The sequence below is a fragment of the Symphalangus syndactylus genome, chromosome 8, assembly GCF_028878055.3.
Source record: "Symphalangus syndactylus isolate Jambi chromosome 8, NHGRI_mSymSyn1-v2.1_pri, whole genome shotgun sequence".
NCBI lineage: Eukaryota > Metazoa > Chordata > Mammalia > Primates > Hylobatidae > Symphalangus > Symphalangus syndactylus.
The window spans coordinates 50,991,068-51,135,246 of NC_072430.2; the positions used below are offsets into that span (position 1 = coordinate 50,991,068).

The window sequence follows — 144,179 nt, forward strand, 5'->3', positions numbered from 1 at the left end:
TACATAAATACATGTATAGATGTATATGTGACACACAGTCAGGAAATTGACTTCCCAAGAATACATAGGAAATAATTTTTATTCAGGTAAATGTAAAATCAGGTTATTTACCAAATTAATGGATTGGCAACGTCACAGGAAATGAATGCTATGTAGTCTTAGCCTGTTTGGCCAACAGCCTTTGTATTCAGGAAATAAGGCAGAGTTTATGCTTAGATTATTCATAATACTATTAGTACTAGTAGGTACTCCATGGGTTCTAGCTTGGGGATTATTGGAAAATTTTGATAAGGTATATGGACTGTGACAGACTGTGGTCGTTGCAAATTGTTAGCAAAGTACAGATTGTAGGTATTATTTTCGGAGTTCTTTTGCATTTAGAACTGAACAATAAAAAAACTACAAAATAAAATATTGAATTTGGTGATACTCAGAGGGAAATTTATAGTCTTAAATGTATATTATACTTAGAGGGAAATGCATAGCCTATTATGCTTACATTAGAAAAGAAGAAAGGCTGAAAATAAATAAGCTAAGCACCCAAATTATGAAGTTATAAAGTTAAAAAATAGACTAAACTTCTAACATAGAAGAAAGAAAATAATGAAAGGATAGAAATTAATGAACTATGAAAGAAAGCTACAGTAGAGGGACCAACAAAACTAAACATTTTCCTTTGAAAAGCCTTAAGAAATTGACAAATCTCTGGCAGAATTGCTTAAGAAAAAAAGCAAAAGCTGCAAATAAACTATAATATAAGCTATAAAGAAATATGAAGAATGAAACAAGACAAAACTACGGAAGCAGGCAAGTTTAAGAATATTATAAAAGAATAGTATGAATAGCTTAATGGCAATGAAAGTGAAAGCGTGAGAAATGTCCAAATTTGTAGAAAGTATAAATTTTCATAGAATATAAAATATGGATAAAGCAGCCAAAATTCTGCTACCCTTTCTTGTCTGTCTTGTCCATTGCTCTGTCCTTAGTACTTGTCACACAGTAGGGTCACATTTTAAAATTAGACACAATAACTGTTAACATTTTGGTGTACTTATTTTTATTTATGTTTTAAAACATAGTTTATTTGTATATTGATTTTAAGCATCAATATTACAGATACCTTCACAGATACTAGATAAAAATGATAAAGTGTAATGACAGACAGCATATTTTTTATTATTCTTATAGCAGCTAATCTTATCTAAATTTCCTTGGCAATAAAATGAACAATATGTTATTCATACAACTACGCTTTTGTGAAGAAGAGAGATTTTTTTCTAGCAATTCTTCTAGGACAGCATCCTAGCCACATGGTGTTTGATTATTTTTAGCAAAGACTGGAATGGCATTATTATTATTTTATGATGTTATTAAACAAGATTTGCAGTCACTGGAGAGGGGGAATATGCCTTAAGACCCCAATTTCCTGGCACACTGAAAGGCATTGAAGCAAAAAGGGAAACATTGTGTGAGACAGTGTAAAGAAAGATTTCCTCTGACCACAGACCTCATCTGAAAACACACAATACAATTCTGGGATTTAAAATGAGTGGAGATAATCCATGAATTCTTTGTTATCAAAACTTCTCTGTATCTTCCCTTCAGTGAAATAGTTTTTCAAAAAACTTTCTTCGAAAAGAATACACGTGTGATATATATATTTATATACACTATATATACAGTATATATATAGTATATTTTTTAATTTTTCTTTTTTTTTAGACAGGATCTAATTCTGTCACCCAGGCTACAGTGCAGTGAGTGGAACATCATATTTCACTGTAACCTCAAGCTCCTGGGCTCAAGCAATCCTTCTGCCTCAATTTGCTGGTAGCTGGGACTACAAGCTTATGCCACCATGCCTGGGTATTTTCTTTAAATGTGGTTTTGTTGTTGTTGTTGTTGTCGTTTTTTGTGTGTGTGTGTGATGGAGTCTCACTCTGTCACCCAGGCTGGAGTGCAGTGGCATGATCTCGGCTCACTGCAAGCTCCGCCTCCCGGGTTCACGCCATTCTTCTGCCTCAGCCTCCCGAGTAGCTGGGACTACACTACATATATATATATATATATATATATATATATATATACATACAGAATATATATACAGTATATATATACAGAATATATATACAGTATACTATATATATACTGTATATATAGTATACTGTATATATATATAGTATACTATATATATATACTGTATATATAGTGTGTGTGTGTGTATATATATATATATGGTACTTGTTTATCTGGGAATGTCTTTTTGTTGCTTTCCCAAATGAAAGGCAACTTATCCAAGTAGAAAATTCTCAAGGATCCTACCCTCTCATTCTCACAAACTAGTATTATGTATGTTTTAGATACATGTGTACATATGTAAATGTATAGAGAAAATTCTGAAAGGATACATACTAAATTTTCAACAGTAGTTATCTGTCTTAAGAAAGATATTTTCAGTGTGTGCACATATGTGTGTGTGTGTGCATGTGTGCGGTGTTGGGAGTGGGTAGTGGTCAAACACCCCATTAATGTTACCTCTAGTATTTAAATTTTTCTAATCAAGGAGGGAGTGAAACATTACCAGTAAAATTAAAACTTAATCTTTTGAGTCATAACATTTTTCCTTCATGATTTTATAGATATTGTTTTATTGCCTTCTGGCACTTAATTCAATAAATTTCTTTAATAATTTTTGAATGCCAACCATGCATCATTGTACAGTGGATACAAAAATGAGGAAAAATGGTCTTCACTGAGCTTACAGCAAACTGGAAGACAGAGACCTGATCAAGTAATCATAAAAACAAAAGCAGGTCAGGCACAGTGGCTTACGCCTGCAATCCCAACACTTTGGGATGCCAAGGTGGGAGGATCACTTGAGCCCCAGAGTTTGAGATCAGCCTGGGCAACAGAGCAAGACCCCTTCTCTATAAAAACATTTAGCCAGGTGTGGTGGTTCACGCCTGTAATCTCAGCACTTTGGGAGGCCGAGGCGGGCAGATCACGAGGTCAGGAGATCGAGACCATCCTGGCTAACACAGTGAAACCCCCATCTCTACTAAAACACAAAAAATTAGCCGGGCATAGTGGCGGGCACCTGTAGTCCCAGCTACTCGGGAGGCTGAGGCAGAAGAATGGCCTGAACCAGGGAGGCGGAGCTTGCAGTGAGCCGAGATCATGCCACTGCACTCCAGCCTGGGTGACAGAGCGAGACTCCATCACACACACAAAACAACAACAACAACAACAACAAAACCACATTTAAAGAAAATAGCCATGCATAGTGGCATAAGCTTGTAGTCCCAGCTACCAGCAAGTTGAGGCAGAAGGATTGCTTGAGCCCAGGAGCTTAAGGTTATAGTGAAATATGATGTACCATTCGCTGCACTGTAGCCTGGGTGACAGAATTAGACCCTGTCTAAAAAAAAAAGAAAAATTTAAAAAAAGTTCATGTCAATTCTGGCTTCTATTTTACAACATTCATTCTATTTTAATTTTTAAAATGCCCTTAATTACTTTTTACATAGCTTTTTTTACCCAAATAGTTAAGCAAAATTAACATCCCTAAAAGATGCACCATCCTTATTCTGTGGCTTTGAGTGTGCCTTGACCCACTCAGTGGCTTCCTGAGCATAAGATGTCTAATTTGGGAAGCATGATCTTAAATGTTAGTTGTTGTCTTTTGCTCAAGTTTTCTTTCTGCTAGGGGTGCCATTTCCTTCTTGAGCAGGAGAATTCTTGGTTATCAGCTCAAATCCTGCCTCTTAATTTAAAATTACTCAACATGTTAATTCAATAAAGAGTTCATGATAGGCTCTTCCTGCTAGCCTACCTGGCCCTACTCCTCCCATTAGAACTAACTTAGCCTTCCTTTGTGTTTCCATAGCGCTTTGTAATGCCCCTGTCATAGTTCTAATCCCATCATGTTAGGACTTAGTTTGGATATGTCTGTTTGTCACTAGTTCAGTGAAGGCAAAGGCAAAAGAGAATCATACTTATTTTTGCACCTTGGAGCCCATCACAGTGCCTGGTATGTGGCTGGAGCTCTTTTCACCAGAAAGGAAGAGGCTACCCAGGTTTTGAATGGTGTGTGCTGTTGAACTCTGATGGTAAAGAGATTCACCTGGATCACTGCTCCCTACAACAGAATCACCTGCAGGGCTTGATTGGGTAAGGTTTCCCACTCCTGCCTTTACTCATTTCAGTCTGAGGATGTTTGCAAGAGATAGTGGGGACCTTTCCTCTAACCCTAATTAAACTTGCCTTTGCTGGCAAATATATTCCAAAAGCCAGAAGCAGGTATCTTTAACATACATGAAAAGCAATCCATGACTGAGATGCTATCCCACTTCCAGGGGAGGACTGTGGCTCTCTGGCAATTATATCAACTTCCAGCCTCAGGGATCTATTCAGTCTCCAGACCACACCTGGTCCGGTGGTTCTCCAAGCTGCTCACATGTGCCCTCCTCCAGGAGCCCTGCTTGGAGGAGCAGAGATGTCAGCTGCAACCCTCCAGGTTCAGCTCAGGGAACACCCCCTTCTCAGTCTGGCTTCCTTTTTCTTTTCTCTCAGGAGTTTCCTAGATCTGAGATCTCAAGACCATGGGCTCTTCGTCTCCCACATATGAGGAGCCTGCCTTCAGCAGTTGCAAATAGAAGATCATTTGATTCCACCAGACCTTCAAAATCTGGGTTTTGACCTTGACGATATTTATTGACTGAAGTCATCCAAACAAGGACTTCCGAAGGCTGTAGCATCCAGTGGTTTTTGTGAGTGTGACGCCCCTGTTGCTGCCTCTATTTATAAAGTTTGAGCTCTGGTTTCTGATGGTTCCAAACCTAGCAGGTGGGGGTGGCAGTCTTTTCTTTACCTTCTATTTGCCTGTTGGCAGCTCCAAGAGACTAAAATATTCTCTTCCTACAAGCAGGCTACTGAGACTTTGGAGCACAGAAATAGTTGTTTTAGCCAGAGCGGTTATACGACAGGAATCTCTGCCCAGAAAAGAGGAGATAAATCAATGTTTGCTTAAGGAATAAAGACCAAACTCCTCTGGAAAAACAAAATGTGATTTTTAAATGATCAAAGCTGGCTTTAGTAATCACTGAGGGAACTGAACTCCTTGAAGCTCTCAATGGGTGTCTGATGGTATCCTTGAAGTTAAATATCAGATTTATTTGGCCATTATTAATGGCTGATGCCGGATTCCTGTCTTCCCCTTGGCTACATCTTCTTCCCGGCTAACCCCAGTCACTCGCTCCATTTTCATCTTTATGCTTTTATGACATTTGCATCAGCCACTGTATTATCACTTATATATGGATAAGGTGGAGAGAAAAGGAGAAAATGAAGCCTTGTTTTCAAGACATATGTTCATGTTACATTGAATAACATGATATATATCATTTCTTGCTTTAACCATTAAAATAGCAGCTCTAAACCAACCAGCTGCTGCTCCTGATACTTCTCTAAAGAGGAGATTTGAGCCTGCCTGGTGCTGGCAACAATAAGTGGCATCACTGTCCATGCAGGGCCTCCAGGATTTCACCCTGCTTCTTGCTCCTGCCATGTGATCCACCACCAAAATGTCCAATGTCACATGAGCTCCCTTCACAGACCCAGGTTTCCAACACCATGCCAGTACCAAAGCTTCCCTCTAATTAGGCCTTCCAAAAGGGGTAAGATCTAAGTCCAAAAGTAAATGAAAAAGGGAAAAGAGAAAAAGTTACCAAGAAAGGATGTGCAATAGGAGGTAATGGAGGGGAGGATACATTTTCTTTTCCTTTTCCACTTCCCAGTTGGCAACCGGTTGGATGACAACAGCAGCAGATGCAGCAGAATTAGGAAAGCTGGTAAATGTGCCTTTTTTTCTTGAAAAAGGTTTTTGGGCCGGGCATGATGGCTTGCCCTTATAGGCCCAGCTGCATGGGAGGCTGAGGCGGAAGGATTGCTCAAGCCCAGGAGTTCAAGGTTGCAGTGAGCTGTGATTGCACCGCTGCACTTCAGCCTGGGTGACAGAGTGAGACCCAGTCCCACCCAATACAAAACCAAAACCAAAATAAACCACTACAGTAAGTGGTCTGAAAAGGAGATAGATACATGTTGCTTATGAGAGCAGGTAACAGGAGAAAGGTCCTGGTCAAGGGGTCAGAGGGGAGCCCCTGTAGAAATGACTATGTGAAGCAAGAGAAGGACCTTTCAGGTAGAGGGAGCTGTGAGTGTAAATTCTTATGATAGGACCTAAGCATGGCACCTAAGAGGGACTGAGAGAAGTTTGCTGTGTCTAGAGAGCAGGGGGTGGAGCTGGAGGGGTAGGTAGAAATCAAATTATGGAAAGTCTTGGAAGCCAAGTTAAGAATTTGGTTTTATCCTAAGAGCCACTGGAATCCATTGAAAAGTGTAAATGTGGAAGTGACATCAGATTTGTATTACAAGGTGGTCACTCTGGATATTGTGTGGAGAATTGAATGCAGAGGAGTGAGGGTGAGAATAGAAAGACCAAGGAGGATTCAGAAGCAGTAGGCTTGGAGAGAGATGATAGTTGCTAGGACTAGAGTGAGAGTCGCCATAGAGATAGAGGGGGGTATATTTGAGAGAGTTTTGGGAGATAACATATACAGGACTCTGCAATCAATTGAATATGGGAAGGAGTGAGGGAGAGGAATGTGTCAAAAATAACTCATAGTTTCTGGACAAAGTGACTGGAGCAAGTGATGATGATGGCGTCTGTGGAGATGTCACATGAAGAGAACTAGGTTTGGAGAGAGTATAATAATTTCATTTTGCATGAGTTGAATTCAACACCATTTAAAATGTGTAAGTAGAGATGTCGAGTAGACAGGGATTCTACAGATCCAGACCCAAGGAGAGGTCTCAACTGGAGATTTGATTCTGTGCATCAGTGGTATAAAGGTGGTAAGTAAATCCCTGTGTCTGGATGACATTGCTGGAGAGTGAGTACAAAAAGGGAAGATGGCCCCAAACCCAACCTTGAAGAGCTTCAACATTCAATGGCCTGCCAGAGGAGAATACTGAAAAAGGGTATATTGGAGGAGCTGTCAGAGAAGTAAGAGGGAAATTAGAGGGGTGCTGGGTTATGGAAGCCAAGGAAAGAGGGTTTCTAGGAGACACTGATCAACAGTATTAAGCGGTTCTGAGAGATTAAAATCTAAAGTGTTTTGGGGGTTTAGTGATATGAGGAGTCATTAGCAATCTTTTTTTTCTAATGGAGATGGGGTTCTACTGTGTCATCCAGGCTGGTCTCCAACTCCTGGGCTCAAGTGATTCTCCTACTACAGCCTCCCAAAGTGCTGGGATTACAGGCATGAGCCCACGCCCAACCTCATTAGCAATCGTAATGAGAGATGTTTTCATAAAGTAGTGTATGCAAAACTCAGGTTAGAGTGGGCTGAGGAGTAAGTGGGAGGCAGAAATAGAAGTAAGAATAGAGAACTTAAGAATTTTTGCTATGAATGAAAGGAGAAAGACAAGTAAATGGCCAGATGAGAATGTGGGTGAAGAAAGAGTATTAAATCGGGAGATATCTAAGTTTGTTTAAAAACCGCTGAGGTTTATCCAGTTGAGAGGCAAAGCTGGGGATGGGGATAAAGAGCACAAAGAGTGGACAAGATTTATACATTGGACCTTAACTGATAAAAACAGAGATGCCAGATATGGTGGATTCACCTTCAGTCTTTTTTAGAAGGGTGAGCACTAGGCCTGTGGGTGACATTTCTTTCTCTTTGACAAGGTCATAGTGCATTTGGAGATGGGTTGTCTCCATGTTGCTGCTTCATTTACTGTTAAAGAGGTGGAATCGGAGACCGATTTGTACAATACATTCCATTGTAGATTCCTTGTGATTTCCATCTGGCTGCTTAAGGATTTTTTTTTTTTTTTTGAGACAAGGTCTCGCTCTATTGCCCAGGCTGAAGTGCAGTGGCATGATCTCCACTCACTGCAACCTAAACTTCCAGGGCTCAAGTGATCCTCCCACCTCAGCCTCCTGAGTACCTGGGACTACAAGCATGTGTGCCACCAGACTTGGCTAATTTTTGTATTTTTTGTAGAGATGGGGTTTCATTATGTTGTCCAGGCTGGTCTCAAACTCCTAGGCTCAAGTGATCTGCCTGACCCAGCCTGCTAAAGCACTGAGACTACAGCACTAGCATGCTCTAACCCTAGAACCAGATAGATAACTGTCACCTGGATTCAGTGGTTGTAATCAGTTAAAAAAATCTGGAAACTAAATAATGTATGGCATAGTACTATGTTGTGGAGGTTTTAACACATTTGACACTTTTCCCAGTAAAAGGTGGAGTCCAGTTACCCTCTCCTTATGTATGGGCTGGTGACTTAGTGGCTTGCTTCTGATGAATAGAATATTATGGAATTGATGCTACATGACTTCTGAGGCTAGGAATAAAAGCTTCCACTTGGCTGTCTCTCAAAATACATGCCTTTAGGACCCTGAGCCATCATATAAGAAATCTGAATACCCTGAAACCACCATGCTGAAGAAGCCATGTGGAGAGATGGGAGCCATGTAGAGATAGGTAGATGCCTGAGGGGTGCCAGCTATACTTGTCTTCTTAGCCCAGGCACCAGACATATGAGTAAGAATACCTTTCAGGAAGCTCCAGCCTCACCACTGTCTGCAACTGCCTGGGAAACCTTGAGTGAGAACCACCCTGCTAAGCCCAGCCAGTTCCCAGAACCATGAGGACTAATAAATTTAATTCATACCACTAAGTTTGGAGTCATTTGTTATGCAGCAGAATTTGTTTATTAAGAACCAGAGAATTGATTTTTAGTATAAGTTTTAAATATACCTGCCAAGAAAGTATATCTGGTTGGGAAAATTAAAACTTAAAATTGAAAAAGAAAAAGTTTTAAGTGGGAAACATTTTTTTTCTGGCATAAAAATGAGAAAAGAGAATGTAAACAAATTTCAAGTAAGACTTATTTTATCTTTATTCTTAATGAATATGAATAACTAATACATTTACAAGTGATTAAAAACTCTGAATAGGCAGGCATTTTCAATCAGTTAAAATGTTAATTCAGTACATCAAGTAGATTCCTTATTTTGAATATTAAGAATGAGGAATATAATTTTAAAATAGAATATCAATATTTTTCTTTCTTGCCCATCTAAATAAATATGAGACAGATATTTAATAAATATTTGCTTGAGGTAGTGAGTTATCTCAATTGATTGCTCAGTCCGTTACAGATCAAACTCCTTGTTCTAATCTGCCCCCTTCTCACCACTGCATTTGACTAGTCTTAAGAAAAAATTTTGTTTGAAGAGTCACCAACATATTAAGCCTCCTGTGTGCCTGTGGGAAACATGGGGAAAGGAGGGCTACCCCAGTGCAAGGCTGGCTGTTCATGTTCCTGGTTGGTACAGACACTGGGTCCTAGAATCAGGATGCAGGGAGGGGGAGGTGGAACAGGTTATTATTTTTTTCAGGTGGTTTTGGTTGCCAGGAAGAGAGAAATGAAGCATAAAATCGATTATTTTTCTCAGTCTAGCTTTCTATAGTTAGTAAACATTCCTCCCATATTCTGACAATTTTTTTTCTGTCAGTGTTTTCATTATCACTGGGAGTTCTAATGTATATATTTTAGTGGGAATTTTGGAGAGGTTGCATAGGCGCTGTTAGTTAGATGTGATTTAAATTGGAAGCCTTCATCTCTCTTGATATGAATTAATACATGCCCCACAAAAGGAGTTTTGGCTATCAACTATTGAAGATGCTGGCCTCAGGAAGCTTAAGATTTCAATGGTCTAGTGTGCAGAGGGAAAAACAGGTACCAAGGGACTAAGGCTAATGGAGTCCCTTAGCAATCCTAAGGGATGGGAAACTCGACCAAGGCCGCTAAATCACATATGGTGGTGCAGGTTGGGCAGAGCCAAGGGGGCCGGCTCCCTTGTCAAGCCTTGCTTCAGCCCAAGCTCCCTTGTCAAGCCTTGTCTCAGACAAAGGGAGACTCTTTGTTATTTGGTTCTCCAGAGGAGGTGACTTTAATTTGCACAAAGACATCTTATTAGCTAGCAGGGACTGAGTATGTACAATGCACACTGTTGTGTGTTTGTGCGTGCATATATGTATTTATGAGTATATACAGTTGTAGATGATGAATGTGGGAAGATAAAGGTGAGTTCTTAAAGCTTGTGATTACTTTCTGACTGAGGTCTTGGGAGGTTTGTATTTGCTCAAGCTACGATAGTTGGGTTTCTGTTACATGCTACTTTTACAGAATACATATAGCTACATGTTATTTCTCATCACATACTTACTGTTTGTTTCTGCCTCTGTCCTTTCCTTCATGTTTTCTTGATCTCTCCTCCCCGCTCTGCTTATACCAGTCATGCCTGGTATGTGATATGTGCTCAATAAATTGTAGCTGTTATTTAATAACAAGGTCAATGAATGTAGAGGGAGTTTTTTTAAAAAATGCTTATCTTGGAAGATGACTACATGATGGTAAATGAACAAGATGTTTATCTAACTTTAGTGCCATTTTGATGCAACAAATGGAACCTTGGGTTGTCAATATTTCTGAAATGCAAAAAATGTGTGCTATACTTTGCTATACCAAGACAGGAATAGTACAATCAGAAGAAAATAAGCCTCCTCTTCTGATGAGGCAACTTTAGGGAAAGAGAATTGAATCCTGGAAAAGATCCTGGGGCAGCAGCAGATAGGCACTCTTCCCTTGGAAGCCAACTGAGACCTGATTCATTCCTCTGACCAGGAGCAACCAGACAAAACTACCCTCACTCCTAGCACAGAGAAGGTCCCCTCTTGCAACTAAAGTGACCATACCAGCCAGGAGAACCCCATTGAACATTCTGTGTTGTCTACTGCACTATGATGATAGACTCCAGTTTAAACATCTGAGCATATTGGATGCTTGAATTTGATTGAACACCCCTGGGATTAGGCTGCAGAACAAGGTGACCCTATTGCTTGGGACAGTTAGGCCCAATTATCAGTCCAGTTCCAGATCTGGTTCTGTGGTGAGTGCCCTGGGAGGCTACCAAATCCTCAGTTCCCTGGAAAGTGAAACCCTGGAACTTCCTAGAGCTATAAGGCTCTGTTCTTGAACTAGACTGAAAATAGGCAGGAACCAGAAATCAGAAAAGCCTCCTAGACGTAGTAAGATTTAATATGACTACACTGCTATTTCCATGAAGAATGTCCCTCTGTGTCTTTTGATGTCTCCCCAACCAGGAAGTTCTTTCTCATGTCCCGTTAGGGAAACACAATCCAGGCCCACCTAAAGCAGAAACCAATGGTTCCTTTGCACCATCTGTAGTGCTGCCATCATTTTGAAAATGCATTGCTTTTGTAACGGATGGGGCTGACCAAGACAATAGGAAGGATCCCTTGAATTACTAAGTCTGGGAATCCAGAGAAGGTGATTTGAGTAAGGCCTGTGTGAGGATGGTTGCCTTACAAGACCAAGCAGACCAGAGGTGCAGTGAAGTTGCTGCCCCGGATCCTTTACGAGGACATGGGTCCAGTAGCCCAGGATTCGTCAGGGAAGAAACACCTAAATCCTTGGAAAGGAGGGAAATGTGAGTTCATGACTCACATTTCTCATGACTCACATGACTCATGTCTGTGTTGAAGACTCTCATGACCAGGAGATAGTATTGGGGAATGATGTTAGCAAGACCCCTCTGTGTACTGTGGGCAGAAGCAGCTTCTCTGAGAGCTATGGTACCAGATCAGTGGATGGAGTGCAGGTAAAGGTGTGAGGAACTGTCTGTTACTACCTGTCTCCAGTGTCATCTTGATTAGCACCAAAAAATGCCCTCTGTTAGGGGGCTAGAGAATCCATGCTAAATGAACTTTTAAAAATATAAGATGTGGGCTCCGGATATTAACAAATGCTGACGTGGAGCCACACTTTTTTCTTATCTCTGGTTCTCGCTCTTCTTTGGAATTCAGCTACCCCAGCTGCTGGCGGTGTTGTCATTAGCTGGAGGCTGACAGGGCCCCTGGAACTGAGCTTATTAAGAACAAATGAGCCTTGGGTTCAGACCCCTTAGGGGTTTTGCTTTCTGAAGCTAGGCACAAATGAAAACTCAGCTGCCTAGGCCTTGCATTATCACATTTTCTGGGTTATATTGGTCTCCAGGGAACGTGCTTTATGCATTTCCAAGTTGTTTGTTTTAACAAAGGATATCAAATTTTAAACAACCCTGAATTATCAGAGAATTTCCCTTTAAAGCTGGAGTTCTTGGCAGCAAAATCACTATTTTGAAATACTCCTTTCTCAGTCAATATATTGGCTCCCGGAGTCTTGGTCCTGGCTGCTGACTCAACTGTGCAGCCACAACTTTTTGCCCCAGTTAGTGTTTGTTGAGTCCAACACAGCTATGGGGTACGAAACGGCTTCTAATTTTCTTGCTGCCTCATCAGCAGAATTGACAGCTAAATTCCACTTGTGGAGGCTTTATTACTTTTGAAGTTGTGAGAGGCAGAAAAGAGCACAGCTGGGTCCTTTATCACAGACAGTTTGCAGGACTGGCACATAGAAGGATCAGCTTTTGACTGTTAACTGAGGACAATTTAGTCTGGAGGTGATTGTGGGGAGATGATATTTGAAACCCCCTTATGTTGGATTCTGTGAATAACTACACTCAAGAGTGCATGTCAGGGTTTAGCACTTCCTCAATAAAGCGTGCTCCAAAAAGCCAAGGGACAAAACGTTTTAAGAAGCTCAGCTGTTGCAGTGAGGCAAGTATGCTGCACTGTCGTGGTGGGACAACTTATCCACACTGGTGGATATCTCCCACTTTCCTGGAAATGCAACAGCCAAGTGGCATGGGGGCTCAGCCTGAGGAAAGAGTAGCATAGACGTGGTAGAATCAGGTGGGGTTTCCGGTTTTATGTAATTCTGTAGGCAGAGGAGGCTGGCGAAAGGCTTTCTAGGCTGGGATGTTTGTTGAATCCTTAGATAATTACGTTCTGGCCACATATTCACATGTTTCTATTTCCTCAAAGGAATGTTTACTTCAGAAAATATTTCTGTTACAGAAAAATGGTATTTTCCCAGGAAGTGCATGCTCAACCATCCTTCCTCGTGTGCCCTTGCTCGAGATGGTAATTTACCAAAAGAGTGTAATTATGCAACTGAAAAGCCTTTAAATTGGATTGTGAGGGGAAATCCTGTGGCGTGCCTCAAAACAGGCCAGGTGTGAACATAGAGTAATGAGACCGATATGTCAATTTTTGTATACCTGTACAAAACCAAAGCAATAATTCTGAATGCTCGCTTCCCCCTTCCCCAGCTTAACTTAGGGTTATTGAAGGCAGATCCTGGACACATTTTGTTAGAGCATTATTTTCTGTATTTTGGAGTTGCAAGCTTTCATTGAGGGCCCCTATTGTTTCTTGTTTATTTATCATCTCTCAGGTGACAAGGTCTCTTCCGAACGGGGCTTGTTGATGGGGAGGGCAGAAATTTTCCTCCTGGATCCTCTCACTGTGCACGTGGTTACTTTTAGAATCATCTCAGTTCGTGAACAGGAGCATTGGTGGAAGTGCACAAATTCTACCATTTTGTAGCCTTCTGTTCTCATATTTTACTAAATATTCCAAGAAAAGGGTGTACCAGGTTACTAACTTTCCACTATTTTATCCAGAAATCTTTCCCTCACTATTTTAGTAACACTTCTTTCATCTTGTGGCTGGTTTTTGAATAAGGAGCTACTGTAGGCCTAAAACTCTTCTAAGTTTCTTCGTAGAATCTCAAAGCACTTGAAATTCACAGGAGTGTTTTGCAACACAGGCATTTCTGACATGTGAGCTACATATACATTCCCAAAGACTGTTGTTTCTCTAGTTGCCATAGGACTCCATTAATTTATTCCAACAATAGTGCCATTGCTCAAAATGCCCAGACATCCCCTCTTCTGGAATTGTCTCCCAAGCTGGTTGGCAAATCATGCAGGAAAACCTGTCATAAAGTAACACATGGTCTCACCTTTTTTTTTTTTTTTTTTTTTTTGACTAAAGCCAGAATTGTATAGCTAGGTCATCTAAATTCAACTTTTATTCATCAAAATGCACTCCAAGCAACTTCTGTTTCTCAAAATCAAATCCATTTTCAAAAGATGGATATTTACCAGCTACAATTAAGGAAATTCTAAAGAAAATGCCACAGGCTATCAAAGTAATTCCTAAAATGAAGCTCCATGAATTCTTTTAAATGGCAGTAGTATTTGACTAGTATAGCAACTCCAAAGAGACTTTGTTGGAGCAAATAATACTTGTTTAGATGTGTGAGTTCTGATAAGTTGGTTACAGAAAGAGTCTCATTTGGTCTGGGAAACAAGATAGGTTGGTTTAAAAAGATCATGCCATTTGATATGGGAGATGATATATGAGATAAATGGGTTCTAGCTCTGCCAGTGAACATGGGCAAAGTGCTTAGAATCTCTAGGTTTCTGATTCTTCACATTTAAAATGAAAGGTTTAGATGAGGTGATCTCCAAGGACTCTTTTAGCTTGAATACACTACAATTCATTCATCAAACATTTGTTAAGCAAATACTGTAAATGTTAGACACTGCTTTAGGAAAAGTAATACAAAATCCCTGTCCCAAAAGGTCTCAAAATCTAGCCAGGCATATGGATTGTATACAATTTTTATATCATCAATATCATAATATGATCAACTCATGTATTATACAATATAACATAATATTTATTGCTGAATAAACCGACTACTTGTTCATCAAATATTTTTCTTTTTTTCCTGACAGGCATTGTAACTGATTTGCCACACCTAATTAATTTCAAAGGAGTCTGGGAAAAAAAGTTTAGCCTTCAAGTGTTGGAAAAATAAAATAAGGAACCTTTGGCTATTACCTTCCCACTTTTTCTAAAAGTTCTGGAAGCAGGAGGTGTGGGAGAGGGAAGGGGATACATATGTGAAAGGAAGAAGGTAACATAGAAATACAGGAATAGATCAATGAAGAACAGATAATAGTAATTATTAGAGAAGTGAATTGCCTAACCTCAAGATGTATGCTAAAAAAAAAATTACCTGAAAAAAAAAAACGGGCTAGCCAGCACCTTTTTTAAAAAAGTGGGGATAATAGCCAAAGGATCCTTGCTTTATTTTTCTAACACTTGCAGGACAGTAAAAATTCTTCTGAAAACTATTCAATCAAGAGTGAAATCTGGGTTACTGGCAAGACTGTTATCTGAAATGATGACTCTAAGACATGATTGCCTGCTGTCTTGCAGTTTGGAATTTGATATGAAACTGCATTGAGTTTTAAAATGCCATTTGTTAGGAGTTAGAACTATGTTAACCATGTTACAGGTAAAATCTAAGTGAATATTTAAATTCATCTAAAAGCCAATGTCTTTGGCTATTTTCAGCTTAGTTGTAAGGAAGATAGCAGTAAATTGTTATTATATTGTGGTAGGTAGATAATGGCCTCCCCCAAGTTGTCCACATGCTAAGCCCAGAAACCTGTGAACATGTTACCTTACATGCCAACAGGGGCTTTGCAGATGTGATTATATTAAAGATCTTGGGAGGAGGGTGTTATCCTGTATTATCTGGTGAGCCCAAGGTAGCCACAAGGGTCCTCACAAGAGGGAGGCAGGAGTGTCAGAGTCAGAGCAGGAGCTGCGACAGCAGAAGCAGAGGGCAAAGTGATGTGGGGTCATGTGCCAAGGAAAGCAGCCAACTTCCAGAAGCTAGAAAAAGCAAGGAAAGGGATTTTCTCCTAGAGCCTTAGAAGTAGCACAGCCCTGCCATCCGTTTTGGACTTCTGACCTGCAGAACTCTAAGATAATGAATCTGTGTTGTTTTAAGCCACTAAGTTTGCGGAAACTTGTTATAGCAGTAACAGGAAACTAACACATACATAACACACTGTGGCCCGTGCATTCTCCTCTGTTTTATTCATAAACAATTTTTAGGCACTGCTATGTATAAGTCACGTACTATCTAGGCGCTGTAGAGGGAAAAGAAGGTTTTAAAAAAGCTGTTTTCCATAGCTTTTGTGTTTTTGAAAGAAATTAATTTTTGAATCCTATTATGCTTATCATGTATTTGTACTATGTGCCTTATAGTGTGTGTGTGTGTGTGTGTGTGTATATATGTTTTACATATATACATCTGTTGTGTGTATATAGTATACAGCTATTCCTTAGGGATATTTATACTAAGGGCTTTACAGATAATCATTCCTTTAGCTCTCTCATAATAACTTAAGGTACTACTGTCTCCCCTTCACAAGAGAGAAAACTGAACTGAGGGGAGTTGAAACCTGCAAGAAGTTACCAATAAGGAGGAGATCTCCATTTTGATGGTCTGGTGGCAGACCAAAGTTGTTTCTGTATGAACTGACCAAAACTCTGATAAGAAACTGTGTTCTTTCAGCCTTGAAGAGTGAGAGGACAGAGATCAGGAATCTCACAGTGACTGTAAAGTGAGAGTGGTATTCTGGAAAAAAAGAGTATTGGGGCCCTAGATTCTGTCTATAAACTTCTGCACCATGCATGCCTGGGACAGACTCCAAGTAGCTCAGCGAAGCCCAAAAGATAAGTGAGATTTTAACTGTTGCCCAAGAGAGACGTTAGAGGTCTCAAATAAGTTGACTGCTAAAACAAAAACACTGACATTCTTTGGGGGAATATAAAATATAAAGATGTCTCTACAACATAGAATTGACAAGGTCCATGATTCAATCCAAAATTACTTGACATATGAAGGATCAAGAAAATGTGCCCCATCCTTAAGAGAAATAACAATAAACTAAGACTAGCCCTGAGGATTTAGGAACAGCCCTTGGAATTAGCATGCATGGATTTTAAAATTTTAGGCTATTATGTGTATGCAGAATGAAGAAAAATATGCTTGGAATAAATTAAGAGAAGAATCTCAGCAGATAAGTACTGTACAAAAAGAAATTATGGAAGTTCTAGAATTAAAAATATAATATCTGAAATTAAAAATTTACTGAATGTATGTAACTGAAAAAATTAAGAATGACAGAGTAGAGAGTCAGTGAATGTGACTAAATAGCAACAGAGATGATAAAATAGAAGAAAAGAGAGAGAAAAAATTTGAAAAAGATAAACCTAGTCTCAGACACCAAGAGGTCAACAAACACTGTATCATCAATATAATTGTAATTCTAAGAAGAGAAGATAGAGACTGAGACAGAAAAATATATTTAAAGATAGAATGGCTCTCAAATTTATTGAAGGGCATAAATGTGGAGATTCAAGAGTCTCAGCAAAATCACACTTAAAAATCACAAAAAAAGCTATGCCTAGGTGCATCAAAGGCAAATTGCTGCAAACCAAAGATAAAGAGGAAATATAGAAAGCAGCCAGAGAAAATGACATATCCAAAGAGAAATGATTTGAGTCATCATTCACTTCTTGCCAGAAATGACAGAGGCTAGAAGATAGTGGAATAACACATTTTTAAAAAACGTTTTATTTTAAAATAATTTTAGACATACAGAAAAGTTTCAAAAGTAGTACAGAGAGTTTTGCTGTTTATTTTTCATACAGTTTCCCATAATATTAACATCATACATAAGCATTGTTAATTATCAAAGCCAAGAAATCAACACTGGTACAGTACCATTCACTAAACAACACCATTTATTGGAATTTCACCAATTTTTCCACTAATATCCTCTTTCTGTTGCAGGATCCAGTTAAGTATCCCACATTACATTTAGTTATTATGTTTTGTCTCCTATAATTTCTGTCAGGTCCCCAGTATCTCCCTTCTGTCTTTCATTATCTTAACACTTTTGAAGAAGGATGCTGGTCAGTTATTTTGTGGAATGTCTCTCGATTTGGGTTAGTCTGATGCTTCCTGGTGATTAGAAGGAGACTGTGCATTTTTGGCAAGTATATCACAGAAAAATATAGTATTCTTCTCAGTGCATCATATCAAGGAGTTCATAATGTCAATGTATCTCATTCCTGGTGATGTTAAGTTAGATCACTCAGCTAAGGTAATGGTTCTTCACTGAAAACTTAGTACTTTTCCTTTTGTAATTAAAAGTATCTTGTGGGAAGATACTTTTAGACTGTGCAAGTGTCCTGTTTCTCCTCCAACTTTCACTAGCATTTGTCTGTAGATCTTGCCTGTGACAATTTTTACTGGCGTATTTGCCTAATGGTGATTTTCTGAAATAATGCCTTTAAGTGATTTAGCAAATCTTTTTATCCAAAATATTACATCCAGTAGAAACATTCTTTAAGAACAAAATTGTACAACTCAGTAATAAAAAGAGAAATAACCCAATTAAAAATGGGCAAAGGACATTTCTCCAAAGAAGATATACAAATGAAAAGATTCTGAACATCATGAGCCACTAAGAAAATTCAAATAAAAGCCATAATGAAATACCACTTCACACCAAGTAGGATGGCTATAATGAAAAAGACATAATAACAAATGCTGGCAAGAAGACAAAGAAATTGGAAGCCTCATCGATTGCTGATAGCAATGTAAAATGGTGCAACTGCTTTGGAAGACAGTCTGGCATTTCCTCAAACCATTAAACGTAGAGTTACCATATGGCCCAGCCATTCCACTTTTAGGTATATACCCAGTCAAAATGGAAACATATGTCCACATAAAAACTTATAACACAAATGTTTATAGAAGCATTATTCCCAATAACAAAAAAGTGAAAACAACCCAAATGTCCATCAACTGATGAATAAATAAATAAGATATGGTATATTCATACAATGGAATATTATTTGGCCATTAAAAGAAATGTAGTTCTGATACATGCTACAACATGGATAAACCTTGATAACGTTATGCTAAGTGAAATAAGCCAGTCACTAAAGACCATACATTACATAATTCAACTTCTATGAAATGTCCAGCTGGGTGCAGTGGGTCATGCCTGTAATCCTAGCACTTCGAGATGCCAAGGCAGGAGGATCACTTGAGCCCAGGACTTTGAGACTAACCTGGGCAACATAGTGAGACCCTGTCTCTACAAACAATAAAATAATTAGCACAGTGTGGTGGGGTGTGCCTGTGGTCCCAGCTACTCTCAGGAGGCTGAGGTGGGAGGATTGCTTCAGCTCAGAAGGTTGAGGCTGTAGTGAGCTGTGATCATGCCACTGCACTCCAGCCTGGGTGACAGAGTGAGATCCTGTCTCAAAAAAAAAAAAAAAAAAGAAAAAGAAAAAAAAGAAATGTCCATAATAGGCAAATACATAGAGACAGAAAAATTAGAAAGATTAGTGATTGCCTAGAGTTGAGGGATTAGGAGAGTGGGGAGTGACTGCTAATGGATATGGAGTTTGTTTGGAAATTGATGCAAATGTTCTAAAATTGGTTGTGGTAATGGTTGCATAACTCTGTGAACATACTAATAACCATCTAATTATACATCTTAAATGGGTGAATTGTATGGTATGTGAATTGTATTTAAATAAAAAAATTTTAAGAAAAAAGAACAATGTTGAGGTAAAGACATTTTCTGAAGAAAAAAACCCTAGGAGAAATTATTGGCAGAAAACTTGCACTACAAAATACTATAGACATTTCTTCAGACTGATGGTCTATTATACCATGTGGAAACTTGAATCTTTAGAAAGAAATGAAGAACATCAGAAATATAATTATTTAGGCAACTATAAAATATTATTTTTATTTCTTTGAGATACAAATAACTGTTTAAAGAAAAATGATAACGTTGTCTTATAGGATTTATAACATTTCTTTATAGACCTTTCCTAGCCAGTGCAATAAAGCAGGAGCAAGAAACTAAAGATATGAGGATTCCATAGCTTGTTTACTTGGAAAATGCATAATAATTAGAATTAATAATGAATTTAGTAAAGTCATTATACAAAGCCACTATACAAAAACCAATTGCATTGTATATCAGCAACAATTAGGAATTGAAGTTTAAATAACAATGCCCTTAATAAAAACATTGTGTCAATTTAATCCTCTGAGAAATAAACACTGATATAGATTTGGGAAGGCGAGAGATTTATTGGGGGCTAACAAGATAAAAGAGAGAGGAAGCAAAATTTGGCACAGAGAACCTCAGATTACGATGCTTGATCAACTCATTTGGGGAGTTGCTTTGAAGCAAAATTATGTTACAGAAGATCCATATTGGGCAGAAATGGCCAGACCCCATGATATGGTTTGGCTGTGTCCCCACCCAAATCTCATCTTGAATTGTAGTTCCCATAATCCCCACATGTGATGGGAGGGACCCGGTGGAAGGTAATTGAATCATGGGGGCAGTTTCTCCCATGCTATTCTCATGATAGTGAGTAAGTTCTTACGAGATCTGATGGTTTTATAAGGGGCTTCCCCCTTTTGCTCAGCACTTCTCCTTAGTGTTGTCATGTGTGTTAGTCCATTTTCATGCTGCTGATAAAGACATACCTGAGACTGGGTAATTCATAAAGACAAAGAGGTTTAATGGACTCACAGTTCCGTGTGGCTGGGGAGGCCTCACAAACATGGTGGAAGGCAGAAGGCAAAAGGCGTGTCTTACATGGCAGCAGGCAAGAGAGAGAATGAGAACCAAACGAAAGAGCTTTCCCCTTATAAAACTACCAGATCTCATGAGACTTATTCACTACCATGAGAACAGTATGGGGAAACGGCCCCTACGATTCAATTATCTTCCACTGGATCCTTCCCACAACACGTGGGAATTATGGGAGGTATAATTCAAGATGAGATTTGGGTGGGGACCCAGACCAACTGTATCACCATGTGAAGAAGGACGTGTTTGCTTCCTCTTCTGCCATGATTATAAGTTTCCTGAGGCCTCCCCAACTATGCTGAACTGTTAGTCAATTAAACTTCTTTCATTTATAAATTACCCAGTCTAAGGTATGTCTTTATTAGCAGCATGAGAACAGACTAATTCACCACAGTACCTTAACTGTGTTCAGTCACCACCTGGGACTGCCCAAGAATAGCTTGACTATATCTCTAAAGATGAGGCAAAATCCTGAAGGTGCTAACAGCTGCAGGCTATCAGCTTGCAGACCTTATTGCAGCTCAACAGTAATGTTATTTTGTAAAGGGAAATTCAATTGGTGCAGCTCCATGACTGCCACGAGCAATAAAACATATCATATAACTAGGGAATAAATGTAATGAAAGAGGTGCCAGACCTGTATACATAAAACTACACAATAATATTAAGAGAAATTAGAGAAGACCTAAATAAACAGAAGGATATAGCATGTTCATGGCTTCAAAGGCACAACATTGTAATGATGCCAACTTGAATCACTAATCTCTAGATTCAAGGCATCCCAGTAAGTACTATTTTTTTGTGTGGACATTGACAAGTTGATCCTAAAGTTCTATAAAAATTTAAAGAATAACCACAACATTCCTGAAAAACAAAGTCAAAGTTCTTTTATTTCCAATAAGAAAGAAAGCATGGTGTTGACACAATCTTCTCAACAAATGACCAATAGAATAGTAAGTCTATTCTATTGTTCACCTAATTTATACCAAATTGCTGTTGAAAATAATGGGAAAAAATTATCTCTCAATAAAAGATACTGGTCAAATTGGATACCCATATGGAAAAAAATGAACTTTTACCCCATGATACCAAATATAAAAATTGCAGATGGATTGTAGTTGTAAATATGAAAGTTAAAATAACAATGCTTCTGGAAGATAATATAGAATAGTATCTTTATAACCTTGGAGTAGGCAAATATTTCTTAAAGGTATTAGCCAGGAAAAGAAGGATTGATAAATTGGAACACATAAATGTTTAGAACTCTGTTTATTATAGGACACCTCTAAGTGAGTGAAAAAGCAATTGATGGAATGAGAAAAGATATTTGTAATAGGTATAGCCAACCATACTCTCATTCCAATAACTAGAAAGAATTCCTGCAAATCAATAACATAAGGCAGGCAATCCAGCTAAAAAATATGCAAAAGACTGGAATAGGTACTGTACAACAGAGCATCTCCCAATGTTCATTAAGAATAAAAAAGTGCTTTAATTAATCATATGTTTATATTATTTGTATTCTGATGCTTTGACATCTTAGAGCCTTGTTGACCTTGGAGGGACCTTTCCTTCCAGAATTAGCTAATTCCTAGAGATAGATTAAACAATCTGAGAATATGTTTCATATGTAAACCAACCAATCCAGAGCCCATATTTCAACCTCCTCCTTTGTGGGTCTCAACATTTGGAGCCACTATTCTCCTACCCTAGTCACCTCAGGACCAGGTATCACACAATTAGGAACAGCCCCTACACCCCAGAGAGTACAAATATTATTCAAACTAGCCAATTTTAAACCTGTTCATCTTGCCTCTCCTGTTCCTTCCCATGAAAATCACAACAAAGTCACTTGCCCAGGTTTTGCCCTTGCTTTCCTGACTGCCTTGTTGCTTTCCTGTGTGGCCCCCCATATGGTGTGCTATGCCTCCTGTTTTTAGGGAGCTGTGAGTATGAAAACTGTGTCTGTGTGTCTTTTGATACCTGATTAAAAGAAATGCAAGTTAGTCTTAAAACAGTGCTTCATCTCATTGGAAATGCAAATAAAAATCACAGTGAGATCCTACAACTTACCTATCAGAATAGCTAGAATGAAAAAGACTTAAAATACCAAGTATTTATAAGAATGTGGAACAATCAGAACTTTCACACACTGCATATCCTGCTGGTGGGTGTGCAAATTGGCACAACTATTTTAGAAAGTAGTTTGACAGCATCTACTAAAGTTGAATATTACATACCCTATGACTTGCCGTTTCTACTTCCAGATATATGCTCAACAGAAATGCACAATATATGTACCAAAATACATGTTTAAGAATGATCATAGAAACATTACTTATGATAGCTCCAAATTAGACACAACTCTAATGTCCATCAAGAGTTGAATGAGTGGCTGGGCGCGGTGGCTCAAGCCTGTAATCCCAGCACTTTGGGAGGCCGAGGCGGGCGGATCACGAGGTCAGGAGATCAAGACCATCCTGGCTAACACAGTGAAACCCCATCTCTACTAAAAATACAAAAAATTAGCCTGACGTGTTGGCGGGCGCCTGTAGTCCCAGCTACTCGGGAGGCTGAGGCAGGAGAATGGCGTGAACCCGGGAGGCGGAGCTTGCAGTGAGCCGAGATCGCGCCACTGCACTCCAGCCTGGGGACAGAGCAAGACTGGGTGTCAAAAAACAAAAAAAAAAGACTTGAATGAGTAAGTATATCACAGTATATTCATACAATAAAATACTGTGCGACAGTGAAAATTGTCTACAACTATGCACAGTCAATCTCAACAAATATACTGTTAAATAAAAGAAGCCAGGCAGTGAAGAGTATATGATGTATGATTCCATTTATATGGGGCTCAAAATCAGGAAAAACTAGTCTATAGTGACAGAAGTTGAAACAATAGCTTACCTTTGGGGATGGGGCCTGGAGGGATTACGACTGGGAGGGATATGAAAGGAAACCTACTTGTGTGTTCACAATATTCTCTTTCCTGATTTCAGTGGTGGTTACATAGGTGGATTCACTTGGTGAAAATCCACAGAGCTGTATATTTAGGACTTGTGTACTTTCTGTATGAATGCTATAATTCAACAAAAATGTTGAAAAAAATCAATGAGAATTTTTGTGTACAGAATAATTGTTGCAAGGATGTAAATTATATTGTTATAAATACTTGCAATCATTTATGAGGAAAGCTTGTCCTAGTACGGGATCACATTGCTGGAACACATGTGAAATGAGCTTGCAATCTAAATTTTATGAGGCTCCTTATGTCAAATGCTGTCCTGGCTGTCGGTCATGAAACTGTTTTGGTTATTACCAAAACTGAATGAAACTGTGTTTGGGGGGCTCCCACCTGGAGAGTTGGTGGCTTATTTAGAGTTGTGTTTTACTCTGTGCCCTTGGCCAGGTGCTACTTACTGACATTAGTTAATCTTGCTGAGTCTCTATTCTCTTATCAGTGGGATGTGACTAATAATAGTAATTGCCTCACAGAGTTGTGAAGAATCAATAAAGTAGTGTATGTGAATGGCTCAGTGCAGAGCCTGGCGCCTGAGTGAATGTTCAGGAGTTATTCACTATTATTGCTTTTGTTGTGTTTGTGTTCTGACATGTTTTCAAGATATATAATTCAGTTGTGTTTCTGGATGTGTAAACAGGAAGCACAGGAGGCATCTTATAAAGAGGAGTTTGGGCACAGCTTCACCTACCACACCATGACCCCAGGTTCACCCATGGAACCCGAGATCTTTGATGAGGGCCCATCCTGGGTCAGACTAGGTTTGGTGATCATGCATGGGGGATGATTCTTTGAATAGAGGGCTCTTGGGCTTGCAAAGAGAGTAAGAGATGGTGTTTCTGCTGGAGAGTTTGATCTAAGCCTGCTGAGAAGCGGTCAGCACCATAGCCAGGGAGCTCAAGGCCATACCTGAAATGTAAGTTCAAATTTACAGGGGCCAAGAACTGAAGCTCCTGTGTTTATCTGCTTGTCTGAAAAATAAGACTTATTTTTTTTTTTTTCCTGAGACAAGACCTTGCTCTGTCACCCAGGCTGCAGTGCAGTGGTGCAATCATGGCTCACTGCAGCCTCAACCTCTCAGGCTCAATACATCCTTCCACCTCAACCTCCTGAATAGCTGGGACCACAGGCTCATGCCACCACACCTGGCTAATTTGTGTACTTTTTGTAGAGACGAGGTTTTATCATGTTGCCCAGGCTTGTCTCGAACTCCTGGGCTCAAGCTATCCACCAGCCTCAGCCTCTCAAAGTGCTGAGATTACAGGCATAATGAAAAACTAGACTCCTCCTAAAAAGATCATTGTGAATTTGGAGAAGATGTCCTAGACCTGGGGTCATATCTATACTAAAGTATAGTGTGGCAATACTCACTATTTGTAAAGCACAGTAAAAGCTCATATAAAAGTACTTAGAAAGGGTAAAAGTCATCCAGAAAGACAAGTGGGCTTCTGAGTTACCCAGGAGACTCTGAGCATTGCCCTTCTCGCCTTTAGCTTATCACTCCAAATGCTTCCAGTGACTGGGCTCTGAGGCTGGCCTCACCTTTCAGTGTTCCACCCCAGGGATTCTCCATCAGCCAACTTCATAGGCCAGGAGTTATTACAGACTGCTTCACAAGATGTTCAAAGGCCAGCTGTGAGTTTGTTTCACTTAACTCAGAGAAGGTTAATGGAATCTCAGACATGAAATCTCTAAGTAACACATGAAATTCCTCACTCCCTTTATGCATCCATGGTCTGAGATGAGAAATCAGAAGAGGAAGCAAGATTACTACAGTGTTAGGCTGGGATCCCACTAAGCGGGCCACCACTGGCTCCCATTCCCTCCACATATCTTACATGTTAACTGGAGACCACTGTTAAAGTTCAAGGAGAAACCAGCTCAACAAAGCCTGATCATGAAAAGTTATACCCAAATCTGGGATCAGTTATTCTGACTCTTCATACCAGCCCCAAATAATTTGTTTACATTAGAAAGAAGAGTGTCTTTCCAATATGCTTTTGGAGATAAACTACAAGCAAACATGGAAGCCTGTACCAAAAAAAAAAATGTGGCTTTTACTTTTTTTCCTAATTGATAAAAATCCTCATTAACTAGGCATCCAGAAAAAGGAAGGCATGAAAATCTCTTGTTCCTCTTTCTTACTACATTTTGATTTCTTCAGGCTGATTGTGCACACAATTAGACAAGAACCAAAAACAAGGATACATCTTGTACTTTTTTGAAAGATTATTGAGGAAGGCAGACATTTGAAGTGAGAGTTTTGCTTCAATCTCTGCTCTGCCACTTACTAGTTGTGTGACCTTGGACAGGCCACTGTGCCTCTGTTCTTCATCTATCAAGTGAGGATAAGAATGCCAACAGACAGATGATAAACACAAGGCTTTAAGGTGCATCCTAGGCCCTGTTCTCTTTCTTGTGAACAATTCTTCCAACAACTCCCTGCTCCCTAGGTGAGCTCAGCCGCATTTCCCACCTTCCATGTATGCCCTGCAGGTGCACCTGCCTACCTGACAGCTCTCTTTAGTTGTCACAAAGAGAACTTAACACATCCAAAATCAGACTCTTGGTTTTCCCCCAAATTGGTCTTCTTTTAGTCTTTCTTAACTGAGAGGCTTCCTTTATCTACCAAGTCATGAAACTAGAAACCTGAGAGTCCATTTTGATTCCTCTCATTCCCTCTCTTTGCCTCCTCTCCCACTTCCAGTTCATTTACAGTCCTAGCTTGTAAATGCCAACTCCCAAAACCTCTTGAATCCACCTACTTCTACCCAGGTCCACTGCCGCCACTCTTTTTTACTTTACCATGATACATTCCCATCCAACAGGCCTCGCCTTCAGTTACTCGAGATCCTCTGGAGTCTCTCTCCACTGCCCTGGAGCCAGCGTGATCTTTTTAATATGTTCGTGTTGTAGTGTCATTTACCTGCCTATGCCTTTTGGTGGCTTCCCATTGCTCTCAGGATAAAGACCAAAACTTTTAACACTATCTTCAAGGAGACAGCATGGTTTGGCTTTTCCCTATAAGTTCGGCCTCATCTCACCTCACGCTCTTATCTACTGAACTCCACTCATAGGAGTTTTCTTTCATAGCTTTTTGTTTTTTTCAAACTTTTATTATGAGGTAATTTCAGACTTACAGAAATGTTGCAAAAATAGTACAAGGAATTCTTGTATATCTTTAACACACGTTCCTCAAATGCTAAATTTTACCACATTTGTTTAGTGTATTTTTTTCTGAACTTCTTGGGAGTATTATAATAAAGAAATTAATATAAATATAGTACCATTTTCTAATAAACAAACCTTCTTTAAAATTTGACTAATTATCCCATTAATGTCTTTTATAGCAAAAGAAAAAATGTTCTGCCCCAGAATCACAGATTCTACTTAGTTGCCATGTCTCTTTCAACTCCTTAATCTGGAACAGTTCCTCAGTCTTTTTTTGTCTTTTATGACCTTGACACTTTTGAAGAGACTTGGCCAATTATTTTGTAACATGTCTCTCATTTTAGGTTTGTGTGATGGTTCCTCATGATTGGAGATAGGTTATAAATTTTTGACAGGACTATCACAGAAAGGATTCTGTGTTCTTCTCGGTGCAGCAAATCAGGAAGCACGTGATATCAATTTATCCCGTTACTGTTGATGTTAACTTTGAGCGCTTAATTAAAGTGATATCTGTCAGATCTCCACAGTAAAGTTACCATTTTTCCCTTTGTAATAAAAAATATCTTGTGGAGAGATACTCTGAGACTACAAAATAAACTTTCATCTTTTAATAATACAATCCACTGATGATTCTCATCTGAAATAATATTTACTATGGTGGTCGCAAAATGAAGACTCTTTTAAATTTAAAATGCCATGTTCTCTCCAACCCCAGGGCCTTTGCACGCATTATGTCTTCTGCCTAAAATCCCCTTCCTCCTCTTCAACTGATTAATGATTATTTCTTTAGATCCCAGACCAAATGTCATTTTCTGAGATGTCTTCTTTGGCCCTTTCCCCATCCTAGGTAACTCTCTCATTTATATGTTGTTGGACATCATGTAGTACTTTGTAGCACTTGCAGGTGTAGTTTTACTTATTTTTATGATTATTTAAAGTCTGTCTCCTCCCCTAGGCTATAAATACCATGAGAGCTTGTTTTTATGCGCTATTATGATTCCAATGCCTAGCACAGTTCCTTGTATTCATAGGCTGCTCATTAAATTTAAAGAACTCATAGAGTTCTTGTGATGATTAAACAAAATAAGATACATAATATTCCTAACATATAGTAGAATCTTAACAAATATTGGTGCTCTCCCCATCCTCCAGCCCTCACACTGGTAAGGCTTTCTGTAACAGGCAAAACATCTTATACCAAACAAAAATTTGTCATTGGAAGTGACCTTCTGTGTCCTAAAGGTTGATCTTCACCTGAACTTTACTAACACTTCAATGGAAGGACATTTATAAAGAACAAGTCAGACTAAAATACAAGGTTACATTTCCTTTCCTATCTGCAACATATGTTGAAATGGGCTTCGCTTGCCAATTTGTGAAATTAAACCTCCCTCTTATACTGTCTTTCAGAGTGACCCTCGGTTATTTATGAGAGCTCTGCAGACAATTGATTTACATGTGAAGAACTTGTCTCTCAGGGTTTTCTAATCTGGTCTCTTTGCCCTGCTGCCGTACAGCTCCTGTGGCTCATCTTATGAGAGAGCCATTCTGCTCTCTTCACACAATTGTCCTTCACAGGCAACCTGCATTGATGTCCCCTCTCTGGCCCCAGGGGAGGGACAGTACTGCTCTCCTCTTGTCTAAACATCTCAAAACAAGTGTTGGGGACTTCTGATTCAGGATGCAAAAACTGCTCATTCGTGAACTCCCCCTATTCCCTGAGACACGTTGAAATTTCAGGACTCAGAGAAACATGAGTAGAAATACGCTTATAACAGAAAAGAGTTTGGAAGGAGAGATCACTGGTGAATACATAATTTCAAGAAATCCCCAGGCCAGGCACAGTGGCTCATGCCTGTAATCCCAGCAGCTTGGGAGGCCAAGGTGGGAGGATTGCGGGAGCCAAGGAGTTCAAGACCAGCCTGGGCAACATAGCAAGATCCCTTCTTAAAAAAAAAAAATTAAAAATTAGCCAAGCACAATGGTACACACCTGTAATCCCAACTACTTTGGGAGGCTAAAGTAGGAGGATCGCTTGAGCCCATGAGTTCGAGGCTGCAGTGAGCCATGATTGTGCTACTGTACTCTAGCCTGAAGACTGTCTCAAAAAAAAAATAAATAAATAAATAAAAGACAGAATTCCCAGAAGAGGGCAAATTAAAATGTGTTGATTATTGTGCAATGTGGAGGAAGCCATAGGGCAGGTAGGGCCAGGAGAGGAGGTGGGAGCTGATCTTACCTGTGAAACTTAAGAGGCTTGGGCTCTAGGTCACAGGTATAAGAGGCAATAGTAAGAGAGAACAGAAAAGAGGAGGATTTATTGAAGATAAGAGGGTCAGAAGTCAGCCCCACACACCTTCTCTCCTTGATGTCCAGTTACAGAGCAATTAGGAGCTTAGATTCACTCCAAGACTGAAAAACAAATAAAAGCCAAAACTAAACCAAACCAAACAAAAAAATGGTCATTCCTCTAAAGAAAGAGAATAATCTTGGAGCTCCAGTGGTGCAGTCAGTTAGCATGTTGTACTTATACAGAAAGAGAACAGTCTTCAGAGACTGAGACTTCTAGGTGGGTATTACTTCCTCCAGAATAAAACATTTTTTTCTTCTGGAATTTGGGCAGATTGTTTCTCACTCATCATCCTGAAGCAAAGCCAACCATTGGCTATTTCCCATTCAGATACACAAAGGTTACAATAAGCCTTACCAGGGCAGAGGACTGTTAGGGAAAATAATTATAGAGTTTCTATAAAGCAGGAGAAGGAAACCATACCAGCTACCTAAAATGATCAGCCTTGTCCCTTATTCTTGAATACACATGAACAACATATAAGGAAGAAGACTAATATGTAAAGAATGACCAAATAAATAAAACTGACCCTAGAGGAACCAGAGCTATTTAGGGAAACAGAAGATAACTTTAAAAAAATCTAATTATATTCTCAAAGAGAAGTGAGAATATGTGGTCAAGACAGGAATACAACAATATAAAAAAGGAATAGTCAAAGATTAACCCTTGAAATTAAAAAATTCTGTTAAAATATTTAAAAATCAACAGCAAGATTTGGTAATAAAGTGAAAGCAATCTTCCAAGCTATAGAACTAGAAGATAAATAGAAAACATCAGAAAAAAATAAGCAAAAGATCAATCCAGAGTTCAACATATGACTAATAGTAGTTTCAGAATTTAGACTATGTGATATAGGGTAGAATTTTTTGTAATTGTGAGGAAAATTTCCAAGAGTTGACGAAAGGCACAAGTTTTCAGTTTCATGGGGCTCATCAAGTGCTTTGCCATATGAAAGGGAAATTGATCCATGTGTGAGAATAATTTCATTAAACTCAGAAAGGTGAAAATAAAAAGAAGACTCCAAAGGTTTCAGAGTGAGACAAACTAACACTCAAGTAGCCTACACTGTAACCAAAAATCTGGCATCAGCAACTCTGGATGCTAAAAGTTATGGAGCAATGCCATAAAATTCTAAGGGAAAATTATTTTGACTTGAATTTAATTTGACCTAGAATTCTGTATCCTGCGAAACTGTTATTCAAGTGGGGGGGGTGGGGGGGTGGTAAATACATTTTTAGGCATTCAGGGACTCAGAGGGGAAAGAAAGCCACGATTAAGGACAGAGTGGTTTCTAACCTGACAGTGTGCTGAAGGAAAGTTCCAGCACGGCAGCTGTGCACTGGGCCTGGAGAACAGTTAGTCTACAGGGAGAGAAGAATTGGAGAGCTGTTGGAGGTTGTCTGGGTGAAACGAGGGTTCCATGCAAGACTATCATTGAAAGGCAGGGAGGAATTGAGGATACTCTAATAGCTTATTAATCTTCATTCAACAAGAAAAACAAAAGGCAATTTGAAATCTTGGAAAAACCAAATATAACAAAGTCATGGGTCACATAGAAAATTCACTACACTGTGATATGACTAGGGAATGGGTTGAGTGTAAGGACAGGGAATTTATTTGATCTTGACTCTACCAACATTTTTCTCCAAATGTCCCAGGGGTTAAAACATTTTACTTGTAGAGAAAGAAGAGTAATTATATGATACCAGTTGGCTCTGTGATAAACAATATTTACATAGTAATTGCCACGTAAAAGGTGTTTATTGGCTTGTTAGTGTTGAGACTCAATCTAGAAAAAAAGTGTGGAAGATTTAATTAAGCTTACGGAATTGTACTTAAATGTTATTGTCCTCAGTCATGTAAAAGAAAATGTACAACAGAAGTATGGATAAGGAAAGAAGATAAATGAGAACAGTAAGTTAGGGACAGTCAGATCTTCAACTTATAGTGGTAGGTGGTAGTTAAGAAATACTGCCAAAAGTTGATGGAACCAAAACTAGGTGTTTATATATGTTATTTAAAATTATACTGGCAGCTGGTAGATATTGTGAATAGTTGAGTGCTACTATTTATTCCTGATAGAAAATAGAAGATGGTAAAAGAAAGATTGTTGTCATTTCTCCAGCTCTGCACTAAGCAGTAAACAGTCATGATTATTGCTAAGAATATTGACTGGGGTATATCTGAAAATTAATGAATACAGACATACAGTGCTTTTCAATTGCTAAACATTTTCTTTAAAGGGGACAGGCTCTCTAGGGCACTGACTTAATGTTTTTCGTGCTTGAGTCCCAAGCAGAGTGAAGGGTGCGAATATTCCACGTTTCCAGCTGCCCTAATTGTCTATGATAATGATAAAACTGCTGGAGAAATGTCCCATTAAAAACCAAAGAGGGCCAATTTCCAGATGCACCACTGAGCACAAATGCACTTATTCTGCTGGTCCATTTGACAGCAGCCTTCTCCAGCCCAACTCAAGTGGCACTTGCCAGGGAGATGAGGCTGGAGCCAGTGGTCCCATCCACAGGACCAGCAAGGCCACAGCAGCACTGTCTGGGCCTCTGTGACCAAGGCAACTCTCTCTGCCAAGCCATCACCTGAGATTCAGATGAAAGAGGATGTTTGCTCCTGGGAACATGTCTTGTACAAGGCAGGTAACAGCTTCAGACTCATGTCAGTGCTCTGCTTGCTGCCCTACGAGACAGTAGAACTAAATGAGTGGCAAAGGCAGTCCTTCTCTGGCAGGCTTTCTTCTGAACTGATCTAGAGACGTGAACCTCTCCTTATGAAGAAAGATAGTTCCCTATTCAGGGAGAATTACTGCTCTCTCCTGCTGACATTGAGAAAACTGCTAAGTCTGATGCTTTAAGTAGGAGGCCCTTTAAGTTGGAATTCTTGTCAGGCATCTAAGTTCACTTTTCACTTTATAGTGGAAATCCGGCCCAGCCTGGTGGCTCCTGCCTGTAATCCCAGCACTTTGGGAGGCTGAGGCAAGAGGATCACTTGAGCTCAGAAATTCAAGGCTGCAGTGTTCTATAACTGCTCCACCGCACTCCAGGATAGGTGACAAAGTGAGACCCCGTCTTTCTCTTCTTTCTATATATCTATCTATATCTATATCTATATTTAGATCTATATCTATATCTATCTGTATATAGATAGATATACAGAGAGAGAGTGGAAATTGGGTCAAATGCCTGTAGTTATATTCTTTCTTAACATGGAGATAATGAGATTCCGTAAAATAGGATTTTAAATTATTTACTATGACCCAAGAAATATGCAGAAGTATGCTCAGGTACCTGACAGCTGAGCTCTTACCTCCTAATTGTTCAGGATAGATAGGCTAAGTTTTGAAAAGTCTGCCTTGACTGCAGCCTCATACTAAGGGATTCCTGTGCACTGGCTTCTCATGATAGAAGTAATGGTCAAGTTACACATTAAAGCCTCACTTCTATAGCTTAAACAAATCAGACCTGTAGAAGTTATCTGATGTATAGATTAGCAAATCCACAGCCTGATGAATGGCAGCCTGTGATAGCACATGGCATGGAAACTCTACCAAATAGGAACATCATGAAACTTCCTCAGAAATTTGAACTGGAATTAGAGGAAGGCAGTTGATGAGTTTGTAGGAGTAACAGAAGTGGGACAGCACAGTCTGAGAAGGTAATACACAGATAAAATGTGGAAGAGTCCAGGAGACATCATTACCATGAGCATGCACATTTCACGGTAGAGCAAAGTCACTAGAGTAGAGGCTGGCATGGATTGTGGAGACGGGGTGGCAGAAGCAAAGACAGAGACGAACTGAGTCAATGTTAATGGTGGAGTTCAGAAAGCAGATTAATAACATTCTGCAACTGAGAGAATGTTTGAGGTGCTCTGGAGCTTCCCTTGAGGTCTGGTATGCAGCTGTTTCTCGGCTTCATGGCATACCCTTGCTTCCATGTGTAACTTTATGAGAGACTCCCACAGTGTGAACGAACCGGCAAGGGTCTCTGTTCTTTGCAGCCCAAAGAACCCGGCTAAACACACCAACCCATCTACGCTGCCTTTCTAGTTGGACGTATTCTTTTGAGACTGCTTTCCTGGGGAGGTGATAAAGTAACTGAGGCAATGAAAAAAACTAGTCTGAGGCAAAGAAAATCAGCATTGCCCACTAAAGCCTAAGAGTAGCACACCAAGGCAAGTTCTTTTCTGGTATCCAGGAAAAGACAACTGAGGAGCAGGTGCTGAGTGCTTGGGGATTATGTCAGAAACTCCATTTCCAACGTCTTCACTGCCAAGGAATCCCCATTACCCCCACCCCACTCCACCCTCAACCAGCCACTTTGGTTTTTCTCCAAGGACACTAAGTTTTGAAAAGATTTAATCTAGCAAACCGGCTATGTTTATTTAGGTAACACATCATTTTCTCATTGGAATAGACATGAATCTTACCCATAAGCTCAGGATGAATAGGTAATACATTTTTTACTCTCTAACTCTACCTAATTTTATTCTGAGTCCCCATTTCACTGAAGCAGGAGGAAATTTAACTTAGTCATTCTTGAGGCATTATGGCCCAAGTGAGGTAGGGTGCAGGGAATGGTACTGGTCACTGGCCATCTCTGTCCCCGTGAGCGGTTAATTCTGAGATCTCCGTGGTTCCTTCAGGCTCATTCTCCACACCTCCCACACCACAGTGGGGCATTGAAATCTTCACTGTGGCCAGAAAGTCAGTGCTAGTGTCCCTTTCCCTGAGTGTGGCTTGCAGCCATCCCCTGGAAGGTCTGGCCCTTGCCTAGGGGCACTGTTTTGGAAAAGGGCAGTGGTCCAAGATTTTTCTCTTCCTCTTCTGGGACAGTTGGGAAATCTTTGCTTTTTAGTTGCAGAGAGCCCTCCCCTATAAAATTAATCTGGATGATAGAAAGTTGAACAGGAAGCCCAGTGCCTGTGGAAAATTTATTACATAACTGTAACTTGAGAACTTAGCCATACACACACAAATGTGCATGCATGTGTGTGCTCAGCTGAATTAAATTAGTCACTAAAATCATGTTTTCTCTCAGAATTAAATAATAATTATGTTGATTGAATGCACATGGCATATGAAGCGACATGGTAAGTATAAATAAGCTAGTGGGATTTCTGGAGTTTCTTTTGGTTGAGTCCCAAAGCAAAGAGGAGCCATGTGGATTAGAGACTCTCATAAAATAAATTCTGTGAAGCAAGTCAATGAACTGTCAGCTCAGTCTCATTAACTTTAGGGAGACCCCAGATGAGGCCTTATTTCTAAAATATCTGGTTGCAGGAAAAGTAAAAACCTGCAAATGTCTCCTTAATGTCTCTTGTTGGCACTAAATTGCTGCCCCCTTAATTCTAACCCTGGGCCTCTGCAGAAGGAGCTGAATGACCCTGTGCTTGGGGATACATTTTGTTTCTGGGCTCCTGAGTTTCTCTTGTAAGTACCCTCTTGCCTATCTTCCAGAGTGAAAAGAGTCCTCTCTGTGTTTCTCTCAGTTGTCTGTACTAACAGCCTTGAAATTATAGTCCTGTCCCCAGTGATTGGAAAGTGCCGACTCATCAGTTCCAGGATTTTCTAAAATGTGTCTTCAGTGGCCTGTGCGGGGAGAGAGGGAAAGACAGAGCAGAAACACCTTTCCTGTGACCAGGGCTTTAAGCTTAGTGTATTCAGGACTTCAGCGCGCATTATTTATCTGACCTCACACAGCATTGTGCAGAGTGGTGGTGGTGTCCTTTCACATATGTGATAAATGGGGCTCAGAGAGGCAGGGGGCTTGCTCGGGGTCATAGAGCAGAGCCAGAACTGGACCAGCTCTTCTGTTTCCCACCTCTGTGCTCTTTGCCTGATACCTAGTCCTTCTCAGTGGAACTAGGTAGTAGCCATACAAGGAGCTCTTAATGTGAGCACACTTCTAGCCCAGTGGAAACAGCAAGAAAATATTAGACACATTTCTTGCCCTCGAGTCACATAGAGCTTAGTTGTTGCTTTTTTTTTAACTTTTATTTTAGGTTCAGGGGTACATGTGCCGGTTTGTTTTACAGGTAAGTTGCATGTCACGGAGGTTTGGTATAAGGATTATTTCATCACTCAAATAATAAGCATAGTACCCAGTAGGCAGTTTTCAATCTTCTCACTTCTTACACCCTCCACTCTCAAGTAGGCCCCAGTATCTGTTGTTCCTTTCTTTGTGTCCATGTATACTCAGTGTAGCTCCCACTTATAAGTGAGAAGATGTGGTACTTGGTTTTCTGTTCCTGCGTGAATTCACTTAGGATAATGGCCTCTGGCTGCATCCATGTTGCTGCAAAGGACATGATCTCATTTTCTTATGGCTACATAGTATTCCATGGTATTTATGTACCACATTTTCTTCATCCAGTCTACCACTGATGGGCATTTAGGTTGATTCCATATCTTTGCTATTGTGAATAGTGCTGTGATGAACATATGCATGCATGTGTCTTTATGGTAGAACAATTTATATTCCTTTGGGTATATACCCAGTAATGAAATTGCTGGGTTAAATGGTAATTCTGTTTTAAGTTCTTTCAGAAATCACCACACTGCTTTCCACAATGGCTGAACTAATTTACATTTCTACCAGTAGTGTATACGTGTTCCCTTTTCTCCACAACCATACCAGCATCTGTTATGGTTTGACTTTTTAATAACAGTCATTGTGACTCGTGTGAGATGATATCTCATTGTAGTTTTGATTTGCATTTTTCTGATGATTAGTGATGTTGAGCATTTTTTCATATGCCTGTTGGCCATGTATATGTCTTCTTTTCAAAAGTGTCTGTTCATATCCTTTGCCCACTTTTTAATGGGGTTGTTTGTTTTTCATGTAAATTTGTTTAAGTTCTTTATACATTCTGGATATTAGACCTTTGTTGGATATATGGTTTGAAAATATTTTCTCCCATTCTGTAGGTTGTCTGTTTACTCTGTTGATAAAGTTTATTTTGCTGTGCAGAAACTCTCTAGTTTAATTAGGTCCCATTTGTTGATTTTTATTTTTGTTGCAATTGCTTTAGGTAGCATTGTTATGAAATCTTTGCCAGGACCTATGTCCAGAATAATATTTCCTAGGTTATCTTCCAGGGTTCTTGTAGTTTTGTATTTTACATTTAAGTCTTTAAACCACCTTGAGTTTTTTTGTATATGGCATAAGGAAGGGATCCAGTTTCAATCTTCTGCATATGGATAGCTGGTTATCCCAGCACCATTTATTGAAAAGGGAGTCCTTTCCCCATTTCTTCTTTGTGTCCAGTTTGTCGAAGATCTAATAATTGCAGGTGTGCAGCTTTATATCTGGGCTCTCTATTCTGTTCCATTTGTCTATGTGTTTGTTTTCATACCAGTACCATGTTGTTTTGGTTATTGTAGCCCTGTAGTATAGTTGAAGTAGGGTGGCATGATGCCTCCTCCAGCTTTGTTACAGCCTTGGCTATTTGGGATTTTATTTTGGGTTCCATGTGATTTTTGAAATAGTTTTTTTCTAATTATGTGAGGAATGTCATTGGTAGTTTGAAAGGAATAGCACTGAGTCTATAAATTGCTTTGAGCAGTATGGCCGTTTCAATGACATTGATTCTTCTTATCCATGAGCATGGAATGTTTTTCTATTTGTTGGTATCATCTTTTTTTTTTTCTCAGTGAAGGGATTTTTTTTATTCCTTCTCATTTGCAGACATATATATATATATGCAAACACAAACATATAACAAATGTGTTACTTTTTTGGGGGATGTTTCTTTTTTTAAATTTTACTTTAAGTTTCGGGATATATGTGCAGAATGTGCAGGTTTGTTACATAGGTATACATGTGCCATGGTGGTTTACTGCACCTATTGACCCATCCTCTAAGTTCCCTCCCCTCACCCTCTACCCCCAACAGGCCCTGGTATGTGTTGTACCCTACCTGTGTCTGTGTGTTCAACTCCCACTTATGAGTTAGAACATGAGTTTGGTTTTCTATTCCTGTGTTAGTTTGCTGAGGATGATGGCTTCCAGCTTTATCCATGTCCCTGCAAAGGACATGATCTCATTCCTTTTTATGGCTATGTAGTATTCCAGGGTATATATGTACCACATTTTCTTTGTCCAGTCTATCATTGATGAGCATTTGGGTTGGTTCCATATCTTTGCTATTGTAAATAGTGCTACAGTAAACATACGTATGCATGTGTCTTTATAGTAGAATGATTTATATTCCTTTGGGTATAGAACCAGTAATGAGATTGCTGGATCAAGTGGTATTTCTGGTTCCAGATCCTTGAGGAATTGCCATACTGTCTTCCACAATGTTTGAACTAATTTACATTCCCACCAACAGTGTGAAAGCATTCCCATTTCTCCACAGCCTCACCAGCATCTATTGTTTCTTGACTTTTTAATAATCGCCATTCTGACTGGCGTGAGATGATATTTCATTGTGGTTTTCATTTGCATTTCTCTAATGATCAGTGATGTTGAGGTTTATTTTCATATGTTTCTTGGCAACATAAATGTCTTCTTTTAGAAGTGTCTGTTCATATCCTTTTCCCACTTTTTGATGGAGTTGTTTTTTTCTTGTAAATTTAAGTTCCTTTTAAATTCTGTATATTAGACCTTTGTCAGATGAGTAGATTGCAAAAATTTTCTCCCATTCTGTAGGTTGACTGTTCACTCTGATGGTAGTTTCTTTTGCTGTGCAGAAGCACTTTAATTAGATCCCATTTGTCATTTTTGGCTTCTGCTGCAATTGCTTTTGGCATTTTCATCATGAAGTCTTTGCCCATGCCTATGTCCTGAATGGTATTGCCTAGGTTTTCTTCTAGGATTTTTATGTTTTTGGGTTTTACATGTAAGTCTTTAATATATCTTGAGTTAATTTTTGTATAAGGTGTAATGTGTAAGGTGCATATGGCTAACCAGTTTTCCTAGCACCACTTTATTGAATAGGAGTTCCTTTCCCCATTGCTTGTTTTTGTCAGGTTTGTCAAAAATCAGATGGTTGTAGATGTGTGGTGTTATTTCTGAGGTCTCTGATCTGTTCCATTGGTCTATCTTTCTGTTTTGGTACCAGTACCATGCTATTTTGGTTACTGTAGCCTTGTAGTATAGTTTTAAGTCACGCAGAGTGATGCCTCCAACTTTGTTCTTTTTGCGTAGGATTGTCTTGGCTATATGGGGTCTTCTTTGATTCCATATGAAATTTAAAATAGTTTTTTTTTAATTCTGTGAGGAATGTCAGTGGTAGTTTGATGGGAATAACATTGAATCTATAAATTACTTTGGGCAGTATGGCCATTTTCATGATACTGATTTTTCCTGTCCATGAAGATAAAATATTTTTCCATTTGTGGTATCCTCTCTAATTTCCCTGAGCAGTGACTTATATTTCTCCTTGAAGAGGTCCTTCACTTCCCTTGTTAGCTGTATTCCTAGGTATTTTATTTTCTTTGTAGCAATTGTGAATGGGAGTTCATTTGTGATTTGGCTCTCTGCTTGTCTTTGTTGGTGTATAAAAATGCTTGAGATTTTTGCACATTGATTTTGTATCCTGAGACTTTGCTGAAGTTGCTTATCAGTTTAAGGAGGTTTTGGACTGAGATGATAGGATTTTCTAGATATAAAATCATGTCATCTGCAAACAGAGAAAATTTGACTTCCTCTCTTCCTAACTGAATATGCTTTATTTTCTTCTCTTGACTGATTGTCCCGGCCAGAACTTCCAATACAATGTTGAATAGGAGTGGTGAGAGAGGGCATCCTTGTCTTGTACCGGTTTTTAAAGGGAATGCTTCCAGCTTTTGCTCATTCAATATTATATTGGCTGTGGGTTTGTCATAAATAGCTCTTATTATTTTGAGACATGTTTTATCAATACCTAGTTTATTGAGAGTTTTTTAACATGAAGGGACATTGAATTTTACCAAAGGCCTTTTCTGCATCTATTGAGATAATCATGTGGTTTTTGTCTCTGGTTCTGTTTATGTGATGGATTATGTTTATTGATTCGCATACGTTGAACCAGCCTTGCATCCCAGGGATGAAGCCAATGTGATTGTGGTGGATAAATTTTTTGATGTGCTCCTGGATTCAGTTTGCCAGTATTTTATTGATGATTTTTGCATTGATGTTCATCAGGAATATTGGCCTGAAGTTTTCTTTTTTGTGTGTATAATCTTCCCGGTTTTGGTATCAGGATGATGCTAGTTTCATCAAATGATAGGGAGGAGTCCCTCCTTTTCAATTGTTTGAAATAGTTTCAGAAGGAATGGCACCAGCTCCTCTTTGTACCTCTGGTAGAATTTGGCTGTGAATCCTTCTGTCCAGGGCTATATTTTGTTGGTAGGCTATTACTGCCTCAATTTGAGAACTTGTTATTGGTCTATTCTGGGATTCGACTTCTTCTTGGTTTAGTCTTGGGAGGGTGTATGTGTCCAGGAATTTATTCATTTTTTTCTAGATGTTCTGGTTTATTTGCATAGAGGTGTTTTTATAGCATTCTCTGAAGGTAGTTTGTATTTCTGTGGGGTCAGTGGTGATATCCCCTTTATCATTTTGTATTGTGTCTATTTGATTCTTCTCTATTTTCTTCTTTATTAGTCTAGCTAGGGGTCTATCTATTTTGTTAATTTTTTTCAAAAAAACCCAGCTCCTTGATTCATTGATTTTTTTGAAGCTTTTTTCGTGTCTCTATCTCCTTCAATTCTGCTCTGATTTTAGTTATTTCTTGTCTTCTGCTAGGTTTTGGATTCATTTGCTCTTACCTCTCTAGCTCTTTTAATTGTTATGTTAGGGAGTTGATTTCAGATCATTCTAGCTTTCTGATGTGGGCATTTAGTGCTACAAATTTCCCTCTTAACACTGCTCTAGCTGTGTCCCAGAGATTCTGGTACATTGTCTCTTTGTTCTCATTGGTTTCAAACAACTTCTTGATTTCTGCCTTAATTTCATTATTTACCCAAGAGTCATTCAGGAGCAGGTTGTTGAATTTCCACGTCATTATGTGGTTTTGAGTGAATTTCTTAATCCTGAGTTCTAATGTGATTGCACTGTGGTCTGAGAGACTGTTTGTTATGATTTCAGTTCTTTTGCACTTGCTGATAAGTGTTTTACTTCCAATTATGTGGTCGACTTTAGAATAAGTGCCATGTGGCACTGAGAAGAATGTATATTCTGTTGATCTGGGGTGGAGAGTTCTGTAGATGTCTATTAGATCCACTTGATCCAGAGCTGAATTCAAGTCCTGAATATCCTTGTTAATTTTCTGTCTTGTTGATCTGTCCAATATTGATAATGGGGTGTTCAAGTCTCCCACTATTATTGTGTGGGAGTCTAAGTCTCTTTGTAGGTCTCTAAGAACTTGTTATATGAATCTGGGTGCTCCTGTATTAGGTGCATATATATTTAGAATAGTTAGCTCTTCTTGTTGAATTGTTCCGTTTACCGTTATGTAATGCCCTTCTTTGTCTGTTTTTGATCTTTGTTGGTTTAAAGTCTGTTTTGTCAGAGACTGGGATTGAAACCCCTGCTTCTTTTTTTGCTTTCTATTTGCTTGGAAAATTTTCCTCCATCCCTTCATTTTGAGCCTATGTGTGTCTTTGCATGTGAGATGGGTCTCTTCAATATAGCACACCAATGGGTCTTGACTCTTTATCCAATTTGCCATTCCGTGTCTTTTAATTGGGGCATTTAGCCCATTTACATGTAATGTTCGTATTGTTATGTGTGAATTTGATCCTGTCATCATGATGCTGTCTGGTTATTTTGCACACTAGTTGATGTAGGTTCTTCATAGTGTCATTGGTCTTTACATTTTGGTGTGTTTTTGCTGTGGCTGGTACTGGTTTTTCCTTTCCATATTTAGTGCTTCTTTCAGGACTTCTTGCAAGGCAGGCCTGGTGGTAACAAAATCCCTCAGCATTTGTTTGTCTGGAAAGGATTTTATTCCTCCTTCACTTATGAAGCTTAGTTTGGCTGGATATGAAATTCTAGGTTGAAAATTCTTTTCTTTAAAAATGTTGAATATTGGCCCCCAATCTCTTCTGGCTTGTAGAGTTTCTGCTGAGAGGTCTCTTAATTTAATGGGCTTCCCTTTGTAGGTGACCTGTGCAAGACCACCTTGGCACATCGGTTGGGGAGACCCTAACCCAATGGCGGTAGAGGAATTAAAGACACACACACAGAAATATAGCATATGCAGTGGGAAATCAGGGGGACTCAGCCTTCAGAGCTGAGAGCCATGAACAGAGATTTACCTACATATTTATTGACAGCAAGCCAGTGATAAGCATTATTTCTATAGATTATAGATTAACTAAAAGTATTCCTTATGGGAAACAAAGGGATGGGCTGAAACAAAGGGATGGGCTTTGGCTAGACATCTGCAGCAGGAGCATGTCCTTAAGGACAGATCACTCATGCGATTGTTTGTGGTTCAAGACCGTCTTTAAGAGGTTTTCTGCCCTGGATGGGCCAGGGGTTCTGGTAAACCAACAACCTTCAGCATGGGTGTCATGGCCATCACAAACATGTCACAGTGCTGCAGAGATTTTGTTTATGGCCAGTTTTGGGGACAGTTTATGGCCAGATTTGGGTGCCTATCCCCAGCAGACCTGGCCTTTCTCTCTGGCTGCTTTTAATATTTTTTTTCATTTCGACCTTGGAGAATGTGAAGATTATGTGTCTTGGGGTTGATCTTCTTGTGGAGTATCTTAGGGGTGTTCTCTGTATTTCCTGAATTTGCATGTTGGCCTGTCTTGCTAGGTTGGGGAAGTTCTCCTGGATAATATCCTGAAGTGTGTTTTCCAGCTTGTTTCCATTCTCCCCATCTCCTTCAGGTACTCCAATTGTATATTTGGTCTTTTTACAAAGTCCCATATTTCTTGGAGGGTTTGTTCATTCCTTTTTATTTTTTCCTGTAGTCTTGTCTGCATGCCTTATTTCAGCAAGGTGGTCTTCAAACTCTAATATGCTTTCTTCCGCTTGGTCAATTTGGCTATTGATGCTAGTGTGTGCTTTACAAAGTTCTTGTGCTGTGTTTTTCAGCTCCATCAGGTCATTTATGTTCCTCTCTAAGCTGGTTGTTCTAGTTAGAAGCTCCTCTAACAGTTTATCAAGGTTCTTAGCTTTGTTGCATTGGTTAGAACATGCTCCTTTGGCTCAGTGTAGTTTTTTATTACCCATCTTCTGAAGCCTGCTTCTGTCAATTCGTCCATCTCATCCTCTGTCTAGTTCTGCACCCTTGCCAGAGAGACATTGCTATCATTTGGAGGAAAGAGGCACTCTGGATTTTTGGGCTTTCAGAATTTTTTCGTTGATTCTTTTTCATCTTTATGAGTTTGTCAAGTTTTGATCTTTGAGGCTGCTGACCCTTGGATGGGGTTTTTGTGGGGGCTTTTTGTTATTGTTGATGCTTTTTGTTGCTTTCTGTTTGTTTGTTTTTCAGTGGTCAGGTGCCTCTTCTGTAGGGCTGCTGTGGTTTTCTGGGGGTTCACTTCAGTCCCTATTCATCTGGTTTGCTCCCATGCCTGGAGATGTCACTCAAGGAGGCTGGAGAACAGCAAATATGGGTGCCTGCTCCTTCTTCTGGGATCTCTGATGTCAAGGGGAACCAACCTGATGCCAGTAGGATCACTCCTGTATAGGGTGTCTGACAACCCCTGTTGGAGGGTCTCATCTAGTTGGGTGGCATGGGGAATGGGGCCCATTTAATGCAGTACTTTGACTGTCCCTTGGTGGAGGGGATGTGCTTTGCTGGAGGGAAACCCACTCATGTGGGCTGCCCAGATTCCTCAGAACTACCAGGAAGAAAGACTAAGTCTGCTGGTCCACAGACACTGCAGCCACCCCTCCTACTAGGAGCTCAGACCCAGGGGGTTCTGGGTTCTGTCTCTGAGCCTCTGGCTGGAGTTATTGGAGTTCCTGAAGGGAAGCCCCGCCAAGTGAGGAAGGAACAGTCAGGGTCAGGCCTGAAGAGGCACTTGGGCTGCAGTCTGCCACAGCCAGTGTGTTGGGCTGTGGGGGACACATCTTGGGACAAAGCCATCCAGCCTCCCTGGCTCCAACAGGGGAAAAGCGTGGCCTGGAGCAATAGAGATGAATGCTGCCCTTCCCCCACCCAGGAAGCTTAACACGTTAAGCAGTTGTGAGTCCCAATGCTGGCTGCTGTCCCTCCCCCAAGGAGCTCAACTGGCTTAGACAGCAGGCAACTGCAGCTGTGGTGCTGGTCTCCCCTTACCCTAGGAGAGCTCAGTAGGCTTAAGCAGATTCCAGCTGAGAGGCTGTTGAGAATCTGTGTGGCTCCAGAGTTGGGATGCTAGGGCCCCATGGTGTGAGTTTGTGAGCGGGATCTTCCAATCTATGGGTTGCAGTTCTGTGGAAAAAGCATGGTTTCCCCGGCTGGTTAGCAGGCTCACTCACCACCTCCCTTGGCTGGGCGGGGGACCTCCCCTGCCCTGTGTGGCTCTCAGGTGGCCTGCTACACCACACTGCTCTTCCTTCCTCTCCGTGGATCATGCCAGCCACCTAGTCAGTTCTGATGAGAGAACCTGGATACCTTGGTTGCCAGTGAAGGATTCACAGTCTTGTTATGGTTTTTTTCAATGGGAGCCTCTGATCACTGCTGTTTCTAGTCTGCCGTCTTGGCCCCACCCCCTCTCTGTTTTCTTTGAGCAGTGTTTTATTGTTCTCATTGTAGAGATCTTTCACTTCCTTGGTTAGCCATATTCATAGGTACTTCATTCTTTTTGAGACTATTGTGAATGTTATTGCATTCTTGGTTTGTCTCTCAACTTGGATACTGTTGACGTATAGAAATGCTACTGATTCTTGTACATTGATTTTGTATACTGGAACTTTGCTGAAGCTGTTTTTCAGATCTAGCAGCTTTCAGGCAGAGCCTATGGGGTTGTCTGGATATAGCATCATATAATCTGCAAACAGAGATAGTTTGAGTTCCTCTCTTCCAATTTGGATGCCTTGTATTTCTTTCTCTTGCCTAATTGCTCTGGCAAGGACCTCCAGTGCTATGTTGAATAGGAGTGGTGAGATTGAGCACCCTTATCTTATTCCATTTCTCAAGGCATATGCTTCCAGCTTTTGCCCATTTAGTATGATGTTGGCTGTGGGTTTGTTATAGATGGCTTTTGCTATTTTGAAATATGTTACCTCAATGGCATTTGCTGAGGGTTTTTAACCTGAAGGGATGTTGAACTTTATTGAAAGCCTTTTTTTGCATCTATTGTAGTGATCATGTGGTTTTTGTCTTTAGGTCTGTTTGTGTGATGAATTACATTTATTGATTTGTGTATGTTGAACCAACCTTGCATCCCAGGGTTAAAGCCTACTTTCTTGTGGTAGTTAAGCTTTCTGATGTGCTGCTGGATTTGGTTTGCTAATATTTTGTTGAGGATTTTTGCATCAATGTTCATCAAGTAAATTGGCCTGAGCTTTCTGTTTTTGTTGTGTCTTTGCTAGGTTTGGTACCAGGATGATGCTGGCCTCATAAAATGAGTTAGGGAGTTCTTCCTCCTCAATTTTTTCGAATAGTTTCAATAGGAATAGTACCAGAATACATCAGGTAGCATTTGGCTGTGAATCTCTCTGGTCTTGGGCTTTTTCTGGTTGGTAGACTTTGTACTACTGATTTAATTTTGGACTTTGTTATTGGTCTGTTCAGGCATTCAATTTCTTCCTGGTTCAATCTTGGGAAGTTTTATGTTTCCAGGAATTTATCCAATGCTCAGCTCCCAACTTCTGCACTGTGTGTTCTAACTGTGGGGGATTGTATCAGGCACTGATGTTGTTCTCTGGCTCCTCGAGATTAGGAGTCCGCTGCATTGGGAAGGCCTAAGTGCTCCCAGACTTCTGGCTACTACACTCTGATGGGTGGTGTCAGCCAAAGCATTTCATAGTATGGTGGCAGTGGGATCCATCCTTGTTTGCCTGTGCCAGTAGTGGCAGCAGTGGCAGCACAGCAGGGTGCATGCTTGTTGGCTGTGGCTGGGTGCTAGAGGGTGCTGGGGTGCCTGCCTCCATACAGCCATTTACCACAGTGGGGGAGGTAGCATGGCTCAGGGGGTGTGGGGCCCCTGCTGGTGACTGTACACATGATCCTGCTGATGTTGGTGTCAGCATGGGGGCATGGCACTGGCAGGCACAGGTCTGTGTTAGCATTCTTGCACCACAGGCAGGAGTGGTCACTCAGGATGGAGGAGGGTTCATTGTTCTTTGTGCTTAGTTTCACTCCCATGGCAGTGTGGGCACAACGGCAGGGCTGGCTGACTGTGCCCACCAAGGCGCCATCTGTAATGGCAGTTCAGTGGAGGCAGGAGTGGGCTGTGTGCACTCCCGCTGCAGCAGTGGTAAGTAAGGGTACATGCACACATGCGTGCTGGTGGGGCAAGGAAGGCAAAACCCATCCACACACACATCCACCAGCAAAGCAATGTCGGGGATTGCCGTGGGCCTGGGGGAAGTTGCAGTGTGGGAAGGGAGCAAGTGGGCTGGTGTGTGGTTATGGAGGCCCCTCTGCTGGAGCTCTTTGCTGGTCAGGCATAGTCTGCCAGCACAGCAGCTATGATGTAGGCCCCCAGGGCACCCAAGGCTGCCCTGCAAGCAGGCATGGCCAGGCTAGGGCCCCAGGAGAGGCCAGCAGACCAAGCGTGCTCAGGTTGAACTGGCCCAGTCTAATGGGCAAGACTGCCCTGCAGAGTTCAGGTAAACAATTCCCCTAGGGCTAAAGTCTCCAATGCGACCACGTCGAGCCTCAGGAGATGGGCATCCCTGGTCGTGCTCCACTAGAGACACTCCTGCACAAAACCCTCTGGGCTTCACATCAGCTGGCTTGCTGTCACCACTTCTCTAAACAGCTCTCCCTGTCAATTCGAGCGTCCATGGTGGTTGAGGTGTCTCTCCTGCCAGAATTCCAGAGGCCCATGGTGAGAGCATGTTGCTCCTTGCCAGTTCAATTCATCCATTCCCCGATAGTTGTTGGGGGCCAGGAAAAAATCCCATTGTGCAGCCGCCCCATGCAGGGTTCCCAGCTTCCTCCCTCTTCAGCCCAGCTTCTGTGTCTTCCCTCTGTCCACTCTCGGTGCCTTCCCTCTGATCTGTAAGGAGTGCTCCAGTTATCTTGGTCCCTCAGTGGCAGCTGTTCCACCTGGCTGCAGCTGTTCGGCCATCTTTCCCCGTATTAAGGTGCAATTTTCTTTGCATGTGAAATGAGACCCATCTCACTGAGACTCCTAGTGCTGTGTGTGTGTTACTGGTGGTTACTATTATTTCCACAGGACACATCCTCCAATCTGCTGACCTCCATGCTCATTCACTCTGCCTTCTCTCCAGTGACCCGAATCCCATGCCCCAAACCCATTCTGGCATTTTACTCCGGCAGGAATTGCCACTCTCTGCTAGGTCATTCCCATCCACGTCAAGCAGGTACCATAATACCTCCCACCTTTAAGAAAAATTACCTGTCCTTGACCCTGGTTTTTTCTCCTTCTACAGCATCGTTTATCTGCTTCTTGTTGCAGTAAAACTACTCAAAAAAAAAAAAAAGTCTGTATTCACTGTCTTCACTTCCTCTTTTTTCATTTCCTCTTGATATCACCCAAACAAGCTTTGATCCTCACCACGTCACAAAACTAGTCTTCTTAAGGTCACCAGGGGCATCCCTGCTGCAAATCCAATGGCTCAGTCTTTGTCCTCTTCTGATCGGCCTCCTGCAGTATTTGGCACTATTCACTCCCTGCTCCTTGCAGCCTGTTCTTCATTTGGCTTCTAGGACACCACTCTTCTGGTTTTCGGCATACCTCATTTCCTAGCTTTGTCTCTTCCAGGTCTCTAAATTACCACAGCACAGTCCTCAGATCACAGTCTTCTTTTCTAATTACATTCACCTCCCAAGAAATCTCCTCCACTTTTATACTTGAAGTGGCATCTATCTGCTGTCAGTTCCTGTGAACTCCAGGATTGTACTTCCAACTACCCACTCAACATCTCTACATCTTGCTTTCTCTTACACCCCACATCCAATCCATCAGCAAATCCTGTTGGCTATTATCTTCAAATTTATTCACCTTCTCACCTCCCTTCACTAACTAGCCCCAGCCATAATGATCTCTCTCCTTGACTACCACACTAGATTTCCTAACTGTTCCAACATCTGTACTTGTCTCCCCATAGTGAATTGCTACATGGCAGCAAGAGTTATCTTTAAAATGTAAATCATATTATATCATTCTCCTGCTCAAAACTCTCCAATAGCTTCCCATAAAATTATAAAGGTCTACAAGGCCCCACATGATCTGACCCCTAATTCTATCTTTAACCTCATGTCTTCACACTCCCTCTCTATCACTGCTCCAACCCCACTGTTCAACTTGCTATTCTTGGAGCATGCTGAGAGTGTTCCCAACAGGGCCTCTACCCTCACTATTCCCTGTGCTGGACTCCTTCTCCCAAAGAATAGAGAGCCTGTTGCAATAGTTTTCTATTGCTGCAGTCATTTTAGAAATTATCACGTTTAGGAGCTTAAAACAACACCCATTCATTGTCTCACATTTCCACAGGTCAGAAGTCCACCACGGTGGCTGGAGCATTCCACTCCTGGGTATATTTCCAATAGGTATATTTCCAATAGAACACATACATGAGATTACCAAGAAATGTGTACAAGGATGTTCAGAGAGCCCGCTTCATGATACCCTCATATGGGAAAGAGCCCTAACTAATAATAATCAACAGTAGAATGAATAAACAAATGCTGTATATTTTTGAGATAGAATGCTAGGCAATAAAGAGTGAACAAATTATAGCCACAGACAATGATGTGGATAAATCTAAACAACATAATTCTGAGTGAAGTCAAAAATCTAAAATGTGTGATTCCATTTAGTTAAGTGAGTTCAAAACACATTGAAACTATAATATTTAGGGATAAGGCATGTGTGACAAACTATAAAGGAACAAAAGGAGTAGTCACAGTCCAGTCAAGATGGTTTCCTTTGTGGAGAAGGATGAGATAGGGATGGCAGGGGATTCTGAACATTCTCTTCTTGATCTGAGTGGTGGTCACACAGGGCTCCACTTTATGGAAACTTATTTAGCTATATAATTTTGATTTATGTGGGGTTTTTTGGTATATATTATAACACATGGAGAAAAAATATAGGAAAGATAGGTTTAGAGGAAACTGTTCTGTGTGTAGAATTGAAGGTGGGTTCTGGGTTTATTTGGTAGGATAGAAAACTGTTGAAGTGCTTGTTTGCTAGGCAGGGAAGGGATCTTTTTGCCAAAACATTAACAAAAATCCAAATAAATGAGAAGTTTTCCTATAATTCTACCGTTTTCACTTTTGAGTACTTCTTAAAAAATTTTTACCATCCTTGCTAGATGAGTGGATTAAACAGGATATGGCTTTAATTTTCAATACTTAAAAAAAAAGATATAGGTCAATGTTTCATGTCACTAACCAGTCTTCATAATAATTTTTATTGACTTTATAATGTTCATTTGAGTGGATTTACCTTAATTTACTTAACCATTCTCTTATTATTGCTTTAAATCCTTTCTGACATTTCATTATTATAGGCAATACCTCATAAGCATCATATCCCCATTGAATGATTGCCTCAGAATACATTCTTGGAATATCATTTTAAGGTCAAAGATTATGAATATTTTAATGAATATTGATACTTGCAAATTACTTTCCAAAAGAATTTTTAATAGTTCATATTGCCAGCCAGTATTCATGAGCAGATTCATTCATTTAGTCATTCAACAAATATTTAATGAGCACTTATTATTCCAGGACTACCTCTGCTGTCAGAGAGTTCAATGTCAAGTAAGGAAGACACAGAAGCAAAAATAAACTATGACTTGGGGCCAAGGAAGATTCCCCAGAAGATCAGGCCCACACAGCAGATTAGCTGTGAAATGAATGTGGCTGTGTTTTAATAGATGTGAAAGTTTATTGACAGTTTTTGAGCAATGTTTGATATGAAAAGAGCAGTGCTTCAGAAAACTTAATTTGGCCATCAGTTGTAGGAGAGATTGATTGTGAGAGTGGCTGGTGCCAGGGAGAAGGGTGTGAAATTTTGGGGAAAAGGGGAATGAGGGTTCCTGAACCAGAGAATAACTAGGAAAAGAAGAGCAGCAGAGAGATGAAAGTGACTGTAACACTGTTTAACAAGCTAGGAGATAATATATAAGCCATATAAAATGTTATAGTACAAACACAAAGTATGACTAGACCATTAGGGTTGACAATTCCACACTGCAGATGGCTGACTGACTTTGGGGTCTCATTGTGACATTAGTCAGCTCTACTCAGTGCCATGCACAACCTGATGGTTAGAAAATAATGTGGCCCAATTAGTGTGACTGTGGGAATCTTAATCTCTATATTCCTAATTTCCTGTATATTTAAAAATATGCCCTAAATGATACTTGAAGGTAGTTTTTGCATCCTGTGTATACTGTGATTTTCCCAGGATGTCACCGGCCTTATACAATAATAGACTCTGACTGTCTGATACATTTGCTCTTGCAACATTGTCACAATTTATTGCTGAAAATGAATACAAGTGGCATCAAAATGCTCCCCAACAGCTTTTACCAACTCTCTTCATAAAGCGAGGAGGCCATAAATCAGGCAGATATTAAACATCCGAGTCGAAGCTGCATCTCTCGGCCTGAGCCCACAGCCTCTAGGCTGGCACTGATGTGTGGCTGGGAACAGTTTATGCTTGTCTTCCCCGCCAGAGCATATGGGACAGCACTAACCGAGAATTACAGACTAGGGATCCTGAAATCTCACAAAATTAATGAACTGTAATGTTTTTACAGAGATGGGGGAAATAGAAGAAGTATAACTTAGGAAAATGGTTTGGTTTAGCAACCCATAAGCTGCTGTCTGTTCTGCTGCTTCTTATGTGCAGTGGATGTTGAGGTCAGAATTTAGACAAATGCTGCCCCAGCGCTGCGGGGGCCGTGCGTCATTGCTAAAAGCATTCAAACCAACAAAATGAGATTTTGAATGTTCAGGAGATGTTGACTTGACTTAAATAATTTAAGGTCTTGTAAAACCAGGAAAAAGCCCTGAAAAACTAAAATCTACATAAAAGAAACTTAGCTGTTCATATTTTCTTCTGTTCCCATTGGCTGCCCATTAAATTTTCTGATCCTTCTCCACCTGTCTTCATGTACTTTTTGATTTCCCTGCTCTTCTTAGTGATTTTCTTTCTAATCTAAAAGCCAACACTTATTTTCTCTGTATGTACTTCCTGGAACATTGTGAACTCTTTCAAAATCTTTCAGAACAATACATTTGTCATTTCTTAAGAACTTACTATGTCCCAGGCACTGTGTTGATTCCTTACATGTATTATTTCTATAAGGTTATTACCATCCTTCACTGGAGACAGTGGAAACTCAGGCAGGTTAAATATTGTCCAAGGTCACAAAATGGCAGTGGCTTAACTGGTATCAGAATCTGTATCTGACTAGCTCTAAAACTTATTTTTCTTTCCATTCTGCCTTCTACCTCCCAGATCTAAAACTTAGCAAAATAATCTAAACCCAGTTTTTCCCCTCAAGAATTTTATAAAGTTTGATATTTTATCAAATTTACCTGCAGATTGTACATTGTCACGGGCTCCTGCACCCAGGAGGGGTTAATGCCTTGCTGGGCTTCCAGCAGCAGCACTCCTGTACTTAGAAGTCTGGCTGAAGTTTTGCAGAGAGTAAGGAAAATCCCATTTGCTCCAGGCTGCAGACTCTGGGCAGCTTGGCTGCTGAGTCTGGGTCCTGTCCTGGAGCTGAAAAATATGACTAACCATGTCCTGTTTGGCAGATAAATCTTGCCACCATCATGCCTGTCACTGATGCATCTCACATGCCCCAGGCTGCCTCCTGAAGAAGAATTGCCTTGCCAGGTGGCTATTTAGACCTGAACCACTGCTGCATATATCACCCAGGGAAATCAGATCAAGCCAAGAGTGAATTCATTGCATGTATTGAGGAGTGATTTCACCAGATAAAATACATAATGTGTCTTTGTTGATCTAGCAGTCACCAAGGCCACCTTGCTGAGAATGGTCTGGTCTGGTCAGGAAAAGGAAGGGCTTCAGAGAGAGGAGTTAGGGAACCACCACATAGTCATTGGAAAGTTCACAACAGGAAAAACCCTAAAACAATGCTGCATAAAAAAGTTTTCATCTTTTTCTTATAACTTTCAAATGCACTCAAAGTTAGAGAAAGTAGTAAAATGAAGTCAGATCAGACTCAACAGTTATTAAGATTTTGTTACATTTGCCTCATTTATCCCTAAAAACCCACTTTTTGGGGGTGAGAAGTAGGATTTCCACTTCGGGCCTTGGGTCTGCCACAGTAGAGGAATAGCAAGAGTTGAACTCAAGCTCCCTATTGTTTTTATGAGTAAACTGATAACCATTTGTTTAAAAACATTTACTGAGTGCCTACTATATGCCAGGCCTGAGCACTAAAAATGACAAAAAAGAAAAAGGCAGCATGCTTTACTGGAAAGAGCTTTGGCTCTGCCACGTACTACGTGCTCAGCAAATGACCATGAACAATCTTCATAGTCATGGAACTATAATTACTATAATACTATCAGGATAAGATCCTGCCAGTAAGGGGCTTTCAACCTTACTGGGGGAGACAGACTTTCAAAATAATAGGTACAACAAGGTCATTAATATTGGGATAAAATTTTCTATGGGGCACAGTGGGGAAAAGTAACAAGAGGTTGAGTTGTATCTGAGTGGTAATTGAACTGAGCCTGGACAGACACAGTAGGTGCCTCCAGGTGGAGGCTTGAGTGTGGGTGGAATGGCAATCCAGGCAGATGGAAGATCCCCAGCAAAGGCACAAAGGTGTAAGCCTTATGGGGAGCTCATCATACTTCAAATAGGTACATGACTGAACTGGTGGGTAGCAGGGGCCACATCAGAAAGAACTATTTATGCTTCGAACTTTATCCTGTAAACAGTGGGGACTAATGATGACAGGAGTCACAGGATTCAGCCTGGAAGCTGTACATGATGGTGGGCTTAAAAGACTGGAGGTGGGGAAGCTAGGTAGTAGGTGTTAGTTCAGATGAGAGATGATAAAGGCCTGTGCTAAGACAGTAGCTTTTGGGGGCAAAGAAAGAGACTAGATCGGAGAAACGTTGGTGCCAACATCAGTAGAACTTAGTGATTCACTAGATCTTTGAAGAGGCAGGGGCCAGAGGTACCTTGAGGAAGAAGAAGGAGTCAGGCTGGCTTGAGGGTCCAGCTTTGATGTAATTCACAAGGGGAGCAAGTCTCAGGCTCTGGTTACAGGCAGGATTGATCAGAAGGCACTTGATCACACACGATGATGTATTGTCCTTATGGTTCTCATTATATTTCATTTATATATATCATTATATTTCAGCTTTTGTAATAGGCCTCTCTGGAACTTTATGAGCATATAATATTTATTTAACAGTTTTTTCAATAATTACTAGGTTCTGCTATTCTAGGCACTGTGAATACTAATGAACCTCATTAAAGCAGGGACCCCCATGATCTAATTTCAAAACAGGATTATGATTAACGAAAAACATAGTCCATCAACTGAAAAGAAATTTGCAAGTTTTTTTATAATTGCTATTTTCGGATATGTTGAAAGGACTCACAGTCCTGAGAAACAGTTCTCTTTTTAATCTTTTTCTCTTCCATCAACTTTTCTCGTACACTGCAAATACTCCCCCACATTTCTTCAGAACCACTCCTGTTAAGCCTTCTCCCTGCACTGGCTCTGATCCCTCTTATTCTATCCTTTCTCCTTCTCTAGATTCTGTGCTATGAAAGGCCAAAGGACCAGAGGGCAAAAGTAGGCAGAAATCGATCAGACAGACAAAGCCAGATCCCCCTTTAATGAGCAATGAGAGAGAACAGTCTGAAAATACATACAATTATAATTTGGGTTTCATTACACAAAGATGAATAAGCCATCTGTGATGATGGACACCTCGCTCCCCAGTGATGTGTATATTATAATCATTTTATGTTTATTTTTGTTGTAGGCAACTTTCATCTTGTGGGTGGCAATGCCAACATTATAATGAGCCAGGAAATCTTGCTTACTGGAAGAGGGGTTGAGGGCAGCTGGTGTTAGAGGAACTGCCTCTGCCAGGAAGCTGGGACTGTCTGTTCTCCTTCTCCGAATTCACACTTCAGGCTTCTTTTGGTTGATGTTTTAGGGAGATGTTTTAGGATTGGCTCTCACAAGGGTAAGAGAATAATAGTAAGGCAGCCAGGGCTGAGCCAGAAGTTTGCTTCAGCTTTGGGGGGTCTCCTTGTTGTCAGTGATGAGTGTTCTCTGGCCTGCTGGCTGCTCCTGCCTGGCCCCTTTAGCATTTCCAATCTCCGATTTTGCCTGGCCCCTGACTTTGCCTAGTCACTTGCCTAGTCACTTGCCTAGTCATTTGCTCCAGTATCTCCAGGGCCTGCCAATAGGTCTTAATTTTGGATGCTGTTTGCTATCTGGTCTTCAACCCCACTGCTGCTGTGCACCTGCATTTCGAAGGGCCCCACTAAGCAGTCCTTAGGGTCCTAAGCACTCAGACAGATGCACCCTTGGGACCTACTGCCAGTGGTGTACCTGCCTGACTGCTTAGGACCAGAGAGAATTTAGCAGCAGGATGTGATGAGCCAATTAAGGACATGCCAAAGAAAGGGATTAAAATGACCAAGTTGGGTCAAAAGAGAAGGTAACATAGGAGAAACTCTACATAGTTTTTAATCTTGGTGGCAAATTGGAGTTACCTAGGGAGTTTAACAAAAGAAAAAGATGATTGGGCCCCAAACCAGTTAAATTAAAATATTTGGGATTAGGGTCTGTAAAGGCCAGTCTTCAAGGCCCCCAATGTTTCTTCCCCCTGATATTCTCATCCTTTTAGGATTTTATCCCATTGAGTGTGGGAATTTAGTGATTTGTTTCTAGTAGAATAAGACGGAAGTGAAGATATGTGACTTGGAAACTATGTCATAAAAGGCAGAGTGGCATTGCTTTGGAGAAAGCAGAATGTCATGCCATGAGCAGCCTGGTGGAGAGGACCACATGGTGAGAAACCTTGGCCAACAGCCAATGAATGAGTGAGATAGAGGTAAAATATAGCCTTCCACCCAGTCAAGCCTCAGGTGACTGCAGCCCCAGCTGACATCTTGATTACAAGCATCATGAGAAACTCTTAGAACTACTTGGCTAAACTGCTATGATATTTCTGATCTAGAGAAACTGTGACATAATAAATGTATGTTTCTTAAGCCACTAAGCTTTGGAGTGATTTGCTACACAGCAATAGTTAATTGATACAGGGCTCAAGCATCTGTATTTTTTACAGGTTTCCCAGGTGATTCTAAAGTATAGCCAGAGTTGAGAACCCACTGGAATCAAGGATTGAATAAGAGCAGGAACCTAGGAGCTCAATGGGAGCTGTGGAATGAAACAAATGTCGTGTGTCAGTAACCGTGCTACATATTTATATATGGTATCACTTGCTGAAGTCACAGCACCTTCCATAGGTTATGTGGTATCCTCCCTATTTTACAGATGAAGAAACTGAGACTTGGCAAAATTACCCATTAGGAAGACTTGAAACCCAGGTCTAACCTTATTCAGAAGCCTGAGTTTCCTCTGCTGTTTCTGATGCAGCATCCCCAATCCCCTGTGAGATAGCTTGGACCAAAGACAGAGGTCTGGCTCCTGCTAAGCCAGGAGCAGTAATTTGCCTGCATGTCAGTTTACCTGGATTTACCTTCTGCTCCAGTGGCTGCTGAGAGCTTGCCAGAAGGAGTGCTGATTACATGCTCACCAGGGATGTAATATGCATCAGCATCTACCACTCAATATATATTGCTGGGGAAGCCTGAGGCAAGAGCACTTTTGGAGAGAAGAGGCCAAGCCAGACTGTGCAGTCCTGACTGCGTGATCCTAGCGGGGCCTCTCTCTTCATCCCTTGGAGAAGATTTGTGGGCCTGAGGTCCTGAGCTCCTCTCTCGGACCATTTTATGCCACCATTTAACTATGATTATTAAATTTGAAGCCCTTTATGACTTCACGCATTGTACAAAAATGGTCCATGTGCTAGGGATACCTGGGCTTCCAACACACACTGCCTAAATCTATGTCTGTCTCCAACCCTAGGGAGAAAATCTGCCTTGAATTAAAGATGGTTCTGGAATGAAGTTTAGAGAACAACTAGCCATAGAAAAAGTGAGAAAGCATGTCTCCTTCAGTTGGAACTTTATAGGAGATTTTAAACAAAATCATTGTCATCCAAGCTGCATAGTGTTCATCAGGCTTCAGCTGCAAAAACCAGTCCTAAAAGAAATACATTATCATAATTGAATAATCTTTAATTACTGATACCAAAATGAAAAACAGCAAAACAAAACCCAAACCCAGCTCTCAATTTATGTTTAGTGAGGATTACTTAAAGTTAATATCTTGTTGAAATAGCCCAGTAAATTTAATTACTTAGCAGTGGTGTCCCATAAATCTGAAAGCCAATAGCTGAGTCAATTAGCTGCTCTAGTCTGACTCACATTATCTTCACCTTCTATGGTGGCTTCTGGATAAGTGTCTTTAGTGACCCAAAGCTGTTTTGTCATAGTGCTCAAGTACATGGAGATACTCCTGGGGCTTTGAAAAGTAGGGATAGTCATAGGGAGATATCGCATTCCTCTGATGACCATCCATCACTATAGGACAGAGGGTAATGAAGCAAGGCACACCCGAGCCACCAGAGGCATGGGACTCGATGCAAAGTGGAAATCAATGAGGTGCAAACACTAAGCCCATGAGGTCAAGGCAACATTCACTCACTGCTTCAATTTTGTCTCTGCCCTTCAAGTCTGGATACGATTTTAAAATATATTTGCAATAAAGGTAAGAGTATGAAATTTCCAAGGTAAAAAATTTTTAATATGGAAAAATATGAATAAGAAAATAAAATTGCCTGTAATCTACAGATAATGCTCCATAGGTAACTATTTTTAATATTAATAGTTTGGTGTTTTCTGGTCTTTTTTAACAAACACATATTTTTAAAGTCTGCATAGTTTCCTTTCTTGATTTTTAATTTATAATTATGTCATGAACATTTCCTCTTGCCATTTAAAATCCATTTAATGGATGGCCAGTATTCTATTGTTAAGCTGAGTCACAAGTTAATTTATCCATGTTGTATTATTGGACATACAGGTTGTTTTCAATTTTTCTTTATATAAACAGTACTTCTAGAAGTGTTCTATATAAATATTTGTACTTTTCCCTGATAATTTTCTTAGAATAAATTCCAAGAAGTGGACTTTCTGGGCCAGAGGATTGCACATTTTTAGGTCCCTTTAGTCATGCTGTTAAAATCACTACACCTGTAGATACAGGACTGCCTTGTTTGGTTGTACAGTTTGGACACTGTGCAAAGGTACCTAGCTGAGAGGATGAATTAGGGCTGAAATTCACTCAGCAGTTCCCTTGCCCAGCCTTGCTCCCTGCAAGTGCAACACCACAGAGAAAGAAAGAAATGCTTTGAAAGAAAGAAATGCTTGCCCGAAAGTGTGACACCACAGAGAAAGAAAGAAATGCATGCCTGAAAGCTCCACCAGATTGTCATACCATACCACCCCACCTGCCCAGAAGGGGTTTGTCTTTCCACCTTGTCAGCCTAAATAGACATATTTTTGTAAATTGTACATAGGTACTGTATAAGTTAGCTGGAGGCTGGCTCAGCAGTATAATTTTTTAAAATTGAGAAATTGAATGGCAAAAATTGATATCTCATTAAAATTTACATGGAATGTCTCTTTCAGTTGTTTGGATTGCCAAAGCCTTCCTTCAAACCACATCCACTGTTGTGTTGCATCTTCATGTCAAAGTGCCTTCAAATCACTGTTCTCTGGATCACAAAGTTCTCCAAATTGGGCATTCAGCCTTATCAGAATCACCGCTGTCCTGATCTAGCAATGTATGTGTTTCTTAGCAACCTCCTCCATGAGTCCAAGCTGGGTTTGCTATAAAGGTAATGTAGCTTATGCTTCCAGGCCCTTCCCAAGGCCCTAGATCTAATTTGGTATTAGTAATTTTTTAAAGGAGAGTCATCCAAATTGTATAATCTTCAAATCCTGCAAAACACAATTCACTCCTGCCTGGGAGCTATGCCTTTCAATTATTCCTGGTTCTAAATTTCATTTGAGTTACTATTCGCACTAACTGAGGTCTTTAGAAGCCATGGATACAGGAAACTGCTATTTTAGAACATTTTTTTCAGCCTACTCAGGCCTTTTATTACCTACTCAATACTTTCTCAGTTATTGCCTCAGGATTACAATCTCTTCTGTCCATCACAATTGTTTAAAAATATAAAATTTTAAAATATGTTTTTTATAACTTTTGGCTTGCTTGTCCCTTGACTGCCAACTCAACTCCAGTAATCCTCTGCCTCACATTCCTGTCCATGTGCATGATAACTCTTGAAGGATCCCCAAACCGTCTCTGGGTAACAAAGTCATCAGTGCCTCCTGATTATATTCATGCTGACTTTGAGCCTCTTGGCAACCACAGATAACCCTTGGGGCTACTTAAATATATGCACATTGCTAGACAATTTTTTGGAATACATCTGTTCACATTTCAACAGTGCTAAAGAATCTAATCTTGCTTTGTAACCGTAATCAGGGTTGCTGAATTTAGCAGTAAGTAATTTAGTCAAACTGCCTGGTGTTACATCTTGTCTTTGTCCCTCTCTAGCTGGGGCAAATTACTTAACCTCTATGATTTTCACTTCTTTAAAATAAGAATGATAATAATAATACCTACCTCATAGAGTTTTCTGAAAAATAATACATGTTAACTATTTAGAATAGAGCTTATAACTTAGGCAGTTATTACAATAATTATAATGGTTTTTAAAGCAGCGCTGGTTAGAATTAGCATTTTGGAAGAGAATAAGAAAATTAAGATGAGGTCTGTTTTGTACATTACTATGTCCCGGATGCCTAGAACAGTGCCTGGCATTTAATAGTTATGCAATAGATGTTAGTGCTTAAATGAGTGAAAGAATGAAGCCTAGATCCAGAATTTGCAACGTTTGAATTGAAGGGCTACAAGGAAACTGACATTTGGTTTGAGAGACTGAAGCAGCAGATGGCGGATGCAGTGGTTTATGATTTAATCAGAGATTGTCAAAAACTTCAAGTGGAGACAATCAATAACTAAGACATGATTTACTTAAAGGAATCTGGCTGTTTCCTCTAGACCCAAGAAACAACTACTGAGTGGTCCATGGTGCCAGTTTAACTGGCAAGCAATCTTTGTGCTGAAACCCAGCAGTTGGAGAAGGTGGGAAGGAGTGGAGGAAGAAGGGATAATCATCTAGGGTGATGTTTTCAAGGGGCGTTAGCAACAGAGGGCCTGCCTAGAAACAGGGCTTCTGAATCTCGAACCCACAGAATCTGGGTCCACAGATGGGTGGGGGAGTGTGGTCTGTGAACTCCCTTAAAATTATATCCAGGGCTTGAGGAATATATGAGTATGTACATATGTGCATTATTCTGGGAATCCCAGTACTGTTGACAATTTTCAAATCGTTCCAAGACCCAGAAAGGATTAAGAATCATTTGATGTATGCTTAAAACCAGGAAGCTACAGCGAGGTAGTGTAGGGTTCAGGGTGGAAGACAAAGCAGCAACATTCTGTGATATCTTCTATAGCTCTGCCTCTCAGGCAGGAAGGAACAGCTGTTTCTCAGACGGAGCTGTGCTGTTCTCTCCAGTGTGGCCCCTTCGGGTGCTCACTAAACATTAGCTGGTCTTGGCCTCCTTGTTGAGCCATCCATTTGATGCTTGAGCATCCATTTGATGCTTGGCTTGTATGGGACCAGGCAACATCCATACCCTAAAGGCGCTGAGTCAGAAGACAACGAAGAATGTACAAGGTAAGCATCAAGGATTGGAGGAAAGAATGGGTCAATGTCAATGCTCATCTGTCTTACTGAGAGCTGCCCACATTCTTCTTCCCTTTGGTTGTTTCACCATAGGAGATCTGGGAAGAAAAGCTTCAGGCAAAGACATTGACTTTTAGGAAGTTGTGTTCTAGATGAACAGCTGCTGACTTTGATGCTAGAGTTATAAACTCTCCCCTGGTCTTCAGGAAACACTGGAGTCTTTCTGACTGCCAGCCAAGGGCTGCGTGGAAATGAAGTAGTCCCTTCAGGGCAGACAGATCGCATTTGGCTTTCAAAAGCTGTAAATAGAAAATGTATTTTTACAGAATAAGCCCCTGTAGGTTTAGCCTAACTTTAGGGTCCTTTACATTTAACAGGCTCATCCGTTGGGTATTGTCTTAGAGTCTCTCTGAGGCTTGTTAACACAGCAGGCAGACTGGACCCCAGCAGTTGTCCAGGGCATTCAGCCTCTGCTACGCGCCGCCTTCTACCATGGCCTATTTGCGGTCACCACCTCACCTTGCCCTTGAAATGTAGGGAGGTGGGGCTTACTTTGAAACTGAAGATGAACACACTACTCATTTGAGTATGAGAGCTTTGGAATACTTGAAATAACTATTTTCTTTTCCACTATTACTTTTTTAAAGTTATTTTAAAAAATAACTATCAGACATGAGTGACTAAAGATCTCATAAGGCTCATTGTCCTACACATCAAGAGGTCATGCTGATTCCCATCTTGTTGGTTTTACCTAAATACCACCCCCAGCCTCCAAGTGAGCACATTGTTTATATCAGGGACTTTAGGTTATATGACTTTTTTGCTGCCATCCTGCCCCAAGCGTCATACTTTGTCTCTCAATAAAGAAGATGAGTCTGATGGTGATCCCTGGGGTGTTGATTTCCAATGTTAACAATAATAAGATATGCTGTGAAGATGAAGAGAGGAGAAGAAGGGGCACTCACACATGGTTCTGGGCCTGGTGGTTTATGCCTGTAGACCCAGCTATTCAGGATGCCGAGGCAGGAGGATCCCTTGAGCCCAGGAGTTCAAGGCCAACCTGGGCAACATAGTGAGACCCTGTCTCTTAAAAAAAAAAAAAAGATTTTCACCCCAGAATTCATACAGGTTAAAAGAGAATTTTTAAAAAAGAAAAGCAAAAAACACAATGAAACAAAACAAAACAAAACAGGGTGCTATTTTTTAATGTGTCTTCAGCCAGCAGAAAATTTTTGTCAAAATTGTGTTGAGCATGCACAACTCATGATGTAGTAAAAGCTCAACCCTATCATTATCAGTTTTGGGGTGATTTAAATTTATCCCCTGCCCCTAGAAAATGTTTGGTAAATAATAGATGGTCCTATGGTCATTTTGAGTCTCAACACACGATCTCAATTCAGTAAATAGAATCAATCCAGTCCATGACATGAATCAATGTCTCAGTCTTCATTCAGAGGAGAGACATCGCCTTCTTTTTAGTGGGCTGAGGCCAATAATTGGCAGCTGCCTGCCTTTAAGGTTCTACTCTTTCTCTTACTTACCTTCTTGCAGACTCCCAGACTCCTATGTTCTATCCTGCGAGGGCTGAAGGGGCAGAGAAAGAGGAGAGGTAAGGGGAAAGGAAAGCTCTGACTTGGCTGAGCAGCTTTTGCTCTTGGTGGAGAGTGGTTAAAACTCATTCTTTCTCTCTTGGGATATGCAAATACACTTGTCACTAGGGATCTCCCATATGCAAGTCTTGGACTATAAGGGATGCCGTCTATTCCCTAGGCAAGCTGTTTCCCTTGTACCTCTGGCTCCCCAGTGGCCCACCAGCCGAATGCTGGAGCAGACTTACAATACAATCAGCTCACGAAAGCTGACTGTGCATGTCCATTCCCAGCTCCAGAGAGACTTCAGACAGGTGGTTGGAAATTGGCCATGAGGGAGTATTTACACCCAAGAAATTGGCAAATGCAAAAAATCAGAGACTTTTTTTTTTTTTTTTTTTTTCTGGAGAGCTGGTTCTTAAACATTTACCAGCACATCGCTGAGTCCACCCCGTCCTGGCTCGTGCTTTTGGAGTCCCACTGCTCTCCAAGGCAGTCTTCATGGGCAGGATTTAGCCAGCTCTGGCCCAGCTTTCTCTCCCTCCTACATCTACAGGAAAGCCATCTTTTGTTTTACCAAGCTCTGTGAGGACTACAGGCAGATCCCAAGGTAACAGTGGCAGCTACTTTCTCCAAAGAATCTCTTCATCACATTTTCTGCCCTCTTCACACTTTGATTGTTTTTTAATAGCCTTTATCTGGCAGGGAAAAATGGGCAAGTATCATGGAACCAGTTTAACTGGTCATTTCCTTTGGAAACTGCATCTGGGGAGGCTGTCTCACACTCATATTTATATTTGATGTATATGGACTTTGTTTTAATTCCTCTTAGTCATCCATGTGTCATTCTGGGCCAGGTTGTCATTTTGGGGCTTTCGAAATGCTGGAGAAGCAAGCATTGTTCCATGTCATGACAATTAGAATTTGTGCTGTTCAGTATGGTAGGCACTGCACTCCTGTGGTTAAATGTAAGTTTAAATTAAATAACAGTAAGTAAAATTTAGTTCCTCAGTTGTACTAGCCACATTTCAAGTGCTTAGTAGCCATATGTGGCTACTAGATTTTTATTGGACAGAAGATTTCCAACACTGCAAAAAACTGTATTAGACAGTGCTGATTTAAATGGACTTCCCCATGAGAATTTTAAAATGGCAGGGATATGATATGATAATGAAGGAGAGTCCTAATTCAAAATAAGTGCCAGTGCATATTATATTAAGATCCTTAAAGTCTAGTTTGTGCATGCTACACGGCATTTCACAACTAACATTCCACTGTTAAGCACCAGAGAGGGACAAGACACTGACGTTGCACCATCGTATAGCCTTTGGCTGCAGCACCACAGGAAATGAACAGATTCCTTGGCAAATGTCATGAACATTTGCAAATTTTGATATGTATACTCTCGACTATGACACTTGCTTTTAAAATATGGCTGTCTGTTTGACAATGTCATCCTTCAACTGTTTTAGTCTGCCTGGAGGTGAAAGTTGGGATGTGGGGCTGAGAAGAGGAAGCTGGGGAATGTCAGCCAAGGGGCATTAAAAATTAGTAGAGCTGGGTGCGGTGGCTCATGCCTCTAATCCCACCACTTTGGGAGGCAGAGGTGGATGGATCACCTGAGGTCAGGAGTTTAAGACCACCTGGCCAACATGGAGAAACCCTGTCTCTACTAAAAATACAAAAATTAGCTGGGCCTGGTGGCGCGTGCCTGTAGTCCCAGGTACTCGGAAGGCTGAGGCAGGAAAATCGCTTGAACCCAGAAAGTGGAGGCTGCAGTGAGCCGAGATGGGGCCATTGCACTCCAGCCTAAGGCAACAAAAGCAAAACTCTGTCTCAAAAAAAAAAGAGAAAAAAAAAATTAGTAGTTTCAGTAAAGCCCAAACTTTATAGGCTCCAGGAAAAATTTCCTTCTTACCAAGCACCAGAAAGGTTTCAAGTTATATGGGAATTTTGAAGATTATTAGACATAATACAGGGATTTGGCTTTATACCATCTTGACCAGATTATTTGTAATTCTAGTGAGTGGATTCTTGTACTCCCTGTAGGCTGCAGATTTTCTGCGATGATGAGTAAAGGGAATTGACGCTCATAGTTCAGAATCCATGTATGAATGCATATATGTTTTGAGGTGGTCGAGCTAGCTCTGATCACCAGTTCTGAGATCTGAGCAATGGGCCATGCCTGGGTAATACCTCAGAGCTGGCACCATGAGCATTACTGTGCAGTAGTTTGAGGCCCTCATAGACAGAGTGCTTGAGTGAAAAATGGCTTTGGTCTTGAAAGCAGCTTTCTGAGGGCAACCCCTCAAGTTCAGTTCTTGAGAGGCTTGTGTAAGCTGTGAGAAATCTTTATAACCTGGAGCAGAGACAGCAGTGAGGCAGTTTTGCTGAAGTATGTAGGCTTAATGGTCTAGATATTGTCATCCAGAGTTATGAGGCTTTTCCAAGGCTGACAGCGATGCAAGGCCTGATGGCAGAAGAGGAAGTCAAGGTAAAGAAATGTGAGGAGTTCCAGTGGTAAATCAGGGAGCTCACCCCAAATATGGAAGAGCTGGGCTTGGCCTGGAGAGGCACTTTTCCCCTAGGACACAAGAAAGTCTTTCAAGAAAGATCACTAAACCTTCGTGAGCAAGAAGCAAATGACCTAAAGATCACTTACTTGGAGGTTGATGGGTTGATGGATAAATGGAAAATGATTGTAGTTTTTCTTTCTCTCTCGGATGCAGATATGGAATGATGAAGTTGTCTGAGTTTCTAGACACCATGCAACAACAGCAGCTCCGTCCTCTATTTGTTTTGGAAGACCAATACTTTTCTTTGCCTTTTTTGGGAATATAGAAAGAGAACATAGTTGCTCTCAGAGAAGTTCAAACATCAATCAGCTTGTATACCTTGAAGTTTTGAGGGTTTTTTCTTGTTTAGTTTTAAAGAGAGAATATTCGTCAGTGTCTGCCTAGAGGAAGCTTTGGGAACACATCTTAGCCAGCTGCCCCCAGGCTCCTGCCTAACCTGGGGTGGATACCCATATGGATGCCTGACTCTGCAGACACAATATAAAAACTTGGATCCTAAGTCAGGAGACCTTAATTTGTTTTAAAGTCCCTTTTACCACTGGTCTCTAGTACCTGAATCTATTGCCCTGGTTCTTTTTGGGGATCTTTTACTTACTCTTTTCTCACTTCCATTGGAAAACTGAAAGATTTCTATTTCATATTTCACGTTTTACTATATTTTAATTTTTTCCATACAGACTCCATCCCTGTGTTTTCAATATCTGGATGTCTGGATCCCAGATCCTCACCTGGAATCCATGGGCCACTGATCATCTGCTTCTGTAACTGTTAGAAAAAAGACACTGCATTTGCTATGAACCCAGACTTAGGCTTGCTCTCTTTAGGATAGTATTTTGGAAACACCAAAGGGAAGAAAATAGACTTACACCAAATGTTACTTTAATCTTTAGTCACGAATACAGCCATGCACCACAGAATGACATTTCAGTCAGCAATGGACTACATATGCAACAGGGGTCCCATAGGGTTCTAACATCGTATTTTTACTGTACTTCTATGTTTAAATATGTTTAGATACACAAATACTTACCATTGTGTTCCGCTGCTTAAGTATTCAAGAGAGTAACATGCTGTACAGGTTTGTTGGTAGCAATAGCCTATATCATATAGCCTAGGTGTGTAGTAGGCTATGACATCTAGGTTTGTGTGAGTACAAGCTGTGATGTTCGCCCAGTGATGAAATCGCCTAGTGATGCATTTATCAGAATATATCCCCATGGTTAAGCAACGCATGACTGTATTTCAAGAACACTTATTATGGGCATTAACCTATGAGAATATAGAAATGTATAAGACTCAACTTTATCCTTAAACAACTTAAACTTTAGTCAGATACATAAAACAGAAGCATATGAAAAATTAAATGAGACCAGTATTAATAGCCAGTGTATTAAATGCCTACTGTGTGCCAGGTGATTTACACGCATTATTTTAATCATCACAATTACTCCGCAAGGTATGATTATCTGCATTTAACAGATGGTGACCCCCATGTCTTAGAGAGGGTAAAAACTTTCCAAAGTTTACTTGGCTAGCAAGGAGAGGCACCAGGGCCTGTCTTCAAAGTCAGAACTCTTTCTGCTGAAATATATTGACTTTATATTTGTTCATTTTAACAAAAATAGAGATTATTGCTGTGTACAATATTGATGCTTAGTAAAAAGTTATAAGGAATTCTGAGGAGGGAAAGTGTTCTATGGCCTGGGGTGGTTAGGGAAGACTTTGAGTAGAGATGGAGTGATTTGATCAAAGATCCAAAAAATCAGGAGGATTTGCCTAGGGAAGAGGAACGAGAGACCAGCCTACCTACAGGGGGACTGGCTTGAGCCACAGCCTTCTGGAGCCATCTTGAGGGATGCACTGGGAGGCGCAGCTTAGTCTCATCTCAGTTCCAACTGAGAGGCTCCACAGGGCTGGAGAAGTTTTGGGGATAGGATGGAATTATGACTGTTATCCCCATGGTTGGGTTACCTTTCAATGCCCAGGTTTGCTCCTGGAAGGATTTTCTTAGTTTGTGTCTCCCATGGCAATATTTATATGGGCACTGGGAAATCACATTTTGGGGGTGTAAAACAGTGTTGGCATCCCACTTCTTACTGGTGCAAGTTATGGGGCCCGAGAATTGCCTTAGAGGTTGAATAATTACTGGGTTTTGGGTTTTATAGTTCTCTTAAAAACTCTTCAGGCTTTGGGTCTATGTGTATGCTTCTGATCCAGAGCTAAAGTTCTTAACTACACGAAGCTATTGAGACCAAGAAATGCTGTCTGTCTTTTTTAATTGAGAGAGTCTTGCTCTGTCACCCAGGCTGGAGTGCAGTAGCACAAGGTTGGCTCACTGCAACCTCAGCCTCCCAGGTTCATGCAATTCTCCTGCCTCAGCCTCTCCGGTAGCTGGGATTAAAGGTGCCCACCACCACACCCAGCTAATTTTTGTATTTTTAGTAGAGATGGGGTTTTGTCATGTTGGCCAGGCTGGTCTTGAACTCCAGACTTCAAGTGATCCACCTACCTTGGCCTCCCAAAGAGCTGGGATTACAGGTGTAAGCCACCGGGCCTGACCCAAAAATTGCTGTCTTTCAACCAAGGGCCTGTACTCTGATGTCTCTCAGGTTGTCAGAATAATAGTTTTGGGGCACCATCTGTAATCCTACCCCATAATCCAATCTTGCCCACCTTCATCTTCGCAACCACCTCAAAAAGGTTATTATCATTATCCTAATTTCACAGACAGAATAAGACACCAATGGAAAGGAGCAGAGGTCTTCAGGGTTCTCTCTCCTCTCTAGGTTGAATGAGGCCCTGGAACACGAGTTCTCTAGGGAGTCCCCAGGTACATTCCACAAAGTTCTGGTCCATCTTTCTTAACAAATCTTTTGCCTTTGAGGTTTCTCTTCATGCCATCCTTCTGCCTTTGATTTGAGAAAACACAGGCCCAGTAGGTGTCAGGCCTCTGGACTCATGGATCCTCCTTTTTAGAAGTGGTCAGTAGGGTGTGAAGCTTCAGAGAGTGCTCCTGGCCCCCTATGCCTGTCAGAACCACAGGGAATAAATCCCCTCTTGGCCCAGCAGTAATCAGCTCATGCCTTGGAGCATGAAATTTGATTAGCACTTTATCTCAGCTGCATTACTTGGACTGTTATTATGAGTCATAAAATTTACAAACCCCCGTCCCACCCCTCTGTCAGTGTGACACTGGTGTAGGACTTGGTTACCTTTGGGGAACAGGAGCAGGCCTTTGCTCTTTTTCATTTCTATGGATTTGCATGTACAGACCAAGGTCATACTGCCACAAAAGGAGACTCACTTCTTAGGGAAATCCTAAGATTTACTGAGGTTACTTTTTGCCCCTTTGGTATACCATTCATACGGGGGAGGGAAATGGTATAGGTATGCATAATAAGACATGCCTATCATATTTGCAATGCAAATTCTGTCCTAAATTAGAAAAACGCTACATTTACTCTGTAGAAATGAGTTGAGGGTCTGTATCTGGAAATAGTAGCCTATGCTGATTTTCCAAACTGATTTGCAAATTAGAATATTCTACAGCACTGTTAAAAAAAAAAACAACATGTATTTCAAGCCCCTACTTCCTACCTTTTGCATTGGAACCCATATTTCTGAGAATCCATCCAAGGAGTCTGTATTGATCATGTTGGACCAGCGTTTTGGGATGCACTCATTAGCCTCCACTTGGATGCCTAAGGATCATGCATATCAGGGCTTGGGTGCCCTAGAGATACCTTGTCAACAGACAGAGAGTCGCTCAAGCTTGAGTAAAGAGGGTTTACTTTAAGGATTCAACAGGCATGAAGGGCCAGAGAGAGAGTCCTCCTGAGTCGTGTGAGAACAGACACTGTAAGTGGGAGTAAGGAGGCAGGATGGAGCCTGCCCTCTTGTTCCTGAAAGGCCACAGGCCCCTACCTGACAGCTTCATGTGCCTCATTCTCTGCCTGTACACAACCCAGCCTATTCAGGTCAGGCATCTGCCATGCTGACTGGTTTCTGTATTTTGTGATCCAAATTCTTTGGCTTTTCTGTGTCGTGGGTTCAATCACAGCCAAACTGACTGAAACTGAGAAAGCCAGCTCAATGAGACTCCTAGATCTCCCTTTTCCAGGCCTCTGAAGATCTTTCTCATTAAGACATAAGGAACAGGCTGGGCACGGTGGCTCACGTCTGTAATCTCAGCACTTTGGGATGCCGAGGCGGGCGGATCATTTGAGGTCAGGAGTTCAAAACTATCCTGGCCAACACGGTGAAATCTTATTTCTGCTAAAAATACAAAAATTAGCGGGGCATGGTGGTGGATTCCTGTAATCCCAGCTACTGGACAAGCTGAAGCAGAAGAATCGCTTGAGCCTGGGAGGTGGAGGTTGCAGTGAGCAGAGATTGCACCACTCCACTCCAGCCTGGGTGGCAGAGCAAGACTACATCTCAAGCAAAAAAAAAAACAACCAAAAAAAGACATAGGGAACAATGAGAATGACAGGTCCATTGCCCAACATGTTCAATACACCATCAAAGAATAACATGCCATTTTAACAAGAAACTTTTGTATAGACCAGAAGGAATCATGGTGGCATGACCAGCACATTCTCTTCTTGTAGTCAAGATGCATGGGAGGTCAAGTCAGAATCCGTAATTTTTATGGCATTTACTGTTCATCTCTTCATTCATTAAAAAAGTATTTATTCAGCACATATTATGTGCCAGGTGCTTTGGGACCTTGGTACTGTTTAGGTGCTTAGAATACTTTCATCAAAAAAATAAAGATACTTGCTTTTAAGGAGCTTGCATTTTAGAGGAGAGATGGGGGAAGATAGACAATAAACAATAAATAAGTTATGCAGTATGTTAGGAAGTGATTACTTCTATGGAGGGAAATATGTTAGGGTAAAAGGGATCGAGAATTCCAGGGAGATAGATTGCAATTTTGAATAGGGTGATCAGTATGGTCTCATTGAGAGATAACATGTGAGGAAAGATTGAAGGAGGGTAGATATGTGTTGGGAGAGCATTCTGGACAGAGACAACAGGCTAAGAAAAGGCCCTAAGGAGGGAAAACGCCATTGTCACTGGAATGGGTGAGTGAGGACTGATAATGATGGCAGAGGCCATAAGGACACAGCACATGGGAACTTGTAGTCATTTAGACTTTGGTTTTTTACTCTAAATGAGATGGACGTCAAGGCAAGGTTGTAACCAGAGGGATGATATAATTTGACTTGCTTTCTCATTAATTTTATGTTTAATTTTTAATATGTAGACAAATAATATTATCACATAATTATATTATACATTGTTACATTATAATATAATATTATTACATAATAATTATTGTGTAATAATAATGTCAATTATTACATATTTTATTATGTAGACAATTTATATTTAAATTTATTTATTTTTTAAGCTAAAAAGGCAGACAAAATAGTACAACAACCCTTCATGTGCCCATTACCCAATTTTACAATTATCAACTCATCAATATTTTATAAATATACTCCCCTTTCACTTCCCCTCCTCCCAGAATTCCAGATACAATGTCATTTACTCAGTAAGCACTTCCATTATGTAATGTCTTTTTGATTGAGGTACAATTTGCAATAAACTACAGCTTCATGAATATTTTCATACCCTTGTAACCATTATTTAGATCAGGATATAAAACAGAGTCTTTCCAGCACTCAAGATTCCCTTGTTTCTCAATTCATAACCCTTGAATTCTTTTGTAGAAAGAATCATACAGTATGTAGCCTTTTGTGTCTGACTACTTTAGCCCACCATTTTGTCTCCAAGATTCATCGATGTGATTGTTTGTAGCAGAAGTTTGTTGTGTTTTACTGATGTGTAGTATTCTGATATGACTATTCCACAATTTATCCATTCTGTTGACAGATAGAGGAAAGGTCCACTCCAACATGAAGACACTGGGAGGAAAGGAAGAATAGCGAAGGAAGCTAAAAGTGGAATCACTGGCATAGGAGGAGAAACAAAGAAAGTCCATCCAGGAAGCCGGTGAGTAACAGTGAATCGGGAACGGAGACAGGATGAGTCATGCCCAAGGCTGCTGGTCAAACGAGTTAGATAAAAACAAAAAATAAGCCTTAGATTTAGGAGTGTGTAGGTAACTGGTAACCTTTATAAGAACAATTTTACAGACAAGAAACTGATTGAAGGGTTTCAGAGAGAATGAGAGGAAAATGCTTGATTAGAATACACAGCACTTTTGAAGAGTTTGGTAGGAGACAGAGCAAAGAAATGGGGCCAGAGCTAGGGGAAAAGTAGGGTTAGGAGAATGTTTATTTGCTTTAAAGATAGAAGAAATAATAGTATGCTTGCATGCTCATGGTAATGATCCAGTAGGAAAAGAAAAACTGAAGATATAAGAGAAGGAAGCAAATTGCTGGAGCAAAATCCTCAGGTAAGTGACAGAGTTGAGATCTAGTGCGCAAGTGGAAGATTGGCTTTAAACAGGGAAAGGAAATCACCCATGCCTTAGAGACAAAGTAGTTGTGGGGGCAAGATTGATAAGCACTGATATCTAGGTATCTCTGACTTTGTCAGAATGGGAATAAAGATGTAGTCTCCATAAGAGCCAAATCTTAACGTCTGTGAGCCCTCTGCTTGATGCTGGAATCTCAGCCTTTTCTCCCAGTAGATTTAGAGACCCCGGGATGCTGCTTATACTTGTACCCACATGAATCCTGTTTATTAATAGCTATCACAGGTAGATAAACTTCATTCAAACCCTGACAGTTCTACAAGGCTCAAGGCCAAAGCTCCTTTTTCCCTGCTGTAAATAAATATTCCTTCTTAGTTATGCAAAGGCCTCAGAGCGGAGTTGTTTATGCAAACTATTTCTTGAAAGACACACACATGACACCGGCAGAGCTGGATCAGAGTAGATTCTGGTGTCAGTTGCTGCACAAGGCCAAGAGCCACTATCTCCTCCCAACATCTGATCTTAGCATTAGCTTGGGCTCATCATAGCTCGTCTTCTTCCCTGTGGTGAGTTAGGTCTCAACACCTCCATTATTGCTTCATTTAAGCTGGCTTTCACTAGTCTCCCTGCTCCCCACCAAACTGGAGCATGATAAAGACAGACAAAGGACAGAGAAAGACATTTGTCTCCAGGCACCAGCCTATGTGGGCACCAGAAACACTAAATGCAAATTTCAGTGCTGTAGCAGCAGAGAACAGGGAGGGAAGGAAAGCACAAGCACATTCCACTGTCCCTGGGCATCCTACACCCTCTTCTTGCCACTGCACCAAGTCCCACCATCTGCTAAGTCCACCGGCTGTGTTGTTTCTAACTGAACCCCACAATTTGAGTCTTTGCCCCAGTGATTTCTCAGCTTTTATGTAGATCAAGGGTCTGAAATGTATGTATTGGAGGGAGTGGCATGACCTAACTCCTCCAGCTTCTATTCAGTCAATACATATGGAATCAGAACAAGGAATGCTTAAGTGTGTAGCAGTGTGAGGCTAAGATGGCTGAAAGGATTTTTCCACAAGGGAATCTGGACCACGTAAGTGTCTCTCTTTCCAGGACACTGCTGTCGTAGGCACTGCCAGTGGCTGTCTTTATTGCTTTTTTTCTGAGTGTCATGGCTGATCAGCCGACATTTGCATAGAATCACTTTTCCTTTACTCATGTTAATTAAGTCAAAGGTGTCATGGCAAAGTTTTGCTGGCCAAGATGCCAGAATTTTAGAAAGGATTTAGCGCCAAGAATTCTAGAACTTTTATGTTAATTAAAGTATTTTGTGGGACAAAAATTGATGAGGCTTGTAAAAATCAGCAGAGGAGGAGACTCAGTGCTCTTTGACACCCTTTGCACATTTCTTGGATGAGTCATGAATCTCTCAGTGGAATTCAATTGGTTTGCTCTAAATGAAGTTATCAATCTGCCTTTTCTGGCCCCCAACATATACATTGATCATAGTGGAAATTACAGAGTTGCAACATCATAACACTGCTGTTACTTGTCAAGGATGACCATGAGTGAAACTCCTGTGGATCCGGCCTTGTGGGAGACACGTCTTCTGCTTCATGGTCTCTTGTTGGGTCTGCTGGTCTGTTAGGTGTTTCTCTCCCTGGCTGACTCCTGGGAGACTGACTTGCAAGAGATTCTGTATTCTCTGTGCCCTGTAGGGCGATGGGGAAAGCTAGGCTTCAAGTAGCCACAGACTGGAACATCTATTTCTGCTGCTTCTTTTGGTCAGGAATCCTCCTCCTTTGTACCCTATGTCCAGATCCTGCTGACTCAGCCTAGATCTCTCTAAAACAGAGGGACTATGGGTCACTGTGATAGCATTTACCTGGTATTCCCTCAAATGACAGATTCAGACAAGACAGCAGAATTTCTTCCTCTGAAATACACATCCCTGGGATAGATAGTCTGGGTAGTGCATACAACTTTCCACTATTCTAGTGTCATTCCCAAATATACATCCATTTGCAAGGTGTGGTAGCAAAAGGCTTTCAAATAAGACCAATGCAGATCCAGATTCCAGTTTTGCCACTCATCCTGTGACGTTAGGAAAATCACTTTATTCTTTACATGGGAATAGTGGTTTACAGTTAAAGCGGTAGCCATTTGTGGGTTCACAAAACCAGCTCGGTGAATCCCCTCCATAATCCTCTGAGGCTGCTGTAGTACCCCAATTCTACCAACAAGGAAAGGCAGCCTGGGCAAGGAGAAGAGGGAGGACCAGGTTTGCCTGTCCAGAGCAGTGAAACTGGGTCTTGTCCCAGGCTTTATGGAGAGAATACCAGTGTTCTTTAATTTTTTTGGTTGTCACAACTGCAGGGTGAAATGTTCCTGGCATCTAGTGGGTGGAGGTCAGGAATGCTTCTAAACACACTACAAGGGTGCATGGGACAGCTGCTCACAATAATGAATTATCCAGCCAAAATGTCAATAGAGCCAAGGCTGAGAAACATGGCAATAGACCCAAATATGACTTCATCAAAGATGGGTGAAAAATGTCCCCCAATTTGCCGAGTTCCTTTGAAAAGAATTGTATTTGAAGCATATGTCAAGCTGCAGAGAATACTAGAATGTTCCTCTTGGCGTTTCACCCTGGCATTGGCTCACTTTGCGTATGTTCCTCTCTGCATAGGCTCACTTTCCTTTCACTCACGTTAATTAAATCAAAGCTGTGATTGTAAAGTTTTGCTGGCCAAGGTGCCAGAATTTTAGAAGGGATTTAACTTCCTGAATTCTAGAACTCCATACCATACACATAAAATAATTGCAAGTAGATCATATATCTAAATGTAAAAGCCAGACTATCATTAAAAAAACCCGATAAATTAGGTTTTATTAAATTAAGAATGTCTGCTGATCAAATCACATCAAGAAAGTTATTAAGCAACTGTGATGGTTAATATTGAGTGTCAATTTGATTGGGTTGAAGGATGCAAAGTATTGTTCCTGGGTGTGTGTGTGAGGGTGTTGCCAAAGGAGATTAACATTTGAGTCAGTGGGCTGGGAAAGGCCACCCACACTTAATCGAGGCTGCCAGTGAGGCCAGTATAAAAGCAGTCAGAGGAATGTGGAAGGGCCAGACTGGCTGAGTCTTTGGCCTTTCATCTTTCTCCCGTGCTGGATGCTTCCTGCCCTCGAACGTTGGATTCCAAGTTCTTCAGCTTTTGGACTCTTGAAGGACTTACACCAGTGGTTTGCCAGGGAATCTTGGGCTTTCAGTCCCAGACTGAAGGCTGCACTGTAAGCTTTCCTACTTTTAAGATTTTGGGACTCAGACTGGCTTCCTTGCTCCTTAGCTTGCTGACAATCTATTGTGGGATGTCACCTTGTGATTGTATGAGTCAATACTCCTTAATAAACTCCCTGTCGTATATACATCTATCCTGTTAGTCCTGTCCCTCTAAAGAACCCTGACTAATAGAGCAACCAATAGACTGGAAGAAGATATTCATGATACAAACGTCTGACAAAGATCTTGTATCCAAAATATATAAAGAACTACAAGAAAAAGAAAATAAATAAACCATTTTTTAAAATTGAATTGATCTTTTATAAACAAATATTTTATAAAAGATTAATTCAGATGTCTAGCAAGCATATGAAAAGGTGTTCAATAACATTAGGAAAGTACAAATTCCCATACACACCAGAATGGCTAAAATTTTTTTCAAAACTAATAATACTAAGTGTTGGTGAGGATGTGGAACAATTAGAACTCTCATACATTATAGGAGGGAGTGAAATCAGTTCAATCACTTTGGAAATATCTATTAAAACTAAATATTTGTCTGCCCTATGACACAGCAGTTGCACTCCTAGATGCAATGCTCCTAGGTATATATCCACGAGAAATGAGTTCACATGTCAACAGAAGACGTGCACAAGAATGTCCACAGTAGCCCCAAACTGGAAACAACTACTGTCAACAGAATGGATAAATGTGGTATAGTTGTATCATAAAATATTACATACATCAATAAAAAATAACAAACTTCTACATACAATTGCATCAGTGTGAAACAGCTTGCTGTGACAAAGAACAGAATTCTAACAAGTAGGAAACTCTTGGGTAGACAATTTAAAATATAGACCTGTATTAAATTCATAGAATAAACTGAATAATTTTATAAAGGAAAAGAATATATTAGAAGTTGTTTATATATTTCATAAGCTCTAACCACTAGTGTGCTGTATGACAAGACTTACAATTTCTAGAAACTATTTGTATATTAGATTCCCTGATAAAACAGTTCATGTCTTTTTGTAAGAAAAACTTCTAATAAATGTATTTGTCAGTGGGTAGTGTAGTTTACGGACACCTGGCAGCAAAATCACCAAATTTCAAACTAATAACCCTTGTAGCATCAGATCCTTACACATTTTACGTGTTGTTTTGAGATTCATAGATTCACATACATTTACTTCCCTCAGTTCACGAGAGTAAGGCTCATATTTTTCATGGCATATTCAGAGGTCTCAATCGTAAATTCTTACACAAATTTCAAAGGCAATACTTTCTTTAGACCCAGGGCATGTATTAGTATTTCTGGCTGGAGTTAGGTGAGATAACTCTCTAAAAGTGATGGCAGAATATTAAAGAGGCAAGTAGAGAAATCTCATACTTGGAAGCTACTTAAGTGAGCTTGTTTCCAGCATCGGTGATTCTAATACCAATGATGTCGACTGTTTCCCACTGAGGTGGCCACAGGAGTCTCCATGAGGAGGGTTGTTTTTGAGTTGACATTTGAAGAAAGACTGGAATTCTAGGGGAGAAAAAAACCACCTAAGTGAGGGAAATGGCATAAAGCAAAGGCCAACGTCTGGGAAGTAAAAATGTAGTTGAAGGAGAGTAATTTAAAGTACAGTGTTTATGAAGGAAGTATTCATGAAGAAAAGTAGTTGGAGATAAGACTGGAAAAAAGCGATTAAGATCAGAGTTTTGAGAACACGGATTAGGGCTTTGGGGGTTTAAGGGGGCAGAATCATGTAATTACTTTAGCAGGGTGGGAATAGCTTTCTTTAAAACTATTTTTGAAGTCTCAGTCAAATTATGAAGTCAAAGCTTCCATCTTCTGATGAAGAACAAGTGAAAACCAGAATCCAAAAGGAGTAGTTAAGTTCTGGTTGGCAGGAGTTGGGAAGACGGTGGAGGAAAGGAGCTCCAGTCTGTGATGGGCATGGTGTGCCAATGGCGGGAGTCATGCTGTGCTGCATGAGGCAGGCGTGCACCTTGGATTGGCTAGGGTAGAGGTGTCAGCAGTTCCGCCCCAAGCCCTGCCTGACTTGGCTGTGGTTTCCCAGCGTTGGCCTGAATATCCCCAGAGAAAGTGAGCTTTCCTATTGGCATTCCTCACCTCTGACTTGAACTTGGCTCCTCCTCTGGAAGCAGAGATTTCTCTGTGTGGTTATGCTAACTGGCAGATTTTAGAACATTCTCTGGGTCTGTCTTCACTCTTCAGTCTTGTATATACGAATCTAGATAAACCCTCTTTCCCATTATGGGACCAGGAGAAATTGTTGCTTGGTTAAGTGTAAGTGGAAAAATACCAGTAAATTGGATTTGAGGTAGGTAATTTACTGTTTTGTCTTCCTGATTTCCCTTGTGCCCTTCTCTGGCATTCCCTTTCCTTAGGGAAATGCACAGTTTTCCATTCCATGTGGTTCTGGTGGGACTTTCACTGCTGGTGCTCTGCTTCACTAAGGCACTGGTGTGGGCATTTGACCAGAGTCTGGCCAATCATGGTGTCCCATCCTCCAGGCCACAGTGATTGGACTAAGATGCAGGCATGTGACTGAAGCAGGACCAGTCAGACTCCTTCTCTGGGACTTACTGGATCTGCCACAATGATGCTTAGAATTTTCTGCAAAAAAGATCGTTCTTCGGTTAGAAAGAATGAGGCCACCACACTGAAAGAAGCAGAGCTGAGAGGGAGACAGACCTGATAACTTCCCTTTGTGTTCCTAGATCTCAGTATGTGGGAGCCTGTTCCCCTACTGTCGCCTCTCCCCAGTACCTATTTCTTTTTTGCTTGAGTTAGTTTGAGTTGTATTTTGGTCACTTCAACTTAAAAACGAATCCTGATTAATATAAAAGTTGTTTCTTGGTCATTTGCTTTATTATTGGCTTCAGCTTTATAACTTTCTTGGTCCTACACAACCAGCAAAGCCTTTTGAGGATGAGACCCTCCGTAGTGTTCATTTAAGCTTAGTCCAGGAGGTATCCTTACAGATGTGACATCTTTTTAATGTCTCCTGGCTTTGTATTCTCAATTCTGTGGATTTATGCATCCCTAAAGACATCTCAAAATACTTGCTAATAGCATAGACAGGGATACCTGCTCTTTGGGTCTAGTTTCCCAGCAAGGAAAATAGGTTTTGTAGAGTATTTCTGAAAAACAGATGAAAATTGTGATGATAACATACGTTAAATACTAAAAAGAAAAGTGGTTCAGAGAAAAGGCATTATATCTAGGAGTATCATTAAGGTGTTTCATTATGCAGTAAATGAAATGCAGTTTCACACTCCATCAACTTATGTTTAAGACATTGTATGTGTGAGTTTGTGTGTGTGTATGTGTATAAAACTTTGCTACGGAAAATGGGACAACCTAAAGCCACTACAAAAGCCTTGAATCTTTATATTAGGAAAAGATTTCACTCGTGTGTGTGTGTGTGTGTGTGTGTGTGTGTTAAGAACACAAGGAGTTCTTAAAGTGTTCTAGTAATACACTTCCTGTCAGAAGCATTGTTGTTATCCTAATCCATGCATGCTCAGCTGTGAGTGAGTTGGGGGAACCAGGAAAATGTCCCTGAAATGAGATGATCTGAACCAGCCTTGCCAGTCAAGATGAGTGACTTTGTGGGGCAAGGCATGGCATTAGGAGTGGCCAGGCCCCTGGGATGATGCCTGGGTCTGCAGTGGCAGCACTGTGGTTCTGAGCGGTTCTTCTCTTTGGAGCAGGACTTCAGGTGGCAGCTTGCAACTGAGGCAGAAAAGCTGTGCAAAGCTGGTTAGCCCAGCAACAGCAGGAAAGAAAAGCAGTCCAGGAAGAAATGAGACAGGACACCATGCTGTCTTCCCCTTGCAATGCTCAGAACTAGTAATGCCTTCCATGAAGTCAAGTTTGCCACAGTGACTTCAAAGTGTAGCCGTCTGTCATCTCTACAAAAAGCCTGAGGACATGAGGGTTAATGGAACATGCCATGGTCTGTGACCTTACGACTGATCCCAAGGCCTCAATCACGATTCGTCATTCTCCACCTTGGTTTCTACATTTTCCTCACCACAGTGAGCATTTTGGTGGGTCAAGGCTGCTACCCTGTGGGGTGGCTTGAACTTTCATCTCCAATGGGTCTGAGCCTCTCCAGGCCACAGTTGTATACAAATGGCCCACTTATGGTTATCATGGGCACAGGAATCCCTGAGAGACACTCCAGGGGATCTCTGGGTTCCAGAGGCACTCCTTCCGGCCCCATGTTGTAGAGCAGCAACCTGGCTCCTCGTGGTCATCAGGGCTGATTGCCCCTGCCAACAACGTAACTCCTTGCCATGCCTACTTCTTCACTGGCAGGAGAAGCCTGAAAGAAATACATAGCAGGCACGTCTTCTAGCAGAATTCCAACCATGTTCCCCCTTGGGACCTGGGGCCCTTAACCAGCAGAGCGTAAGGTCATGGGACAAGGAGTGCAAATTCCACAGTGGGCCACTAGGAGTGATGGTGAGGGAGGAACCACTCCTACTTCCACCAGGTCACACATTTGCAAATTGGTTACCATGGCAGTGTAAGATGGAGCACAGAAGATGGCCACCACACTCAGACTCACCCTCCATCTGTGTTTCTGTCTCTGTCTGCCTCTTTCTCTCTGCTGTCTGTCTCCTCCATCTGCTGAGAGCCTGGCTCCCTACCAGAGGGCAGAGACAGTGGCTACTGAGGTCACCTCTGCACCTCATGGCCTTCCCAGCTCTGCCTCACCTGGGCTGCTCCTTCCTCAGAGTTCTGAAAACACTGGAAAGTGAGGGCAGAGGAAAGCCTGTCGGAGTTCGTGCTTGTGAAGGCAGTGCCCAGAAGGAGGGAAGATTCTAGAGCAGAAGGCTCCACTCACAGAAATTTGGTCAAGGATTAGAATTATTGGAAACTTGAATTTAACTGAACCCATCTCAGGGCACACATCCCTTCTGTCCTTCCTGCCCCACCAGTGGGGAAGTCACAGGAACAGACGGGAAATCTTCCCTCTCTTTGTCCAGAACCACTCTTCCTTGGACACAGTTAAGGACTGCTTCCTTCTTGCAGCAGGAGCTCTGTAGATCATCCAGACAGGCTCCTCCCCCGGGTACATAGGCCCTGCAGAGCCTAGGAGAGGAGGCCTGAGGCTCCAGCAGCCTCCCCTTCACAGCTCCCTCCGCGCTCCAGCCTCTCACCATCCAAGAAATGTGTGTATTTTCACCTCTGAGCCTTTGTTCATGCTGGCCTGTCCTCCAGCATGACCTTCCCATCTCCATCTCTTTTACACTTTTCTTAAAACCTTAAACAATTTTTTATAAAGCCCAGCCCAAGGATCATTGTCTGTGAAGGTCCAGGTGGAATCTCAAGTATCCTATCTTCCTGTGATGATATCTCTACCCTAGCACTAAGTGCTTTATATGTAATAATACATTTAATTCTTATCACAATCTTTGAGGTAGAGCTTATTATTATCCCCATTTACAGATGAGAAAACAGAGTCATGGGGAGATTAAATAACTTGCCAGGCTGACACCACGAGTAACGTTACATTCGAGGACCATATCTTATCTTCATACTGGCATCCCCCAGTGTGTACCATTGTGTCTGTCACGTAACAGGCCACAGATAATGCTGCCAAGTGAATGATTTGGATGCTGGTGCTTGTTCAGAAGAGCTAAATCAAGTCTGATTTAAGCATAAAGCAAGTGTGGTTGGTGCTTCGTAATACTAAGGCAGGTTCTTTTGTTTGTGAACTCTATGGGCCTTGAAGTGCCCTCTCTACCTCTTTTCTTTCTGCTTTCCCTGTTTATTTCTTGCTCTACTAGATGAAGAACATAAAGATGAATTACAAAGAGGAAGAGGTTTGCTTGGAGAAGAAGATGGGGCCCTTGCTAAGTTAGGTGTTTGGTAACTCCGTTGGCTTCATAGTCTTTTTTAGGGTTGGATAAATGAGAATTGGCTTCTGAAAGGGGTGGAAGAAGGAAGCTGTCAGAGTACCTGGCGAGAAATTGAATTCAGAGAGGAGGAATGAAGTGGAATATGTTCTCTTCAGTCCCATTGATCTTCCTTTCCATCAAGGCATTTCCTGCAGGCTTCATTTAAAGGTATAGAATTATAGGAATTAGATATGTTACCCTATCTACAATGATAGCAGGATCATTTAATGAAAAAAAAAATTCAATTGTAGAGTTTCTAGAACACTCTTCATGCCTGACTTGTTTCTGAGATCTTTTTAATTGCATGTGAGCCTTTTGTTTCTTAGGACAAAGTCATTAACTCCTACTCCACTGGGCTGAAAGAAGAAATGAAAGGCAGTTTTGATAGTCAGGGAACCCTGAGTAAAATGTTTAAGAGCTAGAATCCATGCCCGCTCTTTGTAGTGAGGATCTACACCAGCTTCCTCCTCATTTGCCTCAGTACTGCTGGGAGAAGGAAGTGATGTGGTCCACTGTGACCCCCGTTCTTACTAGAAGTTTTCTAGAAAAGTAGCATCACAATCAAGGCTAAGCCATGGGAGTTAGGAATATGCTGATCTGGTGACAGAGGCGCAGGGTAGAGAAAGTAAGTCTTCTCTATACTTCTGACTGTGTTGTTGAACTATAGATTGGGAGAAATAAATGTATTAGTGTTGAAAATGTTTCCTTGCTTGTAAAAGGAGAGAGAATGAATTAAAAGTGTCCTAGACTTTTCAGTGTAGAATGCTAGGTCTGCTATGAAATACAGGCACACATTTTTCCTTATTCCTCTTTCCCTTCTTAATCCCTCCTTTATTCTTAAGCCATTCCCTCTTTAATCCTTCTACTCTAAATTGTGTCCTCTGAATATGGAACAGATGAAGATGATAATGATCAAGATGATAATAATATGAATATTAGTGATGATAATATTAATATGAGCTATACTTATCAGTTAGCATGTAGTAGATACACCAAAATATTTAATTCTTGAAAAATTCTTCATAGATACAGTTATTTCTATTTTAGAGATTGGAAAACTGCGGTCGAGAGAGGGAAAGTAATTTGTGCAGGTTCACAGTAAGTAATGGCTGAGTCAGGATGGGCTTCAGAATATTTTTTTGCCCCAAAGCCCATGCATGCTCTTAACCAGTATTTTACACTTAGTAGGAAGAGAAATGTGGTCCAACGAGTCTCAGATGCAGAATCCAGTGGACTTTTCCTTCATAGTTCTTGGCCTTCAAGACAGTGTTCATGTTCTGTCGCCATTATCTATCTTAAACCCCACCCTTGGCCTCCGTGAGGACAAGTCCTCATCTTTTGTGATAGTTAATTTTATGTAGCAAAGTGCCTGGGCCACAGTGCTCAGGCATTTGGTCAAACATTATTCTGGATATTTCTGTTGAGAGTATTTTTTGGATGAGATTAATGTTGAAATTTGTAGGCCTTGAATAAAGCAGATTGCCCTCCATAATGTAAGTAGGCCTCATCTAATCAGGTGAATAGAACTGACCTCCGCTGGATGCGGTGGCTCACAACTGTAATCCTAGCACTTTGGGAGACTGAGGCAGGAGGATCACCTGAGGTCAGGGGTTGGAGACCAGCCTAGCCAACATGGTGAAACCTCATCTCTACTAAAAATACAAAAATTAGCCGGGTGTGGTGGCACACCCTTATAATCGCAGCTACTCGGGAGACTGAGGCATGAGAATCGCTTGAACCCGGGAGGCGGAGGTTGCAGTGAGCTGAGATCATGCCACTGCACTCCAGCCTGGGTGATACGGAATGAGACTCTGTTTCAAAAAATAAAAAACCAAAAAACTGACCTCCTCTGAGCAAGGGGGAGATCTGCCAGCAGGAAGGAAGGCTTCAGACTTGAACTGCAGCACTGGCTTTTCCCTGATCTCCAGGTTTTGAACTTGCCAGCCTCCATAATTGTATAAGCCAATTCCTTAAAATAAATCACTCTCTCCCCCACCCCTCTATACAAACACATCTTATTGATTCTGTCGATCTGCAGAACCTGACTCATACATCTTCCTTCTTAAACTTATTCTCCTTCCCTTCCTCACTCATCCTTCTGCCCTGACAAGAGGGCTCCTCAGTTTTTGGATGGCAACTCTGTGCTTTTTTCTCTCTGTGTCATTTCCCTCAGAGAACACGCCCATCCTCAATAGATGTGAGTCACTCCAGAACCCGAGTTTTCAGCCCCGACTGCTTTCTGTACCTCCAGATCCTCCATGCTTGCTACTGACTGCATCTTTGCAGGCAGATGTCATCAAATCCAGCAGCTGATCATTCAGCTCCAACATCATCGGGCCCTCTTCCTAGTCATGGGATTCCTTTAATCTCCCAGGCTTGAAACCTTGGAGTTTCTGACCTCTCTCTTCTCCCTGCTCCATATCCAGCTGGCCAGCCAATGTTTCAAATTGCATTTCCTTGGGACCGTCTTTCTAGCTGTTCCTTTCTCTTTCACTGTTGGCACCACCTGCTGCAGGCCCACTTATCTCCTTTCTGAACAGGAATCCTTGTCTTCAGGTCCACTCTTTTCTTGTCTGTCTTGTGCAGAAATGACAGATTAGCTTCCCTAAAGCACATCTTCTTCATCTCTCATTTCCTAATTTGGCAGGACTGGAAGACCCAAACTTGTCTTGAGCCAGTGGTAAGGCTAGTCCTGAAGTTCATCCTTTATTTGAGAAAAAGGCCCAACTCAGTGTCTCACCACATGCTTCCCAGTCCTGGGAACAAATGCCACAAAGAATCTTACTCTCACTCAGAAACTCCTCTGCAGCCAACAGTCTCTTATCAGGAGCTTCAAACATCCAGGAGCACTGAGTGAAGTTTAGACTGGATTGGACTTGGAGTCTTAGGGAGGGCTACACCAGAATCCAGGACTAACACCATACATCATTCTTCTAGCCCTCGAGGGCTCTTCCCTGCCACTAGCCCTTGGCCTGTCAGGGAAGTCTCCCTCTTTCTTGTGTCTCCCTGGAGTCTGAACTCACATGTAGATGTCAGGGAGCGGACAGATTTGGAGGAGCAGCTCCAAAGAAAGTAAAGAATTTTTGTATTTCTGAATGTTACTGTAACCTCAGGAAGCTTCAGTAAGCTCATAAAGACCAACAGCTGCTGGGGCAGTGGCTGATGGAAATAACTTACCTGTAAGTGTCTATACTGGAAGGAAAACTATTTTGGAGGGTGGAGATAATGTTGTTGCAGAATTTCACTCCTTAGTTCCCCTAAAACTGGGTTCTTGTCACACAACCAGGAAAATGTAGGCATGCGAACACATTGAAGGGTGAGTAGAACAGGGTTTTATTGGGTGAAAAGGGAAGAAAAAAAAAGACTCCATCAGCAAAGCAAGATGGAGTCTTGCTGACAGACCCTCCACCTCCCAGATTGAATCCCAGGCCACCACACAGGAAGAAGCCAGGCTCCTCCCTCTTGCCCGTGGCTCCACCCCATTCCCCCAGTGCGCATGTGGGCATGTTCAGACAAGGCTCTGGGCAGGTTCTCTCATCTGCACAAAAGCATCCGATGTAAACACTTGTGGGGTAGGTCAGAGATTCTCTGGGGACCCCTTTTTATTTGCCTAGGCATTTGGCTGTCTCACTGTGATTTTTAAAAGTTGCCTTTCAAGGATGTTGCAAATATTTTTGGGTACTTCAAGCTAAAGACTTTTTACAGAATTGGGCCAAAGTTATATAACAATAATTGCTATTATTTGTTGAGTACTTAATGGTACCACACACAGTGTTAAGCACCTTGTATATGTTAACTGATTTACTCCTCACAATACCCTTATGAACTATAAACAATTATCATTTTAATGTTACAGATTGGAAACTAAGGCATAGAGAGGGTTGCCCAGGGGACAGCTAAATAAGTAGCAGAGTCAAGATCTGGACAGGCAGTCTGGCACCAAAGCTCATGTTTGTAGCTACTTAAAATTTGAAGACATAGAGAAGGAAGGATATCTGATTGATTCCTCTGTTTGGTAGGTGAGAATTAACTAAACAGTGATATTCATGTCTTGTCTTTAGGCCACAGAGAAACAACGATCACTAAATAGGGTCTGATTAACAGCTTTAGAAAAAGCTTTGGAGAAGAGAGTTGTTTTTATGGAAGCCTGAACCATGCCGAATGGGCTAAAACTTGCTGTTGTGATATAGTTCTATGTTGACTACCTGGTCAGATTTGGTTCATTGCTGCAATCCACAATTACTTATCAAGCACTTACTACCTATTGGGAGCTATGCAGAGGAGTGAGGTTAAAAGAGTGAAAAAGGCAGACCTGGCCCCTGTCCACATGGAAGGGTTGTCCTTCATTAGAAGCAAAACTTTAAACCATAGTTTGATAAAAGATGGATCCAAAGGTAATATTCTACATGGGCGAACAAGTCACTTGCAAAATTGTGCAAGGATCCTTTATCTTACAGAGTAAAACAGTGAAAAGAGGCCACATCAACTATCAGAGTAAAAAGTGTGACAGCACACAGGAGGGGATTGGTCTTGTGCTGCTCACTGCTCTGTTGAGTACAAGAGGGTGAGATTTCTGTGCAGATTATTCTCGAAAAAGTGTCAAGTACCTGTAGGCACTTTCAAAACCCATCTTTTGGTGTAGATGCTGTTGGTCACCAAGTCAGTGCAAATTTTCACTTGAGGTGAACACCTTGGGGGAAATCTCAGAGGAAGACTCTTGGAGCACAAGGAAAAGAAAAACAGAAAACATCCTTGGACTGGTATTAAAGTTCAGTGGACCTGCCAACACTCAGGCATTTTGCTTAAGCAGGTGAAAACATTGACTTGAGCTAAAATTACTGTCTGTTTGGGGGCAATCAAAATAGCCTTAATTAGACATTGGCCCAATTGGAAGAGTTTTATCTTGACTGAGGAAAGAGTAATTTCTCTATGGTGAAAATCTAACTTTAAAACTCCTGATAGGTGACTTAGAACTTGCTATGGTACCAAAGGGCGCTCAAATTTGGAGTGGAGGTAAGATCAAGACAAAATTTAATATATCCCCAATGGCTGGTGGGTTGTATGCAGGCAAGGACCTAGAGGCTGCTTTCCACTGGGTCACAGGGTGGCAAGGGGAGAGATAAGAGTAATTGAGGATAGATGGAAAATGTTAAATCCACTTGCTGTAATTAAGGATAATTTTTCTTTCTTTCAATGATACTGATTGCTCAGGGGCAGATAGAAGGAGCAAAGGCACCAAGAATGCTGAGTCTAAATTCTCTTGGTGTGTAGATAAACTTTAGTGGGTGTCCTTCTGCCTCATATTGATGAGGCAAAGCTGTCACATGAGAGTGACACATTGTTCACAAACCTCAGGTGCTTCTCATAGCACTGGGGAGCTGCTGGGGCTGTCATTCTAAGGATTTCCATCTGAAACGGGAGAGTTCCCTGGCCCTCCCTCACAGGACATGTGACAGGGGTATGGCTCATCTGTTTGGCTGCTGTGTGTGCTCAAATCCCTTAGTGAATGGGGAGCACATAGATGGGCAGGTGCAGGAGCCGGGGCAAGCTACCCTGAACTCTGGCTCCACGGCAGCATCCAAGGGTGGGTGTCTGCAACTCTCGAAACCCAAGTGGGCATGTGTTACAGTGCACTCTTTTAGCATTGCCAACCATGGACAGCTTAAGTGTTAACCAGCTCAATGCCCTCTTGGTATCCAGGTCCTTATCCAGTGTCCAGGAAGAATAAGGTCACACATGGACTTGAAGGATGGTGAATGCGGGGGTTTGAGTGGTGGAGGTGGATCTCATTGGGATAGATAGGGAGCTGGAAAGGTGATGGAGTGGGAAGATAATCTTCCCCTGGAGTTCGGCTGTCCAGTGGCCGATCTCCTCTCTGACTGTCCCCAGCCAAACTCCTCTCAACATTCAGATGCTCCTCTTCTCTCTACCATGCTGCTCTGCCATTCTGCTGCTCTTCTATTCATCTCCTCATCTACCTGGGGCCTGGGGTCTGGTGCTTACATGGGTACAGGATAGGGGAGCAAGGCAGACATGAAAATAGGAATGCATGTTCCCATATAGGGCCTCGGATTTCCAGGCTTGAGGGTGGGGCTTTTGCTGGGAACCACCTTCTTTTAACCAGTATTTCCCTGTCTCCTGTCCCTATCACATCCAGTTGGAGCCTTTTAAATTGTAACCTCCACTTCCCCAGGTCATCCTAGCCTTAAGCAGAGTGTTCAGAGAATGTGAGTCATTATTAGAGTGATAACAGAAACCACTTTTGGCAATGAGTTCCCAGTGGGCCTGCTGGGACTTCAAACTTCTCTCTCCCTTGGCCCAGTCCCTGATAGCTTCTGTGTTCTACTGTAACTCCCCAGTGGATTCTTCTTGCCTGCCGTCCGGATAGAGCCAATTTGTCAAGGCAGGAGAATTGCAATGGAGAAAGAGTTTAATTCACACAGAGCCAGCTGAATGGGAGTTTTATTATTACTCAAATGGGTCTCGTTGAGAATTGCAGGGCTAGGGTTTTTCAAAGGTAGTTTGGGGATGGGGTGGGGTTGGGTAGGCAATGGAGGCTCACTGCTGATTGGTTAGGGGGTGCAAGCATAGGGGTGTGGGAAATGATCCTCCTGGACACTGAATAGCTTCTGGGTGGGGCCACAGGAACAGTTGGCAGGTCCAGGTGGAGTCATCATCGATAGGTGGGTCCTTGGAGCCATAGATTTCAGATATGCAAAAAATCTGAGAAGACATCTCAAAAGGCCAATCTTCCAATTCTACAATAGTGATGTTATCTGCAGGAGTAACTGGGGAAGTTGCATATCTTATGACCTCTGCAATAATGGCTGGCAATCATTTATGTCTACACCTTAGCAGAATTCAGGCTCCCCTCCTTCCTATGAACCCAAAATATCTGAGACAGGTTTCAGTTAATTTAGAAAGTTTATGACCGGGCACAGTGGCTCATGCCTGTAATCCCAGCACTTTGGGAGACCGAGGCAGGTGGATCACAAGGTCAGGAGATGAGACCATCCTGGCTAACACAGTGAAACCCCGTCTCTACTAAAACAAAATACAAAAAATTAGCCGGGCATGGTGGCGGGCACCTGCAGTCCCAGCTACTTGGGATGCTGAGGCAGGAGAATGGCATGAACCCGGGAGGCGAAGGTTGCAGTGAGCTGAGATGGGGCCACTGCACTCCAGCCTGGGCGACAGAGCAAGACTCCGTCTCAAAAAAAAAAAAAAAAAAAAGAAGAAAAAAAGAGAAAGTTTATTTTGCCAAGGTTAAGGACGCACCCATGACACACCGTCAGGAGGTCCTGAGGACCTGTGCCTAAGGTGGGAGTGGGGGGACTTCCAGATCAGGTAGATTTAAACATATTCTGAATGTCAATTGGTTAAAAGAGTTATTATCAGTAGAAAGGAATATCTGGGTTAAGATTAGAGGTTGTGGAAACCAAGGTTTTATCATGCAGATAAAGCCTCCAGGTAAATGACAAATACAATAGATTTGATAATGACAGATAATGACCATAATGACAAATAGATAATAGAGAATAATATAATAGATAATGATAATAGATAATGATAAAGACAATAGATTGTAAATGCTTCATAGGCGACTTAAGGTCTGTCTTGATTCTAGAGAAGTATAATCAGGCACATCTGACCCCCACTTATCATGACCTGAGCCGTCTTTCAGGTTAAATTTTAGAGTGCCCTGGCCAAGGAGGGAGTCCATTCAGATGATGGCAGGGTTCAGGGGGACTTTGAATTGTAGTTTGGGTTTACATTCCCCTAGGCTGGTGTTCTCTCAGTAGCTTTACAAAGGCAGTTGAGTTTTGGGGAAGGGCTATTATCATTTAAAATATAAACTAAAAGTCTCCCAAAGATAGCCCAGGAATAATTAAAGGTAGCTTAAAGACTAAAGGCACAAGAGGGATCGATTAGATCAGATCTCCTCCACTTTCATAATTTTCTCACTGACACTATTTTTGCAAAGGTGGTTTCACTATGTGTCACCCTTCAAGTTCTCCTGCAGCCACCAGTGCATAACCTGGCTCTTGTGACTGTGAAGTCACATTCCAACCTCTAGGAAAGCAGCATTTCCTCTGCCATTCCCAAACCCTGGGTTTGACTCATTTGAAGGCCACTAATTTGACTTCAAAAGACAGTAGGATTTGGGGAGAAGGGAGAAGAAGTTAAAAATTCTTGTTTCTGAGGAGAATATCCTTCTTTTGCAATCCTTCTCTCTGTCAACCTGTGGTTTCCCTTTTTCCTGCTGTCATCTTCTTCTTCCGAATTGGATTAATTTGGGAGAAAATCCATTTGGGTTTCTTTGATAAGTTGTGATGAGATGGGATAGTTCCCTTGACCCCTTTCGTGTGCAGGAACTGGCTCGTTTCACTCAGCCCTGCTGGCCACTCCTCACAGGAGGAGCATGAGAGCAAGTGAGTGCAGAAACCAGAGTGAATGAAGGCTGGAACCAGCCAGTCGCTCCTCTCTGGCAGGAGCAGGCTCTGTGCGGGCCCCGCAGCAGCGTCCAAGCATGTTACAACCAATATTATTTCAGCTCTGCCATCTGGGGATGGCCAAGTGCCAACCAGCTCAGTGGAGGGTGGGGTGGGCAGCCCCTGCCCTCTTGGCACCTGGGTTCTTGTCCAGCATCCAAGAAGAATCAGGTCACACAAACTAAAAGGTAATGAATGTGGGAGACTTTATTGGGTGGTGGGTGATTCTCAGCAGAAAGGGAGGCTGGAAAGGGGATGAGAGGTGATCTTTCCCTGAAGCCCAGTGGTCTCTAGCTGGGCCCCTCTCTGAAGCCACACCATGTGAAGTCAGCTGTGTCTATCTGTAGTCTCCAATACTGATTGCTTCTCTGCTCGATGCTCAGCCACTTGTGTTCCTCTGCTAGCTGAAGTCTTTTATGGGCACAGGATAGAGGTGAGGCAGGCCAAAAAGGCAACATTTGGGTGGAAGAACCAGGTCAGCTCTTTTCCCTTAGGGCCACAGTTCCAGGCTTAAGGGTAGGGTTTAGCTGGCAGCCCAGCCCTTTTGTATCAGTGGTAAGATGGGCCTGAGGCAGTCTCTTTCTGGACAGGAGTCCCCGCTCCTCATGTACTACAAGCAGGCCCTAAAGGGGAGCTGAAGGAAGGCATAGAGGGACTGGAATGGACTAGGTGTTCAGAGCCTGAGAGATGTAACATGTGTGACTGGCTGGGGCCGGCATCACAGGCAGTAAAGAATTTACCAAGACAATCATAGATAAAGAAAGGCAGATTTATTAGAGAAAGTATGAAGATATGTTGCAGGAGTGCAACAGGCAGCACAGCAGAGAAAGGGCTGTCTGCGAAGAGGCAGGGGCTGGGGGAAGTTTTATAGGGTCATGCTGGAGCGGCTACATGCAGACCAAGTTTGCATATAAGATCGTGCTGCTGGGGCTCCATGAAAGGAGAGAGGTATTTGGGAACAGGATGTCGTGCCAGCAGCGGGACCTGGTGCCCTTTCCTCATTGTTACTTACTTATTTTATTAGGACTCCACAAGACAGAAATCCTCTTTCTTCCTGTGTATGTCCCTCTGTGCTTCTCACCAACAGAGCAGTTAGAATGGATGCCTAAAGCAGGATGTCAGCCTTGGGGACAAAGCCAGAGGGCCACTTGACCTGCTTCCAGCCCAGCTCACCAGCTGAGGACCAGGTTAGGCCAAATGTTCAGGGCCACCATGTATGCTGGGTGTTTTGTGCATTTAAGATGCAAAAGTCTTGACTGAGGGAGCAAAAAGTGGGGACTGTGTCCAGTTTATGTTCCTTTAATTAGGATGACTCTGTCCAGAGGAAGGGGCACAACAACACTGTGAGCCTGGGGATATTTGCCCAAAGAGGCCTCCTTTCTCTAATTTTCACGAAGGTGCTACGTCGGCTGCCCTGCCTTTCAGAGGTGTTCATTGTGCCACTGATAGCCCTTAGTATCCTGCAGCAGCTGTTGTTGGAGGAGTTCAGGGTTTGGAATCATAGCTTTCTCTCTTTCCTTCAAATGCTAATCATAATATACAGCTGCTGCTTTTGCCATGAGGGTCAGTCTTGGCCTTTCTATAGGGAACTGACTGACTTTGTAGGGAACTGACTGACTTTGTTGGGAAGTTTGACACTTTCTGATCCTCTTCCTTTATGCATGCAACAGGGATTCTCAGGAGCATTTTTTATCTGGAAATGTAAGGATTTGGAGAGCCGATTCTCGGAGACTATGGGTCAGCAAGTCTTACATTGCTCCATTCCCAAGAGGAAATTTTAGGTAATCAAAGGAATAGAACAAAACCAGGATGGGGTGAGGGTTTTATTCATCATGTCTTACACAATGTGATGAGAACTTTTGCGTGATCAATACCTATAGAATATCTGTCAGAAAATAGAGGCCATCCATTTCTTGGAGCCCCACATGACAAATAAAAAGCTTTAATATATGGCACCTGTGAAACATCTTTTGGTGTAAATGAAAGAGATTGGTCACTTCCAGGGGGACGCGGTGAGCAGCTGGTGTCTGCAGATCTTTTCCTTCCACAAACCTCTTTCATTCAACTTTCCCAAGACAAGTGACAGGCAGGTCTCAAATCTCTATTCTGATGTTTGATACCATTCAAGGAGCAATCTCATTAAAGAAAAAGGCTGAGAAACTAGTTTGAGTATTATTTGACTATAATTTGACATTATCATGAGCTGAAAATGACAGAATTTTGTTGAACAAAAACTCTTTTGACTGATGTGTGTCTCTTCTAGTTCGGAGCATTTCAGTCATTGTTTTATAAAAATAATTTATTTACTTGAGGTTTGGCAAAGAGAAAGAGAAACAGTTTACTCTTTAAGTCAAGAATTGCCTTATAAAGAGTATATGACCTATTTTATTTTTTGCACAAATTTATGCAGTACATGTGCAACTTTGTTATGTGCATAGATTGGGTGGTTGTCAAGTCATAGCTTTTAGTGTATATTCCTCACCCAAATAACATACATTGTAGCCATTAACTAATTTGTCATCATTTATTCTCCTCCCAACACCCCCCCAACCCCGCCACTCTTCTGAGTCTTCGTTGTCCAACATCCCACTCCCTACATCCATGTGTACACATTTTTTAGCACCCACTTGTGAGTGAGAACATGTAATGTTTGATTTTCTGTGCCTGGATTGTTTCACTTAAGATAATGTGATCTGTTTTGTTGTGTTTCCTTTCCAGAAACTCTTTATATCTTTTCCTATCTCCAGTGCTCTAAACTGTCATGATTATATGCCTTGGCCTTTTCCATGTATTGTGTTGAGAGCTTGGTGAGCCTTTTAATCTGAAAGTTTATGTCCTGTGGTCTGTGACATTTATCTCTTTTAAATTTCTTTGAAAATCTTGTCCCCCTCTGTTTACTCTGTTTTGTCCTTCTGGAGCTCAGAGGATTCAGATGTTGCATTTCCTGAACTAAACCCCTAACTCGTTCAAAAATATTTTTTTCTCATGATTTTACTTAATTAACCATTTTTAACACTTTTAAATCTTTTATTGATCTTTTATTCATTAACCATTTTTAAACATTTTAAGACAAACCCAAACTTACAGGAAAGTTACAGATACAAAAAAGAAAAAGAACTTTTTTCCTAGTCCATTTGAAAGCAAGTTGTGAACATGACACATCATGACATCTCACTGCTTTAGTCTGTATTTCCTGCAAACAAGGACATTCCCCCACAAAAATACAAAATAAGCATAACAATTAGGAAATTAACATTTATACATGACTATCGTCTAATTCTCAGACCCCAGTTAAGTTTTTCTGTTTTCCTCAATAATGTCCCCAACAGCAAAAAGATCCAGTTCAGAATCATATGTTGCAGTTAGTCATTTCTCTTTACTCTTCTTAATCTAATTTTTCCTTCATGACTTTGACACTTTGGAAAAGCACAGGCCAATTATTTTGTAGACTTTCCCTCAAATTGGGTTTGCCTGATGTTTTCTTTTGATTCGATTCAGGTCATGAGTCTTTGGTAGCTGATTTCACAGATGGGCCGCAGAGCATTCTCACTGCATCTGCTCAGGTGGTGCATGATTTTGATTAGTCCTATCCCTGATGATGTTCTCTTTGATCGTTTGATTAAGGAGGTATCTGCCACACTTCTCTGTAAAGTTTCACTTTTTCCCTTTGTAATTAACAAGTACTTTATGGAAAGGAATTTTGAAACTCTGTAAATATCCTTTTCTTCATCAAACTTCCCATATAGTCAGTATTTATATGCGTATGACTCATGATTTCCTATTATGTTCAGTGGATTATAATCCCTTACCATCATTATTGATTTTGATGCTCAGAATGTCCCCAATTTGAGCTGATTTCTGGATCTTTTGATATGTCGCATCATTCTTTGAGAGCTTTCTTACTTTTAGGCATATAAAATATTTCAGACTCACCTTAGTGTTGGAATTAGCCATCTTTCTAGTGGTCAATGGTATTTAGAAGTTGAGATCTAAGTGCTATGTTCATTGCTACTGGGGCACTGCCAGGCCCTCTCAAATACACACACAAATGCACAAACAGTATACACATAACTATACATACATTTTTATTCCTATATCTATCTATAGTGAAAACAATATATAGGTTCATTCCAATACCTCTAATACCATAAGGTTCATTCTAGTTTTCTCTTTTTCCATATTTTTAACTTCCTTCCTTGAGAGTGATATCTTTAACATCTTTATTTATCTGATCAAGGGCTTTATGTAAACCAACTCCCAATCAAAGCCATCTTCCCCTCCCCCACGAGGATATCTGCCTCATCCTAGTCAGGATCTGACTCCCTGTGCCAGGCTGCCACTGAGCCCCCAACTATGTGGATATCTTCCTCACTCCTCTTGTGCTCAGACACCCCAAGCAGGGCTTCTGACCCTGCACAGATACCATTCCAGGGTCACCCTGCACCAGGCCACCACACCCCCACACCCCCAGGTCAAGCTCCAATTCCTGCACTGAGCCAGCACGTGGCCTCCCCTCCCTTAGCCTCCACATAGTAAAGACCCTCACTTTTCTCAGCCTCATCTCATGGTTTTGAGACTGAATTGTTCATAAAGGGAAAAAGAAGAAATTCTCTTCATCTTTTTATTTTGCCTTCTAGAGTCTCTCTTCTCCTTTACCTTCCAATCTTTCTATTAAACTTTTGAAAATTTATGACCTTTTTTTAAAGACAAGGTCTCACTCTGTCACCCAGGCTGGAGTGCAGTGGCACAATCGTAGCTCACTACAGCCTTGAACTCCTGGGCTTAAGTGATTCCCCCTGCCTTAGTCTCCCAAGTAGCCCAAGTGTGTGCCACCATGCCCAGCTAATTTTTAAAACTATTCGTAGAGATGGAATCTCACTATGTTGCCCAGGCTAGTCTCAAACTCCTGGCCTCAAGCGATCCTCCCGCCTTGGCCTCCCAAGCAGTTGGGATTACAGTCATGAGCCAACCTTGATGGCAGTGGCAGGCCCTCCAGAGCGTCCACTGCCATCGTGCCAGCTGCAGCTGGAGGCATGGGTGGTGGTGGCAGGAGTGACTGCAGGAGCAGCAGTGGCCACGGTGGGCCCCTGTGCCTCGCATCCCCGAGGCAGCTGACTATGCCACCTCCATCGTCGCACAGCCGGGCAGGACCCGCTCCCAGACCCAGAGCCTCCGCTGCAGCCTCAACCTTGCTCCCTGCTGCATCTCCGAAGCCTGCGGGCACCCTGCGGAAGGCACAGCCGGGACTTACTGGGACAGCCCTGAGAGCTTCAGGTTCATTTGTGTGGGGTTGGTCAGGGCCGCCATGACACCTGCACCTTGTCCACTAATGCTGCAGTGAAAATGCGGACAGGAGGTGGGCAGTCCCTAGAGCCCGCCCCTGGGAGTCCCTCAGAGCCCACTGCCCTGGGAGCCGCAATGATGGGGTCGCGCTGAGTTGTCCGCTGGTGGGGGAGCAGCACAGTCGGGCATGGAGGGGCGGACAGAGAGGGGCCTCGAGGCGGAGGTAGGTCCAGGATGGTGGTGCGCTCCACTCTCCACGGAACCAGCAGGGGCTGGGAGCAGGCAGGAGCCCCGCCCTCCCAAGTGCACCTGCAGCCACCCAAGTCATGGCTGCACACCCAGGCATCTCTGCACTCTTGGGGTCAGGAAGGCCCCCCCGCCCTGCCCCCGCGGGCTCAGAGGTGTCTCCTCCCGCTGCCTGGCCTCTCCCCGCTCCCTGCACTTGCTCTGATCTTGGAGCAAAGTTGTAGTCAAGCCTGGACGCTGTCGCAGCCTGGGCAGGTGTGTGCACGCTCGAGGCACTGTGGACACGCCAGCCCCCTGCCTCCTCGCCCTGCTGGACTTTGGGCGCCAAAGAACACAAGAGGGAGTCCAGGTGGGCCTGAGGGCAGCTCAGTGCTGGCACACAGGTGCCTCTTGGCCCAGACAGCCTGGATGCGATGAATGGCAGTAGGAGGCAAACAGGCAGAAGGGGACGAGTCCTCTGTGAATCCCCACCTTCAAGCTGGGGAGCACCTGAACCCTGAGGGCGGGGCTGCAGTTCCTATGAACCGGAGTGGGAACTTGTGGTGCTTTTTCCAGGCCCGCCCATCAACCAATCAGCATGCACTTCCTCCCCTCTGAGACCCATAAAAAGCTTGGGACTCAGCCAGACCCAAAGAGATGACTGGAGACCAGCTGCAAAGAGGTGCTATCTACCCTAGGGTCTCCTCTCTGCTAGGAGCTGAACACTCCTTAGGATGACCTGCCCAGCAGAGAGGAGCTACTCTTTCTGCTAAGAGCTGAACACTCGTTGGGACACCACTGGGACACCAGAGAGGGGTTGCCCACTGCGGGTCTCCTGTGAGCTGTTACTCAATAAAGCTCCTCTTTGTCTTGCTCACCCTCCGCTTGTCTGTGTACTTCATTCTTCCTGGACTCAGGACAAGAACTTGGGACCTGATAGATGGCAGGGCTAAAAGAGCTGTAATACAAACAGGACTGAAACATGCCCCTTGCTCACCACGTTGTGGGCAACAAGGAGAGAAGAGAGAAAGAGAGAAGAGCTGCAGCCCTTCAGGGAGCCCAGACCTAAGAACTTGCCAAGCTGGGGCTGTGACAGCCTCTTTAGGGCTCTGTGATTCCTGGTGTCTCCAAGCTTCTGGGTGACAACACATTCCCTGGTGTCAGCCATAGAAGCTCCCTATGGTACGCCTGGTCCAGCTGCCGCCTCACAGGGAACCAGCCCCTTTGCCGGTGCCTGGGGTTGCCCACCCCACTGAATCCAGCATGCCTGGCTGTGCGCAGTGGCCGGACCCCACGCTCACTTGCTTACACACCCCTTGCGGCCCCACTCACCCTTGGCAGGCGTGGGATCCAGGCCAGAAGCGTGAGCTGAGCACAGCCTGCAGGGGCCGAGCAAAACTTGGGCAAAGGCACCACTGGCCACAGAGGTTTCCAGCTGGAAAAGCAACAGCCCAAGGATCCCATAACAACATATTTTTAATCCTCAAGAGTTCTTTCTTGTTCTCTGAATGTTCTTTTTAAATAGCACTCTGATCTTGTTTAACAGTTATATTTCTTATCTGTCTTCTTATCGATTGCTTTTCTTTTCTCCTATTCTCTGCATTGTTTCTGATAGTTCTAAATTTTTTTATTGTTTATTATAATTTCTATCTTTCATGTAGGAGACTTCCTCAAATACCTGTTGATGACCTGTCCATTTGTAGTTAAGAATGAGCCAATAAAAAGCCTAATGCAGGCCCTATGTATGGACGAGACCTGCCAGCCAATTGACTTCACCATGACAAAGACCTCCCTTATGACTCCTTGGTTCCCTTGTATCAGAAGACACCCCTACACTCAAGCTTCCCTATGTCACAAGTTACATCTAACCATAAAAAAGAAATAGTTATTAAGAAGAAATCCTTGACAGCTTTCTCTAGTTACTAATCTATTTCTGCATAAATGTTCCATGCAAAGGCATACAAGAGAACATCTAAAACTTCTTAGACTTGAGACTGAGGAGTTGAATCACTGAGATATTGAACTTCTCCATTTCTTCCTCTTCTAAGCAGATTTTAGTAAATGTCAATTATAATCCAAAATTTGAGTCTTTATTGAAAAACTATAGGATATAGATGTGTGTGTGTGTGTGTGTGTACACAGATTTATCTTCTAGTTCTGTCTGCTGAGAGGACCTAGAATTAATGATACCCTTGTAACTAAAGGCACATTTAGAACTAACGCTAGTTTTTAAATTTCATTCTCCAGTAAAAGCAATGAGAGCTCCTTGGAGAAATGGCTCATTTTAGGCTAGATTAGAAAAAGCACAAGGTAAACCTGGAACGTCTTATGTTTCCAGAAAGTAAGAAAGTACTCAAAAACTGTTGGGGATATGTCAAAAGGACAGAAAAGCCTATTTTAAAAAGTTTTCACTGGTCAAATCTGGGACAATTTGAACAACAAAATAAATAATGAGAATAATGGAAAATAACCCATAGAATAAGATAAATGTCCCTGAGTCCATACTGATATAAATAGATGCTTTAATAAATAAATAACTGAGGAAAGAGAAGCTCTCACTGTAGAATTTCAATTAAAAATGTAGAAGGAGTTATGGAGAAAAAGAAAATCACCATTTGGCAATCACCAGAGTAATAGTTGTTACAGTCAAGAAGCATCAATGCATGCTAAAACTAGTGGGTCAAAATTTGTTGATAAACAGAATATGCTGCTCCCTATAATATAGTTAACTAATATAAAAAGCAACGTTAGGGCGGAGAGGCCTGGCAGACACCATGTTAACCAAGTGATCAAAGTTAACCTCACTAGTAATGAGATATGTGGACATCATTTCCTTCCTGGTATGGTGCACTGAGAAGGAACATTCTCTAAGGCAACTGACTAGTACTTTTTAAAAGTATTAAAGTCTTTCAAGACAAAGAAATAATGAAGATCTGTCTTAAACTGGGAAAAACTAAGGAGACACAAGAATTAAGTGCAGTGTCCTGTATTAAGTCCTGGACCGGAAAAGTAAAATTGGTAAGGTTTGACTAATGGCTTAAATTAATTAATAGTATAGTATCAATGTTAATTTCCTGATTCTGATAATTATACTATAGCTATGTAAAACATTAACATTTGGAGAAGCTGGGTGAAGGGTATTTGTACTATACTTGCAACTTTTTGGTAAGTCAAATTGTTTCCAAATGAAAAGTCTTTAAAATTTTTTAATAAAATAATTAAATCAGGACCGTACCTTGCTTTTACACAGCCGTGAAACATCATCATAGATAAGTCTTTCGCTGGTGTTGTTCATTTTCTCCAAAGAACCTCTTTGCCAGCCTTCTGGGAGGGGATGAAGAAGGCACTTAGAGTTTCATTATTTAGTCAATGTGCAGATATTCATGCAGTTCTCTCCTTTTCATTTAGTGCTTTACCCTTTATTGAGCCTTGTTTCTCTAGGTCTGAGACATTTATGGCTCAGTTTCTCCAAGGAGCATGCTTCTTGTTTCCTGTAATAGGTAGGGCAGGACTGGCCATGTGGCTTCCTGGGGTGGGAGAAAGGACGGGACTCGGGTCTAAATGCGTCTCATGAAGATTTTTACCAGTTAAGTTGTTTTCAGTCCCACTCCTCAACCTCCCCTTCAGAGGTACCCAGTGCCTCCAAACCCAAAACTTTTTAGGGTCTGCATAGTACAGGTCAGCTTGCTTCTCGTTGGCCATCCCTCTGAAGGCAGCTGGGCTTGGACTTTCTCCACGAGTCATCACTCACCCTCTCACCTTCCATTATCCTGCTCTCTATTGTCTCCCTGCCCATTCTCTTTGTCTATAGGGTTTATTCCTTTAGGTGTCTGCATGGTCACTTTAGAGACATTGCAGTGGAAAGCAAAGATAAATGCATGCTTCTAATTTCCAGGCCTTACTGGAAGTCCTCAAAATATTTTGTATCTTTTCTCTGAGCAAGTCCATCTGCTCCTTGTGCAAACTGGATTTGGGCCAATGCTGTAACATTCAGAATTCTGAAGCTATATATGAAGACTAGGTTCTTTCTTTGAACCCTTGCAACCTTGAGGGTTCACTTGACCTCAGCACTTAAAATGGCCTCTAGTCATATGAGAGACCAATGTAGGTTTTCGTTTCAGAAAATACTGTCTGTCAAATATTCACGCAATAGACCTCCAGGTGTATTGTAGAGGGGACTTTTTTCTGGGGGCTTGCAGATACAGGGTCATTTGACTAAGCCTTGAGATGCAGCCACTCTGGGAAGGGAGGGAGTAGAAAGTGAAGAGGAAACATAACATGGCTAAGAGCATGAGCTTTGGAGCTAGACCTTCTGAGTTCAAATCTCCGCTCAGCCACTTGCTTGCCGTATATTCTTGAGCAAGTTATTTATCCCTTAATATATGCAAGTTATTTACCTATAAAGTGGATATAACTATACTCACCCCATTGGTTCATTGTGAAGATTAAATAATACCATGTATATAAAACATAAATGTTACCTAATTTTATTACTACACCCTATTAAAATGGTTTACTTACTGGACCTTCCAAGGATGACAGAAGCAAATAGTAAGGAAAAAAATATTGTGCTTGTTTAAGAGACGAACTATGATAATCTTGCCATTTGGAACCGAGGTGGAAAGCCTGGACTGTGTGCACTGCTCCGCTGGATGCTCTGAGCTGATTTTGAGCCATTCGAGCCATTCAAGCTGCAGGGGTCACCTTCCCACTCTGTGCTCTTCCCTGCCGGTGATACTGTTCTCTCCTTAGCAAACCAGACACCTTTCAGGTGAGGCTTCTTGGCAAAAAGGACCATTTTTATTCTCCTTTGGAGTCTGTTCGGCAAATAATGCCTGTCTCCTTTTCTTTGGGAGGTTTAAACCCATGTGTATCTTTGGTGTAAAGCACTGATATCTGACCCAAGGTCTTTACTCCGGATGAGAAGCCATGCCCGAAAGAAGGAGCAGTACTTTTGGCCCAGGCAGCTGCCTTCGAGTGGGGCCATTAGATACACAGGAATGTTGTCCAGGGTCTTAGAGAGCACTCTGTTTCTCTTTCTCTCTCTCAAGTTCTCTCTCTCTCTTGCTCTTTAATTTCCTTCTTGTGTAGTTCATAGAAGGAAGGGTTCATAAGCCCCATCCTACATGGTTAGCTGGTGGCTTCCAGGAGGTCTTCTGGATCAAAGAGATGGTGGATAGGTGGACTCTGCTCTTGAATTTTAGTAGATTCCCTCCAGGAAAGTTATATGGCTGCCAAGAAAGACTGTGTTACAACAATAAGAAGAGCAGCTGTTGTCTCCATGACTGTTGTTCCAGAAACTCATAACAGCATGAGCCTTGGTTTTAACATTCTACTAGAGGGCCTTGGAGAAGACATTTTACAGCTAGCAAATGTTTTTAATCATAACAGTGTGTGTGTTCACCAAGGAGCCTGCAGAAACCAAGGGGGATGCAGAGTATGACTACAAGCCTTGCAATTTCTATAGAGAGCAAAGTGGGGGAAGAGAAATGATCATTGTTGTCTTAGAAAACAGGAGAAGTTAACTTCTCTTAAGAACATATTTTGGGGAATAAGATTGTTTTTGCTCACATTCAGACAAATATTTTAAAACACATGTTCTCCCTAATCCATGGATAAAACTTCTTAAAGGAAACTGAGACCCACTTCATGCACATGGGTGACTAGCACAGATCACCTCTTGTAATTGTTACTTTTTCTATTGTAGATGAAAATTTTTGAAATCCATTAAATAGTACTGTTTTGAGGCCACGGAAGATGATTTTTATACAAATGGATGGGAAAGTCTTTCTGTGCAGCATGAGCCAAGGATTTGAGCTCTGGCTTTAAGTACTACAGTCCATAGAACACGTCTATAGTTCCTTCACTTAGACTCAGTCACTGGGTAGGGCCCACCAAGTAGTTGATAGCCTGTAAGAAAACACCCAACCCTTTTGTTCCATATGAAGTTGAAAAATCAAACACAATTAGAGAAATGATAATTCCAACTTCACTGACTGCATAACATTAACCAGTCCCAAAGAAATAATGAATCTAAGGAGGATCTTGAGCAAATAAATGGTCTTATAACATTTAACACGTAGGATATTATATTTTAAAATCAAGATCCAAGGCTACTGTGAGGAAGCATTAAAGGGTTCAGCCAGCTGCCCACACAAGCTTCTTGGAGTATCCTTTAGCAGGGACATCTTTGTCTAGTATCTGAACCTTCAGCATCAGTAGGTACAGATGTGCCCTAGCTCTCAAGTATGGAGGAACATTTTCCAAATGCATAAGACACTGATTTTTAAACATACTAACACAGGACTTCTACAATGAGAGACCAGGCTTTTCAGTAATTGGATACTTAGTCCACCTATCTGTATCATCTCCCTCTCATTGTCTTCCCTGGAAACCATAAGGTTCCTTAGTGAACTGAGAGGAGAAAAGATTACCTAGTTTCATGGGACCAGCATGTCACAAGAACTGGAAGTCTTGTCCCAGTTCCACAGGAAAAAGCACTTTTCTAGCAACCAGAAACCATGAATTGGTCAGACTACTGGTTAGACCTATTTTTAAAACCCTGACCAGGACTTCTCTATTTATCTCCTGTCCCTAGGGTCCTTGGAGATCCTCACCTGGGATCTCCCTAATGCATTTGCATTTGTCATTAGCATGCTACAGTTTTCGAAACTGTAGCTTATCTCAATAAGCTGAAGTCCATTTGAGATGAGAAGTTTCCTGTGGAGACACAGAAGACACCCGGGGCCCTTGGCAAGATTCGGGAGACACTCCAGTCTTATCGGTAATGTGTGCCAAACATCTCCGAGTGTGGATGACTCACAGAGGAGGAAGAGCTGTTGGGGGCTAATCCCATGCATTGCATATTGATTTGTCACTTTCTGTTTTCAAAAATGTCACTTTCTGACTTGTTTCTAAATCCTAGTGCTAATTTTAGGGACTTTTCTGACTATCCAGAATTATATTTTGTAGGATATTTATTGGATCACCAGGGAAACAACTTGTTATAATTCTACTTAGTCAAGCTGCATATATACAAAATCAAAAAGAAGAAATAAAACAAACCATGGCTTACCCCCACCAGCTTCATTCATAGGCGTGCAGCCTCTTGAGATTCTTCTCTCTAACTTAAAGTGGGGACGGGAGGAATGTTGAAGATGCCTCGCACACCAGTCTGCCATCCATTCTGCATTCATGGTGAAGTGCCTCACCGTCTTCAGTCAATCAGCAGCTTGAGGGTACTTGACCCTGGTATTTGGCCATTGTCTATTCATATCTGTCTGGAGACTTCACGGCCTCTGAAAAGCTCTGAAAAGCTCTGAGTCTGCTTCTTGGGTACACGGTGGTAAACCACTGAGATGGACTGGAACCTGATGAAAACTGCAAATGCAGCTGGAAACAGTCAACTTTGCCATCTCTCAAAAGAGAGGCTGAGATGCTCAAGTTTAGTCTATTGTGTATGTGTGATGAGGAAAACATCAAGAGCCTTCTTCAGCCTTCCCCTTGATCAGGGTTGTGTCTGCCTCTGCTATATTTGGGAAACTCTTTCCATGTCATGGAGAAAGCCCAAGAACTTTGACCTTAAGTTCTATGTAAGAATTTGATCCAGGATATTGGAAAACCTTTAAGGAAAAGTTTTATTTTCAAAGATGCTTTTATATCTTGTTAAAAGCTGCAATCAAAATTCACTTCGAGGCCGGACACAGTGGTTCACGCCTGTAATCCCAGCACTTTGGGAGGCCAAAGTGGGTGGCCCACACAAGGTCGTGAATTTGAGACCAGCCTGGCCAACATGGTGAAACTCTCCCTCTACTAAAATTACAAAAATTAGCCAGGCATGGTGGCACATGCCTGTAATCCTGGTTACTCAGGAGGCTGAGGCAGGAGAATCACTTGAACCTGGGAGGTGGAAGTTGCAGTGAGCTGAGACCACGCCACTGCACTCCAGCCTGGGTAACAGAGCAAGACTCTATCTCAAAATATATATATAGATAGATAGATGATAGATAGATAGATAGATGATAGATAGATAGATAGATAGATAGATAGATAGATAGATAGATAGATGTAAAAATTTTTTTTAAATTCTCTTTGATTCTTTTGTTTATGTAAAAATCGTTCTGTGAGAACTTTTTTTTTTTAAAAAAAAAACCTTATTTTTTAGAACAGTTCAAGATGTACATGTCTCTGCTTGGCTGGGATAGTTTGCCAACCTTTTCTTGCTTTTGATGGCCTTGGCATTTTTGAGCAGTATTGAGCAGGAATTTCGTAGGACAATCCTCTGGTAGAATTTGTCTGATGTTTTTCTCATGATTAGACTGGGGTTATAGATTTTGAGGAAGAAGATCGCAGAGATAAAGTGTCATTTTTACCACGTCATATCAAGGTTACATAATCACATGATTTATGGTTGTTGATGTTGACCTTGATCACCGGACTGAGTTGTGTGTCAGGTGTGTCCACTGTGAGGCTACCTTTCCTTTTTCTCTCTTTGCATGCTGTACCCTCTGGAAGGAAGCCACTCAGCACAGCCCCCCTTAACGAGTGGGGCATTATACTCCTTGAGGGCAGAGTGTGCATATAAATTGTTTGGAATTTTTCTGCGTGGGAGATTTATCTCTCACTCCCCTCCCCGCATTTATTAATGTATTCAATAATTTACTTATATCAGTATGGACTCATGGATATTTATTTTATAGTTGGATTATAATCCAATATACTTAATTGTGTTGCCTAAATTGCTTCAGTACTGGCTATTGGGAATTCTGATAGTTGGTTCCTGGCCTCCTTTGATGTACTCCCACCAATGCAGTATTTTTGTTTGACTGGTTTTTTAGTACTTCCTTTCTTTCTGGCATTACACAATGATCCATACTTATCGTGTATATTTTTTGCCCCAGCCTTAGAATCAGCCATTTCTCCAAAGCACTCTGGTTCCTTTTATTGGAGAATAAAAACAGAAATAAAGATCTGGGTTGTAGATGCACTCGGTGCTACTGGAGTGTCACTTCATCTAGGCCCTCTGAGCTGAGAGAACCAAGAAATACGTGTATGTATCCCAACGTATGAGTATACACGCATCTATAAGTATTTTGATATGTAACTCTCTGTATCTGTATTAAACTGATAAATTCCTCTGATATCTCCATCTCTAATCCGTTACCATACGGGTCATTCTAGCCTCCTCCCCTTGCTTATCTGTAAATTCCCACTCCAACAGTGAGAAATCTGGTTCTTCGGGAACTGTTTTATGCAGATAAAACAATGCTAACATTTAAGCAAACATTTTTCAGACATTTCTGTCTTTGTCTCTGTCCATGTTCTTGCCTTTCTGCTAATATTTTTCTAAATATATATGCTTATCTGTATTATTTCCTTATTTTCATATAAATTGTACCTATTCTTACATATGTACCTTTGTAATATCCTTTTGTCCTATGTAACTACTTATCAGACACATTTTGTTTCTTATTTCTATAGGTTTTCAGAGAACAGGTGGTGTTTGGTTACATGCATAAGTTCTTCAGTTGTGATTTCTGAGATTCTGGTGCACCCATCACCCAAGCAGTATACCTGTACGCAATTGATAGTTTTCCATCCCTCATCCCTCTCTCATCCTTACTGTCATGTCCCCAAAGTCCATTGTATCATTCTTATGCCTTTGCATCATCATAGCTTAGCTCCCACTTATGAATGAGAATATGTGATGTTTGGTTTTTCATTCCTGAGTTACTTTGCTTAGAATAATGTTCTCCAATTCCAACCAGGTTGCTGCAAATGCTATTATTTTGTTCCTTTTATGGCTGAATAGCATTCCATGGTATATATATACCACAATTTCTTTATCCACACATTGATTGATGGGCATTTGGGCTGGTTCCATATTTTTGCAATTGCAAATTGTGCTGCTGTAAAATGCATGTGCAAGAATTTTTTTCATATAATAGTTTCTTTTCCTTTGGGTAGATACCCAGTAGTAAGATTGCTGGATAAAATGGTAGTTCTACTTTTAGTTCTTTAAGAAGTCTCCACACTATTGTCCATAGTGGTTGTAATAGTTTACATTCCCACCAGCAGTGTAAAAGTGTTCTCTTTTCACCAAATCCACACCAACATCCATTATTTTTTGATTTTTTGATTCTGGCCATTCTTGCAGGAGTAAAGTGGTATCACATCGTGGTTTTGATGTGCATTTCCCTAGTCATGAGTGAAGTTGAGCAGTTTTTCATATGTTCATTGGCCATTTGTATATCTTCTTTTGATAATTCAGACACGTCTTTTTATGTTAGTAAATTCTGAGGTACTCTTTGTTTTTAAACATATGTATTCCATAAATTAACTAGTCCCTTATTAATGAATGCCTCGTTTGTTCCCAAATTTATCACTATTACAAATAATGCCACAGTGCAAAATCCTTCTGGACATTACCTCTGCAGAAAATATTCCTAAAAGTGGAATTTACCCTACAGAGATAGGAGTCTTTGAATTTTTCAAAGCACTTCCAGGAATATGAAATTTAATTTAGGCTGGACTTCTAGGAGTCAAACAAAATCTGATTGTTTGGGGGTGCACTGAATGAGGGCCCTACTGGCTCTGTCTTGGTGCCACAGTGGAGAGGGACTGTAGGAAGGGCCCAGGTCTGTTTTGGCCTCCTCCACGGATCTGATGCCTTCTCCCCTGCAGGTTGCTTTGGACTGTCCTTGGGTCAGCACCTGGGATCTCCCTAAAGACAGAGCCTGGGTCATTGCACTTGATTGTTCTCTGGCCTAGTCTGACCTTACTCAGGAACCAACTGCTCAAATCTTCTCTGAGCCCCAGTCCCCCCACCACCACCTTTCCCCATGTTCCTCTCTCTCGGCATTTCTAGGTCGATTCAACCATGACCTAATTGATTGCTGAAAGCTCTGTGCATATCAGCCTCTGCTGTATCCCGGGAGCACCATTAACACATTTCTTTAAGTATCCAGGATAGGTTAGTCAATTTGCAGATCAAGCAAGAAAGAATAGAAATTAGATTAAAGCTTCACTCAAACCTTGCAACCGAACCTGGGAAAAGACCTACTAGAAAGTCAGATGCAGAGGCTTTGTCTTTCACATCCTGGTGTGCTGATTCTACTTATCTCTGCCCTCAGTGTCAATGGCCAAGCTGCTTGCTGAAAAAGCCGTAGAGAACTTTCTTACAGGTGTTTTCTTTAAAGAAACTCTCAAGGAATAGAAGTCTTCTTGATTCAAGGGAGTGAAGTTGTGATGAAATGGCAAAATGACCGTCTGTGGGGTCTGTGACTCCTAAACTCATGCCGCCTGGGTGAACATTTATTCCCCTCATGTATTTGTTGTGAGAATTAGATGAGAAAATGTGTAGCATTTAGCATAGAGTAAATACTCCATAAATACATAGTAACAGCCAAAATAGCTAATATTTATTGAGAGTGGATTATGCATTAGACATTCTTCTAAGTATTTTAGATGTGCTAACTCTTTTGATCCCCACAGCAATACTGTGAATTGGGTGCTATTCTATTTCCTAATTTTACAAATGAGGAAATGTAAGTATAGGAAGTTAAAGCAACTGGCCTGAGATCACACAAGTAGTAACAAGATTCAAGGCCAGCCATCTGTCTTCAGAGTTCGTACCCTCCACCCCACTCCGCTGGCTCTCGTGAGGCGCAGTGTTCCCTAGTGGAATGAGGGTTACCTTTGGAATCCATGGCAGACACTGCTAGATGCCTCCCCAGTGTCCCTTTCCCCACCTCCTCCTTGCTAATTGAACTCCAATATTTTTTGCAGGATGGTAACACGTCCAATTAAAAATAAAGACCTTCCCAGGGTCCCTTGCAGCCAGGGTGGACGAGTGGCCCAGTTCTGGCCAATGAGATGGAAGCCAAAGGGACAGACTCAGCTGGCACCACCTGTCCATCATCCCCTTCTCTCCTCTCCCGCCTGCCTGTGATTGTGCTTGCTGGAAGTGCGGCAGCCTTCTTGTGGGCCGGAGGATGACACCACATGCCCAGGGTGCAGGAGCAGGAAGACAGAGGGCGGGTGGGGTGTCGGCAGCAGTGCAAGCCACCAGCAGTCCTGGAGGGCTCACAGCTGACCCTTCGGCGAAGGAGAAAAATGATTTCCTGTTTAGTTCATTCACTGTAAGTCTGGTTTCTGTTATCTGCAGCCAACAGCAATGGTAATTGAAACAAAATCCAAGCTGTGCTAGGAGGTCCCTTGAGTGAGAGGGAAGTGTGTGTGTGCATGTGCTCATTTTGCTTCATTAGCTCTGAGCCTTGGTTTACTTATTTATTCTTATTCCTCATGTTACACCCCACAATATCTGGAAAGGCAGGTATACAGCCCATTACCGATGAGAATGAAAGGAAGAAAGGAAGGAAAAAGGGCAGAGAGGGAGGGAGGGGAGCAGTAAACACCCATAGTCCAGAGGGTGATACAGAGTAGGACTTGTCCTTTCCCATCGGGCTACAGAGTCAGCCTCGGATGGATGCCCAGAAGCTTTGAGTCCCCTGGCCTTGTCTCTGCTTCCCTTTTCTAGCCCTTTCCCTTCCCTCAGACTCCAGTTTTATCTTGTTGGTCAAGGCCAAAGAGATCCTCAATTTTGGTTTTACCCTACAAGGGCAGCAGAGGAATCTCCTACTGTTCGCTGTGTGAGGGTCACTCAGGGGGTTCTGAGACCCGCTAAAATTGATATTACTAATAGCATGGATGCGGAGGCCATACTGTACGGGTTCAAATCTCACTCTATCATTCTTAGCTGTGTGATCTTGGAGAAGTTACTTGCCTTCTCTGTGCCAAGGATTACTTACCTCTTAAATAAGAGTAATAATAGGGTTTATTAATAGAGTTTTTGTAAACTTATATGTAAACTATTTAGAATAGTGATTCTTGACTGGGAGTAATTCCTGTCCCCTACCCCAGGGTACATGTGGCAATGTCTGGGACATTTTTGGTTGTCCTAACTTGAGGAGGAGTGCTGCTGGCATCTCTCTAGTGGGTAGAGACCAGGGATTCTGCTGAACATCTTATAATGCACAAGACAGCCCCTACGACAGAGAATGATCCAGCCCCAAATGTCAGTAGTGACAAGCCTGAGAAACCCTGAATTAAAACTATGCCTTGCTCATGATAAATGCTATATAAATTAGTGTCACTTTGATGTGTTATGCTAAAGATTCCCTTTCCACTCTGGGTGTTGATAAAAAAGAATCAAAGAGGGAAAGGGGACCAACATTTTTGTTCTGCCATGTATGTGAGAGGTACAACAATGAGAAATTTTAAGAGGGTTGCAAGTATTTGAGATGTGCCTTTAACATGCCCCACACTGTGCCTGGCATGTAGTAAGTGCTCCTTAAATAGATTTTAGGACTATCGTGCTTTAGTCATTGATCACATGGAGGGCTATGGATCTTCTTGTGAGTTGGAGTTGCTTTGTACTTTCCTGAAGCCCTTTGGTAACAGGACATGAGGTGTGTGGGGGTGGGGAAAGTGCTGGAGCTGTTGAGTTCAGCCTTGGGGAGGTGGTGTCACGGCTGGCTTTTTTCTTCCCCGCTGAAAATGTTGCCATTCTAGGAGAGAGAGTTGGTCTGCTTGGCCTTGGTATTTGGGGTGGGGGATCTGGGAGGTGGGAAGACTGAGCGTCCTGAGGCTAACTGCTTAGAGAAGGGATTGGTAAATTGTTTCTGTAAAGGGCCACATTTAAATAATTTAAGCTTTTTGGGCTAAGAGGAAAAATTAAGGATATTATGCACATAATCATGTAACAAGAGAGAAAACACATTGCTACACATTTTTATTGAGATAATTTAAAACTTTATGAACACGAAATTTGAATTTTATATAATTTTCTCATATCATAAAGTATTATTCTTCTTCTGATTTTGCTCAATCATTTAAAAATGTAAAATTCATTTTTAGCTCTTGGGACATATAAAAACAAATGGTGGACTGCATTTGGCCTGTAAGGCTGTGGTTTGCCAACCCCTGGCTTAGAGCATCATCACCTAAGCCTGCGGCTGGTCTTGCCCTGAAGCCCTAGCCTGATTCTCTCCATCACCAATGCCGGTCATGTTCCTTTTAGTGAAGTCCCTACTGGAATTCCAGGCTCTGCAACTGAATCCCTTTGCAGTTCCCCAGCAGCCAGACTGACTGCAAACAGTCGGCCCCTAGGGCATTGGACACTCTGTGCTAGGGGCCAGGACTACACAGGTGGAAAAGTTGTGTCCCCTCCCCAGCATCGCTTGCCATGTAGCGAGGAGACACCACGGATCAGGACAGTGAGATGGAGGCCATCATGGGCACGGTGCTACAGATCAAGGGCATGGGGAAAGGAACACCCAGGTTCTCAGAGGGCATAGGGAAGGCTTCACAGAAGTGTTGTGCTTGAGCTGAGACTGGAAGAATACATTGGAGTATTTTAGAGATTGGGGGCTGAGGGTGTAAATTTTCAGGCAGCTGAAAACAGCATGTGTGAATGATGGGAGATGAGATGAGAGGGCACACCATGTTCATGGACTTAGAGATGCCCTCCTTTTTATTGCCAGCACATAGTTTGGGGAGGGAGAGTGGCAGCTATAAAGCTGGACCAGCAGGCAGTACTGAGTGTGGCTGTGGGCTTGCCTCTGGGGTCTGCGGAACACTGCCATGTTCTCATTTGTCACCCAGGCCTGCACCTGCTGCTCAGACTCACACCTTGAGGCTGGGCTATAGTCGGTGCTTTCAGACCTCCCACCTGCCTAGACTTCTGCATATCACCCAACTTCAGACTGGGCCAAACCTACTCTTTGCCAACCTGGTAGCCAGCCCTCCTGTGCCCCTGCTGATGCACCTGCCCTACCCCTGAGGATTCTTCCAGCCCTCTGGCTTCCACAGAAAAGACTCCTGGCCGGGCGCTGTGGCTCACGCTTGTAATCCCAGCACTTTGGGAGGCCGAGGCGGGTGGATCACGAGGTCAGGAGATCGAGACCACGGTGAAACCCCGTCTCTACTAAAAATACAAAAATTAGCCGGGCGTGGTGGTGGGCGCCTGTAGTCCCAGTTACTCAGAGAGGCTGAGGCAGGAGAATGGCGTGAACCCGGGAAGCGTAGCTTGCAGTGAGCCGAGATTGTGCCACTGCACTCCAGCCTGGGTGACAGAGCGAGACTCCGTCTCAAAAAAAAAAAAAAAAAAAAAGAAAAGACTCCGAATTTCTCATAAACAAAATTGTTTCCTGGAATCTGGCCTGTTTCCTCTCCTTCCTACTCACCAGTAGGACTCACTTATTTTCCTCATCGGCTTTGTAAATGGGAGAAAGTAGAGATGCCACATGTGGGCATTCTTACCTAATCTATCTAGGAGACAGGGCATGTGATGCCCTTGCTATTCTGAGCTGCACAGAAGCCTGCCTCATGTGATGGCTGCAGACAACACATCTTGGGGGGTGCATGGCTAGAGGCATCAGGGATAAGCTCAGATTCAGCCTGACGCTATTTCTCCATTTCAGGTGTTAAATTCTGACTCGTATTTTTTCAGGGTCTACCAGAGAAAACCCGACATTAGGAATTAGACACCTAAGATCTTTAAAAGTGAGTGAAGTGGAACCCTTACACACTACTGATGGGAATATAACATGGTATAGCCACTGTGGAAGACACATTTGGGGTTCCTCAACAAATGGTAAACATTTGACCCAGCAAGTTCACTCCTAGCTATATAGCCAAGAGAACTGAAAATGTATATTCACACAAAAACTTGTACACAAATGTTCACAGCAGCCAAATATTCATAAATGCCAAAAAGTGGAAACAACCTAGATGTCCACCAGCTGGCAAATGGATAAATAAATGTGGTAATACCCACAATGGCATATGATTCAGCCATGAAAAGAAATGAAGCTCTGATACATGCTATAACATGGATGAACCCCAAAAACACTATGTTAACTGAATGCAGCCAGACACAAAGGACCACTATTGTATGATTCCATTTATATGAAATAGCTAGAATGGGAAAATCCATAGAGACAGATAATAGACTAGTGGCTGCCAGGGGCTGGGAGGAGAGGGGATTGGGCAGTGAAAACGTAATGGGTACAGGTTTTCCCTTGGGGGTAAACATGCTCTGGAATTAAATAATGGTGATGGTTGCACAACATCGTGAATGTACTAGAAGCCACTGAACTGTACATTTTTAAAAAGGCGAATTTTATGTTATGTGAACTTTATCTCAATAATAATAAAAAAGTGAGTGAGGTCAGCATTCAGCTTCCTGTGCAAATAGAACCCCAGGTGCCACAGAGATGTTTCCAATGTCCTTAGCTCCTGGCTCTTACAGATCCTGAAGCCCGGTGGGCCTGAGTCCAATTTATGCTACTCTCCAGAAGAAGGCAAAATGAAGAATTGGCCCCTCTCCAATCCCAGGAACAGGCAGTAATTCTTCTTTTGTGACACCACTGAGATGGATATTTATATTTGAATAGTTCATCTGTTATTCTTATGGATTCTGTGTTGACACTCAGTTTGTCCCCTTGATCTGGAGGCCCAGGGCTCATCTCAGGCAGGGGCTGCAGGTCCATGAGGAGGGGAAGTGTCTTTTCTCCTTCACTTCACCAAGTCTCCCCAGCTGTCCGCAAGTTCCCTCCACAGCCTCTCCCATTCACAGGCTCATGCATTCCAAAGGCACCCCTCCAGGCTTTTGGGCCAGGGCCAGGTACTGTCCTAGGCCCTGAGGATCTAAAGATGAACAAGACACAGTCTCTGCTCTCCAGGAAACAGTTGGGGAGGCAGAGAGGTGAGTGCACAAGTGCAACACTGGTGTGATGGAGGAAACAGCCAAGGGCGAGACAGTTGGCAGAGGGGCCGGGGGGTGGTGCACGAGGTGGGCCTGGGAGAACAAGTAAGAATTCACCAGGGAGACAAGGCAAAGAGACAGACTTTTCAAAGCCACAGTGTGTGAAATAGCCTGGGATCTTGAGGGAAAAAGTTGGGAGTGGAGCCAGAGGGTGGTCAGTAGATGAGCAGATAAAGTTGGATAACTAGGCAGGAGCAAGGTTTGGAATGCTTTGTTTGCCAGCCTGAATTTGGGGTCTATCCTGACAGTGAAGAGAAACTACTCAAAGATTTTAAGAAGAGAAGTTCCATCATCAGATTTGTACTTTAGGGGGTAAAACATTCTGGGAGCAAAAGAGAGGCTGGATTAGAGAGAGAGTTGGAGTGGAGGTCAGCCAAAAGGCTACTGCACCGGTCCACATGTGAGATGATGAGAGCTGGATGAAGGTCATTGGCAGGGGGGATGAAGGGGCAGGGACAGAACTGACTCGGCTGTAAGATGTCGAGTAGCCATGGATGGTGCAGTAGGGTCGGGGGTATGAGGGAAAGGGCGGCCCTGGCAGACTCCAGGTTTCTGGCTTGAAAAGAAGTCATTATGTGAGAAGAGGAGCGTATTTGGAAAAACAAGCGACAAGCTGAGTTTGGGGCAGGATGAGCTGAGAACCTGAGGCACATCCAAGTAGAGACGTCAGGCAGGCCAGCAGGGCTTGGAGCTGGGGCTCAGGGTAGAAGTCAGGACAGGATGGTGGCCTTGTGCATGTGCCCCATTTCTCCCCAGAAGCTCAGTTTGGGGAGCCATGACCTGGAAGCTGCTGGCGCCTGTCCCTGCCAAGGTCTCATCCTGGTTTAAACTCTTTCTCCCCATTGGCATGTGATTTCATGCTGTTCACTTCTTCCTTTAAATGGAAATGCATAAAATGATCTCCGTCCTCCGGTGGGAATTGAGATTTTTTTCCTCTCTCAGCTCTGACACCTGCTACTGTTTCACTCATTATTAAAGGTATGTATGACTGGGTGGCATGCCTCAGGCGGTGCTAAACAGAGGTGCAGGAGGGCCTGGAGAAATGTCAGGAGAGAGGCATCAGAAAATAACTCACAGCAGCAGAGAGCAAGTAGGGACACACTGCATGTGCTCTAATGTCTTTGCAGGGCCTCCGAGTAAAGGTGCCACCCTGTCCCTGGAATATTAGACTCTGCTGCCATGATGCCTTCCCTCTTCCCAGGCCTCCTTCCTATCCTAGCTCCTCCAGTCCACCTTCTTGGTATGTCTTATTCTGCAGGGCCACTGCCTTTCCTCAGTCCCTCCTGCAGGATGCTACCCCGATCTCGGCTGCTGAAATCCTCCCCTCTGTACTGGTTGCCTATGCTTTTGTAACAAATTACCACAAACAGTGCTCACACAGCACAGATTGATCATCTTACATTCCAGAGTCAGAAATCTGACACGGGTCTCACTGAACTAAAGTCAAGATGTTAGCAGGCTGTATTCCCCTCTGAATTTCTAAGACAGAATCTGTTTTCTTGCCTTTTTCAGTTCCTAGAAGCCAGCAGCATTGCCTGGCTCCTGGCCCCCAAGCCAGCAACAATGGATGGAGTCCTTACATCGCATCACTCTGACCTCCTTTTCTGCTTCCTTCTCCTACTTCTAAAGACTCATGTGATTATACTGGGCAGCCCTGGAGAACCCAGGCTGATCTCTCTACATTATGGTCAGCTAATTGGCAATCTTAATTCCATCTATAATTTTAGTTCCACTTTGCCAGTTCATCTGTAAACAGATTCCAAGAATCAGGATATGGACATCTTTGAAGGCATTCTACACTAGGCACGTGTGGCTATTTACACTTAGATTTAAATGAAACTTTAATTCATTTAATTTACAGTGAGGCTGATACTCTGCAAGTCTCTGAGGCATATAGCAATAAATCAGACAGTTTGATCTAGAGATATATGAGCTGATAACACTTCGGTCTGCTTGTGCCAGGTTCTCTTCTAGGGAAGATATTTATGTTTGAGCAAGAAGATTTTTGTTAGGGGATCTCACTTATAATATTAGCAACATTTATTGAGCATTTAAGTTCTATACTAGCAATATGCTAAGGAGTTTTCATGCATTTTCTCATTTAATTCTTAGAATAACCCTGTGAGGTAGATAGTATTATACCCATTTTACAGATAAGAGATTTTGAGGCTTGCAGTGGTTAATCAGCTTGTCTAAGGCCACATAGTCACATAGTTTATAAGTAGTAGAGCCAGAATTCAAGGTGGGGTTGCACATGGCAGTCTGGGCTCTCTCAGTCTCTGTCCACTGTGCTGGCTCTGTCACCATAAGGAATGGCCCCATTAGGGCCAGACTAAAGGGCAAGCTACCCGACCCTACCAGGCTCCAGCCACAAGTGACACACTCAAGGGGACCTCTATCTGAAAGGCCAGTGGCCAGGAATCAGATATTGGGGTGGGAGCAGAAGCTGTAGGTGGTGTTCTATGCAGCCCCTTGTCCTGGCTTTCCTCGGGGTCTGCCACAGCCTTGGCTTTTCTTCTTCAGTCTTACTCAGGCCGCAGAGGGAGGCAGGAGCCACCATCTAGTCCCAGCTTGTTTGCCAATTTATTATCTTGCAAACAAATCCTGCCTTGTGGTATTGTTGCTGTAATGGGACAGAAGTTCATCTATTTCCAATTCTGCAATGTGGGCAGACTTCTAAGGGGTCTGTTTTCAGTTCACATATTAATGTGCCTCCTGCCACAGCTCCAAATAGCTTTTGCTCCTACATGTGGGCCATTTTACTCGAAGGGATGGGGAGGGAGGAAGGGGAGTGGAGCAATATTTTGTTTGTGTACACTTCCAAATGGGACAAGGCTAAAGGGACCAAACCTTGTCCTGTCTTGAGACGATACCCAAAGGCACTTGGACAAGATAAAAATCCAAATCCTTTATCTGTGAAAATTCTTTGCTCCAACAGAGCTGAAAAGAAACATGCATTTGGGTGTGTGTGTGTGTGCACTCAAGCATGCAGGCATGCACGGTAAAGCTGTCAAGATCTCAGGTTACCCCTCCTTCAAACAGCATGTTACTTACTGTCGTCTCCGTGATCCTCATAGCTTCCTTTTTATCTGGGGACACCACAGGTCTTAGAAGGACCAAATCAAGGAGTGGGAGATCCTTCTCTATGCTCTTGAGGCCAGCCAGGGACACAGTTTTCAACATCTTGTTTCCCCCAAACAGCTCTAGGCTGAGACACTGCCAGTTGGAAATTCTACATTGCAAGGGTTTTGCTGACATTTAATATCCCAAACCATACGATACCATGATATTATTTCATGTTTAACAAACTGAAAAAAACCAAACAAAACATCTTCCCAGCCTTGGTGGGCAGACCCAGGCAGACCTGAGCTGTTGGGAGGCCAGGGAGTGAAATCCTGGAGGGGACCCAGGAGTTCTGCAACCCCCACCCCACCCCACATGTGCTGCTCTGACCATGGCTCCTCTTGTGCCAGTCCCTAATCGGTTTTATTATTATTATTGTTGTTATTGTTATTATTGTTACGGAGATGGAGTTTCTCTCTTGTTGCCCAGGCTGGAGTGCAATGGCGAGATCTCGGGTTACTGCAACCTCTGCCTCCCAGGTTCAAGCAATTCTCCTGCCTCAGCCTTCTGAGTAACTGGGATTACGGGCACCCACCACCATGCCCAGCTAATTTTTAAATTTTTAGTAAAGACGGGGTTTCACCATGTTGGCCAGGCTGGTCTCAAACTCCTGACCTCAGGTGATCCACCCACCTCGGCCTCCCAGAGTGCTGGGATTACAGGCGTGAGCTACCATGCCTGGCCCTAATGAGTTTAAGAAGTTAAAGTTCCAAACTAGAGAGGACGATGTAAATGTCCTTAATTCTCTGTCCTGAAACATCATTCATTAAAACCCTAATGTTTTAATCTTTATTTTAGATTACTTTTTTAAATGTATCTCTCCCTTCCTCGTATGGGAACCTAGTGACTTTCAATTACCACTGTCTGAGAAGAGATGTGTTTGTGTACATAGCCGGGGGCTTAGATGTGTGCTTATTTGCAGAGTGGTTTTGTGCTCTCCCAGATTTTTTCTCGCTTATGTGGTGCTCCTTAAAATCTACCTTTTGATCTTGACAGTCTGGGTCTCATTCGCATTCAGGCTTCTGGGTCTTCAGACCCATGCGTTGCCTGCCCCACCATGTATTATTCATAGACACACCTGTTCTTAAGAAGAACTCAAACAGAGATTAATTCATTTTTTGGAATTAATTCATTTTTTAAAAATTCATTATAAGTGGGAAATCACAACTCTCATTTGTAAACCTGGTGCCCCCATCCACTCATGAGTTATTCTGGAAACATCCCTTGAAAGCCCTCTTCCTCAGCAAGCAGAGGCCTGCCTTTCTTTGCTTCAGCGGGAACCCAAGAGCCCTGCTGGCAGGCCTTTGCCAGGGACATATCTCTGTAATCTCTGATGCCTCTCAGTTGCGTTGTTTTCGCCTGGCAGGAATGGTTCAGCGGTGAGGATAAGGCTGCATCACTGGAATGCATTTCGTGTTGATATAAGAAATTGGCAGAATTTGGAAAATGGAGCAAATTGTATCCTATGAGAACCTTGCAAGGTTTGCATTATTATCGAACTTTCACCTTTGCTATTATTGATTAGTTTTGTTCCTAAACTTTATTTTTAATGCATTTGAAGTAGTCTTCTGGTTGAGGATTATTCCTAAGTTTTTAGTTATTCCTTTAATGCGTATTTGTCTTTGAGCTTCTTAGTTATACTGGGACCCAAATAACACCTCTTCTTATGCTAGATTTTTCTCCCAGAATGAACCAGCTGCTGTTTTGATTCAGAGCGATGCAGCAAATAGGCATGGCATGTGAGGCAGGGAAACCCACAAAAGCTTTTGGCAGAAAACTGACATTTCTTTCTTTCTTTTAGAGATGGAGTTTCCGCTGTGTTGCTCAGGCTGGTCTCCAACTCCTGACCACAAACAATCCTCCTGCTTCAGCCTCCCTTACCTGGCTGAAGTTGACAAAGGAGTTTATCACTTCGTAATATAGTTTAAATGGTTGAAAGAATGGCCTCTGGGGTGAGAAAAATTCTTGCATATTAGTCAACTGACTTCGGACAGGCTATTTAACATCTCTAAATCTAAGTAAACTCATCTGGGGGTGGGGTGGGGAGAGAGAAAGAGTAAAGGTTTAAATGAGATATTCGATTTTAATACTGACTGCTCTCATTGTGTTAGAAGTTATTACTGTTGAGTTTGTGAACCGAGATTTAAAAGTATGACATTGAATGGGATATGGTTACATATCCGACATGTGTAGATAGATGCACAGGACGGTTTGTGTTGAAGACAGCTGTCTCCATGACAACCACATTGCCCTCTACTTAGCAGGTCCCCTGACAAATCACCTAAGGCAGCATTTTACTTATAGCTCAATGATTCCTGGCTGTTGCAGATGCTTTAATAAGGAGGAAGAGAGATTTTTCTCCTTTTTAATATAAGAATAGCTTTTATTAATTTTAATTACACATATAATACATTAACACATTGTTTTTACTAAAAAAAAATTACAGATAAGGCTGAAATCCCCTTTGACCACCAGCTCCAATCCTCATCTCTGCCCCAGAGGTAATTCTTGGTATCAGTGTTATATGTCCTGTGCATTCTTCCATGCTTTAAAGACCATAGTATCTATACCCATAGAAAAAATATTGTTTAATATGCCTGGGTGTTTTACATATAAGTTATCATAGAGTGTGTCAGTCTGCAGCTTGATTTTTGTTCACTCAACAATAGGTCTTGGGGATCTTTCCATGTCAGAACATATAGTATATATATATTTTAAAACATTGCTATATATATATATATATATATGATGAATGAATCATAGTTTATTTAACCAATCCCATTTTTACACTAATTTCAGTTATTTCTGCACTTAACATTTGATATTTTACAAACAAAGCTGCCACAAACTTGCTGAGACCTACCTTCTGGGCACATGGGTAAGTGTTTCTCTGGGGTAGATATGGAGAAGTGGAATCACTGGATCAGAGTATGAATATTTTGCATTTTATTAGATATTGCCAAATTTCTCTGCAAAGTGATTATACCAGCTTATGATCCTACCTAGAGAATAAAGAATATCTTTTCTCCCGTGCCCTTTTTAATTTTTTCTAATTTACCAGGTTAAAAAAAAAGAGATCTCTCTCTGATGTTTGAATTTCTATTTTCCTGATTACTGGCAAGACAGAGTATTATTGTCATGCACTTATGGGCCACTTATATTTTCTTTTCTGTGAATTACAATTTTATATCTTTAGAATATTTTTCTGTTGGATTTTTGTTTGTTTTCTTTTCAATCTGTGGAGGTTCTTTATATAATCTAGATACTTATCCTTTGTTACAAGTATTTTCTCCTTTTGTCTTTTAATTTTGCTCATGTTGTCTTCTGTCACACAAGTTTTTGTTTTTGACGTAGTCAAATGTATCAGTTTTTTGTGTGTGTTTTGTTTTTCGTGTCGTTTAGAAATCTTTTTCCATATCAAATCATAAAAAATCCTCCCACTTCCTACTCTAATTTTTTTTGCGTCTAAGTTCTTAATGAGAGAAGCTTTCTAGGTAAGTCAGTCCCTACCTATGTTGCAGGTGTATCTGCAACCAGGTAGAAGGAGTGAAGGTCCCTTCCTCTGGAACCCGGCAGGAGCCCTCAGGTAGAATGGCGCAGTCCCAATAGTTTCCAGCAGAGGGCAGTGTCTAAGCGGGTCTTCCTCTACTGGGACCCTGAGGGGTTCCCTGCCTCACCAAAGGGAACAGGTAACTACTCTGAAATTAGCAAGTCTTGAGGAGGGGAGCATGTATCTGGTCACGGAAAAGACCAGGAGCAAAGTCTGTTTCTGCGTGTGTTCCACAGTGGGAAATAAAACAGGGCCACGGGGAAAGTGTCCTGGTGGACTCTGTGTTTTATCTGCATATGGAAAGAGAGAAGACTGGAGTGAGCCAGGATCATGGCCGGCTTTCTCCATGGAAAGAACTTCTTTCTTTCTTCTTCCTTCCTCCAAAGGAAGCTTTGAGGCCGGCTTCAATCTGGTCAGCAAACCTGAGATAAAAGCTTAGGTTTTACAGAGAACACGTTATTTACCAGACAAACAACAGGCAAGATGGAAACATGCAATCCCCAAGCTAATTCTTTTGATTTCATAATAATTCAAGCCCTGTCTCCTTTGGTGGGGGAGTGGGGAAAGAAGGAAGAACAAAAGAGCCCCGTGGCCAGAGGCACAGCTGACTTCAGAGGGGAAACCAAGGAAACAACAGACAGCTCTGTTCAGCACAGTTCCCTCCCCACCTCACCCCAGGCACATCCCGGGCTAGCAGCTCTGTCTTCCGTTGGTTGTTTAATACTAGCAACATGCGCAATGCTGTATCATTATGAAACCAGGACAGCCTTGGCAGTGAAACTCACAGACCCACATAAATATATTAATCTGCCTAGATTTGCAAATCTGAACCAGTCTCTTGGCCCACCCATGTGCTGGGTTTTCTCTGCTTGCCCCCATGTGTCCACTTTGCACCTTTCTCTGGACTTGCTCTGTGCCCGGGAGGCTGCCTGTGGGGTGAGTCAATGGGCTCCGGGCTCATCAGTTTCTGCTTCAAGTGGACCAATGGGAGGCACCTGTGGAGAGGTCTGGGAATTTCCTTTCCAGGATCTCTCCTGGTTGAACTGTGGTTGGCAGTGGATCCATTCTTCTGCAGATTCAAGGCAGCCTCCTGCTACACTTGGACAAACAACTACCCACTCTTTCCTCTTTTCATTTCATGCCTTGGGGTGTTGGTGGTCTCTGGATAGTTTGTGCTTCACTATCCCTCATTGGCTTCCCTTTTCCCTGCTCACACCCTTAGAAATAGTTCCTTCATTCCTCTTCAACCTTCTCTTCTGAGTGTACTGTTTGATTCCTGCCCGAACCCTGAAGAAAACAGAAACCTAAATCTGTCTTAATTCTTCATCCTGAAACAGATCAAGCATACAATTAAAATTTTATTGTAGTTTTGGATTCTCTTTTCCACACAATCTCCAAGCCCGGGGTGGCTGCTGCCCTCGCACCTTTCCAAGAGACGGCACAAGAAGTCATTGCAAACCTGCCTGAAAAACTCTGCCGGCTGCATTCCTTCTCTACAATTCTCTAGTGTTAATTTATCAAAGACCCCTTTCCTCAGGCTCACAGAAATGTCCCACTGCTATAAATACTCTTCAATCCAGTTCTAAACGTTAAAGGCAAACAACCTGGAAGATGAAAGGATCATAGGAACCAATTTGGATGCCTGGAGGTTTGACTAATTCATTAAGGGATGGTTGCAGAAAGTTACCGGGTATGTAAACTGCATTTATATGCAGCCCTCCTCTTCAGGGACAGGATTGTTGTTCTGTAAGCCAAATAGTTGCAATAAGCTGGCATTCCAAGTAGATGAGGCCACTTAGTGTTCATCTCTCCACAAGGCATACATTGAGTAAGTGAACTGGGTCCCCCAAGTCCCCCTTCCCTTCTCCTTCCACCTGCTGGTGAAGAGGTAAATGAACAAAGCCCAGAGATTGCAATAGGAGGAACAGGACCCTAATTAACACATTGGATAACCCAAATAACTGAGAGCTGTTTGGACACCTACTTTAATTAACTGCTAAGTGATTCTTACTCCCTGCAGACTGTCCTAGTTTTCATCACGTGTTCTTTCTGGGTGCATCTCTTCTACATCTGTAGCTAAGTGACTGCCTCTCTTCCTGTCCAGCTCTCACTCTATTTTCAGCCCAGCCTAGTGACTAAGAGATTCCTTGGACACCTTACCAATGTCCACTCCATATCCAAAGCCTAAGGATGTCATCCAAGTCTCTCCTTGGTCTGCACTCCTCTGCTCACCTCTACCACCAGCACTTGGTCCCAGGCCCCTGGACAGCTGCAACAGCTTCATAATTGCTTATACTCCTGAATCAGCACTTCCCTCGCCACAGCACAGCCAGAGTAAGCTTTACAACATGTAAATCTGTCCCTGATACTCTCCTACTTAAAATCCTTTGAAGGCTCCCCATCACTTTTAGGATAAAGACTTAGAGCTTTACAAACCTGCGGCCTAGTCCTGCCCACCACTTCTGTGCCCATCTGATGCCACCTCCCTCTGTCATGACCTGAGTCTCTTTATGGTGCTTTTCTCTGATCCTTAAACTTGCCATGCTCTGTCTCAGCTCATGTCCTTTTCCTTTGCCTGTGATTCTCTCCTTACCACCATCAATACTTGCCTTTGCCTAGTTAACTCGTGTGCATTCTTCAGAACCCAAACTCCAACAATCTCCTTCCTTAAAGGAGCCTTCCCTGACCTGAGACTAAGCTAGGTTCCCTGTCGCACACTCCCCCAACATGGCCACATGTTGTGATGACTATATACTTAAAAAATTGGGACTTGTCTCCTCCACTAGAATGTACACTCCTTGAAGTTGGGAGTCGTATCTTTATGCACCTGGCATTGGGTCTGGCATCTAGGCCTATCTCAGCGAAGACTCGTTGAATGAATGGATGGACACTATTGTGCTCTTTCTTTCAATATCAGCGGGTGGTGAGGGCACCACCACAGACTGAAGAAATGGAGGTCCTCCGTTTGGAAAGATGTAGGCGTGGTACTGATCAGAGTGGGAGGTGGACTGTGTTGTCTGACAGCTGACAATTCTCTGATTTTGTGGAGTAGGAGGGTATCCACATGTTCTTGCCTCTTCTGTCTGTGTAGGTACTCTCTCCCGCCTGGCTCCATCTTGTGCCAGTGTTGTGTACATGCCCACCCACACCCCCAGCCTGTGACCTGGGAGAGCCCCACCAAAGTCCCCCTTCCTCTCGGCTTCATGCCCTTGTTGATTCTTGGGCTGGGAAACCTGAGTCTTCCATTCCTAGGCCTGCTTCTGATCATACAATACAGTACTTAAAAGCCAGTTGGTCTCCTGGAACTTCTTTCTTCCCATTAATTGTTGGCAATGCAAATGAAGGATTAAATTACAAGCAAGACAGACTTTTTGTTCAGAAGCTTGAGTTTTAAGAACCGTCCTCAGGGAAATCAAATGGAAGGGGGAAAACCAAGCATACAAGGCCTTCCTTCCATTCCCCCAAATGTCAGCCAAGATTGCAGCCTGAGGGATGAGTCAGAAGTAGGGGAGCCAGGGCTTGGAAAAGTAATTATCTATACCAGGGCTTTTCATACTTTAGCATGCATCAGGATCACCTGGAGGGCTTATTAAACACAGATGGTGAGGGCCCACCCCTAGAGCTTCTGATTCAGTTGGCCTGGGGTGGGGCTGAAAAATTTGCGTTTTCAAAATACCCTGGTAATGCCAGTGCTGCTGGTCTCTGGGGCCCCATACCTTGAGAACCACAGCACTACACTGTAGTCTCTCCCCATGTATTCTAACTCAGTGCCTCTCAAACTCCAACGTGTATTCCACTCCCCTGAAAATGTTAGCGCACAGGCTCTGATGGAGGAGTTTGGAGTGCAGCTGGAGTTTCCACTTTATTAACCAGCTCCCTGGTGACGGGGATGCTGCTGCCGCACTGAGGTCCCTACGCTGAAAAGCAATGCTAGGTAAACAATTGTCTTCTGGAGCTCTGCTTCTCTCTGGTAGACATATTTTCCTTCCTTTATGCCTTCCTGGTATATTGGGGATATTTGGGGAGACCTTTGAGAGAGATGGGTGCCAGGGAATATCACTAAGTCTTCCTGGGTCTCGTTGGCCCGACCAACAGGAATCCAGTGTTTATGTGCCAGAGGTTTATTTTGTCTAAGCTACGAAAGGAAACCTGGCCCTCTTTAACCACCCTTTGCTGGAGAGACCCTTGCCCATGATGCTGGTGGGTGTGAAGAAGAAATATAGTGGAAGAGCTGCCCTGGAGGAATCATGCTGCCAAGTCAGACAATCAGAATGTGTCTTACTACCAGGAGTAGTTTCACTGAGGTTGTGAAAGGGTGGGTTTCAATGGGGAAAAGGAAAGCTTGCTCCCTTTATTATAAAAAGTGTTGACCAGGCACAGTGGCTCACACCTGTCATCCCAGCACTTTGGGAGGCTGAGGTGGGTGGATCATCTGACGTTGGGAGTTGAAGACCAAGCCTGGCCAACATGGTGAAACTCTGTCTCTACTACAAATACAAAAGAAATTAGCCAGGCATGGTGGTGGGCACCTGTAATCCCAGCTATTAGGGAGGCTGAGGCAAGAGGATCCAGGAGGCAGAGGTTGCAGTGAGCCGAGATCGTGCCACTACACTCCAGCCCGGGCGACAAGAGCAAAACTCCATCTAAAAAAATAAAAAAAAGAAAAAGGAGAAAGTGTTGTGTTGGCAGCATATGGTTTCTGACCATGAGCTCTGTCTGGGGTTAAGGGACATAGACTCAAAGCTTTAAATGAAATCGCATTTGTAGGTTGTTTACCACAGAGCTTAGCCCTTAGTGTGTGCTTAATGAATGACGACTGCCGTCATTTTTAAATTGGGAAGTACTAATTGTAGTAGAATCAGAATCCATATCGGAGGAAAACTGGCAGCTTGATAGCCTATAGAATCAAACATGGTGTTTTGGCCACTGGCATTTCCTGTGCTCCGGAGGCCTAGCTCAGCCCCTGTGATATTTAGTACATTTTTGTTGAATGAAAATAAGGAGCTATAGAAGTCTGGGTAAATTGGTAGGTGGGGGGCATTTGATCTCATGGAAATTGTCCTAAAGGAAAAAATGAATGGAATTCTGAAAGTGAGGTCTTTCAGGCCCTGGGTAACCTTGCTCGGTTTATTTATAAAATGGGTCACTCTCACTCCTTGACAGGGTTATTGTGAGACATGTTTTATGATGGAAAGTGCTTGGTTAATTATAAAGCATAAATCAAGTATTCATTATTTTAATAAAGTGGAGGACCTAAAACTACCTAACAGGTCATTTGAGTTGTGACCACTTCAGCGATAAGGCTGGGAGTAAAATTTTCCTGCCATCAGGTGTTAGTATGTTGGATCGGCCTTTTAGGCTGGCTCTCACTTGCTAGAAAACCCTCTGAGCTTCTTAGTATTATTTGCTAAACGGGACATAAACCTTTTCAGAAAGCCAGAGTACAGGTGGGCCAGCAGGTAAGGCCGCCTGAGAAGGAGTCACCTTTGTCGACCCAACAGGGAGCCCGTGAGCCTGGCTGGCAAGGAAAGGCCCTCAAATCTCCCTCCCCAGCCCCTACTCAGTCTAATGCATCTCATTTATTGTTAATGCTGTTTCTGCTGGCTCATTTGCAAACAGCCTGAATAAAACATCAGAGCAGAGCGGGAGGGGTAGTTCTGTCTTCTGCAGCTGCCTCTGCCACACTCCTGTCCTCCTTCCTTTCCTCCAGTCCCTTCTCCCCTCATTACTCTGATTAACAATCTTTACCTAATTGGCTTGTCATGAAACAGCCAAATAGGACTCCTGGGCTCTTGCAGGGATAGTGAGGAAAAATCTCGGGCAGGCTCAGCATTTGTTTTTGTTTTTTTGGTTTTTGTTTTTCTGGATGTGGGGGGAAGAAAAGCAAACGCTGAGTCTTCTCATAACCTTAGAGAGGAGATCTAGGAATAAAATGGCTGCTCTGCTCATCCCAGGGAACTGCCTTAGCCTGCAGGAGGATGGCAAAGGGTTAGCCCAGTAGCAAACCATTCAGCACAGGTGAAACCCTGTGTAGTGTTAGGCCCTGTGGTTGCTAATACACGTGCTACACATTGGGCTAGAGATGCAAACCTAGGCATTGTCCTGAAAGAGGGCAGATCAGGAAAAGCATGGCTCAGTAGGCACGTAGTGAGCATGACTTTCAATCCACGCACACAACTGTAAAGAAGTAGAGTTTCTGTAATTTTCTCTAGTTTAACTTAATTACTGACTACCCTGATTCTTACAGCAACCACTTCCTTGCATTTCTTTATAGCTTTATCACAAAAAGTGCATCCCTAAGGCACTGTAATTTAGCTTTGCCTATTTTTAAAAATTTGCTATGTCTTTTAAATATTTTTAACTTAGAAGTTCCACCTAGACTTTCTCTTATTCTTATAGATTTTTTTGTTTTGTTTTGTTTAAGAACCCGAACACATTAACCTGTAAAGTTTCTCACAGTCTGGATTTTGCTGATTGTGTATTTAAGAAACAGTTCAATATGTTCTTCTGAGCTCTGTATTTTCTGAAAATTGGTAGCTGGACCCAGAGGCTTGATTAGGCTTAAGTTTGATCCCCTTGGCAAGATTATAGATGGTGTTGTGTTTTTTGTTAGGAGGCAAATACCGTCTGCCTATCTCCCTTTTGTGATGTTAGCAGCTGTTGAAGTTCAGTGCCTAGATCCATTAATTCACTGGCGGTTGCAAAATGAGAATGTTCTAATTCTATCATTTCTTTTTCATGTATTAGTTGGAATACTTCCACAAAGAGATGTTTTCTCTCCTCTCTGATTTTGTTACCCAGTGGTACAGTTCACAAGACAGGATAAATGCTTGATTCTTTGCCTTTATTTATCAGTTTTCAAGATAATAAGTAGGTGCTTTTTATCCTCCCGAAACAGCCAGTTTGTTTTGTTTTTCAAATATCATTAGGAACTCGTGGATTTAAACATATTAGATGGATTAAATATGTATACACAATTGAAAAATTTGTTTTGAGATACAAATGTCTCATCTTTGGCAGTGAGAGCTTCTTCATTTGGCTCCTGAGTCCTTTTGACATAACCCTAGTAGTCTTTGATAGCTTCCCTGCTATCTGGAATAACAAGATGTTCCAGACCCATCCCCTGTCCCAGACTGAAACCAGCCATTTCTTTAAGAAACTCTGATTTCTTTTAATGGGATATAGTATTTTGAGACCTTAGTCATGGTGCTACGGATGCTCATTGTTATTCTACTGCGAGGTTAGTCATCGTTTTAAGTCCTTTCCATTGGACGGAGCTAAAGGAGCCGGGGGGAAATCTACCCACAGCCGTTCTGCAATAACACTTACCTTGAAAACACTAATTTGTTCAACCACAATTGTTATGTTAGGGAACAAGGGGAGCATTACACAAATTTTGTGTTTGGCTATTTTATACAGAAGAAACAGTCGACGAATGCAGAAAACCACACCAAGCTGAACAAAACCATGTAAGAATACATAAAATAATAAATAATAAGAATAGCCTTTTTCAAAATCAAAGAGAAGCACAATCTATATGCCATCTCTCTATAAACACCTTAAACAGAAATTGCCAGATCTAGTAGATGCGGCACCTTTTATTGCTATGAGTAGTGGGTTTTGTGGTTTCAAAAACCACTCTAATTTCCAGAGTTTTCAACTGAGGGGCAAAGTTGCAAGTGCAGATGAAAAGGCAGGAAAGGACTGTCCAGCAATTACCCAGAAATTAACTGAATAAGGCTAGAGAACAGATACAATTTTCAATTTTAGTCAAACAGGTTATCTATTACAAATGCATTCCTCAAAGGGCCCCTATCTCAAAGGCAGAAAAAAATGACCCAGGATTTAAGGCTACAGAAGGTCAGGTAACTCTCATGTTCAGCGTCAATGCCCAACAGAGGACATTGAGCCACATTCATCCACATCTAATGTGACAACTTTCCGTCCAGTTTCAGATAAGCTTTCTTCCACCCCTTCATGATAACTGAACATGCTGCAATCCTTCCAATGCCCACTTCCACAAGCAAATTTCAGGTCTTTTTCAATGTGAGGTACCATATTTATTGTAGTATTTACCTATTTTTAGCTATTTTTAACCATGTATATAACTACTATGTCATTTTTGCTAGATTTATATCCTCCTAAAAATTTGTCACCGAAGCTTTTGAGTGTTGTGCCTTTACCCACATTTTTACCATAAACCCAGTGGTTTTTAATCTTGTGATTTTTTGCACAATGAGGTGATTTTTTTTTAGGAACGCGTATGTCATATTCTGGCAGAACTGAATACATGCACACACCTCATGAATTCATACAGACTTTCCAGTTTAATTTCAGTACCATAAGATTCTTACTTAATCTATAGGACATCTGTACTTCCTTTCTTCTATACCCAAAATCCTGGTTCTCAAGGACACAGGAGATAATAGACTATTCAATAATTATTAATTTGCATTATCCCATTTTATACATACAACAGCCTCAGAATAACGTACAAAAACCACCACCACCTCCATAATTACTGAGAAGCTTCCCAGGGGGAGCCCTGACTGCTCCTTTCAAGAGCTGGCAAGGTGTAAAGACAAGACTGCTCTGGTCTCTCCAGAACTCCTTACAAACCTCCCTGCACTCACCACGACTGGAATGGTGTGGTGGGTAATTTTATGTGTCAACTTGACTAGATTAAGGGATGCCCAGATAGCTGGTGAAACATTATTTCTAAGTGTGTCTGTCTATTAGGGTGTTTCTGGAAAAGATTCACATTCTAATCAGTAGTCTGAGGAAAGATCTGCCCTCACCAATGGGAGTGAGCTTCATCCAATCCATTGAGGCTCCACTTGATAGAACAAAAAAGTGAAGAAAGGGACAATTCTCTCTCTCTTCTTGAGCTAGGACATTGTGCTCTGCTGCCCTCAGAGCTCCTGGTCCTTGGGCCTTTGGATTCTGGGACTTACACCAGCAGCCTCCCCAGTTATTAGGCCTTTGGTGTTGGACTGAGAGTTTCACCATCATCTCCCCTGGGCCTAAAGCTTGCAGACCACATATTGTGGAACTTCTCAGCCATTATAATCATGTGAGCTGATTGCCATAATAAATCTCCTCCTATCTATCTATCTATCTATCTATCTATCTATCTATCTATCAATCATCTATCTATCTGTCTACCTACCTACCTACCTATCTACCCATCCATCCTGTTGATTCTGTTTCTCTGGAGAACCCTGACTAATACAATTGGGTAAAATCCCTCCTAGGTCCAACTGCTATTCTCATGAGACCCTGCTTTCCTTCCCAGTTTTGGGGTTGGCCTATTCTCAAATCTATCAGATTTCCCCTTCCTCTCTCAGCTTCCTCTGGCACATATGCTGACACCTTGAAGATCTTGAAGCTGCTGGTGGTTTGCCCCATCTGCTTGTATTTAGGGTTTGTGGGAATACTTTGTCACTTAACGTTGTAAATGTTGTCCATGGATTTTATGGTTTTTGGTTGTCTAATTGCTCCATCTGTTTTATGTCAGAATTCTGGGAGATTTAAAAACTATGCCACTGTCATTTCTGTCTTCTCAGAATCCCTCCTTGATAACCATTTTTTTCCATAGTTTGTCTTTGAAGATAAATATTGATTTTTTAAAATATACAGATGTTTTACATTTTTATTAGTTAAATCTATTTGATCTTACCCCATTGTTTTTATGTTTAAATAGTCCTTTACCATGTAGAGGTTAGATAGAAATCCTACTACAATTCCTTGTGATGTTTTAAGTTTCATTTTGTACACATAACTCTCATATCCATCTTATCCATTTGGAAACTATTTTGTAAAATACTCTGGGAGGAAAATCTAAGTCAATTCTTTTTTCCTAAAATACTAAAATTTCCAACTCCATTTATTGACTCTGTAATTCCTCCTTTATTATAGATCAATTATAAATATCAAAGTCTATATCCAGGTTGTCTCTTCTTGGTGTATCTGTCCATTTTTGCAATTGTACCTTAATACTAACTTATTTCAGCTTACTGGTATGTTTTAATATCTAGGGCATGTCCCACCTCACTATTTTTATTTAAATAAAAAAGCCTACTTGTTTTCATCTGTATTATCTCTCAATGAATTCCAGCAGAGGGAAAATTCAAAGTCCATCTTTTGGGTAGCTCTTTGGTTCCCTGACAATTTTCTTATTTGAAATGTATCTATATCTACTTGTTTGACCTCTTCCAGATAGTGTCAATCATTCCAGGAGGTGCTGTCCATGGTTGTAGCTCAGGATAGGCTGGCCAGGCTCATGACATCAAACCTTCCTTGGGGGAAGGTTTAGGGCCTGACATTAGACCTGCTCAGTAAGATGATGGAAAGCCATTGAGCTTAGGCATACCATCCGACAGTCAGGGTTCAACCAGGTAGACAAGACTTCTTGTGCCAAGAGACTTAGCCTTTCCAGCTGTGGTTCAGAACATGCTCAGCATTGATAGTTCCAAGATGGGGAAGAAGGTCCATTCACAGGTAACAAGAACTCAATGCCAAGCTTCAGGTCAAAGCAAATGCTTCTTATAACACACGACATACATTTACAAGATAGCTGGTTAGAACTATGACTGTGATCTGAAGCCATGGGACAGAACAAAACTCATGAAATTACATGGAACACGAATCCATGGTCTTAATCTCTCAAGGTTGCTGAAACCATCTGACATGGCACAGTCATAAGTCAGCAACAGCAATACAACATATTTAAATCCTGCACTTGAATTTTTTCCACACAGAGCTTTCAGCTCTGACCTTGTGAGACCGACAGCTTATAAATACTTTCTCTTGTCTTCCTGAAACAAAAACAAAAACAAATGAATATGTCCAAAAAATGGAATATAAATACTCATCTTGTAAATAAACTTGGAAAAATATTCTGCAATAGAAAGCATCATGCTAGAGCCTCAGCTGAGATTCAGTAGATTTTCTTTTATGTGCAGCCTATTGTTTAAAGGGATATGAGGAGTCAAATAATAAAACTCAGCCTTCAGGAAGATGCAGAGATACTAAACAGGAACAGGCAGCTCATGTCTGTCGGCAGTGAATCCTCTGGCAACAGGCCCATTAATCTTTTTGTATTTTCTGTTTTCAGCAGTCAGAATCTTCAGTGCACCTGCAAGAAAACATATTCACTGATTCCATTATCCCGTTCAAATTTACAGCGTCAAGAACTCTTAAGGATGACCACTTCCATCCCCCTCATTTCATAGGCCTAGACAGGAGGCCCACAGTCCTGCAGAGGAAAAGGACTGGCCCAGAAAACCTGTTTGCAGAAAAGCCAGAACCTCCTAGGTCATTGCTGTAAAATGGCAGCTGCACTCAAAGACTTCACATTCTTCTCATGTTGTAGAAGAGCCAAATGAAGCCAGCGGTAGGGAGACTGTGGGGACAGATTAGCAAAGGATATCTCTGGAATCCTACTGGTGAGAAAAGCACCAGGCTGGAAGGACCAGAGCTTATATGTGGTTGCTTTCGTATAAACTGCCCACAGTGCTCTCTCAGCGGGTGGAATCCTATAAGCAGCCACAAATAGAACATGGGAGCAGTCCATTTTAATTACCTAAAGAAAACAATAAGGAACGATTTTAAGCTAGGAGGGCTGCCATAATACTGTAAGTAAAGTCAATGCACTGCTTAGTACATGAAATGAATTAATTAGTATTTAAATAATAGAAATGACTATCAATTAGAAAACATTACCACAAATCACTTGCTGCACAAACGGCGCTTTTTTTGCTGTTATTAATAATTCCAGCTACTGATTTTCTGTAATTGTAAACCACAATTTCCTTTTGGATGAACAGCTAAGCAGGGTCGCAGCGCAAAGTCAAGTTCGCACTCACAGGGATGAAAGTCACCTGGTACCCCGTTCCCCCTTCTGCTGACCCTTCAGAGCTCTCTTTCTTCTCAGCCTCTGTTCTCTGCTGTAAGAGAAACCTAAGAGAGTCAACCGCTTAGGATTTGCCCATTATGGATAGAACTGGCTTTTATATTAAAATCTAACATTCAAGAAAGCACCTGAGGCAACATTTTCTGTTTCTGAGCATGGCTTGCTCTGATGAAATCATTCCACCTTGTATGACCAGCTCGGTAATGGTAGGAAGCAGATCTTGTTGGGTAGCAGATGACAGGGAATAATGTGATTCATTAGGAGGCCTGGGCCTGTGCTTTAGAAGAACAGAGTTCAGACTCCTACTCTTTAATAATCTCAATGTGGGACAAGTTATTTAACGAATTCGAGATTTTATTCTCCCAGTTATAGAAGGTAGGCTGTGCTTCTAGGCATTTATTTGACAAAGAAACAAGTGGAGATTATAACTGGTATTTAAATCCTAAAAAGGACATATGAGACATGAGGAAAAACTTTGCTCTCCTTTCCTCATTTAAAATAAGTTGTCTGTTAAATCTCAGGCTGATTGTGGTGGGGTCAGTCATCTATCCTGGGTGGACAGGGCTCCAAGAACAAAGGTGCAGGCTTTGTGTGTCCTGCACCTTCCTTGTCCCCTCTGAAAGACACATATAGAGTCAGGTGCTGCCAAATTAGCAGAGCTGGCCTTTACCAAGTGCTCCTGGTGGCCAGCACCATCCAGAGCCTTGACGCAGACTTTCTCATTCATTCCCCCGGCAGCTCTATGAGACAAGCCATTTGTGCCCCTTTTTACAAATAAAGACACTGAGACACAAAAGGTTAAGGTCACAGAGCTAGCAGATGATAGAACCAGGATATCATCCCAGGAGGGCTCTTAACCACCCTGCCAAGCTGTCGTATGTACAGTGGTCATCTTGGGATGGGCGTCTGCTCTGAACCCCTGCCAGCTCTCCTCTTCAGTAATCTGGGTCTAACAACGTAAAAGGTAATTGTCTCACATCAAAGGGGCTTTCCAAGCAGAAGCCAGCTCAGACTGCACTTCCTCCAGGAAGCCCTCCCCAGGGTTCCCATAGCTCTTGGGCTCTCCCTATCCTGGCTTTAGGCTCGGTGGCCCTGCAAGACTGGGAGCTTCTGGAGGACAGACAGTTCATTGCTGGGCCCTCAGTCTGTTTTGCAGAGTCTGCCACTAGTTAGAAAATGTTTTGATAACAAGGCCTTTCCCTTTCTCTTTCACACACACCCAACAAAGACTGATGACCTTTGGACTGCAAAAGTCCCAGAACTCCTCTCCAGAACCCCTGAGTTTGTAATCTCTTCCCTCTGACCAAGGGCCTTTTCTAACCTATCCCCAAAGATGGGTAGAGGGAGTGGGGAGAGGAAAGAATGGCTGTCCCACTCAAATTCTGGGTTTCTATCAGACATGGTGTGGGGTTTCCAGTGCCTCTTTGCCCATCCCCCTAGGCACCTTTCTCCCCCAGAACACTGGATATCTTTTCCCAGGCCCTTCCTCTGGGGGGCTGGGTGGAGGAGGCAGCAGACAGAGTCCATGAGAGCCAGAGGACCCCAGTCTCTGCTAGGCTGCTCTCCTACCTGCCACCTGCGAGCCACCTCCACCCTGCGAACCATACCACCCACTCTTCAAAGGTTACTGCAATAAAACGGGAAATAAAAGCAGAAAGACCATATTCTTTGGCTGATCAGTCTTTGTAATAAATGCTACAAGGTGGAACAGAAATAAATTTATGAACTATCTGAGCTGCAATTTCTTGATTTCAAAGTAATCCAATCGTGGGGAAATGTCAGTTCCAATTGAAAAGGAAAACAAACTTCAAGTGTCTGGTGTTCCCTAGCCTGAGCAATCGCCAAAGTAATAAATGTGGTAATTGTTTGAGAGCTCCAGCAAGTCCTGCGCTGGGCTTAGTGGCCGTGTGTCTTTGTGTGCACTCCTGCAAACTTTTCACTCCTCAATAGCTCACGTTCTCACTTCTCCCAGTGCCCCTCCTGCCCACCATAGAAGGGGCATTGGTATTTGAGCCACAGCTGGTCTACAGAATTCAGAATCCAGAATGCAAGGGAAAAGAGCCCAATGTCACATTAAAACCAGGAGCCACTATGGATCTAGGAGGCAGAAGCCAGGCTGGAACGATCAGAGGCTGCCAGTGCATTCAAAACATTTACCTGGATCAGTGTTAGAGACTGCAACCAGCCCAAGTGCCTGACAGACATAGCTTCTCATGGACTTCTCATGGTGTGGCAATCAGGCAATAAAACGGTCTACACTGGCCCTGATTTCTACCATGCAAATCTTACTGTGCTACTCCCCATGGTCCATTGTTTTTGAGATAGAGTCTAAATTCATGATCTGACCCCCAGCCTATCTGTCCTCTCACACCACCAATCACACTGTGCTCCTTTTTACTGCATTATACTTATTTTCAAAATTTGCCTGAGCTCTCTTGCTGCCAAGCTTTTGCACAGCTGTATTTCTTTGCCTGGAGCATCTCCTCATCCTCTTCCCTTCCCACCCGTCATCTGGCTAATTCTATTTGTTCTTCAGGTCTCTCTTTTAGCTTCATATCCTCTGAAAACCCTCCCTGACTCCAAGATAAGGCTATGTTACCCTTCTATCCCTAGAGACATTTCCTTGTTTCTTGTTCTTGTCCCTGCAATAACACGTAACCATCCATATTGTAATTAATTACCCAAAGAGAGAAACAATGTCTTCGTCCTAGTGCTTAGCCACTGTGCCAAGGTCACTGTAGGTACTCAATAAATAATTTCTAATGGATGGCTAAAGGGTATCACATGGGAATCTGTCCATGAATACTAGTTTAGTGCCTTTGTCTTTTTCTTTTTTGCATAAAATTAGATAAACTTAAGGTATCTGTATATAAAGGCCCAAGGTGGTCTGGTTCAGTTGATGAGATAAACATCTCAGTTTTGGGCATAAAGTGTGCCTTATTCTGAATGGAGAGCCACCTGTTTATGCATTCGCACATTTAAAAATAAAAAGCAAATCATGTTTCTGTGGCAGATATTGCTAGTTGCCTACTACTCAATAGATATTGCCCCTACTTCTAACAGAACTCCGATTCTGCTTGTGGTCTCAATGTGTCCAACCCCAGAGGATGATTCCTGATGGTCTAAGCCAATCATGGAATCCTGGTACCCTTTGCCAGGGTAGACATGTGACCTGACTGGCCATTGAGATCTGGGGTGAGGTCAGCTGGCTACTCCAGGAAAATGTTCCTTTCTGATAAAAGAGGGAGCATGTATTAGTTCATTTTCATGCTGCTGATAAAGATATACCTGAGACTGGGTAATTTACAAGGAAAAAGAGGTTTAATGGACTCACAGTTCCATGTGGCTGGGGAGGCCTCACAATCATGGTGGAAGGCAAGGAGGAGCAAGTCACATCTTACATGGATGGCAGCAGGCAAAGAGAGAGAGCTTGTGCACGGAAACTCTCCCTTATAAAAGCATCAGACCTCATGAGACTTATTCACTATCATGAGAACAGCATGAGGAAGACCTGCCCCTATGATTCAATTACCTCCCACCAGGTCCCTCCCACAACACATGGGAATTCAAGATGAGATTTGGGTGGGGACATAGCCAAACCATATCAGAGCAGCAGGAAGAGAAAGGGTCCTACTCCCCATCCTCTTCTTTGGTGCTTGGGAAGATGTTTTGTGAGGATATGATTCTGGTGAACGTGCAGCCATCTTGTTCACCATGAGGAGAAACATCACTGACCTACTGGGAAAGGCAGAGCAGAAAGGCAGAGAGTGCCTGGGTCTCTTCTGCCCTGAGCTGCTGCCCCCCTATTGGGACCACCTACCTCTAAGCTTTCTGTTAGAGGAAATAGTCAAATGCCTTTATTGCTTAAGCCACTGTTTTGTGGTTATTCTATTATTTGCAGCTGAAATAATTCCTGGCACAAATGACTTTGAAATTTATCTCTGAACACCCCAAATTCATTATTAGCAAATATCAGAAACTTCACATCACTCCAGTCTGTTATTTCACATGGTTTTCTTAGGGCCTGGAAAGTTTTCACAGCTGGTTTTTATTGACGGTGGTGGCTGATATGCTGAAGAATGGAGCTCATTGGTTTGAGGCTTCTGCCACTGCTTTTTTGATTAATCAATATTCCAATCCTTACATTTTTCACATTATATTCCTTGACTCCTCGGAGGAACTGGCTGGGGTGGAACTGAGACCTCCTCACCTGTATTTTGAGACTTGTCCTAGGAATAACTCACCAGTGTGCTAGGGGGAAATAATGGCCTCCAAAGATGCCCATGTCCTAATCCCTGTGAATAGTTTACATTGCAAAAGGCACTTTATGGGTGTGATTAATTTAAAGGCCTTGAAATGAAATTATCCTGGAATATCTGAGTGGGCCCAATACAATCACAAGAGTCCTTAAAAGTCGAAGGGAGAAAGAGAAGAAGAGTGTGAGGTGGAGATGTACTACAGGAGAATGGTCGAAGATACAGCACAGTTGGCTTTGAAGATGGAGGAAGGGGCACGCACCAAGGAATGCAGGCAGACTCTAGAAACTGGAAATGCAAGGAGAGGGATTTTCCCCTAAAGCTTTCAGAAAAGAACACAGCTCTGCCAACATCTTGATTTTAGCCCAGTGAGGCCCATTTCGGACTTCTGACCTCCAGGACTACAAGATACTAAATTTATGTTACTTAAGCTGCTAAATTTGTGGCAATTTGTTATAGCAGTGAAGGAAACCAATACAATGAGAGGGCCTTATTGACTGTAAAACTGAGCACTCCTGATTTGAGCAAGTATCTGGGTGCTGCCTGCCTGAGGGAGCATCCACAAAGCATAAACTCAAGCCAAAGCTTGAGACGCCGGGCTCGGTACTGGAGTAGAACTCATTTCGAAAGCATCAGTAAGTAGGTAGGCCTCTGATATGGTTAGCCTTTGTGTCTCCACCCAAATCTCATCTTGAATTGTAATCCCCAGGTGTTGAGAGAGAGAGAGACCTAGTGGGAGGTGGTTGGATCATGGGGGTGGTTTCCCTCTTGCTGTACTTGTGATAGTGAGGGAGTTCTCATGAAATCTGATGGTTTTAAAAGTGCCAGTTTTTTCCTGTGCTCTTACTTCACTCTCCTGCCACCTTGAGAAAGCTGCCTGCTTCCCCATCTGCCATGACTGTAAGTTTCCTGAGGCCTCCTCAGCCACATGGAACTGTGAGTCAATCAAACCTCTTTCCTTTATAAATTACCCAGTCTCGGGTATTTCTTTATAGCAGTGTGAAAACAGACTGATACAGCAGTTCTCCTTAAGAGAGAGAAAAACCACCATGCTATGAAAGACAGTACAAGTCCGGGGGGCTGGGGGTTCTAAAGATGTCATTTAACACTTGGGAAACCAGGGCAGCCTACTCTGCTGTCTTTTCTCCAGACTCGCCTCTCCCACCTCTTGTTTTCCCTGCTAATGCCCATGGGAGTGCCCAGAGTGTGTTTCTCTTATAGCCTGCAAGCAGCCTTATATCCCATGTGTAAGAACCTGAGTCCAGGTTGCAGGGTGGAGAGAGTGCTCTGGATCCAGCCCTGGAAAGATGTCAGCCTTTTCTTCTATCAACAGCAGCAAATGATGGGCCATTCATTCAACAAATGTGAGTTAAGTTCCAACTGACTGCACAGTGCTAGATGCTGAGGATACAGAGTTAAACAAAATAGATATGGCCCCCATCTTCTCCCCTAAATTATTCTGAGGAAGACAGATATTGAATCAAAATACATTAAATAAAAATATAACAACACTTTTGATATATGATATGTACAATGGAGAAGAACAGGATATTAAGAGAGAATATGAAGTGACTGATTTGGATTGGAGGGCCAAGGGAGGTATTTCTTAGGAAATGATATGGGGATTGAGACCTGGAAGATAAGTAGGAATTAATCTAGAAAAAGCTAGAAGAAGAGACATCTAGGCCCAATAACCAGAATGTGCAAAGGCCCTGAGGCAAGAAGGGAGGGGCAGGTTGCTATGGCAATTGTATAGTGGATACGGGGGAGCAGGGCATGAGAGGGACTGGGGCCTTTTTAAAGTCTGGTGGTTTCAGGCAAAGGTTCTGATTTTCATTTGTCAAGATGTCTGCGACATTAACTATGAGTACCCATTTATTGAAGAAAAAACAGTATAGAGGAAGGCTCAGGGCCCCAAGCTCCATGGTCCCCTGCAGCCCATCCTTTCTCTCGGGGGTGAATCATGGGGCAGAGGTGAGGGGAGCCAGCAATACTTGTATCATTTCTGTGTATGTCTTTCTTCCTGGCTCAGTTTCTTTTCTGTAACCTCTGGAAATTTTCAAAATTACAATCATTACCTATATGGGGAGCCTGAGATGCAAATCAAATGAAAGGCAGTGGAGGGCTAATGAAGGCCAAGGACCTGGCAACTCAATGAAATGAACAGCCCTGTTACAGGTAGAGGATGACACCATATTATATGCTGCTTGAGCAGGAACAAAGGGAAATTCAGGATTTGTATTGTGCTCTAAAAGGGCAACTAAAACTTATATATGTATTATCCATCTGCCCGTCTGTCTGTCTATCTATCTATCTATCTATCTATCCATGTGGCAAAGGAAAAAAAATAAGGTTTGGATGCATTGGACAGGCAAAGTGCTATTTAATTGAGTTTTCTCAGGTCTCAGTCAAGCTTCAGTTAATGAGGTCATGAATGGGTCAGAAGATGAGCCTCTAAAGCCAATATGGTAGAATATACTTTGGATTAGCTGAGTCACATGTATATGTCCAAACTGAGATGAAGAAGCAAGATTGAAGGATAATGCAAAACAAAAAAACTTTTTCCTTTTATATGTAATAAAATACGCACATAGTATGCATATATACTTAAAAGCTTTGATACTTATACACATATGTAAAGTTAATTTATTCATTTGAAAACCATTCCTTGAAAACCACATATGTGCCAGGAACTATTATAGGAATGGACCTGATTTTTTCTGAATCACAGATGTTTGAAAAATACAGGTTGTCCCTAGATTTCATCTGATCCAAATTTTATGCCACTTTTGGAAAATACATGTCAAGAAGACCATCATCCTCGGAGTCTATCTTAATGGGTTTTTCAGTTTGGGAACTCAGTGAGGTCCAATGCTAGTAGGCTCTGTTTAGGTGTTTCCCCATTATGCTGTGGGGTTACAGGATCTTGGTTTTCTGAAATGTCATTCATCCAAGAAATACTAATAAGTGCACAGATGAGGTCCTGGGACACTCTGGTAAAGATGACAATCAAAGCTACAGCTCTGAGTGGGCTGACAATCGACTAAGAATTCAGTGATCAATTCTTGACATTAAACAATGTCAAGAAAACATTGGAAGCTCAGAACTGGGGAACATTTGCTTGAAACCCACTAATTCAGGGTAAATCAATTAAGCTTGCTCATTTTCTCAGCTCATCCAGTTTCCATAGAAGCTTTTGTTTGTTCATTTTCATGAAAATTCAGCCCCTACTTTTATTGTCAATAAGTTAGTAGGGTTTATTTTTATATTCTTTTATCCTGAGATATAGTTCTTTATGTTCATAGATCAATATTAGGGGAAATTTCTTTGCCAAGTAATGATCCATGTAGTCATAATAAAAGGGAAAAATTCCAAAGGTTTTTAGAGCCAAAAAGAATTATTATAGATTCAAGTGGTTCCATGACTGTGTTGTCCAAATGTTTCACCAAATTTATTAGCCATTTTCAGTTCTTTCATGATTGAGAATGAACCTTTTGCTAGCTGGGGCCAGAAAATAATCTGTTGAATTTTAGAGCTTGAAGGCATCTTACATGCTATAAAATCTAATTCATGCACTTAGGGATGAGGAGACGCAGACCATGCTGTTGACAGCTCTGCCCATGCGAATTCTTCCAGGTCATGGCCATTGATTTCATAAATTACAAATAGGATCTTGCTTAACCACTTGTGTGAATCTTTCTGCCAGTCTAAGTTGCTTTTTGAGAAAGGCTGAGGCTGAAGGAAGTTAATCTGCTTTAGAAGTAGCAGTCATTGTAGAATTGAGACTAGAACTTAAGTCTCCCTAACAATTAATCTCTGACTAATTTTCATGTAACCAAAAAGCATCTGTAAAATGGGGATAGTAATACCACCCCCAATGTGTTATTGTAAGGATTAAACAGGACGATCTGTGAGAAATCATTAAGTTTACCTAGAATTTGTTTTACAGTAGGTCACTTGCCTAATCAAAAAGGTGGGTTTCTCAAAGCACCTGAGGGCAAGTTTGCAGGGAGACTTCAGGAAGGAACTGTAACCAGGAACTAGAATGCATCAGGGCTCTCTCTCTAGCTGTCCTCTCTAGCTCTCCCTTCACATCTGTTTGAATCTTCTTTATTTATAGACAGTAAATCATGATTCATAAATCATGGTCACTGAATTTATGTGTGGGAAACAAATTCTCAGTTTCCATTGGTCATTCTCAGGGAAGAAACTTTACTTCCCCATAGGTTAGGCACAGACCAAGGAACTGGGTATGTTAGGGACAGAAGTAGTGGGGACAGCAGCAGGATGACCATAAGTTTGAAAAGTGCCAGTAAATAGGCAGTTCTCCTCAAGGGAGAAGAAATTCTCATGATATGAAGGACTCAGTACAAGCCCAGACTGGCTGACAGTTCTAAACATTTCCTTTAACATTTTGGAAACGAGGACATCTACTCTGCTGACTCCTCACTCCTTCCCTCCACTTTTTTTTACCCTTCCTAATGCCCATGGGAGTGCCCAGAGTCTCTGCAAACTGTGGGCATTCTTGTGTGTGCTTAGGAAGAACCCGAGGCCAGGTTGCAGGGCGGAGTGTGTGCTCTGACTCCAGCCCTGGAAAGATGTCAGCCTTTTTTAAATCAACAGCAGCAAGTGATGGGTCATTCATTCAAAAAATGTGAATTAATTTCCAACTCACTGCATGGTGTTAGATGCTGGGGATACCATGTTGAACAAAATAGATAAGGTCTCCAGCTTCTCCCCTAAATTGTTGTAGTGAAGCAGATGTTAGGCTGAAGACAACAAAATATATGATAACACTTATGATAAGTGTGATAAAGGAGGAAAATAAGATACTAAGAATAACAGAAAGAACTAATTTAGACAGCCAAGGAAGGTTTTTTTTTTAAGGAAATGATGTATAAATTGAGACTTGAAAGATAAGTAGGCATTAATCAGGGATACAGCTGGGGGAAGAAAGATTCACATCCAGGAAACAGCATGTGCAAAGATCCTGAGGCAGCAAAGGGGCCTTTGAGCACCCTTTGGGCTCCTGTCATATAGAATATGATGACTAGAGGTGGGAAAGAATGGTACTCAGAAAAAGAGGACCAGAAAAATAGCTCAGGAAGTATCGTCTACAACTGTAAAATATTGTACATATGAGAGTTTTAATATAGACTTAGAGAATCTAAATCATTATAAACTTAGAGAATCTATCCTTACATAGGCAGATTGTTATACAATTAATAACCTGACATTGGGACTTTTGGAAACTACTCGTGCAACAAATGCTACACAAGTGGAGAGGAAAATTGTGTGGACTACCTTTGGGGCCTCTGCTCTGGTGGAAGAAAGTGACAGAATCCCATTGATTTCAGGATCCAGCTCGGGACTTGTCATTAGCCTTATGGGATAGTGGAGAGTGGTTGCCAGTTGGCTTATCAGTCGGGTCAACAACAGTTTGGGTTCTTGGTCTCTTTTCCCTTCACGAATATGGAGCAATTTCTTTCTAAGTAAAGACCATTCGCTTGGAGCATATACAAGGAGTCTTCAAAAAGCTCATGGAAAATGTAAATTAAGGAAAAACTGTGCATGGATTTCAATATTATTTTTTGCACCAAAATAAATGTGTAATAACTTGTTATAACATGTCTTAACAGGATATAATTTGAGGTGCTAAGAAGAATAAGACATCCACTTAAAAAGAGCCCCTATCACTTTGGAAGGCTGAGGCAGGCAGATCACTTGAGATCAGGAGTTTGAGACCAGGCTGGTCAACATGGTGAAACCCCATCTCTACTAAAAATACAAAAAAAATTGCTGGGCATTGTGGCAGGCACCTGGAATCCCAGCTACTTGGAAGGCTGAGGCACAAGAATGCTTGAACCGGGGAGGTGGAGGTTGCAGTGAGCTGAGATTGTGCCATTGCACTTCAGACAGAGCGAGACTCTGTCAAACAAAAACAAAAACAAAACACCTATCAGAGCAACAAAAATTCTGCTAAAATTAAAGCAAGAACAAACATCAGGTTTATGTTGAAGCTTGGGTGGAAGAATGGTGAAATCATTGATGCTTTGTGAAAAGTTTATAGGGACAATGCCCAGGAAAATCAGCAGTTTACAAATGGATACCTCATTTTAAGAAGGAGTGAGGCAATGTTGACAATGAAGCTCATAGCAGCAGACCATCCACATCAATTTGAAAGGAAAAAATAATCTTGTTTGTGCCCTAATTGAAGAGGACCAATGATGAACAGCAGAAACAATAGGCAACCCCATAAACATCTCAATTGGTTCAGTTTTCACAATTTTGACTGAAAAACTGAAGTTAAGAAAACTTTTCACTCAACAAGTACCAGAACCATTGCACCCCAGATCAACTGCAGACAAGAGCAGAGCTTTGAATGGAAATTTTAAACAAGTAGGACCAAGATTCTGGAGCATTTCTTCAAAGAATTATAACAGGAGATGAAACATGGCCTTACCAGTACGATCCCAGAGACAAAGCACAATCAAAGCAATGGCTACCAGGAGAGGGAAGGGGTCCAGTCAGAGCAAAGGTGGACTGTTCAAAAGCAAAAGTTACAGCAAAGTTTTGTGGAATGGTCATGGCATTTTGCTTGTTGATTTTTCTGGACACCCAAAAAATATGAACATCTGCTTAGTATAAGAGTGTTTTGAGAAAGCAAAAGCTTTAGCAAAGAAAAAAGAAAAAGAAAGAAAGAAAAAACGCCTGGAAAACTTCATCAGAGTCCTTCACCACGACAATGCTCCTGCTCATCCCTCTCATCAGACAGGCAATTTTGTAAGTGTTCCAATGGGAAATCATTAGGCATCCACATTACAATCCAGATTTGGTTCCTTCTCGCTTCTTTTTGTTTCCTAATCTTTAAAAGGCACCAATTTTCCCTCAGTTAATAATGTAAAAAAAAGACTGTATTGACATTGTTAAGTTTCTGGAATCCTCTGTTCTTTAGGGATGGACTAAATGGCTGATATCATCCCTTACAGACATGTCTTGACCTTGATGGAGTGTATGCTGAGAAATACAGTTTATATTTTTTATCTTTATGTTTTAACTCAATTTTTTCATGAACTTTTTGAAGTCCCCTCTATTTGTGAACTTCTATATTTAGGCTGTGAGAGAAATCCTATATTTAGGGATGTGAGAGAAATACTATCAGGTCAAGGGCAGTACAATGAGTGATCTAGTTAGTCTCAGCTCCTCCCTCATTCAGTTTAGCCTTGGAGTTCTCACACAGGCTTCAAGAATTGAGGAAATTGCTAATGGAACCATCCCAGGGGTTGGCAAACTATAGCCAATGGGCCAAATCTGGGCTGCCACCTGTATTTATAAAGTTTTATTGGAACACAGTCACACCCATTGGTTTACCTATTACCTATCACTGCTTTCTCACTTAACTGAATGACCCACAAAGCCTAAAATATTTACTCTGGCCCTTTACAGGAGAAGTTTTCCAACCCCTGGACTACACCACGTATTATCCATAAACTATTATGTGAATGATAATTTCACATTAAAAAGCTAGAAACAAGTTACAAGCAAAAGTGTAGGGCTAGTTAAGTTTTTTTTTCATTTGAGGAAAGGGTTCCATGTGAAGAAAGGGAGGCAGGGAGGGAGGGAGGAAGGCAGGCAGGCAGACACCGATTTGGTCTAGTCTAATTCTTTTATTTTACAAATAAGAACACTGAAGCTCAGAGAAGTAACATGGCCTCCTGTGGTCATATGACTAGTCACGTGACTCCTAGTGTAATGCATCCTCTCCCTACTCAATAGGGCCTAATACATCAAATTGCAACAGTCAATACATCAAATTGCAACAGTCTTTGTTCTCATTTCCAGTATGCCTGCTCATATTCTATAGTTTCTTTACTTGGGAGGTACAGGAGTTAATGGCATGGAAACTTACCTTTTGGATGGTCAGAGAGTTGCCTTGATTACTAGCACACAGGCCCCTTTCACTCTCTGTAACAGTTATGAAGAGGAGGAGGGAGTGTGTCCAGGGACCGTGTGCTTGGAACCAGCGTGGCAATGTGTGAGCTAAGCAAATATGAGCCATCATACCGGCTCTGCTGCACCCTTGGCTCCTCACACATGTCTGCAAACACACATCAGACTTCCTAAACAGGGCGGATGGGTCTGAATAACTTCAAGTACCCTGAACACCCGCCATCTGAATGTAGTCAAGTAATATTGGAGCTTGCATTCAGCACATGCCACTCATCCCTTCTTATCTGCCACAGTCAGCAGCAAGTCAGCAGCTGGGAGCGCTTAATCCACATTCTTCAGGCTCTCCCATTTCCTCTTGGTGCCGGGAAGGATTAGACAAACTCCCAAATAGGTCCAGCCAACTTGCATGGGGCCAGGGCACCTGGCAGAGCACTGCTGGTGGCTGATTACATCCTCTGTTCTCTCAAGAGCAAGTTGCAGGATGAAGTCTGGGGAATAGACAAATCCCTTCCTGGACCATTTGATCAGAAAGTTCATGACCTCAGCTTTGGGGCAGTCCCAGGCCAGTCCACTCACAGCAATTATCATGGTTCCCCTGAGGTCTCCTCTTGCTCCCCTCCACCAGGGAGATGATGGCTCTGAATATTTGTCCTGGCCCCTAAATAGCCACAGCCTTTTGAATCCCCAGATGTTCACTTGGGCCTTTCAGGTCATGGTCTTTTCTATCAAGTAATTTAGCAGATAATTTACCCTAAATAATCTGCCTAAAAAGGCCACAGCCTGTGCTGATTATCTTTTACCTGAGGGTGAGTCCGCTGTCCGCTGCCTCATTTCTTTTTAGGGCTGCTTCTTTGTTCTGCATCCCCAACCCCCACCCCACCCCCACACACACAGCCACTTCTGAGATTGGAGCAGCCCTTTGTTTGAAAGACTCAAGACACTATTCCAGCCCGGAGCTCTCCCTCATCATGTTTTTCATCAGCTCTTGATGCATTAACGCAAAGAGGCTCCTAAAAGCCCCTGCGAGTCTAATGAACTAAAACGATGCCTTCCCTAGGCTTCTCCTTCCATCACATTCAACAAAGATGCGATTGAAGCATTCACTGTAATATTGGGTTTCCCTACCCTTGCACACTCTGCTATTCTCCTAGATGACTCTCAGACTACCAATGCCTCCTTCACTAGTCTTGCTCTAGACAGATAATCTTGTTTCTAATTCTCTGGAAAAATTGAAGCAGAGACTTTCCACAGATTCTCACAACCCCATCTATCCCCCACCAGCATCTGCACCACAGATTTTGCCTCTGTGTACATTAGCTTAGATAAACATCCATTTTCTTTTGTCTTTTCAAGGACATTCTTCCAGCAATTTATCTTTCTCTCTGCTACATCATCAGTTTTCTCTCTATACTGAGAGATACACGCATTCAGTTATTTTCCCCATCTAAACAAAAGTGAAAAAAAAAAGCCTGGTTCTTAACTCCACTTTCCCCCACCTACCACGTTCCATTTCTTTGCTCCTCTTTGCAACAAAACTCCTTGGAATAAATGAAGGCACTAGTTTCCATCAGTTCCTCTCCTCCGCTCTCTCCTAAACTCTTTTAACATCAAAGTCTTCTTGTCAAAATCACCAGTAACTTCCATTTGGTTAAATCAAAAGGTAATCCGCATTCCTCACTTTCCTTGCCCTATCAGCGTCATTTGACACAATTCAGCCTTTTCTCCTCCTGGATACACTCTCTTTTCTAGGCTTCTAGGACCCCATACCCTCCTGGCCTTCCTCCTTTCTCAGTGAATGCTTCTTAGTCTCTTCTGAGTCATTCTCCTTTTCCCAACCTTTCAGTGTTGGACTCAGTCATTGAATCTCTTCTCTTCTCTGTCTGAGTTCATTTCCTTAATGATCTCATCATGTCTCTTGGCTTTAAATACCATCTCTATTTCTCCAACACAGACCTTAGTCTGGAACTCTAGTATATGCCACTGCCTACTTGACATCTCCACTTGGATGTCTCCCTTAGTTCATTCCTGCTGCTATGACAAAATGCCTTATACTGGGTAACTTATAAATAATAGAAATTTATTTCTCATCATTCTAGAGGCTGGGAAGTCTAAGATTAAGGCACCAACCGATTCATTATCTGGTGAAAGCTAACTCTCTGCTTCATAGAGGTGTCTCTTGCTGCCTTCTCCCATGGCAGGAGGGGAAAACAATCTCCCTTGGGCCCCTTTTATAGGGGCAATAATCCCATTCATAAGGGCAGAGTCCCCATGATTTTCATTTTTTATATGGTGCCTCACTCTGTCACCCAGGCTGGAGTGCAGTGGCATGATCTCAGCTCATTGCAGCCTCCCAGGTTCAAGCAAGTCTCCTGCCTCAGCCTCCAAAGTAGCTAGGACTACAGGTGCGTGCCACGACGCCCAGCTAAATTTTTGTTGTTGTTGTTGTATTTCTAGTAGAAATGGGGTTTCACCATGTTGGCCAGTCTGATCTGGAACTCCTGACCGCAAGTGATCTGACTGCCTCAGCCTCCCAAAGTGCTGGAATTACAGGCATGAGCCACCGTGCCCAGCCCAGAGCCCTCATGATTGAATCACGTTCTAAAAGGCCCCACTTCTTATACAACCTGCCTTCAATTCCTCTCCTCCCATCTCTCCTAACTCTTCTAACATCAAATTCTCCTTGTCAAAATCACCAGTAACCCCCATTCGGTTAAATCCAAAGATAATCCACAATCCTTACTTTCCTTGACCTATCAGCATTCATTTGACACCAATATCACATTGAATACTTGTTTCCAATGTAATTTTGGGGAAGATACCAACATTCAGACCATGACAATGTCAAACCAGCAGACTAGCACCTCAGATTTGTCCCAGACTCTCAATCTTCTCCTTTGAATCTGCTCCACCAGAAACTCTGTTTTTCTCTGTTGATGGCAACTCTATATTTTTTTTTTTTTAGTTATTCAAACCCAAAACTTTGGAGTCACCCTTAACTCCTGTCTTTCTCTCATACTCCATATCTAGTCTTTTAGTAGATGCTGTTTGTTCTATCTTCAAATATACTCAGAATCTGACATTTCTTACCATCTCCCCTGCTATCACCCTGATCTGAGCTACTATCATGTCTCACCTGGATTATTATGAAGGCCTTCCTGCTATCATGTTCTTCCTGCTTCTATATTTTTCTCCACTACCTGAGGGTTCTTTTCATGCTTTTAAAAGGTATATTTGATCATGTTTGCTCAAAACCCTGCGGTGGTCTCTGTGGTGGATGGGAAAACAGTCCCTATAACATATCCATGCCCTCATCCTTGGAACCTGTGAGCGTTGCCTTACATGGCAAAAAAAAAAAAAAAAAAAAAAAAAAGGAGGGGGGAGCTTTTTGTTAATTGCAATTAAATTAAGGATCTTGAGGTTGGGAGATGATCCTGGATTACCTGGATAGGCCCTAAATGCAATCACATGTATCCTTCTAAGAGCGAGGCAGAGGGAGAGTTAACAGATAGAAGAGGAGAAGCCAGCGTGATCATAGAGGCAGAGATTGAAGTGAAGCAGCCTCAGGTGCTGGGAGAGGCAGGAAACAGATTCTTCCTCAGAGCTCCTGAGGAGCACAGCCCTGCTGACACCTTGATTTCAGTCCA

General features: G+C 42.0%; 1 long non-coding RNA gene across 1 annotated transcript; it reads left to right on the forward strand.

Moving 5' to 3' along the window:
* The first annotated feature begins 4,444 nt into the window (after positions 1-4,444).
* Positions 4,445-114,317, forward strand: LOC129488855 (uncharacterized). The gene is made up of 3 exons (XR_008659724.1): positions 4,445-4,769; positions 69,157-69,276; positions 114,232-114,317. It is a non-coding gene; the product is annotated as an uncharacterized lncRNA (long non-coding RNA).
* Positions 114,318-144,179: the final 29,862 nt, after the last annotated feature.